The 144,179-nt window shown below is 39.2% G+C and overlaps 1 protein-coding gene and 1 pseudogene across 2 annotated transcripts; both read right to left on the bottom strand.

Annotated features, from left to right (window-relative positions):
* Window positions 1–34,296: 34,296 nt before the first annotated feature.
* Window positions 34,297–38,162, bottom strand: LOC131757401 (tropomyosin alpha-3 chain pseudogene; annotated as a pseudogene).
* Window positions 38,163–41,901: 3,739 nt separating this feature from the next.
* RYK (receptor like tyrosine kinase) lies at window positions 41,902–133,835 on the bottom strand. 2 transcript variants are annotated; one of them, XM_059064160.2, is made up of 15 exons: window positions 133,607–133,835; window positions 105,379–105,500; window positions 94,445–94,544; window positions 92,562–92,696; window positions 89,801–89,854; window positions 86,007–86,151; window positions 80,466–80,566; window positions 76,912–77,046; window positions 75,568–75,654; window positions 70,036–70,105; window positions 64,321–64,453; window positions 63,254–63,363; window positions 62,934–63,093; window positions 43,486–43,622; window positions 41,902–42,335 (listed from the first exon to the last, which is right to left on the bottom strand). In XM_059064160.2, the coding sequence occupies exons 1-15, from the start codon at window positions 133,833–133,835 to the stop codon at window positions 42,224–42,226; spliced, it is 1,830 nt and encodes a 609-aa protein (XP_058920143.1). In that variant the 3' UTR covers window positions 41,902–42,223. The 2 variants fall into 2 exon arrangements, with proteins under 2 accessions (XP_058920143.1, XP_058920144.1); XM_059064161.2 differs by having other exon boundaries at window positions 76,912–77,037.
* Between the last annotated feature and the right edge of the window lie 10,344 nt (window positions 133,836–144,179).

Here is a 144,179-nt window from a genome sequence, read left to right as displayed (position 1 = left end):
TTATTACCACTAGACCTGCTCTAGAAGAAATGCTAAAGAGGGTTCTTCAAGTGGAAACGAAAGAATGTTAGCAACATGAAGCCATTCTAAAATATAATAACCTTGCCTTTGCATAACAAAGGAAACCATCAGCAAAATGAAAAGACAACCTAAAGAACAGGAGAAAATATTTGCTAATGATATGACCAATAAGTGGTTAATATCTAAAATATATAAACAGCTCATACAACTCAATGTCAAAAAATCCAAACAACCAGATTAAAAAATGGGCCGAAGACCAAAGAACAAGAGATGGTCAACAGGTACATGAAAAGATGCTCAAAATCGTTAATCATCAGAGAAATGCAAATCAAAACTACAATGTGAAATCACCTCACACCTGTCTACTTGATAGCTACCAGCAAAAAGACCACAGACAACAAATGTTGGCAAGGTTGTGGAGAAAATGAAACCAATGTTCATAGCAGCATTATTCACGATTGCCAAGATATGGAAACAACCTTAAGTGTCCATCAACAGATGAAGGGATAAAGAAGATGTGGGATGCATATATACAATAGAATACTACTCAGCCATTAAAAGAATGAAAATTTGCCATTTGCAACAACATGGATGGACTTGGAGGGCATTATGGTAAGTGAAATAAGTCAGACAGAGAAAGACAAATACTGTATAATATCACTTATATGTGGAACCTAAAAAATACAACAAACTAGTGAATATAACAAAAAAGAATCAGACTCACATATAGAGAGAGCAAACTAGTGCTTATCAGTAGGGAGAGGGAAAGGGGGGGCAAGATAGAGGAAGGGGACTAAGAGGTACAAACTATTATGCATAAAATAAATAAGCTACAAGGATACATTATATAACACAGGGGATATAGTCAATATTTTATAATAACTATAAATGGAGTATAAACTTTAAAAATTATGAATCACTATGCTGTACATCTGTAACATATATAATACTGTACATCAAATATATCTCAATTTTTTAAGTAAAAAAAAGAAAAATGTAAAAAAAAATGATCTCCAGTAATAGTAAATACATGAATAAATATAGTAATCTTGATGCATGGAACTTATATACACATATGACAAGAAGCATTTTTTTAAACCAAAAAACCTATGTTATGGGAATACAATGTAATTTGAGACATCAATAATATAAAATAGAGGAAGTGGGGAGCTGTAATGGAGTAGAGATTTTTGTATACAACTGAAATAAAATTGTTATCAGTTTAAAATAGAATGTTATATTTTTAGAAGGTTTTATGCAATTGCAATGGCATCCACAAAGAAAACATCCATAGAACATACACAAAGGGAAATGAGAAAGGAACCAAAGTATATTACTACAAGAGAAAAATAAAGAAATACAAAGGAAGAAAGTAAGAAAGGAAAGGAGGGACAAAAAAGCTACAAGACATACAGAAACAGTTAACAAAATGGTAACAGTAAGTCCTTCTCTCTCATTAGTTACTTTAAATATAAATAGATAAACTCAACCAAAAGACATAGATTGGCTGAATGGATTTTAAAAACAAAATCAACAAAAGGCTGTCTCTAAGTGACTTACTTTAGATCTCAGGACACATTATAGGCTGAAGGTGAAAGGATAGAAAGATATTCCACAAATGGTAATCAAAAGAGAGGAGTACTAATATCAAAAATAAAAATATACTTTAAATCAAAAACTGTTACAAGAGATAATTCACCAAGAAGATATAACAATTATAAATATTTGTGCACCACACCTCAGAGCTCCTAAATATATGAAACAAACTGCAGAGTTGAAGGGAGAAATAGACAGCAACACAATAATAGCTGGAGACTTCAACACCCTTATTTTCAATAATGAATAGAACAAACAGACAGAAGATCAATAAGAAAATAGAGAACCTGCATTTGAACAATATAGCAATTGGACCTAATAGAGCACTCTACCTAATAACAACAGAATATACATTCTTCTCAAGTGCATTTGGAACATCCTTCATGACAGACCATGTGTCAGGCCATAAAACAAGTCTTAACAAATTCAAGATTGAAATTATACAAAGTATCTTTTCTGATTACAAATGGAATGAAATTGGAAATCAAAAGCACATGGGAAACAGAAAAATTCATGAATATGTGAAAATTAAACAGCACACCCTTAAACTACCAATGCACCAAAGAATAAATCACAAGAGAAATTAGAGATAAATGAAAATTAAAATACAATATACCAGCACTTATTGGATACAATGAAAGCAGTGCTAAGAGGGAATTTTATAGCTGTAAATGTGTACATTAAAAAAGAAGATCTCAATTTAACATCTTAAATTTACACCTACAGAAAGTAGGGGTAAAAACTAAACCTAAAGCTAGCAGAAGCAAGGAAATTCAAAGATGAGAGAAGAGATAAATGAAATAGAGAATAGAAAAGCAATAGATAAATCAATAAAATTGAGATAAATTTTTGAAAGATTGATAAAATTGACAAAATCTTAGCTAGATTAACTAAGAATAAAAGAGAATACTCAAATAACTAAAATCAGAAATGAAAGAGGAGATATTACAAATGATGCCACAGAAATAAAAACAATTCATTTTTATATAAAAAAGAATACTATGAACAATTGTATACATAAATTGGAAGAAATGGATTAATTTCTTGAAACGCACAACATACCAAGTCTGAATCATGAAGAAGCAGAAAATTTAAGCAGACTAATAATGAGTAAGGAGATTGAATAAGTAATCAAAAAGCTGCCATTGCTGAGAAGAGGGAGAGGGTGTACCTATATGTAATAAAACCAGCTCAGACCTGACCCTCAGGGCTCCTCCTCCAGCATCTTGGGATCTGACACTTCCTGCAATAGGGCAGTGACAGACACTGAGAATAGGAGAACTAGACACTGATTCATACCAGGCTCTGGCTTTAGCCCCTCCATCTCCAGCCCCAACTCCCGCCATCACACTCTCTGACTTCAGACACAAAGCTATAACACAATGGAACAGAATAGAGAGCTCATAAATAAACCCAAGCATTTATGGTCAATTAATCTATGACAAAGGAGGAAAGAATATACAATAGAGAAAAGACAGTCTCTTCAATAAGTAGAAAACTGGACAACTAAATATAAAAGAATGAAATTAGAAAATTTTCTCATACCACATATAAAAATAAACTCAAAATGGATTAAAGATTTAAATGTAAGACCAGAAACCATAAAAATCCTAGAAGAAAACGTAGGCAGAACACTCTTTGACATAGATTGTAGCAATATATTTTTGGATCTGTCTCCTCAGGCAAAGGAAACAAAAGAAAAAATGAACAAATGGGACCTAATTAAACTTAAAAACTTTTGTACAGCAAAGGAAACCATCAACAAAATGAAAAAAAAAAATCTACTGAAGAGTAGAAAATATTTGAAAATGATACATCTGATAGGAATTAATCCAAAATATATGAACAGCTCGTATAACTCAATATCAAAAAAAACCAAACAGCCCAATTAAAAATTGGGCAGAAGACCTGAATAGACATTTTTCCAAAGAAGACAGACAGATGGTCAACAGGCATGTGAAAAGATGCTCAACATGGCTAATCACCATAGAAATGAAAATCAAAACCACAATGTGATATCACCTCACACCTATCTATTTGATGGCTGTCATCAAAAAGACCACAGATAACAAATGTTGGCAAGGATGTGGAGGAAAAGGAACCCTAGTACACTGTTGGTGGGAAGGTTAATTGGTGTAGCTGCTATGGAAAACAGGATGCAGATTCCTCAAAAAATGAAAAATGGAACTACCATATGACCAAGCAATTCCACTCAGGGATATATATCTGAATAAAATGAAAACACTAATTCAAAGAGACATATGCACCCCAATGTTTATAGCAGCTTATTTACCACAGCCAAGATAAGGAAGAAACCTAGGTGTCCATCAACAGATGAATAGATACAGAAGAAGATATATATATTCCAATATATACATATATATGTATTCCATATGTATATATGTATATATCAGAATACTACTCAGCCATAATAAAGAAAGTTTTGCTTTTTGCAACATGGAGGCTATTGTGTTTAGTGAAATAAGTCAGGTGGAGAAGGACAAATACCATACAATTTAACTTATATATGTAATAAAAAAATAAACAAATAAATAAATATACTGAAACAGAAATAGATTCACAGATATAGTGAACAAATTAATGGTTACCAGTGGGAGAGGAAAGTGGGGAGAGACAAGATAGGGGAAGGGAAATATGAGGTATAAACTACTATGTATAAAATAAATAAGCTACAAAGATATATTGTACAACACAGGGAATATAGCCAATATTTTATCAAACCATTAAATGGAGTTTAATCTATAAAATACTGAATCACTATGCTATACACCTGAAAATAATATAGTACTGTAAATCAGCTATACTTCAATAGAAAAAGAAAATTAAGAAAACAAATCCATTTACAATGGCATCAAAAAGAATCATACCTAGTAATAAACCTTACCAGAGAGATGAAAGATTTGTACACTGTAAACTACAAAACATTGTGGAAAAATTAAAGAAGATACAAATAAATGGAAAGGCATCCCATGTTCATGGATTGGAAATTGTTAAAATGTTTGTACTACTTAAAGTGATCTACAGATTCAACGTGATCACTATCAAAATCTCAGTGACATTCTTTGTAGACTTAGAAAAATACATCCTAAAATTCATATGGTACCCCAAGAGACCCTGAATAGCCAAACAATTTTGAAAAAGAGAAACAAGTTTGGAGGTCTCATACTTCCTGATTTCAAAACATATTACAAAGGTACAGTAAGCAAAACAGTGTGATACTGGCAAAAAGACCAATACATAAATCAATGAATAGAATAGAAATTCCAGAAATAAATACTCACATATATGGTCAAGTGATCTTCAACAAGAATGTCCAGACCAGTGAGTAAGGAAAGTATAGTCTTTTCAACAGATAGTAGTAGGAAAACTGAATATCCCCATGCAAAAGAATGAAGTTGAACCCTTACTTTACACCATATACAAAAATTTACTCAAAGTGGATGAAAGACCTAAGTGTAAGACTTAAAACTATAAAAGTCTCAAAAGAAAACATTAGGGAAAATCTTTATGATATTGGGCTGCATGTTTTCTTAGATATGACACCAAAAGCATAGGCAACAAAAGCAAAAATAGACATATGGGATTACCTCAAGGTTTAAAACTTTGGTGCATCAAAGTACATAATCAACAGAGTAAAAAGATAACATAAAGAATGGAAGAAAACATTTGCAAGTCATATATGTGATGAGGGTCTAGTGTTCAGAATATAAGAAGAAGTCCTACAACTCAACAAGAAAAAAATATAATGACCCAATTAAAAATGGGCAAAGAATTTGAATAGACATTTCTCCATAGATGATATACCATGGCCAAAAAGCATATGAAAAGATGCTTAACATCATTAATCATCATAAAAATGCAAAGCAAAACCACAGTGAAATACCACCTCAGAGTCATTAGGATGACAATTACTAAAAAAAAAGAAAGAAGTAGAAAATAACAAGTATTAGCAAGGATGTGTAGAAATTGGCACTCTTGTGCACTGTTAGTGGATTTGTAAAGTGGTATAACTGCTATGGAAAACAGTATGAAGTTTCTTCAAAAAATTAAAAATAGAACTGCCATACGATCTAGCAATCCCACTTCTGGGTATATATCCAAAATAATTGAAACCACGGTGTTGAAGAGATTTTTTCACACCCATGCTTATAGAAGCACTATTCACAATAGTCAAGAAGTGGAAGCAATCCACATGTCCATTGATGGATGAATGGGAAAACAAAGTGTGGTGCATACATAAAATGTTATTCAGCCTTAAAAAGGAAGAAAGTCCTGCCAACATGTTCAACATGGATGAATCTTGAGGACATTATGCTAAGTGAAATAAGTCATCACAAAAAGACAAATACTGTATGATTCCACTTATATGAGTTATCTAAATTAGTCAAGTTCATAGAAAAAAAAGTAGATGGTGCTTACTAGAGGCTGAAGAGAGAAGGAAAGAGGAGTTGTTTAATGGGTATAGAGTTTCAGATTTGCAAGATGATAAAATTCTGGAGATCTATTTCACAATATGTTAATATACTTAACAGTACTGAAATGTACACTTAAAAATGGTTAAGAGGGCAAATTTTATGTTAAGTGGGTCTTTTAAAACCACTATTTAAAAAAATATGTGTAGGAGGGGCTTCCCTGGTGGCACAGTGGTTGAGAATCTGCCTGCCAATGCAGGGGACATGGGTTTGAGCCCTGGTCTGGGAAGATCTCGCATGCCGTGGAGCAACTGGGCCCGTGAACCACAATTACTGAGCCTGCACGTCTGGAGCCTGTGCTCTGCAACAAGAGAGGCCGCGATAGTGAGAGGCCTGCGTGCCGCGATGAAGAGTGGCCCCCACTTGCCACAACTAGAGAAAGCCCTCGCACAGAAACGAAGACCCAGCACAGCCATAAATAAATAAATAAAATAAAATAAAAAATATATATGTATGTAGGAATAAATAAAAATGAGACCACTAAATTCCAAACCCTGTGATTTGTAGGCAAACACACTCAGAGAAAAACTTTTAGCCTTAAATGCATTTATTAGAAAGAAAGGTTAAAAATTAATGAAATAAGTTTTAAACTCACTAAATTCAACAAACAAACATATTAAAAACTATAGACCAGGGCTTCCCTGGTGGCACAGTGGTTGAGAGTCCACCTGCCAATGCAGGGGACACGGGTTCATGCCCCGGTCCAGGAGGATCCCACATGCCACTGAGAGGCTGGGCCCGTGAGCCATGTCCACTGAGCCTGCGCATCCGGAGCCTGTGCTCCGCAACGGGAGAGGCCACAACAGTGAGAGGCCCATGTACCGCAAAAAAACAAAAACAAAACTATAGACCAAAGATAATAGAATAAACATGTCAAAGTCAATAAAAACAGAAAATAAAAATTAAAAATTTTAAAACAGAAGTGATCAATACAACTAAAAACTGGTTATTTGAAAAAAATCAATAAAAAAGACAAATCTATGGCAAGTGTGATCAAGAGAAAAAAATGACCAAAAAAAGTTTTAAAAAAACCCAATATCGAAAACATGAAATAAGACATAATTTTTGGAGAAGAATATTTTCAATTATGAAAGAATTTCCATATAACAGATTCTTTTCTCACAGGTTATTACAAAATATTGGGTATAGTTCCCTGTGCTATACAGTAGGTCGTTGTTTGTTATCCATTTTATATATAATAGTGTGTATATGTTAATCCCAAACTCCTAATTTACCCCTCCCTCCTCTCTCCCCTTTGGTAATCATAAATTTGTTTTCTATGTCTGTGGGTCTGTTTCTGTTTTGTATGTAAGTTCATTTGTATAATTTTTTTTTTAGATTCTGCATATAAGCAATATCATATGATATTTGTCTTTCTCTGTCTGGCTTAATTCACTTAGTATGATAACCTCTAGGTCTATCCATGTTGCTGCAAATGGCATTATTTCATTCTTTTTTATAGCTGAGTAATATTCCATTGTATACCGTATCTTCTTTATCCACTCCTCTGTCAATAGACATTTAGGTTGCTTCCATGTCTTGGCTATTATAAATAGTGCTGCTATGAACATTGGGTGCATGTATCTTTTAGAATTATGGTTTTCTCCAGATTGCAGGATCATATGGTAGCTCTCTTTTAGTTTTTTAAGGAACCTCCATAATGTTCTCCATAGTGGCTGTACCGATTTACATTCCACCAACAGTATAGGAGGGTTCCTTTTTCTCTACATCCTCTCCAGTATTTATTATTTGTAGACCTTTTGATGATGGCCATTCTGACCAGTGTGGCCACTGTAGTTTTGATTTTCATTTCTCTAATAATTAGCTATGTTGAGCATATTTTCATGTGTCTCTTGGCCATCTATATGTCTTCTTTGGAGAAATGTCTATTTAGATCTTCTGCCCATTTTTAATTAGATTTTTTTTTGAATATTGAGCTGTATGAGTTGTTTGTACACTTTGGAGTTTAATTCCTCATCAGTCTCATCATTTGCAAATATTTTCTCCCATTCTATATGTTATCTTTCATTTTGTTTACGGTTTCCTTTGCTGTGCAAAAGCTTTTAAGTTTAATTAGGCCCCATTTGTTTAATTTTGTTTTTCTTTTCATTACTCTAGAAGATGGATGCAAAAGATACTGTTGCGATTTATGTCAAAGAGTGTTCTGCCTATGTTTTCTTCTAGGAGTTATACAGTATCTGGTCTTCCATTTAGGTCTTTAATCCATTTTGAGTTTATTTTTGTGTATGGTGTTAGAGAATGTTCTAATTTCATTCTTTTACGTGTAGCTGTCCAGTTTTCCCAGCACCACTTATTGAAGAGACTGTCTTTTCTCTATTGTATACTCTTGCCTCCTTTGTCATAGATTAATTGACCATAGATAGGTGCATGGATTTATTTCTGGGGGAAACCTGAATTTATGGATGAGTTTCTTGGAAAATATTTGAGTGAGGATTACACAATACATATAATTGTCAAAATTCATTAAAATAAACACTTAAGACTTGTGCATTTTGTTGCATATAAATTATAACATAATTTTAAAATGTAAATAATAAAAATTGTTTATCCTTCAATGATTTCCCTCTATATAAAGCACTAGGGTCATATACTGTGCATAGGAAATCTATCAGACTTTCAAAGAACAGATGACAATAGCTATGAGCCTAAAAACTTGTAGACAATTTCTCAGTATAACTCTGAAACCAAAAAGTGGCAAGTGTAGTACAATGAAATGAGAGTATAGAGTAGCTGCACTTATAAACTTACATTTAACTTTTATAATTATTAGAAAATTAAATCTGGATTATATCAAAAGAACAATATGTTATAACCAAATAGAGCTACCTCAGAAATGTATAGGTGGTTCAACATTAGATAATTTAAAATAAACTTACTATAGTAACAGATTAAGAAGGAAGGGAAAATGACCTTCTTAATTGATGCTATAAAAGCATTCTTTTAAAGTATTACTCAGAAAGCTACAGAAGACACCAGAGTAAGTGATGAAACACTGAAAGTATTTTCATTAATGTAAAATAACAAGGCAACTGCAAATATTGAAGATTGCCCTAAAGGCTTTTTCCAAGGGAGAAAAAAACAAGTAACATATAAACCCAGAAAAAATATAAACAGACAAAACTGTCTAACTGTTGGTAATATAATCAAATACATAGAAAATTTTATAACATACCAATTGATAAATTGTCAGAACAAGTAAGAGAGTATAGCAAGTAACTTGTTTTTACCAGCAAAAAACATTTTAAAACTATAATAGAAAAATTCCCATTCTTTTTTCCAAAAATCTATAAAACTTCTATTTCTACTTTTCTAATGTGTAATAATAATAATAATTTTGAATTGTGAAAGACATATATGAAGCAAATTACAAAATTTTGGAAGACATACAAATAGTAGATTATAGTTGGAAAAGATACTGTGATAGTGGATGGGATGACTCTGTTAACATGTCAGTTCACTAAGATGTAATTATTAACTGCAATTACAATAGAAACATTTAAAGGAATTTTATGAGAGATTCCAAAATTCATCTGAAAGAGAGAATTTCAAGAATATATTAGATGATTTGAAAAGACAAGAAAAAAGTGATAAGTGAGGAATGTGGCCTTTAATATAACAAAGCATTCTGAAAAGCTAAAATAATTATAACTGCATGGTGTTGATTCAGGTATAAACAAGTAGATAATTAAATAGAATAGAGAATACAGAACGAAACCTATGGATGCATAGGAATTAAATATATTGAAATTTGCATTGCAAAAGAGTTTTTGAAAGTATAGAATATTCAATCAACGATTTGGGAACAAATAATTATATAATGTGGAAGTGGAAGCAAAGCTGCCTTATCCCGTCACAAATATGAACTCATCTATAAAACTACTAGGAGAAAATTTAGGCTAATATGTTTATTATAATTAGCAGATAAGAAGGAGTTGTTAAGACAATTTTTTAAATTGCAAATGGAAAAAAACTAATGAATTTGATTATATAACAACAAAGGAGAAAAAATTAGTGATAGACTGGGAGAAAATGTTTGCATAAAACATATCAGCTAATAAATAATATCCAGAATATATAATGAACTACAGTGAAAAGAAGAGACGAAAGAGACAAGCCACCTGCCTAGTAAAACGGCAAAGGCTGTAAACTGACAATTTCTAGGAAAGGATATACATATGGGCCTAAAACTTTAAGAGAGGGACCCTTACTCATTTATCAGAGTTATCTGTAGACGAAAGAGCACCCCAAGAGGGTGAGGCAAACCCGCATTGCTGGTTTTTCCCTCTATCCTTCTGCCACTTGGCCCAAGACATGGGTGCAATTGTGGGAAGTGGGTTAACTAGAGCTCCAGCTTTAGTTTCCTAGCCAGAGGACCACAATGGGGAGCCACAGGGAAATAAAAAGTATGCGGAAGGTTGCAGAGAAGAGGGAGCTTGGGAGAACAAACCCATGAACTTATGAAATCCTGGGCTCACCTCTGAATTGTGCATGCACAGATCTAATTCTATACAGCATACCAAAGGTTTTGAGAACTAAACTAAGAGATAGACTGCTTTCCGGGACCCAGACTGACCACTAGGTGGCATACATGCAGGACAGATATGAATAGCACTGCAAAGGCTTGAAAATGGAACTTATTTAAAACCACAAATGACAGAAGGCTGATTGGAGTTTGCAGCCAGAAGTAAAGTGAGTCGATTGCCTCTACAAACAAAATTTCAACATTTTATATAAAATTTAAACAAGACCCAGTATCCAATAACATAATAATCACAATGGCCAGGATGCAATCCAAAATTACCTGGCATACAAAAAACTAGGAAAACCTCAACTCTCACGGGAAAAGACAATCAACAGATGCGAACATCAACATGACATAAATATTGGGATTATCTGATAAAGACTTTAGAGCAGCTATTATAAAATAAGGATGAAAGTGTTAAAATGAATGGAAAGATAGAAAGTCTCAACAAAGAAATAGAAGCTATAAAGAAGAACCATATGGAAATTTTAGAACTAATACAATAACTGAAACAAAAACCTCATTGGATGGACTTTTAGTAATAGAATGGAGATGACAGAGGAAAAGTTGTGAATCTGAAGATAGATCAGAGAAATTATCCAATCTAAACAACAAAGAGAAAAAGATTCGGGGTAAAAAGTGGTCAGAGCCTAAGAAGCCTGTGGGACAATATGAAACTGTCAAACTTTTTTGTCAACACAGTTGCAGAAGGAGAAGAGAAAAAGTGTAGTGTAAAAAAAAAATACATGAAGAAAAAAGGCTAAAAAACTTCCCAAATTTGGTGAAAAATATAAGCTTATAGAGTCAAGAAGTTAAATTAACCCCAAAGATAATAAACCCAGAGAAATTCATGCTAGACACTTCATAATTAAACTGCTGAAAAATAAAGAGAAGGGAAAAAATCTTGAAAGCAGGAAGAATAAAAAAACAATGATGCATCATTTCTTCTAGAAGAACAAAGAGTCAAATGACTATGGATTTCTTATCAGAAACCGAAGAGGCCAGAAGGAAGTGGAACAACAGTTTGAAAGTGCTGGAAAAAAAAAAAAAAGTGTTCTGATTATGGTAGTGGTTATAAAAATCTATACCTGTTTCAAAATTCATAGAACTATACACTAAAAACAGTTAAATTTTCATATGTTAAACAACAAAAACAAGTTGCAAAAAAAAAAAAATACAGTTCAGGAGTAGACTTCTTCAATGAAAGCTTACTTCTACACAGAAGTACTTTTTTTGCAGCTTCTTCATTTGCACTCTCAGCTACCCAGATGGTTAAAGTTACCAAGTGTGTTAGATGTTCTTAAGGCCACTAAAACAGCCTCTGCTTGCACTACAGTTAGGCACTTCTGCAGAATTTTTGGCTTTTTTTTAAAGGTCTTCACATCACACTAAGGCTTTGTCTTTAATTATAAGAAAGATTTCCTCTCATGGCTTCAAAACACTAACATGCTGGAGAAAATCACAAGCAAACTAGCAGAGTTTCTGAGTTATGCTGACATCATTGTTTATCAATCATGTGTGAGCTAATCATTAAAGAAACATTGTAATGGAACAGACTGTATTTGATAACAATGGGAAAATATTACACGAAGTTAAAGTGTTCTAAGGTCATTTTTGCCCAAGAGGTAAGTAAAGGTATTAACTAATACTGATCTTTGGTAAATCAAAGATGAATGTTATAATTTTCTGAGTAAATACTAAAAGAATGAAAATAGAGTGTATACTTAGTGTACTTAGAAGCTAAGTGAGGGGAAATGAAATTATTAAAATATATACCTACTCAAAAATAAGAAAAGAAAGGAGAGAAAAGTATGAGACCTATGAGACAAACAGTAAGCACAGGGATTTGAATTAAATTGAAATATACTAGTAATTAATTATCTAACTACATAAAATCAAAACAGTGATGTTATTTACAAGCTATATGTTATAAAGAAGCAGCAAGGTTTAAAGTAAAAAGGAGGAAGGAAATATATCATGTAAATATTAACTAAAAGAAATCTGGCTTAGCCAATTTAACATATCTCTATCTGTGACTGATAGAAAAAGTATACTAAAATAAGCAATATTTTTGAGCTTATTTGAGCAATGCTATTAAGAAACTTGACCTACGCATACATTGTTGTACCAGACAACTTATAGATACATGTTCATTGCAAGGACGTGTGGAACATTTAGAAAAATTTACCATAAAGCTATAAAACAAATTTGAAAAGAATGAAAACACATAGAGCATGTTCTGTGACCACTATGCCATTACTCTAGAAATTGACAACAACAAAAAAGATAACTAGAAAATTTTTTTATATTTTGATATTAGTGAATACACTCCTAAATAACCAGTGGGTTAAGGAATCATAATAGAAGTCAGAAGGTATTTTGAACTGAATAATAATGAAAATGGTAAATAACAAAACTAATGTGATCCAGGGACTTCCCTGGTGGTGCAGTGGTTGGGAATCTGCCTGCCAATGCAGGGGACATGAGTTCGATCCTAGGTCCAGGAAGATCCCACATGCCGCAGATCAACTAAGCTGATGTACCACAACTACTGAGCCTGCGCTCTAGAGCCCACAAGCCACAACTACTGAAGCCCACACGTCTACATCCCGTGCTCCACAACAAGAGAAGCCACTGCAATGAGAAGCCCACACACCACAATGAAGAGTAGCTCCCACTCGCTGCAACTAGAGAAAGCCTGCGCACAGCAATGAAGACCCAATGCAGCCAAAAATATATTTTAAAAAAACCCTCATGTGATCCAGCTGAAGCAGTATTTAGAAGAAAAGGTAGTGGCTGCAATGCATATATTAGAAAAGAAAAAAACACTTAAATATTTGAATGTAGAGAAAGTGCAAAACAAATCCAAATAAATGAAGAGGAATAAAGGAATTTATGAAATAGAGATGCAATAGAGAGGATCAGCAAAGTTAGAAGTTTATTATTTGAAAAGATTTTGAAAATTGAAATCTGATAAGACCTGTCATTAAAAGAAGAAGGCACAGTATCGAATATCATGAATTAAAAAAGTGAAATAACTACCAACACTATGGACATTAAAAATATAACAAAATAATTTTGTAACTATTATGTATACATTTGAAATTTCTAGGGAAGTTGCTAGGGAAAATATAACTCAAGGATGATAGAAAACTAAATATTCATAGGCTTCCAGAGAAATTGAATCAGTAGTCAAAGATCTTGTCACACAGAGAACTCCAGATCCAAGTCACTTCAACAGTGTCCACAATTAATCAAGAAATAAATAATTGCAACCATACATGAACTCTCCCAGGGAATAGAAAAGAAGGAATATCCCCAATCTGTCTTTCCTTTTGGGGGTTGGCATCAAAACCCTGATGCCATAATCTGACAAAGAAAGTATAAGAACAGAAAATTAGAAACTATTATCACTCGTGAACATAGATTTTAATAATCATTTTTTTAAATGCTATTATATCAGATACTGTACAGCAAGATATAAAAAGAATGCTACATCATCATCAAGTTGCATCATTCAAGTAATACAAGATTGGTATATTATTAGAAAATCAATCAATCAGTTTGCCACATAACAGATTAAAGACTGTGAGGTCCATCAATACATTTTGTATTGTGTTGTTGTGATGGTTTCACAACAATATAAGGTATTAGAATTAATAAGAGAGGTTTTTTTGTGTGTGTGTGTGTGTGTGGTACGCAGGCCTCTCACTGTTGTAGCCCCTCCCGTTGCAGAGCACAGGCTCCGGACGTGCAGGCTCAGTGGCCATGGCTCACGGGCCCAGAGCCCAGCCGCTCCGCGGCATGTGGGATCCTCCCGGACCGGGGCACGAACCCGCGTCCCCTGCATCGGCAGGTGGAATCCCAACCACTGCGCCACCAGGGAAGCCCAATAAGAGAGTTTAGTGCATTTGCTGGGTACAAATTCAATATAAGGAAATCAATTATATTCCTTCAGCAAGGTTACTGGATACAGTATCAACATACAAGAATCAACTGTATTTCTATACACTTGCAATAAACAATCTGGAAATGAAATTAAGAAAACAATTCAATATACAATACCATCAGAAAGAATAAATACTTAGGAATAAAGATACTTAAGAATAAATTTGACAAAATAAGTGCAAGACTTGTACACAGAAAACTACAAAACGTTGTTGAAATAAATTAAGGAAGCTTTGGAAAGTCATCCCATGTTCATGGATTGGAAGACTTATTGTTCAGATGGCAATACTCCCTAAATTGACCTACAGATTCAATGCAATCCTAATCAAAATCCTAGCCGGGGTTTTTTCTTTCTTTTATTTTCAGAAATGACAAGCTGGTCCTAAAATTCACGTGGAAATATAAGGGACCCCAAATATCCAAAACAATCTCAAAAAAGAAGAACAAAGTTGGAGGACTTAAACTTTCTGATTCCAAAACTTACTACAAAGCTACAGTAACCAAGACAGTGTGGTGCTGGCATAAGGATAGGCATATGGATCAATAGAATAGACTTGAGAGTCCGAAATAAACCCTAACATTTATAGTCTCTACATATTTACCTATTCTGGACATTTCATATAAATGAAATCATATAACATGTGGTCTTCTGTGACTGGCTTCTGTCACTTAGCACACTGTTTTCATGGTTCATACTTGCTGTAGCATATATCAGTACTGCATTCCTTTTTATAGCTGAATAATATTTTGTTGTATGGATATACCACATTTTGTTTATCCAGTCATCATATGATGGACATTTGGGTTATTTGCACTTTGGGATATTATGTAGAGAGTTTAGAAGTCATCACCCTCATTCTTGCACAAGAAAAAGCTAAACAAACTGGAAATCAACAACTCTTTTTAGATCCACAGAGAATTGACATCATAGGGCAAACTGTTTCCCTGAAAACTAGAGAAACAGATGGATACAGAGAACCATATCTTACCAGGAGAATCCCAGGACCAGAAGCTTGCAGCTGGAGCCAGTACTGATAGGAACACAAACTATAACTGACAAATTGCTGGAAGCTCAGCATAGACAAGCTTGAGAGCAAAAACCTCTGGAGGGGACAGTCGTGGGGATTCCCAACACTTTTATTACTTCCAGGAGCTCCTCAGCGTCTCATGTGAAGATTGGAGAAGGTTCCCCTTTTGCTTCTGGCAGAGGAGGGAGAGAGTAACCAATTTAGAATATGCCCAGAGCTCTCTGTTCTCCTTAACATTGCCTGTCCTCAAGAGAAACTATTTTACCATAGCCTGACTGACTTGAGTTTTTCCCAAGACTAACCAACCTGAGAAAAGGAAAATATTCAACTCCAGTCCCCTATAGCATTCCTGTCTCACTTAAGGGGTGAGGGAGCTGAGAAGCACTTATGATGCTCAGGGACACAGGCCTACTAAAAGATTGAGATCCAATAATAGTACTATAGAGTGCATCCCCTTCCCCACACCTCACCTCCACGTCTACAGAACTCCTGTACAACAACAGGGGATTACTTATAGCTAAAAGTTTGCAAACCTCAGGTCCTATTTAAAAAGGAGTCTCTCAGGAAACTTAACGACAACAGGGCAGACAAAAACAAGAACACTAAAAGAAATTTTAGCCTCTGACACCACAGCTACAGCAAGTAGTAAACACATCCTAATTCCTAGACAGATAAATATAAAATCTCACACTAATGCCCTATTGGTTCATTTTACACAATATATCATGTACAACTTTCAACAAAAAATTCCAAGGCATGCTAAAAGGCAAAAAACAACAACAAACAAACAACAAAACACCCAATCTGAAGAGACAGAGTATCAGAACCAGACTCAAATATGGCAGAGATTTTGGAATTATCAGACTAGGAATTAAAAATAACTATGATTAATACACTGGGGGCTTTAATGGGGGAAAAAATGGACAGTGTGTAGAAACTCTGAGGTAGAATCAAAAGGAAATGCTAGAAATGAAAAATGCCTTTGATGGTCTTGTCAGTAGATTGGACATGACAGAGGAAAGAATTAATGAGCTTGAAAATATGTGATTAAAACTTCCTAATAAAGCTACTATACACCAATAAAAATTAATTAAAAAAAGAAACTTCCTAAATTGAAAAGCAAAGAGAAAAAGAAGGAAGGAAGGAGGGAAGGAAGGAAGGAAGGAAGGAAGGAAGGAAGGAAGGAAGGAAGGAAGGAAGGGAGGGAAGAAGGAATGAAGGAAGGAAGGAAGGGAGGAAGGAAGGGAGGGAGGAAGGGAGGAAGGAAAGAAGGAAGGAAGGAAGGAAGGAAGGAAGGAAGGAAGGAAAGAAGGAAGGAAGGAAGGAAGGAAGGGAGGGAGGGAGGGAGGGAGGGAGGAAGGAAGGAAGGGAGGGAGGAAGGAAAGGAGGGAGGGAGGTAAGGAGAGAAAGAGAGAAAGAAAGACAGACAGAAAGACAAACAGAAAGAAAGAAAGAAAGAAATGAAGAAAGAAAGAAAGAAAGAAAGGAAGGAAGGAAGAAAGAAAGAGAAAAGTAAGGGGTAAATTCATTAATCATTGTAATGAATTTACCCCTTACTTTGAACAAGTGGGACTACAGAGAGTATAAGCAGAAAACGCCTTTATTCCTGCCCCTAGTAAATTTCCAGCAGGTTCCATGGCTTTCTGATCACTCTTGAATAATAAAAATCTTCCAGTCTCAAGAATCCTATAATTAATATGACTAGTCCAGTGCAACAATCAAATACTTCTCTCTTCACTGTTAGCTTCTCCTGCACTGCCTGGCAAACATTGCCGTGGAATGGAAGTGCTTTGTGGAATGGATTCTCTGAGCCTCAGTTTCCTGATCTGTAAAACAGAGGTATTTTACACTGCACTGCTTACCTCTCAGGGTTGAGGTGTACAATAAGGGGAATAAAGTGGCAGAGCATGTCGCTTCCTGAATGTGTGACCCTCTGGTATGTCTCTAGAACTCTGCATACGATGCTCTTTCTGGCCAGGAAGACTCCTCCCAAATCCGCTTCTCTTGGCCAGCTCTACTCTTCCTCAAAACTTGGCTCCTGGGAAGCCTTCCTGACACCCCCAGCTGAATTTGGGGCCCCTCCCTCACACTGCCCTCTCTTGGAGATTGATTGCACTGTTTGTGCTTGTGTGTTCTTATTGTCCTCTAAGATCCACCACCGCAGTCTGCCGTGGTGTTTGTTGAATAAACAGAAAGAGAGCAGAAGGGAGGAGTGTAATAGTCCTTGATAAGCGGCGATGAGAACTTAGCAATGTGAGGTTGGTATTATTGGCAATAAATGAGAGAGGGGAGAGGCAGGTGAGGAATGAAAGCAGGAAGAGGGAAGAGACAGGGTAGGAGAGAAAGGAGAGTGAAGACCAGAGACAGAGCAGCTACCCAGACTCACAGGCTTCTTGTGAGAGTGTAGGGGCAAAGGGAGTGGGGCCGGCTCTTCCCAATCTCAGACAGAGCAGCTGGGGGAAAGGGGACGGAGCAGGGTTAGGAGGCTGATCAGCTTCTCTCTCCCTGCTCTCCACTCTCCCTCTTGTTCACTGTGGCCCAGCCCTTCTGTGGGTGGCCTATAGGCAGGTGGGGGGGGGGGGGATTTAGAATAAGACTGTCTCCAAAGAAGTTCTCCCAATTTCTTCTTCCTTGCTCTTCCCTTGTATTCTTTTTTTTTTTTTTTTTTTTTTTTTTGCGGTACTCGGGCCTCTCACTGTTGTGGCCTCTTCCATTGCGGAGCACAGGCTCCGGACGCGCAGGCTCAGCGGCCATGGCTCACGGGCCCAGCTGCTCCGCGGCATGTGGGATCTTCCCGGACCGGGGCACGAACCCGTGTCCCCTGCATCGGCAGGCGGACTCTCAACCACTGCGCCACCAGAGAAGCCCTTCCCTTGTATTCTTGAAATGGAACATTCCTTGGACATGTTCTTTGTAAGTTCTGCATGTGGTGGTCTGTCTCAGACTTGGTGGAATCTGATTGTCCATCACATCGGTGACTCAGACAAACTGAAGAGTCCCATTTTAACATTGCTTACACTAGTTTAAAAAATGGCAAAAGGAAATAAAAAGTACAGCACTAAGAACGGGAGAGGGGGACGCCAGAAGAATTTGAAGAAAATCAGACGGGATCATCCTGATGGGCAGAGCAGAGGAAGCAGCCACAGAGGTAGATGTCTAGAAAGTAAGAACCACTGCTCACGGGGGCCTGGGAAGACTGTTGTCAGAAAGTACAGGCACAGAGGGCAGGAGACAGTGGGGAGGAGAAATCATGGCGAGTCTTAGGCCCACCTGGAAAGAATTGTGTCCAAGACAACATCCACCCTATGCTTGCCTCTGTCTTGAGTAGGCACAACAGTAGGCCAACTTGGCACCTACCCAGGCCGAACCAGAGGGCGCCCTATAAAAGAAACTAGACAGGATTTGGGGGGAAGCCTGGGGTTCCTCGTGCCAGGTGCTGCCATCCCAAGAAAAGACTTCCCCATTTTATTGGGGGCTGGGAGACAAGTAATCCTGGTCATGACCTCTAAATGGAATCTTGCCAGTCAACATGCTCAAGGCTCCAACTTGGAGGAGAGGGCTGTTGAAAAAATAGATCCTATGTTGGTAGAGAAGACCAATAAGAGCCACCTATATTAAAATACAAATCCTTCATTCATAGATATAAATGGATAGCAAGGATCCCCAGATCTTTGAGTAAAAGCAACAACCCATAAACAAACAGAGCTATGAACCCAGGAGAAACGGGTATAGTGTGGGGAATAGGAAATAACATTTTAAAAAAATCTACTTAGTATCCTTAGTGAGGTTTTAGGAGGTTTTTATTCCATAGACAAAGGAAAAAAGTCATCCAAAAAGAGAAAATTGAAAACAATAAAAATGTCCATGAAAATTAAAAATGTAATTGTCAAACTGAAAAAATGCAAAGTGAAAGACATACCTGAGAACAGTAGTTCTCAAAATGTGATAACCAGCCACCAGCATCAGTATCACCAGGGAACTTTTTAACATGAAAGTTTCTGGGTTCCAGTCCAGACTTACTAAATCAGAAACTGGGGGTGGGGCCAGCAATCTGTGTTTTCAGGAGCCTTCCAGGAGATTGGGGTGCACCTCAAGTTTGATAACCACTGAGACCTAAAACATAGAACAAAAAGACAAAGAGGTGAGAAACATGAGAGAAAAATTAAAATATCTAGAGAATCAATGCAGGAAGAGTTATAGAAAGGGAAAACAGACTTCTGGGGAGTACACAATCAAATACATAATTTCAGAAGATTTCCTTGAACTACAGAAAGATACAAACCTTTAGATTTAAGAGTCTCCAGGATTTTATCTCCTCAGAATTGCTGGGAAGTTTAGAGCTAGTACATGTAAAGAATCTGTAAAGAATCATGTAAAGAATCTCATAGCACAAAGCAAACACTCAGTAACTGTTACTCCCTTCTCACTCCTTGAGTGCTTGGCATGTACCCTTCCAGACCTCTCTCTACACCTTTATAGAGTCCTGCTTGTAGTTTATTTTTTTCATAAAGTTCATCTTATTGTACATAGTGTTTTGCAACTTCGTTTTTTGCATTTAACAAACAGGATGCTCTCCCAGGTCAGTTCCTCCAGATTTACTTTAATTACTAGGCAGTACCCATACTTCACCTGCCTCTTGTTGATAAGTTTGTGTCTATCTTTGCTACAGTTATATTTATAACTACTACAGTTATATTTATAACTATGCTCTACTAAGTTTCAGGTCTACCAACAGTATGTGAAGGTACCAAATTCCTTCACCATCAACACTTGACATTAAAAGTGAGTTTAATTCTTGATACATGTTATTAAAAAGAAAAGATCCCCTTGCTGCATTTCACTGCGTCTCCCTGACTTCAGAGGAGGTGACCTCTTTCTTGTGTTTGTTGAACGTATTTATGTTCGCCTCTGTAAATTTTACATTCATATCCTTTGTCTAGTTTTTTTCATATCATGTTGTTTATCTTTTACTTATTGTTTTATATGGTCTGAAAATTAATTTTTTTCTATTGTATATTTAACACATTTAAATTTGTAGCATAAGGTTGTTTAATATTAATTTTTGAGAAGGTTGTAAGATGACTTTCTAACTTAATTTTTCTCCAAATAGATAATTTTTCAAAACCAGCATTTGAATAGTTTTTTTATCTTAAGAAAATATGGTTTAAATCATTCCCCCAGGGACTTCCCTAGTGGTGCAGTGGTTAAGACTCCACCTGCCAGTGCAGCGGACTTGGGTTCAAGCCCTGGCCCTGGAAGATCCCACATGCCACGGAGCAACTAAGCCCATGCGCCACAACTACTGAGCCCATGTGCCACAACTACTGAAGCCCGCGCACCTAGAGCCCACGGTCCTCAACAAGAGAAGCCTTCACACCACAACGAAGAGTAGCCCCCACTAGCCACAACTAGAGAAAGCCCACTTACAACAACGAAGAACCAACACAGTCAAAATTTTTTTTTTAATTTATAAAAATAAAAATCATCCCCCCATTTTCACATGTACATGTGCCCAATTCTGGCCTCTCCATTCTGTTCCAGTGATACATTTTTCAAATCCTTAGTAATCTACCCCCCAACAACCATCATCACTACTACCAATCACCATAATTGTCTATGTTTTTCAAAATATTCTTATCTATTCTTGAACATTTTTTCTTCCAGATAAATTTTAGAATAAGCCTGCTAAGTTCATTTTATTTTACATTCACTTACTACTTTTTCAACATTCTTCCTTTGTGCAGATCCAAGTTCCCAACTTATATTATTTTCCTTCCCTCTAGAGAACTTCCTTTAACATTTCCTGTTAAAAAAAGAAAAGTCTACTGGCAACAAATTCCCTCAACTTTTGCTTGTCAGAGAAAGTCTTTATTTTGCTTTCACTTATGAAGGAAATTTTGCAGGGTAAAGAATTCTAGGTTGGTGAGGTTTGTTTCTCCCTACATCTTAATTTCACTCCACAGTCTTCTTGTTTGCATGTTTTCTGCAGTGAAGTCAGATGTTAATTCTTACCTTTGTTCCTCTGTAGGTAAGGTGTTTTTTTTCCCTCTGGCTTCTTTCAGAATTCTTTTCTTTATTTTTGATTTGCTGTAGATTGAAAATGATATGCTTAGTCTTTCTTCCCTCCTTCCTTCCTCTCTTCCTTCCCTTCCTCCTCCCTTCCTCCCTCCCTTCCTTCCTTTATTTCCTTCTTTCTTTTTTGGCATTTATCCTGCTTGATGTTCTCTGAGCTCCTTCCTAGATCTGTGGCTTGTTTGACACTGACTTAGAAAAATTTTCAATAATTACTGTCTCAAGCATTTCTATGTTCCTTTCTTTCTTCTCCTTCTGGTACTCCCATTACATGTATGCTACACATTTTGTGTTGTCTCACAGACCTTGAATATTCTGCTCTTTTTTGACTGTTTGTTTTGTCTTTTAGTCTTTGTTCTATTTGCTTTTCAGTTTTGGAGGTTTGTATTGAGATATCTTCTAGCTCCGATTCTTTCCTCAGCCATTCCAGTCTACTAATAAACTCATCAAAGGAATTCTTCATTTCTGTCATGCTTCTGATCTCTAGCATTTCTTCCTCTGCTTACACTGCTCATCTGTTTTTGCATGCTGACTACTCTATCCATTAGTGCCCTTAGCAGATTAATCACAGTTGTTTTAAATTTGTGGTCTGATAATTCCAATATCCCTCCCACGTCCAGTTCTGATGTTTGCTCTGTCTTTTCAAATTGTTTTTTGCCTTTTAGTATACCTTGTAATTTTTCTCTTGAAATACCCAACTCTAGTCAGCTCTAGCCTTCCACCTGGCAGAAGGGAAATTCCCAACTCTAGCCCCCTTTGGCCATTCTGTCCCACTGGAATTCCTCCCACGTTCATTTAAAAAGTGCTCATTTATAACTGTATTGAACCTATTAGCTAATTTGGGAAGAACTGACATGTTTATAATTTCACATCTCTGTATCCAGGAATATGTTTGACATCTCCATTAATTCAGGATTCCTTTTTAAAAAGTTCAATAACTTCAGTAATGTTTGATAGGTTTTTATATGTCTTGCCCATTTTTTGACCTGTTTATCCCTAAGCATATTATAAAGTTGTTTTTAAAGTTATTTTTTATAAAATCCTTTAAAAAAAATTAGGTACCCTTATTGGGTATTGTTGGCTTCTTGGAATGCTAATGGTTTTAGTAAGTTATTCTTTACTAGGCCTCATTCCTTTGTTTTTGTTTTTTTATTAGTTCCAATAGTTTGTCTGATAGCTTTATTAGTTTTAATTGTCAGTTGAGTCTCCTGCATTTTCTAGGTACATAATGAAATAATCTGGAAATAATTACAATTTTTTTTTTTTTTTTTTTTTTTTTTTTTTTTGTGGTATGTGGGCCTCTCACTGTTGTGGCCTCTCCCGTTGCGGAGCACAGGCTCCGGACGCGCAGGCTCAGCGGCCATGGCTCACGGGCCCAGCCGCTCCAAGGCATGTGGGATCTTCCCGGACCGGGGCACGAACCCGTATCGCCTGCATCGGCAGGCGGATTCTCAACCACTGCGCCACCAGGGAAGCCCAATAATTACAATTTTTGTCATCCTTCCTGCACCACCACCTGCCCCCCTCCATGTATTATTTCTTATTCATGTCTTACTGTCCCATGAGATTTTGACAAATAAGGCCAGGCAGAAGATGAGGTCACAATCCAAATTTATGGACCACATGCGAAACGAATCCACTGCGAACGAAAGTCAGCAAAAGCATGAAGGGCTTCAAATTTCTAAGAACTTCAAGAATGGAATTAATAGATCCAGATTATTAAAAAGGAATGTGTACAATAATTAAAGAAACAAAAGGTAAAATGAAAAACATAAGCAACTACTTAGGTAAAAAGAGATATATTTTTACAAGAAAAAAAAAGAGAGCTTTTAGAAATGAAAAATACAGACACTGAACTTTAAAACTCAAATTCCATTAAAGAGCAGAAGAACCACAATTGAAAATGAAAAAAAAAAGAATTGGTGAATCAGAAGCTAGGTTACAAAAAGCTAGCCAGAATGCGGTACAGAAAGTTAAAATGAGGAAAAATATTAAAGAGAGGTTAAGAGACATGGAAGGTAGGAAGAGGCAACATTAGACTTCAAAATATTTTTTTTCTCCCTCTTATTGTTAAAGATTAATTAACCCAACACTATACTCTACTCCTATATCCACACTTGGCATTTCCTCCCAGACAACAGGAAGTTAATCAAATGCTCACTGTAGCAAGTACACTTGCACAAAAATATATTTTCCTTAGATCTTCAAAAATAATTTCAAGGCCACTTCCTGGTATTCTGTGCCTAGATGAGAAAGTATATTTGTAACAAAGGTACTGTGCACTTCCTAATTTTGCTGCATAAAATTTTTTGAAAATAAATCATGGAACCTAATTCTTGGGCCAAGAAGGAGTGAGGGAAGGCATTTGTCATGAAGTCACCATGGCAGTTGCTGATGCCTCCCTTCCATGGTAGGTCAGCCAACAGTGTCAGCTCTTCAGAATGACATTCTAAGTGATGTTCGTGCTGGTGAGTTAGAGCAGGGAGTCGATGATATCTAGGTCATGGGTCATTTCCTTAGTGGCTCATGGCCACGGGCAGCAGCCCAACCCCAGTAGGCGCCTTATGGTCTCAGGTCTGGGTCCAGAGGTCAGGACTGTTGGGCTGAAGTTGTTATCACTACTAGAAAAGCAACTCCAGGAAGTCTAGCTGGATCATGTACATGCTTAAATACAGGTTGAGTGAAGGCATACACATATGAGCCAGCACTATGCTATGCTGTGGGAAAGGCACCCCATCAGTTGGTCTCATGTAAAAACTTCCTACACATGGACATCTCACCCTGTAGATCAGCATTAAGGATTAAGTCCATCCTTCTCTCTCTTTTTTTGCAAGAGTGTGTGTCTTAGAAACCAACCTTGTCTCTGGCATACCTTTCTCCAGGGCTTTTGAATACATTTAGATATTTTTTCTGCCAGTAGGAACTCTTGGAATAATGAATTCCATATGTGTATATTTCTCAGTGGGAAGTAGGACGATTACCTTTATTTGGTCAGTAAAATTACTCGTTGCTCCAAGAAATCATTATATTTCATAAGCCCTAAGTGCTAGAAGAAGTTGCAGAGGAGAGGGTGGACTGGTCCTTCATTGCTTAGGGAGCTTACAATGTTAACAGACTCCAAAATACACGTCTTTGATGTTCACATGAAACTATTCATCCATACTTGTTGAAGGAAAACACTTCTCATACCAATTTTTCAGAATGCTTAAAATAAATGACTGAGTGATTTTCAAAAAAGGAAAAAGAAGGTAACTCTGCTAACCAGGGTAGCACTGGGAAGAAAATGGGAACAGGAGACCCAAACAAGATGTTATTGCCAAACACTGGGCGGGGGGGCAGAGGGCATAGGAGAGGTTGGCCTACAGGCAAGACTCTCTCAGGAGAATGGGGGCTGGAGAGAGCTTGTCAGAGAGACCCAAAATTCTGCCCCTGGATGACTCAGTAAGAACCACAACAGAAGGAGTGAAGGTAGCTCCCTGGGGAGGCCCTGATGGAGGACTGAAAATGAAGAGGACGAGTTTTGTGTTGTCTGTGTTGGGTTTGAGGTAGCTGTGTGACATCCAGGTGGGGATGTCCAGGAAGAGATATTCAAAAAGGCCTGGACCAGAGCCCCAGGTGTGGAGGTGCTGGGCACAGAGCAGGAATCTGAGCATAGATGCAACACCTTAGGGACGCGATGGAGAATGAAGACTGGGGTAGGAGCCTCAGGAAGCCCTCACACTTGGGGGGGTGGGAGAGAAAGAAGTCTGTGTAGAAGGTAAGAGAAAGAAAAGACCCAGGAGAGAAGCACTGAGGGAAGAAAGGGTCTCAAGCAGGGTGATGTGGTTGGTAGGTTTAGGAGGAGGAGGACTGAGGACACTGAATCTGGTAGCCTTGCGAGTCTTGGGACCTGCAGAGGAAGGCATCCCAGAGAGTAAAGACACTAGTCCCAGGTCAGGGTGCCGACACCCGAGGAAGCCAAGAGATGCCCCAGGGATGCTTGAGCCCTCCTCTTCCAGGCAGTGCGATGGTGCCAGGCAGGGGAGACTGAATGGAGAGTGGCGGGAAGTCCTGGATCGAGGAGGGACCACCAGAGATGGGAACATCACAGGGAATGAAGACCACCCTGGGAGGGGACCCAGGGTGGGAGGGGACAGTAGTGTTGGCAAGAGGGAGAGATGAGAAAGGTCTTTTGAGAGAGGGGAGGGGTGTCCCAGGAACACGGGATGGACTTTTTCGAGAAAGAAAGGAGAGCCGCTGACTGGGGCTGAGTCAGGGAGGGGGTAGGGGAGGGAGGGGCCGGCAGGGGGGAGAGGGCTGAGGATGAGGGGGACAGGAAGGGCCAGAGTGAGGGAGAGGACAGTGAGGACAGTCTGTGGGATACCAGTTGGACAGACCACAGCACAAAGTGACTCGGGACAAAGAACAGCTAGGCTTCTGACAGGGCCCCTGGCCTGGCCTGCAGCTTAGAAAAGGAGCCCGAGGTCATGCTGGGGCCAGCTTTCCTTTTTCCTGAGCCCCAGGGACCTCGAGCCCTCCAGGTGACCACCCAGACAGTGGTGGCTTCTTTTCTGGGAACACTCCCCAGCCCAAGAAGTCCTCTGTCTAGTGTAACCACCCTGGCCTTGCTCTGTTTCCTGTGGTTTCCTCCCTTCACCCACAGCTTCCGGGGGAGGGAGGTGATACTTCCTGTGCAATTCCTTCTGGAATTCCTGCCCAGGCTTCTGGGGTCTGCAGCTGTTCTGGAGAATCAAGCTGTGCCACACTCATCCACTGTGATGATCCAGACGGGCCTTCGGTCGGGAGGGTCCCCCGTCACAGGATGTGAGGAGAGTGGCCTGGAGTCGGGGAGGCTGGAGGGTAGCTTGGTTAGGAAGGGCTTGAGGTGTCTGGGCAGGAGTGATGGGGGCCTGAGCCAGAGGGCTGGTGACGCGGTGAAGAGAAGTGGAGGTGCAGGGACACGTTTTAGAAGTAGGGGATTGAGCAAGGGGCTGAGAGAAAGAGGGGAACCAAGGCTGGTCTCTCAGACCAAGGGACACTGAACATTGTCACTTGAACAGCAGACTTCCCAGTAAGCCGTGCACTCAGTGAGCGTGTGACGGCCCAGAGGGTTTTCTCCAAGCCTGGGAAACCTCCGCAAAGACGGCAGGTGTCTGTTTTCCTGAGACGGGGCAGAGGGTGGGCAGGGCCTCCGGACGGGAGCATGAGAGGGGCCGCTTCTCCTGCCCAGCCTCTGCAGCGACTTCCCCGAAAGGTTCAGGGTCAAACCTGAAGCTCCTGGGGGAGGTCCAGCCTCGTGGGACCACCTCAGGCCTGAGCCCCCAACTTCTCCCCAGCTCCGGCCCTGGGGGCAACCATGGTAGTGTGGGCCGGGAGGCCAGGCCAGACTGCTTTCACCATCATGAGAAGTCCCCTTTGACCTAATGTGATGCAGCTTTCCACAAGATGGACATTTTTGGTTTTTATCTCTGGGAAATGGAGTATTTGTTTTCCAACGAACAAATTCTTGGATAGAAAGAACTGGGTTTGCAAATAAAAGTTTTAATAAAAATGGGGGAAGCAGGGGAGGAGGGCAGCCAGACGGTTTCCAGCTGATGCCACAAATGATTTCCTTACTGTCAGGATGAGGCTCAGCCTCAGGGTGTGTGCAAAGCTGCAGTCATACCCTGGGACCAAAGTGGTCTGAGACACACTGGGTTTGGGGGACTGGGGGGGTGGAGAGCGGACGTTCACAGACATAGGCTCTCCTCACACCAATTAGAAAACCAAACTCCAGGACAGAAGTGATGGCCACTCAGATGATGAAGGACCACGTGCGTGCATGTAATCCACGCACAAACCCTAGCAGCGTTCCGATCCCACAGACACTGGCTCCAGCCGCTCCCCCTTGGAACGGGGGCCACTGCCCCTCCAGGGACCACCCCATGTCTCTGGAGATGCTGGAGATGCCCCCCCCCCCAAGTGTTTAGGCTTTGCAGGTTTTTACCAGGCCCTTGAGGAAGGCTCTCTGGGGCTGGAACCCTGGGGCTGGAACCCTGGGGGCGCGCATAGTTTCAAACCCTTTCCTCCCATACTCATTGTACCATAACTGGCTGGTTATACACCCTCAGCCCCCTCTTCTGTCCTCCCCTGCTCCCCCCACTAGACTGTGAGAACAGGGTGGCTTCCTACCCTTCTCCATTCCCAGGGCCTGGCAGAGCTTCTCAGTGTTCTAGTTGAATAAACAGACCAATGACCAAAGACTCAACCAGCTGATCGAATCCCTTTGGTACAATATAAATTTATTCCTGAGTGGTGAGGACAAACAGCCAAATTGTGTCTCCCTAAAAACCCCTCCTATACCCAACGCCTGGCAGGAAGCTAAAGCCATGACGGAGTGCCTGGCGCCCACACGTCACAGCCACAGCCCTGAGCACAGCATGGGAAGCAGCTGGGCAAGCTGATCCGCTCATTCTGTTCTCCTGCACGTGACCGATCGGCCGATAGCAGGTAATGCACAGGTTAGCTATGCTCTGGTACGAAAGGATGAGATGAGCTGGACCAGTGAGATGGCCTGTCTCAGAAATTTGTTAAGAATATAAGCAAAGAAACGCCGGTTAGTTGCAGATACGTAGTGTGTACATAGAGGATTAGGAAGGCCAAACTGGCCGTATGTAAGCTTCAGTTACAAACTATAAATAAGCAGAGGAAGAAGCTAGCTGGTACCCAGAGAGAAGCCAAGAGGAGGCTTTATAAGGCTAGGGATCAAGGACAGCCTCTTGGACAAGGGAAACAAAAGCAAAAATAAACAAATGGGACTACATCGAACTAAAGAGCTTTTGCACGGCAAAGGAAACTATTAACAAAACAAAAAGGCAGCCTATGAATGGGAGAGGATATTTGTAAACCATATATATGATAAGGGGTTAATATCAAAAATATATAAATAACTCGTACAAGTCAACATCCAAAAAAACGACCCAATTACAAAATGGGCGGAGGACCTCAATAGAGCTGACATTTTCCAAAGGCATACACGTACACACGAAAAGATGCTCAACATCACTAATCATCAGGGAAATGCAAATCAAAACCATAATGAGATAGCACCTCACACCTGTCAGAATGGCTATTATCATAAAGACCACAAATAAGTTTTGGCAAGGATGTGGAGAAAAGGGAACCTGTCATGCACTGTTGGTGGGAATGTAAATTGGTGTAGTAGTCACTATGTAAAAGAGTATGAAGTTTCCTCAAAAAAATTAAAAATAGAACTACCATCCAAACCAGCAATTCCACTTCTGGTATTTTTCCAAAGAAAAGGAAAACACTAATCTGAAAACATATATGCATCCCTATTCACTGCAGCATTATTCACAATAGCCACGGTATGGAAGCAATTGAAATGTCCATCCATAGATGGACAGATAAAGAAGATGTGGTGTATACACACACACACACACACACACACACACACACACACACATTACTCAGCCATAAAAAAGAATGAAATTTTGCCATTTGCAACAATATAGATTATATTAAGTGAAATAATTCAGACAAATACTGTATAATTTCACTTATATGTGGAATCTAAAAAACAAAAGAACCAACAAAACAGAAAGAGACTACAGAGAACAAACAGGTGGTTGCCAGAAAGGAGGGGGAGGGGGGATAGTGGGGAAAAAAAAAGTAACTATGTGAGGTGATGAATGCTAATTAGCTTAACTGTAGTGATCATTTCAAAATGTATATTTATATGAAACCATCACATTGTACACCTTAAATATATACAACTTTTGTCAATTACACCTCAATAAAGCTGAAAAAAGTTTAAAAATTCAATTTTAAAAGGACAGTCTCTTGGGAGAGACGACGTGCGTGGTGGTTTCTGCAGGTGAGGGGTTACCTAGATGGATGGGACGTGGGGGTATGGTGCAGCATTTACAGGAAGGGAGATTACGTGTAAAGGCACAAAAGGGATGTGTGCCTAAGAACCACTGGCTTCGTGAGAGAGTAGAGAGCAAGGGAAGGGAAGAAGGTGCGTGTGAAGGGGACAGCAGGGCCAGATGGTGGAGGGAACTGTGTGCTTCGGTGGCAAGTCTGGCCCCTGCAGGGAACGTTGAATACGCTCCGGGAAGCCTTCACCTCTGGACAACTCCATCTCACCATGTCACTCTCCCAAACCCATGGCTCCACCATCTCCCAGGACTAAGCCACCTCTAGACCCAACGCCAGATCCCACTCTACCCACAAACCACTGATTCCTTTCATCTCACATCTACGCTGCAACCGCTTAGACACAAGACTCCAGGCCTTCAATATCCTGGTCTAACTACCTTGCCCAGCTGGAGCTCACAGCTGACCATCTGAACTACATCTCTCCAACACCCTAAACTCTCTTGCACTGCTGTCCTCACACCTGTCCAGAAAACCCACAATCCTTCATCAACCTCCCAGTCAGCCTTCTCTCCTGTGGCGGGCTCCTAGCCGGGCCCCAGATCCATTCTCCTCTTCTTCCACAACACTAGAGTTTTATTTGGTGACACGGCTGCCCAGCTAGACCCATTTCCCAGACTTCTTTGCAGCCAGGTGCCTAAGTTCCCACGAATGGAATGTGAGCAGAAGTGATGTGTACAACTTCCCTCTCTCTTACCTAAGAGGAAATTATTTGCTTTCCACTCCTGTTCCTCCCCGCTTTCAGGAGGTGGAACTCTGATGTGTAGAGACCCGGCTCTGGCCATGCAGCCACATCAGCATAGTCTATGGAATGGTGGAACAAGCTGGAAGGGACCGAGGACCCTGAACGGTCCTGAAAAGTAAGGCACTCCACCCTCCTCCCTTTGCACTGTAACATGAGAGAGGAATAAACGTTCATCATATTTAACCCACTCGCTGTTACAGCAGATTCTACTACTGTCAAGTGTGTGGAGGACAATGCCATGACCCATCAGGGCAGTCCCGTCTCCGGGCCTCAGCCGAGGTCCCCCTAGCACTTGATCCTCATCAGCTCCCTTGCAAATTTCCCCTAGTCAAAGCTTCCAACTCTCATGTTCATCAGGCCCCCACCCAACCTCTCGCTCTCAACAATCCTGTCTTATGGCACAACGAATGTGGAGACCACCAAGCAGGGTCTCCCACCATGTTCTCCACACCCCTGCTGTCCTCTCCTCTTATCTCAATGGTTGGTGTCCTTTTCTCTGTGCTCTGATTAGACTCCCTGGATTAAATTCACAGCTCCACTACATACTACCTGTGCAACCCACCTCAGCTTTCCTTTCCTCCACCGCAAAGTGGAGGTGACAATACTACTTAACAGAACTGTGAGGGTTAAATGAGATGATGACACATGACAAGCAACTAGCACAATGCCTGACATACAGTCAGCAGTGGGCGCCTGCCTGCCAGTAACATCACGGAAACAAATGTGACTGCATCACTACCTGATGGAGGCCCTCCACTGAATCTCCGTCACCTACAGAACACAGTCTAAACCTCTCAGTATGTTAGGCCCTTCGTGACACATCTGCCGTTTACCCCTGGAATCTTCTCTCTTGCCACTCTCTGCCTTGAGCACTATGTTCTAATACCAAACTGCCCACACATCTTGAAAAAACAAACAAAAAAACCCCATTCACTGATTAGACAAATATATATTAAAGTGCTCACTTTTGGAGCATTAGTGACTACTCCAATAAATTAATTCCCCTTCCTGGAAAAAACCACCCACCTCCCTAAAAATCACCATGAGAAAAAGCCTATTTTTCATCCTGTGTCTGGGAAGTGATACTGAATTGTTTCCTAAAATAAAAGTTAGGTTACCCTTCTTTCAGCTTTAAAATGCGATGCTACGCTAAGATGGTTATGGGGAAAAAAGCAGTCTTTATATCTACTTTTAAATCTTATTGTTTAATGCACGTGAAATGTTGTATCCCATGGAAAGGGAAGGAGGTTCCTTGCAGAGGGACATTTGACACGAGCCAGATGGTGAGGCTGGCAACAAAGGATGTTGAAGAGTAGGAAGAGGGCCAAGGTGGCCAGCAATGACAGTGGAGATAGGGGCAGGCCCTCGGGGCAGAGCCAGTCCCAGATTTTCACAAAACGCACAGCACCTGGCTGCAGCGTCCTGTCTCTTCCTCTTCCTGCCTTCCCAGAACAGGCAAGAAGGACCCTAGGGAGTACTTTCCACGAGACAAGAGTCTGCTTCGCTGACCAAGAATGCCTGTCAGGTCAAATAAAGCTGCCCTCCTTTCAGTCAGGTCACCTGTGGGTCTTTCTAAGGGGAAAAAAAGAGCAAAGCCCAGAGGGACGCTGCCTAGAGATCCCAATACAAAACGTAAACACAGGTTTATCAGGACATTGCACTTCCTGACGAAGAGATGTCGGTCAAGTCAAACCCATCCTGGCCTGAGCAAGTCAGAGTTAGAGGAACTTTATTCAGAATATGAACTCTAGTACTTTTCTGGGGCCAGGGCCTATGTCCAATTCCTCCTCAAGTCTACCAGAGTGTCCTGTTCTCTGAGTTATGTAGACAACATCTGAGGTGCTCTTTATATAGTAATGCTATCACCAAATAGTTCCAATTCAAACTTAACAAACCTTATATGAATGCAAATAGTCTTTTAAAAGGCATATAAAATATAGTCCAATAGATTCATGTGATATTTCATTAAATGAATAAACAAATGTTTAAGATCTTTTAATAAGAATTTTTATGGAGACAGATAGCTAATCTCTAGCTTCCAAAGGCCCTAGGTAGTGAGACCATGAAGCTAGAGGAAAGGCACCTGGTGGGAGATACTGCAGGCCAAACACTGAGAACAAAAATGTCCCTGCAAGGCCAAATCTATAAAGCGGTGGCAGAATTATGGACTCGTGGAAAATAGTAGGGCCGAGGCCAAAGTAATAGCGATCACGATGGAATAGTAGGGTTTTCTGGACATAGAGGCTAAAATGTTACCTAGTAATCCCTACCAGGCTTTCTTCTCAAATAATGGTAGTACTTACCAACCTGAAAACAAGCTGACTGGACACTCCACATTGGCAAAGACTTCATAACCACTGCACTTCCTCTCATACTGACAATACTCTGGAGCAGTGATATACTGCTAAAGGAGGCCAGATACCAGTCCCTTACCCCATTTCTGCACAGGGGCAGACATTGCTAGTTGCCCACCAACAGCCATCCCTACCTTCCTACCAACGGAAGCCAAATTTTGTTCAAGGTAAGAATGTGCTCAACTAAAAAGTTTCCTCAAATGTGCATAAACTGATGAATGAATAGCTTATATATATATATATATATATATATATATATACCCATTACAATGGAAAATTTGGCAATAAAAAGGAATGAAACCCTGATACATGCTACAATATGAATGAACCTCAAAAATGTTATGCTAAGTGAAAGCAGCTAGACATTAAAAGTCACATATTGTATGATACCATTTACATGAAAGGTCTAGGATAGGCAAATCTAGAGAGACAGAAAATGGATTTGTGGTTGCCGAGGGCAGGGGTGGGGATGGAATTAGGAGTGATTGCTAATGGGCATGGGGTTGCTTTCTTTGTGTGTTGGTAAAAATGAATTCAATTATGGCAATGATTGCACAACTCTATGAATATACTGAAAATCAGAGTTGTACACTTTATTTATTTATTTTCGGTATGCCACTCCACGGCATGTGGGATCTTCCCGGACCAGGGCACGAACCCGTGTCCCCTGCATTGGCAGGCGGACTCCCAACCACTGCGCCACCAGAGAAGCCCCAGAGTTGTACACTTTAAATGGGTGACACGTGAATTAAATCTCAATAAAGCTGTTGAAAAAAATCCAACAAAACCGACTTCCCGGGCTTCCCTGGTGGCGCGGTGGTTGGGAGTCCGCCTGCCAATGCAGGGGACACGGGTTCGTGCCCCGGTCCGGGAAGATCCCACGTGCCGCGGAGCGGCTGGGCCCGTGAGCCATGGCCTCTGGGCCTGCGCGTGCAGAGCCTGTGCTCCACAACGGGAGAGGCCGCAGCAGTGAGAGGCCCACGTACCACACAATAAAATAAAATAAAATAAAATTTAAAAAAAAAGATTTCCCCAGATGCTGGACTGCTAGGGGTGCCCATATGCTACAGTTCTGTCCAGTAAGGTGTTGGAGGAAGTATACTATGGGAAAGTTGTCTCCTCAAAAAAGACTCAAGTAACTCATGCCTTTTATCTTTTTCTCATCTTCTTGCCTACTAAAAGTCTAGGCCCTGGGGGTTCCCTCAGAACAAAAACATGTTAAAGATGACAGGGCAGCAAAAATGGAGGTAGCGGGTAACGGATGATATCTTGGGATCACTGCACAAGCCCTGGTTTGTCTCTCTCTGGAATTGTTATGGGAGAGAAATAAACCTGTATTTCATTAAGTGATTATAGTTGTATTTCTATCACTTGCAGCCAAAGGCTATCCCTAATGATGCACGCCTATCTAACATCAGCCTGGGCTGATTCTTGGAGCCAAGAAGGAAAAGGAAATAAAAAGTAGACTCAGAAAGACACAAAAAAGTTGATTCCAAATGTAACATTCAGACACCGTGGAGTCAGCGTTTTCTTTTTAAAGGGTAAATAGTTATTTTATTTTCAAACTATACATGTTTTTCCCAATTTTTGTATACCCCCAAGGGAGTGCTTACCCCTCTCTAAAAACAAATCACTAAAAAATGCTTTAGTTTTAAAATACTGATGAACCAAATACGAGCAAATAGCATTATTATTTTTTTTTTTTTGGAGGGCCTGGTTCTTTATTTCAAAAAGACATTTATCAATGTTCAGTATCAAAACAGTTACACTATTGGTTTTTCTTTCTCCCAGTCGGCCCCCAAAGAGACAACACCAAAGGAGAGTACATTTTAAGCCAATTTTGCTGTAGGATGCACACCTAACTGACCTCACCGAAACCTCACCAAAAAGTGGGGATCGGGTAGGGAAAGAAACTTTAAAAGATCAGCACACTGCCAGCCCAGCCTGTAGAGAGCTCTCATAGCCAGATGGCGTGACCAGTGTGCCCCAACTCCAAAGAAGCAAAGTTTCAAAATAATATAAAATTTAAAAACACTTTTGTACATAAGCTGTTCAAGATTTCTCCAGCACTGATACAATGTACAATGAGATGGCACTTTTAGAGACAGCAGCTTCAGACCCAGAAAAGGGTGATGAGTTTCATATGGCTAAATCAGTGGTAAAACATAATTTTCTTTCCTTCTTTCAAGGAGGCAGGAGAGCAAATAAGTGGTCACCTCAAAATAAGGGGCACATGATCCATTCTGTGGGCGGTTGGGAAAGGGGTAGAGCTGGGACAAGGATTTGGTCTCAGAGGTCTCACCATCTTAATTTCGTTTGGTCACTTCTGATGGAAAAAAAAAAAAAAGTTGCCCCAAAATACTGTAAAGCTGAAAACCTGAACAGTGTTTTGTTTTTGTTTTTTTTTTTTGGCTAACTCCTTCTGGAATCACCTTTCTGGTTTGGCAGGGACGTTTTGCAGAGCAATGAGGTTTCCCAAAATGGAGTCCTTCTCTGGGCTGTTTGGCTCTCAGGAAGGCAGGCCCATCCCTTTTCCCCTCCTCTATGGAGAGGGCAATATGCATTAAGCTGAAAAGTTACCTTCCAAAAGTGAGAAAGGCATTAGACTGCTGCTTCAGAACTATGGAAGTATCTGGAATGTTTTACAAATGGCTGCTACATCAACAACAAAAAAGGTAATTACAAAATGTGCACCTCACAGCATGCTTTTGAAGACACTTAGCATCGTGCTCACATTCCCTTAAACGTTGTTCCCAAAGGTGCTCAGCCTCTAGCCCAAATGGAATCTCTGGGGAGAGGCAGAGACAGTTTGGCGAAAAGGGCCCAGGGGTGGGGGTGGGAGACATGGCGAAAGGAGAAAGCAGCATTCCAGTTAAAGGTCAGCCCTCAGCTTAAAGGTCAGCTTCGGGCAGGGAGGCCTCAGCGGAGTCGGGGTCAGAGGGGGGAGCAGTGCAGGGCGGGACTGGGGTGCTCTGCATCTCATCCAGGCCAAGCAGAGTCTGGTCCAGCATCCTTTGTGTACAGAGGTGCTCCTCTTCGGTGCCTATCAGTTCATCTTCCAAATCACCAGCTGTCTTTTCCAGCTTGGCTACCGACCTCAGCAAACTCAGCACAGGTCTCTGCCTCCTTGAGTTTATCAGTGAGAATCTTTCTTCCTCGTATGTCTTCTTTTTGAGAGTACTTTTCTTCAGCAGCACTCAAGACACACTTCAGCTTCTGGTCCATCAGTCTGACCTGCTCATCCGTCTCTCGGCAACGGGACTCTGCCAGCTCAGCTCGCTCCCCCGTGCCTTCCAAGTCTCCCTCAATAATCACCAACCTAAGAGCCACCTCTTCATACTTCCTACCTGCTCTTCTGCAATGTGCTTAGCTTCTTTGAGTTGGATTTCCTGGAGCTCCATTTTTTCTTCCTCTTTTAAGGCTCAGTTTTCAGCAACCTTCATGTCTCTCTTGCTGTCATCAGCAGCTTTCTCGGCTTCCTCCAGCATTTTCGGGCAGCGGCCAGGCGTTCTTCAGCGCGGTCCATCTGTTCAACCAGCTGGATCCTATGGTTCAAGGAGGCCGCCTCAGCCTGTTCCCCAGCCACCTTTCTCCTCCACTTCCGCAGGAGGTGCTCGGCCCTCTCCCCCGCGTCCCTGGCCTGCTGCTGCAGAACCGGGGTCTTGCGCTTCACCGCCTCGGTGGTGGTGACCCCGGCCATGGTGCCACCCGGCCCCTGCTCGCCTTCGGGTTCCTGCCTCCTCTGCCTGGAGCTGCGGTCGCTTCTCCGCAAATGGCATATTATTTGCTCAAGGAGGAATCATTTCAATTATAATCGATTCCCAATTTTTTAAAAAATACGTTTCTAACATCTGTTCTTTGAAGGGTTAGAAGACATTTCCCATTAAACCCTTTAGGCCTGGTCAGCCTTAATCCTTAAAGAACAGCACTCTGAGAGAGAAAACAAAGGCCCAGAGTTTCAGTTTACTTATATATAAAATGTATGTTCTCAGTACACTTATGCATGATGTTCATGTGTCCCAGAGGATTAAGTTCAATGTTATTCTGAACTATTAAGGGCAAAAATGAACGTAGAAACAAAAATTATTAACAAGCAACTGTTTACGTTTTTCTTTTCTAGCCCCATAAATTATATCACCTCCTTTTTATCGTATGGGTGGGGGTGAAGGGTACAGGAGAGTAACACCTGTAAAAGGATCTTCCACTCAAGTCAATGAATTACTTCATTTGAAATGATTATTTCATGTACACCTCCAAATAAAGTTGACCTTATAGAAGTATGAAACAGAATTTGCAATCAGGCTGTTTCTGTGACCAAAGAAAAAGGGAAAATGAAGTATCAATGAAAAGGTGGCTGGGGGTGGGGCTGGGGGGTGCTTAAGCCACCACTGGGATGGGATATGGTCTTCCCTACCAATCTGTCTCTTTTTATTTCATGCTTTATTGGTTTATATTGCATAAAACTTAAACCCTTTAAATTTGAATATAAATATCACATTATAATAGAACACAGTATTTTAAATGAGATGTTTTACAGAGTTACCATTTTTTTTAAAGCCTAACTGCTCTCATGTGTGAATTTAGATGTTGTTACTTACCAGTTCACTAAATATTCAACCCTACCATGTGTCAAGCACTAAGTAAGCAGTGGAGATTCAGACCTGAGTGAAACACAAGTTCCTATCCTCAAGAAATATAAACAGCCAAGTGGTAAAAATAAGCCCCCATCTTAGCTTTGTCAGAATGTAAACCCAGGGAACAAGGCTGAAAAGCAACTATGGAGGAGCGGGGAGAGGTGTCAGGGGAGTCTCTTGGGCACCGGGCAGTCTGGAGTAGAGTGTGGCACAGGCAAAGGAAAGGACACATGAAACAGCACCACGCTCAGGCAGGAAAGTGGTAAGCTGGTGAAGCAGGAGGGGACACAGCAGAGATGCGTGGAGGCTGTGTACACCTAGGTGCTCTGAACTCCACTCTGAAGGCTCTGGGAAGGGGCTGAACGGTTCTGAGCAGGGACAGCTCAGTTTTAGGAAGCATTCCTCTGGCGGAGGCTGGTTGGGTGGGATACAGACCAAGGCCAGTCCAGCAGTTTCAGGGCAAGAGGCCAAAAGATGATGATGGTAAGCAAGACCATGGCAGGTCTCAGGTCCTAAGGAAGCAACCTCAACAAAGGCAGGTTTTCATATAATGGAAACGTTTGAAGTTCTGTGCACCACTTCCCTTCACCCTCGCATTTTCCCCCAATAAAAACATAACCTTTACCACAACGAGAGGCTGGTGGCTAGAGTGGAGAGGCTTTCATGCTTGCAGATGAAATGACAAGAACGAAGAGTATTCCACACCCAAAGGGATTTCTCTCCCTCTGCTCGCTCATTGCCATCACCAGTGAAACATCTCCTGGAAAACAAACATGCCCCGTGCCTGCCCCCACAACCCCCCACCTCAATACTTCTTTGATCTCCTCTAGTTCTGTTCCATTTCCCTTCACAGCAAAACTTTCAAGTAGGGTCTCCACTGTCCCACCTAGTATTTACACTTCCACTTGCTCCAATCCCTACTGCTTCTGTCAATAACTGCATAATGCCAAATCCCACACAGGCTTCTTCTTCCACTTTGAAATACTTTCTTTCCTTTTTTCCTGTTTTTCTGTTGTTGCTTTTTCCAACTGTTGTGGTTTCTTCTCTTTTTCTGTTATTTATTCTTCCTTCACTAGATCATTAAAAGTTGGAGTTACCAGGACCCTGTCCCAAGACCTCCTCTCCATCTACACTGACTCCCGAAGCAAGTTCATCCAATATCATGGCTTCAAATATAGTATGTTACACTCCTACATTTATATGTTCAGTGTGACCTCCTCCCTGAGCTGCAGGTTCTCATCTATCTACTCAAAATCTCCACTTAGATGACCAATTGACATCTCGAACATGGCGTGCAACAAATTACTGATTCCCCCTGCCAAGGCAAAATCCTGTTCCTCCTAGAGTTTTTTTTTTTTTTTTCCATCTCAGTATATAGTCTGGCCATACAGCCAGACAATATGTTCAAGCTCCAAACCAACTAGTTATTCCCGATCACTCTCTTTCCTTCTCCACCCCACCCTCCAACATCCAATGGATCCAGGTCCAATCTGCCCCTCCCAATCTCCTGCACTACTCAAATTAGTCCAAAACCACTATCTTTTCTCTCCTAATCTATGCCACAGTTTCTTTCTTAGTCTCATTGCCTCCACCCTTGCCTCCCGACAGTCTAATCTTCACAAAAAATGTTGGCATAATCTTCTGTAAACTGCAAATCAGATCACTGTCACTCCCTTATTTAAAAACTCCTTGACAGCCGCATAGCACAGGGAGATCAGCTTGGTGCTTTGTGTCCACCTAGAGGGGTGGGATAGGGAGGGTGGGAGGGAGACACAAGAGGGAGGGGATATGGGGATATATGTATATGTATAGCTGATTCACTTTGTTATACAGCAGAAACTAACACACCATTGTAAAGCAATTATACTCCAATAAAGATGTCAAAAAATAAAATTAAAAATTTTTAAAATTCCTTGAATGAAATCCCACCGTACTTAGAATATAAATGTGTCCCATGGCTTACAACCACCCCCAACCCTGCTCCAATGTCTGTTCCTACATCTCCCAGACCTCTTCCCCAACTATATTCTAGCCACACTGGCCTCTGTTCTCTTCTTCCAGTGGCAGCAGCTGGAGGATGAACAGGAAGGGCTGACACTGGAGGCCAGCTCATTCCTGCTTTAATGCTTCTGCAATTATGTCCCTTCTGCCTGAATCTTCTCATAGGTGGCTTTTTGTTACTCAGATCTCAGCTCAAATGCCACCTACTCAGAGAAGCCTGACTAAAGACATGTAAAGTTATTCTCTATGATACCACTCTGTATTTTTTTTTAATAGCACTTACCAAAATCTTACTTATGTTTATTATCTGCTTCTTCTAACCAGAATGTGAGACCTAGAAAGGGAGGAACATCATGTCTTGTTCCCTGCATACCTTGAAGGCCAGATACACAGTGGGTGCTCAATAAATACATAATGAATGAATAACCCAATCCTCCTTACTTCTATAAATAAAATTTTCTTACAATGGGGGTGTTACAAGAAAGGAGAGAATGTAATAGAGCTCTTAGTCACTAGAGCCAGCTTATACCACATCAGTGCTTTGCTAATTTGCTTCTTTCCTATAAAAAGTACATTTTCTACAAAATCTATTCAGTAATATTCACAAACCACTGGAACAAGACCAGCCATGGAACTCTCGTAACTGCTCTTTTCACTGAAGTCAGTGACTCCAAGTAGTTCCGTAAGAAAAATCTATTTAAAGTCTTAAACCACCTCTAAAACAAATATACATACATAAAATAAAACAGCTTACAAACAGAGATATGGTTAAAGGCACCACACATCCAAGCAAACTGAGAGCACCTCTTACTAAATGCTAATTTGGGACTGAAGTCAATGACAGCACTTTTTTCTTTGAACCGATCTTGTGCATGGAACTGTGATATATAAACAATGCACTAACCTGAACACATAAAAAAATGCACTGAATGTTGGAAGGGATGCTACAGCAGAACCACTCACTTCATGTGCATAATAATACATAATAAATGCTATAAATAAATATTTGTTGACTGAATGCCTTCTAAGATTGCAGGTTGTCAACCAAAACTTCTGTAACTTACAAAGTTCAAAGAGCTTTGAAAAAGCTGGCCCCTTAGAGGGCTGAGTATTTCATAAAACCGAAGAGCCAGTGTTAATAGATGGCATACAGAAAGATCATGCTTGGGCTTCCCTGGTGGTGCAGTGGTTGAGAGTCCGCCTGCCGATGCAGGGGATATGGGTTCGTGCCCCGGTCCGGGAAGATCCCACATGCCGCGGAGCGGCTGGGCCTGTGAGCCATGGCCGCTGGGCCTGCGCGTCCAGAGCCTGTGCTCCGCAACGGGAGAGGCCACAGCAGTGAGAGGCCCGCGTACTGCAAAAAAAAAAAAAAAAAAAAAAAGCTCATGCTTCTTGGCCTACTTGTGACAGAGCAGCACATACCATGTGAGCTATTTTCCCAGATGTGCTGCTGATTCATAAAGCTCCTTTAAGAACAGCAAAAGCCTCCAACTGCTATGCGTTCTCTCCTACGTACCCGTGAGAACGGGAGCAGAGGCAGGCACATGCACGCCTAGCTATTTAAGAGGTCTGTTCAACTCTGCCTTAGGCCAACTCTAGCCAAGTATAAATACATACATACCCTGAATTTAACAGCTCTGGAGAAAGGTTTCAGTGCTGTAATACTTCCTTGTAATAATAATCTCAACTTTTTATTAGAACCTGGAGGCTGAGCAGAGTCAGCTGCACTTGTGTTAGGGCTTGGGAGTCTGAGTGAGACACCCAAGAAATGAAACAGGGCTACCTAGCTGTTGTGTGTTCAAAGACTTACCAGACATAACCAATCATTCATTATGAACAATATTTTCAATACTGTCATAATATAAAACAAATCCTTTAATTTCTCAGGTGTTTTTAAAAAACCATTTTATACTTAAGCCAGCCTTGAAGATAGGTACAAAATCTACCTGTTTACATTTTTTTACTCAAAACAACTCAAGCACCCATTCTGTGCATGGCACTATTCTAGGTGCAATAAAAGGAATTCTTAACCTTAGAAACAAGATTTCACTTTCTGGAATTGTGTTATCTCCTTTTCCAGAGAGTAAAAATAAATAAGATCGCCACTGTTTACAATTGACCTGCCCCAAACCCACTTCTGGCTCACAGAAATGCTAGGTTCTGCCAAAATTAAGGTGTTTCAATGAACTCAGCTCCTACTTCCCCCAAAATAAGAAAGGAGAACTCCTTTTCATTAAAAAAATAAAAAACAATTCTCCATGGAAGAGCAGTTTCTGTTTCTAATAAGTATTTTTCTCTTTTTTTCCCCTCTAGCTTTTCTTTAAGTTTTCTTCCTCCAATATTGCCTTTTCCTGTACAAGGCAAACCGACATCTTTTTCTGTTTTTCTTTTCCTAAGAAAAAGTACTGCATCTTGAAGACAAACCATTCCCAAGACTAGTGATAAATATTAAAACAAACAAACAAAACTTTAAAGGTGAATCACCTACATTACCTTGATGAAGTAAAAAAATAAAAAGCAGTTGCACTAAGGTAGCTATTCCAAATATCTGTGTTTAAACAATTTTAAAAACTGTTTATTTATTTTGTAAGAATGTACCCCTAGTCCAAAGTTAACTATGTTTAAAAAAATTTTTGGCCAGAAAATTTACAAAAACATTTTCAGTTCAACCTAATGAAAGTGATATCTAGAAAATATTTGACATTATTAAGTCTGCCTTAGATAGTTCCGATTCTAAAGCATTCCTAAGGCACGGTGTTCTGGAAGACAAATGTGCTTCTGCGGCACTGCATGGCATATGCGGCATCCATGACCGGCTGCGTGAGCCCTGGCAGGCTCCTTCCTTCTGACGCTGGGGGACCGTGAGAGGAGTCAGACGTAGGCCCCCAGGGCTGCATGGAACTCTGTGAGACACTGGACCAGCTGCTGGAACTTGGGCCTCTCCTCCGGATCTAAGGCCCAGCAACAAGCCATCACAGCAAATCTGCAGAGTGACAAGACCAGAATATTTGGCTGGTGATGATATAGTACTCCTAACCTTTTGGTCAATATGATACCAGTTATGTTGTCTATCTAAATGTGGGCGTGGAGAGGACGATATATTTTTAAAAATCAATCGATATTACCATCTGTTGGCAGAGCTAAAATGAGTCATCTGGATGATATCTGTGGATTTCAATTCTGAAACATGTCAAAATATATCAGCAAATAGAGATTGTATGTAACTACCTAAAACACAGTCAAAATAATAACCTGTGTTATCCTGTACAGTTGACTCTTACACAACACAGGGGTGAGGGGCGCTGACTCTCTGAATAAAAATCTGTGCATAACTTATAGTTAGCCCTCCGTATTCCCAGTTCCCCCTCATCTGCATATTCAACCAGCCATGGACCATGTAGTACTGTAGTATTTATCACTGAAAGAAATCCACACGTAAGTGGACCCACATAGTTCAAACCCGCATTGCTCAAGGGTCAACTGTATTTGAGTTCTGAAAGAAAGAACTTGGAAGAAGAGGAACCTTTAACTGAACTGTAAGAATCCTGTATCTACAGTAAAATCTGTGCAAAAGCTGCCACCTTGCCACAGTATAAAAACCTTCAGGGGATTCTGGAACTGAGACTCAATCACCCCTGAACAGCCTCCTGCCCACTCCGATCCCATTATATGGGAAGACTAGCTATGTGATAAAAGCAGGAAACAGGAACTATCCCACTCACCAGACCAGAACATCTTCTTTATACGTATATCAGTTCACACCAGCTGGCAAGGCACAACAGCAAAGAGAAAGGCTCTTTATAACTAAGGATGTCCTTAAGGCTGTGTAGGTCCTCACTCTACACAGGAAAACCGACAGTGTTCAGTGTTTTCTCACTATGTACATAAGTCTCTTGAATTAGATTAATCACTACAAATATGAGATACAAAAAGTCCTAATGTCAAATGCATTAAAAAGAATGAATGAGTCTGGCTGACTTTGTAGTTTCTCTACAGGAGTATAATTCAGGTCCAAAGAGGCATTATTCTCAAAAGGGAAGTCTCTGTACGAGTATGGACACCTGTTCTTTTTCTTTTATCCAAACGTCATAAATGGAATGAAATCCATGTCTTCAAGTTCAGCAAAAACTTACAGTTCATCAGGACAGTTGATCGGCTGGGCTATTCGGTAACCGTCTTTCAGGTATGCGGCCATCTCAAACGGGTCGATGTCCACGTAGGGCGTTTGGCCCAGGGTCATGAGCTCCCACAGCGTCACTCCAAAGGCCCACTGAGAAGAAGAACGGCAACACCGTGAGGAGATATTTAAAACAGCCCTCAGAGTGCTACAGGTAGGGACCAAAAATAGCAGACTGATCAACTCTTTTTTTTTTTTTTTTTTTTTGGTGGCATGTGGGATCTTAGGTGTGGCATGTGGGATCTTAGTTTGCCGACCAGGGACTGAACCCGCACTCCCTGCACTGGAAGTGCAGAGTCCTAACCACTGGACCACCAGGGAAGTCCCAGCAGATCAATCAACTCTTTTTTTTTTTTGCGGTATGCGGGCCTCTCACTGTCGTGGCCTCTCCCGTTGCGGAGCACAGGCTCCGGACGCGCAGGCTCAGCGGCCATGGCTCACGAGCCCAGCCGCTCCGCGGCATGTGGGATCCTCCCGGACCGGGGCACGAACCCGTGTCCCCTGCATCGGCAGGCGGACTCTCAACCACTGCGCCACCAGGGAAGCCCCAATCAACTCTTAATGAAAGCAAAATGTTATTTATAAAAAGAAGTCTACCATACCCAGCTAGATTCTCTTGTTGGACAGAAAGGAACATTTTAATGAATGCATCCTTTAATGTGAATATTATTGTATATTCTAAGGTAATTAGAGCCATTGGAAAGAATTATTTTTATTGTTGATTACAAGCCTCACCACCCAAAACTGTAAATTATGTCTAAAATTTTCCTAATATGTAAATGTGTTACTTTAAATACCATAGCTAGTCTGCATAGTTGAGAAGTGGAAAATGCAAATCATGTAAAATATAATGTCATGGATTTTTACTATATTCAGATAATTTAAATTAACAGATGAAAGTATACTGAAAGAATATCTTCAAACCTTGCTTGGGTAAAATATCAGATTTATTTAAAATAAACATGTAAACTATTGGTAGGAGCAGATATCATAAGCAGTGGCAACAGTGCTCAGTCATGGTCCAGCCAGAGCTCCTCAGTTTGCCTGTGGCGTCTGGGCAGTGTGTGGGCGGCAAGAATATGTCTCCACAAAGCTGCTTCCATGAGGCAGAGCAGGACTCAGACTGGGGGCTCCCACTGATCTGCTGCCACACGTGGGCCCTGAGGTCAAGAGAGCTGAAGGTGGATGAGGAGGAAGATACCTGTGTACCATGCTATCATGTTTATGAATACCTTCAAGTTCTAGACATTTTTTTTTCTTTTTTTTTTCCCATTTAACTTTCACAATGAACCTGTGAGCATCACCAGTAGCCCAATTTTACAGATGAGGAAACACGTTCAGAGAAATAACTTGCCCCCCCATACACTATTTATAAGTGAAGGGGGAAAAAAGGAAAGGGCAAAAGAGGAAAAATACACAAGAACAGGTCTCTTTATAAAATCTAAGCACACTGCATCAAATTTTAAGTTATTTTGTTCAATAATAATGAAATACTATCTAAAGTATACAGAATTTTTAAAGCCTTATATTTGTGAACAATAGTTTTATTTTATTATAATCTAGACAAATAAGGAAACAATGGAATGATATCTTAGAATATTTTTTTAAACTGTCAATGAAGAATTCTATACTAAGCCAAAATGTACTTGAAAAATGAAGACAAAATACAGTTTTTCAAACAAAAGCTGAGAGAATATGTCACTGGCGGACCTACACTTCAAGACACGTTAGAGCAGTTCTTCATGTGGAAAGAAAAAACACCAATGGGAATTTGGATCTACACAAAAAATGAACAGTGCTAAAAATATATGAACAACTAGGTATTTTTTCCTCATTTAAAAATTTCCTTAATAGACTGTTTAAAGCAAAACCCCATGCACTGTGGGGTTTATAATATAAATGGAAGTAAAATGTATGCCCATAATAGCATACAGGATGGAAGGGGATGAGTGGAAATACTGTATTGTAAGCTGCTTATATTAAACATGAAGTGGCATAATATTCGAAAGTAGAAGGTGTACACTGTAAGCCCTAGAACAGGTTTCCCAACTTCAGCACTAGTGACACTGTGGACTGGATGAGTGTTGTGAGAGGCTGTCCTGTGCATGGCAGGATGTTTAGTTCAGCAGCATCCCTGGCCTACACCCACTGGATGCTCCAAGTTATAATAACTGAAAATGTCTCCAGATTATTGCCAAATGCCCCACACCCCCAGGAAGGAGGGTGCAAAACTGCCCCCAGCTGAGAAACCCGAATCCAGACTGATGAAAGAAAATAAAAAGATACAAATAACCAATATGAGGAAGAAAAGAGGAAACATCATTACAGATTCTATAGACATCAAAAAATATTATAAGCAACTCAACTTTATTATGCCAATAAATTCAATAACTTAGATGAAATGAACAAATTCCTTAATATATACAAGTTACCAAAATAGATACAAGAACAAACAGAAAATCTATATAGCCCAATATTTCTTAGAGAAATTGAATTCGTAATTTAAAATCTTTCTACAAAGAAAACTCTGCATCCAATTTCACTGGATGAATTCTATCAAACTTGAAAGAAAAAAAATACAGTATTAGTTTCCTAATACAATGTTAGTTTCCTAGGGCTGGCGTAACAAAGTACCACAAACTGGGTGACTTAAACAATGGAATTTGCCTCACAGCTGTGGAGGCTAGAAGTCCAAAATCAGGGTGTTGGCAGGGCTACACCCACAGGGGAGAATCCTTCCTTGCCTAATCCTACCTTCTGGTGCTTTGCCAGCAATCCTTGGTGTTCCTTGGTTTGCAGCTGTAGTACTTCAATCTCTGCCTCTGTTTTCACACAGCATTCTACCCTTGCATGCCAGTGTCTCTTCTTTTTTTTTTTTTTTTTTTTTGTGGTACGCGGGCCTCTCACTGTTGTGGCCTCTCCCGTTGCGGAGCACAGGCTCCGGACGCGCAGGCTCAGCGGCCATGGCTCACGGGCCCAGCCACTCCGTGGCATGTGGGATCTTCCCGGACCGGGGCACGAACCCGTGTCTCCTGCATCGGCAGGCGGATTCTCAACCACCAGGGAAGCCCCTAGTGTCTCTTCTTATAATGATATTAGTCATACTGGATTAAGGTCTACCTTAATTATGACTTCATCTTAACATTATATCGCTAATGACCCTGTTTCCAAAGAAGGTCACATTCTGAGGTATAGGGGTTAGAACTTAAAACTATCTTTTGGGGGAACACAATTCAAACCACAGTACAATCCTACACAAACTCTTTCAGAAAACGGGAGGATGGAACACTTCTCGACTCATTTTTAGGCCAGCATTATCCTAAATACCAAAACCAAAGAGTTTAGCTTTTTGGAACTTGGTATCTTTTTTATTAATTGTTACCATTAAGGTAGAACAATGGCCATCCTGAGGTCTGTGCTTTGGGAGAAGGGAAGAGACAGGGATCAGATGCAGATGGACGTATATTTGTAAAATTTTCATAGAGACAGAGGCTACTGGAATTTCCCTAAACCTATTGGTTTAAGGGGAATCTTCTATTCTGCTTAAAAATGGAAAAACAATTTCAAATAAAAGTTAAAGGAAGGTGCCTGCTGACATACAGGTGTTTGTCTTTAAACTTTACATGAACTTTTAATAATGACAGTAATTAGTCATTGTAATGCTTAATTTTTAAAATAGTGTCCAGGGCTTCCCTGGTGGCGCAGTGGTTAAGGGGACATGGGTTCGAGACCTGGTCTGGGAAGATCCCACATGACGCGGAGCAACTAAGCCCGTGTGCCACAACTACTGAGCCTGCGCTCTGGAGCCCACGAGCCACAACTACTGAAGCTTGCCTGCCTAGAGCCCGTGCTCCGCAACAAGAGAAGCCACTGCAATGAGAAGCCCGCGCACCTCAATAAAGAGTAGCCCCCGCTGGCTGCAACTAGAGAAAGCCTGCATGCAGCAATGAAGAATAAATAAAATCTTTATTTATTTATAAAGCACCCAAAAAATAAATAAAATAAATTTTAAAATTTTAAAAATAAATAAATAAATAAAATAGTGTCCAATTGCCACAGGGAAGGTAGTTTACTGCACAGATGGAACAGAGCCCAAAGAAGTGAAGCTAGTTGGAAGGGTATTCCTACCCCTTATATGAACAAGATGAGATGTGTCTGTTCTTATTCACTGATTGTGGTAGCAGCTTTGGGGAAGGAATAATCAATCCAAACTAGATTTTGGAGGAAGAAACAATGAGAATTGGTAAGAAGTGGATACTGCCACTTGATGAGTAACCCCATCCACTGACAAGGGATGTTCTAACAACTTCCGACTGTAAGACTTTCATAGTAATGCTGGTGGTATCTGAGACCTGGAGTGTACACAGGTACCATAACAGTACAAAATATATAAGATGACCTTAAAAAAATACTTCTTTCACATTGTTGTATCCACATTATCACTAAGCACCCATCTAAGTTTCTTATGTTACATATTGCAGCACTAAGAAACACCAAAAGAAGAACAATGAAGCCAAAGGGAAAGTTGCAGTTTCATTTCCTAACAAGCCAACAAGGAAAAAAAGTGATTAATTACATGTTGACTCACCAACCCTCTAAAAAAAAAAATCAAGACCAAATAGCACAAGGATAATTTGTGGAAAACTTGCTCTCTAAAGTCTTCTGATAACTGAACCATTTAAAATTTAGACAGACTTATTCTATAATTTCCTCTTGTTTGACGTCTTTGGAAAGGGGGCAATGAGAAGGTCAGCCTGTTTTTTTCCAGAGTTTTATAAAACTTATATAAAAGGCTCTTGCTACATCCATTTAAAGAACATGTAGAGAATAACAGTGTTGTTCTATTCATCTTATTTCTCTTCTCCCAATTTGTGTTATTTTACAGCTTCTTAATATATAGGATACAAAATTTTTTTTTCACTAACAACATATACAGATGTGACTTGTCAAAAAGTATATAATACTCGGGACTTCCCTGGTGGTGCAGTGGTTAAGAATCCGCCTGCCAATGCAGGGGACACGGGTTCGATCCCTGGTCCAGGAAGATCCCACATGCTGTGGAGCAGCTTAGCCTGTGTACCACAACTACTGGGCCTGTGCTCTAGAACCCGCATGCCACAACTACTGAGCCTGCGCACCTAGAGCCCCCCTGCTCTGCAGCAAGAGAAGCCACCATAATGAGAAGCCCGCGCACCGCAACAAAGAGTAGCCCCCTGCTCGCCGCAACGAGAGAAAGCCCGTGCGCAGCAACGAAAGACTCAACGCAGCCAAAAATAAATGAATGAAAAATTTAAAATAAATTTATAAAAATATATATATAATAATTCTTTTTTACTCTTTGATGTAATGTTCACCAATGTTGGGACTATTTAGAGATTTCCATTCTGTTACTTCAGGCTGACCTCAATATATTACACATGATGAGAAAAAAATTTTGTCCAATTCTAAATGATCTCATCTGACCATAGCAAAAGCATAATCAAGTGTTTTATGGCTAGGCCTTTCTGTTAACACTAGAAACCTAACAACCCTTTCTCATATATGGAAATGGGTTCAGATGACCAAAGTGGAATTAACTTAATGTGGGACAAGTGCTTTCCAAGCTTGAGTAATAAGAAAAATCACCTGGAGTGTCTGTTAAAATTACAGATTCCCTAGCCCCATCCTAGTAATTCTGAGGCCTGGAACTCAATATTTTTAAGAGTCCTAGCTGGGTCTTAAGATCCTGCAAACTTAGGAAGTAGTCTTAGATGTGTTAGCAGTGGTGGTCAGACAGCAAAGACAGAAGACAGTTTTTACGTATTTTTATTGTAGTATGGCCAACATACAATAACCTGTTCGATTTGATATAGTCTCACATATGTATACACCTCTGAAACAACTGCCACAATCAAGATAATGAACATATCCATCACGTCCAGAAGATTCTTACAGCTCTAATCCTTTCCTCCCAGTCCTCCCACCACCACCCCACTATCTCCAAATAACCATTAATCTGCTCTCTGCCACTAACATTAGTTTGCATTTTCTAGAATTTCACATAAATGGAATTAAAACTGTACATTTTGTCTAGCTTTTTTCACTCCGAATAACGATTCTGAGATTCATCCATAATATATCGACAGTTCATCCCTTTTCACTGCTGAACAGTAGTTCATTGTATGAATACAGCAGTTTACCCATTTACCTGTTGATGGACATTGAATTATTTCCAGGTTTAGCTACTAAAAATAAGGCTGCTATGAACATCTACGCCCGAGTATTGGTAAGGACATATGCTTTCATTTACCTAGGAGCAAAATGACTGGATATGGTATGTACATGTTTAACGTTTTAAGAAACTGCCACACTGGGAATGGTCCCTGGTGGCCCAGTGGTTAGGAATCTGCTTTCCAATGCAGGGGATGCAGGTTCGATCCCTGGTCAGGGAACTAAGGTCCCACATGCCATGGGGCAACTAAGCCCACGTGCCCCAACTGCTGAGCCCACAGGCCTCAACTAGAAAGCCCACACGCCACAACTTCAGAGCCCATGTGCCGCAACGAAGAGCCCTCGTGCCACAACTAGAGAGAAGCCCATGGGCCACAATGAAGATCCTGCGTGCCACAACTAAGACCCAATGCAGCCAAAAATAAATAAATTTTAAAATATTTATTAAGGATAAAATATCTCATACTTTAAAAAAAGAAAAAAACTGCGAAAGTGTTTTCTGAAATGTATGTACCATATTACATTACCATCAGCAGTATAAGAGAGCTACCGTTCTTCCATATCCTTGCAAAGACTTCGGTCTTCAATTTTAGCCATAGTAATGGGTGGGGAATGGTATTTTGTTGTGGTTTTAGTTTGTGTTTTCCTAATGATTAATGATGTTAATCATATTTTCATGTGTTTATTTGCCATTTATATATCTTCACTAGTGAAGTGTCTGTTCAAATATTTTGCCCATTTTTATATTGGGTTGCTTTTTTATTACAGATTTCCCCTGCTATCTGAAAGTAGAGCATTCCTATGAAACCTCTTGTAAACAGAAATGACATGAAATGAGGCAGCAATTACTTTAGAACACATATTACTAACACATGCACAATATAAATCGAGATAAATCACAGATGCTCACAAGCACAGTTCAAAGCCATGGTGGCTTGATGCTGAGATGCTGAGTGTAGTGTCTGGGGAAGGAGCTTGGTGGGGCCACTCTCACTGCCTGGGGTGCAAGATGCCTCTATAATGGCTGCTACAAAACAAATACTTGAATGCTATTTTTGCTTTTCACCTTTTTTTTTGTAAAACCAAAAATCTTCTTTGGATTTCTCTTGGTTTGTGAAAACAGGTACTAACATAGGTCTTTTGTAAAAGTGAAGTGGCATAAAGCAAACTTTTGAAAAGTGGGGAATACCTGTACTGAATTTTTAGAGTTCTTTATGTATTCTGTAAATATGTCCTTTACCAGATATATGATTTGCAAATATATCCTCTGAGTGTGACCTGTCTTCTCATTCTCAACACTATTTCAAAAAGTACAAGCTTCAAATTTTGATAAAGTCTAATTTGTTCTTTACAGATCTGGAGTTGGTGTCTTGTCTAAGAAATCCTTGCTTAAGGCAAAGCTCCAAAGATTTTCTTCTATTATTCTCTTCTAGAAATTTTATAGTTTTAGGTCGTGCACTTAGGTCTGTGATTTATTTTGAGTTAATTTTTGTACATGGAACAAAGTATAAATTGAAGTTCATTTATTTTGTAGCTGGATATCCAGTTGCTCCAGGACCATTTGTTTAAAAGAGAATCCTTTCTCCATTGACTTGCCTTTGCACTTTTGTTGCAAATTAGTTGTCCATACATATGTGTGTCAAATTTTACATACTCTATTCTGTTCCACTGATCTACCTATCTACCTTAATGCCAATACCACAACTGTCTTGATTACTGTAATTTGAAATCAGACCCGTAACTTTCTTTTTTCAAAGCTGTTTTGGCTATGGTTCTTTTCCTTTCCATATCAATTTTATCAATCTGTCAACTTCTACAAAAAAAAAAAAATTAAAAGCCTGCAAAGATTTTCTGCAGAAATGTGTTGAATCTATAGGTCAACTTGGAGAGAACTAACATCTCAATATTGAGTTTTCTGGCCAACAAACAAGGTACACCACTCCACTTATGTAGGGCTTTAATTTCTCTCAACGTTGTTTCATAGCATTCATCATATAGGTCTTTCACAATTTTTGTCATATTTATTCCTAAGAATTTCATATTTTATGATGCTTTTATGTTTTTAAAAAACTTTAATTTCTAATTTTTATTAGTATGTAGAAATACAACTGACTTTTGTACATTGATCTTATTTATATCCTGTAATCTTTCTAAACTCATTTATTAGTTCTAGTAGCTATTTTGCATATCACATTGGATTTTCTTCATAGACAATCAAGTTGCCCACAAATAAAGAGTTACTTTTTCCTATGCAGTATTTTCTTGCCTTTCATTTCCTTTTCTTGCCTTAGTGCACTGGCTAGAACCTTGAGAACAATCCTGATGAGAGTGGGTGCCCTTGTGTTGTTACCGTTATTAGGTAAAAAGAATTCAGCCTTTTAGCATTAAGTATGATAATAGTTATAGGGTTTTGTTTTTGTTTTTTGTAGATGCCCTTTATCAGACTGCTAGGAATTTTTACTAGAAATGAATTTCGGATTTTTTTCTAATACTTTTTCTGCATCTACTGAGATGATCATATGGTTTTTCTTTTTTAATATGTAATACAGTAAACTGCACTGCCTGATATTTCAAATGACTGACAAAGCTTGTATTCTTGGGATAAAGCCTACGTGGTCATAATATTATTTTAAAATATATTCATGTGTTCCAAACTTGTTTAATTTTTGCATCTGTGATCATGAATGATAATGATCAGTAGATCAGTTTCAAGGTAATGGTGACTTCACAGAATGAGTTAGAAAGTATTCTCTCTTCAACTTTCTGAAATTGTATAGAATTTTTATTATTTCTTCCTTAAATGTTTGAAGGCATTCAGCAGTGCCCTAGAGTTTAATCTAGACCTAAAATTTTCTTTTGGGGCAGGTTTTTAACTAAATATTAAATTTTGGGGGAATTACCTGGCAGTCCAGTGGTTAGGACTCCACATTTTCACTGCTGAGGGCCTGGCTTCAATCCCTGGTTGGGGAACTAAGATCCCACAAGCCACGCAGCAAGGCCAAAAAAAAAAAAAATCAATTTTATATGGCTATTCAGATTATCTACTTCTTGAGTGAGCTTTGAAAATTCTTATCTTCCAAAGAATTTGTCCATTTCACCTAAGTGTCTAAATTTATTGGGAAAAAGCTGTTCATAATATTCTTTTACTATTAACACCTATGAGAATCTTTAATGATTTCATCTCTCTCATTCATTATATCGTTAATTTGCAACTTCTTTTTTTCCTGATTAGTCTGGCAAAAGATTCATGATTAATGATATTCTCAGAGTTAAGCAATGGTTTCACTTGATTTCTCTCTACTGTTTTTGTTTCATATTTCACTGACTTCCATCTAATCTTTATTATTTCCTTTCACCTACTTACTTGGGATTTAATCTGCTAGTTCTAGTTTCTTAAGGTGAAAACTAAGGTCACCAATTTGAGACTTTTCTTCTTTTCTAATATTGATGTTTAATAGTATACATGTCGCCCTTGAGCAGCATCCCCCAAATTTTGAAATGTGTTTTTACTTTCATTCAATTCTAAGTACTTTATAATTTCCCTTTTGATTACTTCCTTGACACATGGGTTATTTGAATGTGTATTATTTAGTTTCTTAATATTTGAGGATTTTCTAGATTCCTTTTTGTTGTTGTTGTTGTAATTTATTTTTATTTTTGAGTGCATTGGGTCTTTGTTGCCGGCTTTCTCTAGTTGTGGTGAGTGGGGGCTACTCTTCATTGCAGTGTGCAGGCTTCTCACTGGTGGCTTCTCTTGTTGCAGAGCACAGACTTCAGTAGTTGTGGCTCATGGGCTCTAGAGCACAGGCTCAGTAGTTGTGGCACACGGGCTTAGTTGTGGCACACGGGCATGTGGGATCTTCCCAGACCAGGGATTGAACCCGTGTCCCCTGCACTGGCAGGCAGATTCTTAACCACTCTGCCAGCAGGGAAGTCCTAGATTCCTATTTTTGATTTCTAATTTAATTCCATTGTGTTCACAAAACCCTACTTTGTGTGAATTAAATCCTTTTAAATTAATTGACTTGATCATGATCCAGAATGTGGTTTACCTTAGTAAATATTCCATGTGAACCTGCAGATATGCATTCTGCTGCTGTTGAATGGTGTGTTCTATAACTGTTAACTAGATCAAGTTGGTTGGTACCGTCATTCAAATCTATATCCTTACTGATTTTCTGTCTATTTTACCAATTACTACACAAGGGGCATAAAAATATGTTCAATTATCTTTTTAAAGGATTTAAGTAATGAGAAAAAAAAAAACTGTATACATTTACCCATGCAGTTACCATTTCTGGTACTCTCTGTTCCTTTGTCAGACCCATATTTCCATCTGGTATGAACTGGTTCCTAAAGGACTTCCTTTAGCATTTCTTATAGTGCGCATCTGCTAGTTATGAATTCTTGCAGCTTTTCTATTTCTGGAAATGTCTTTATTTCCCCTTCAGTTTTTGAAAGGTACTTTATCTGGGTATAAAATTCTACATAAGTTTTTTCTTACAGTAGATGTTAAAGATGTTGCTTCACTGTCTTCTCCCTTGCATGGCTTCCAGTGAGAAACTTTCCTGGTTCCTCTGTATATTAACATTCTTTTTTTAATGGCTGCTTTTTTTTTTTTCTTTTTTTGCAGTACTCGGGCCTCTCACCGTTGTGGCCTCTCCTGTTGCGGAGCACAGGCTCCGGACGCGCAGGCTCAGCAGACATGGCCCACAGGCCCAGCTGCTCCGCGGCATGTGGTGTTCTCCTGGACTGGGGCACGAACCCGTGTCCCCTGCATCGGCAAGTGGACTCTCAACCACTGCGCCACCAGGGAAACCCTATGGCTGCTTTTAAGATTTTCTCTTTATCGCTAGTTTTGCGCAATTTGATTATAATGTGTAATGCATTAGTTTCTTCGTGCTTATTGTGTTTGGGGTTTGTTGAGCTCTTAGATCTGTGGATTTATAGTTTTATTCAAATTTGGAAACATTTCAGTTATTTCTTCATTATTTCTTTAGTCCCCCACTGCCCCACATCTCCAATGCATGCTTTTGTGGACCCTGATTACAACTATATTCAGCAACCTGAAGTTGTCCCACAGGTCAATGAGAGATCCTTCTTCAAGAATTTTCTGTACTTTCTTTCTCCTATCTCTTGCTTTATTCCCATCTCAGACAAGAGGTATACCTCCTCCTATGCCAAACTATACCTTTATGTGGGCTTCTGAGCCCATTCACCTATCATCTCTTGGACCTCCCCTCCAATAATCACAAGTCCATCTCTTTCTCCCCATTGCTTCCCTGCCTAAATTTAAGCCACACCAAACAAACCCAATAAAATAAAACACAACATTAACACAATAAAAGCTCTCTTGATCCTGCCATCCCATCAAGCTACAATCCTTCCACGCTTTTTCAAAGCTAAACTTCTTCAAAGTGTAATCTATTTATTGTCTCTACTTTCTCACCTCCCACAGAGCCCTTAACAATCATATCCCCATCTTTAATGATTTACTAAACCTGCCTGTTCAAAAGCCCTCAAAGATTTCCTCATCCTTTCTGACTACTGCAGATATGTTTAGAGACTAGACTCTCCTTGAAACTATTTCCTTCCTTGGTTTCTAAGACACAGCATTCTCTGGATTCTCTTCTTACCTTTCTGTTTTATTCATTGTTCACCTTTCCTTTCTCACTAACTAAAGTAAATATTCCCTACATTTTCTCTTGGCTTTCTTCTCTCTATATATCGCTACCTTTGAGATCAACAAACTCTCTCATTTATTCAATCACACACTTTTATGAAGCGGATGCACAATTTCTAATATCCTGCTTCTATGTCTGTCCAGAATTCCAGACGTACATTCCACCCACCAGTATCCTGAACTCAACATGCCCTATAACAAATCAATCATGTTTTCCCCTCAAACTAGACAGTTGACCTGTTGTCCTCAATTGTGTTGCATCTTTACAGTGTAAAGATTGCACTTATGTTTCAAGAAACATGGGCCCTGGGCACAAAAGCAGAGTAGGTATCTATGCAATATATCTAATACTTAAGAGGGAGACCTTAGGCCACAAAGGTCAATTAAAAAATCATTTACTCATAAATAACAACTGTAGTCAAAAGAACACATGGGATCTCTGAATTGAAGTCTGTAGGAGTGAGACAAGGAGAAAAATGAGGATTCAGCATGGAAACAGAGGGGAGAAGAGGACAGTGTGAGGCCCTCCAGGATTCTTTTACACAGTCAAGTACACAGTTCTCTAAGGATAAGATTAACACTGCTACGCGCGCGCAAGTGTGCACACACACACGCGTGCACACACACGCGCGCGCACACACACACACAACTTTAATTCTGTAAATATGGAAAACCTTCTAAAGGAAAATAATTAAGTCAGAGTTCCCCACTGCCTGTTCTGGGAAAAATGACTTGTGCCAGAAAATATAAGGCAGCGTGTGACGGGTGCCATTATTAAGTAGATAAAGAATTCTTTATGGGTGTCATTAAGTAGATACAATTCTCTGGGATCCAAAGATGATCAAATTAAATGGCATAGAAGCACCTGGTGAGTTTGGACTCAGCAGGAATTCCGGATTGGCTGAAATGCAGAATATAAGGAAATGTACAGTAGAAAATATAAAACTGAAAAAAGAAGATAAGGAACAGAAGTTCTGAAAACCAAGGTGAAGGAGTTTGGATTTCTCTTTACCAATTCCTTTAATTAAGAGTTCACTCTGAAGATCAAAATATCATGGAGTAACATTCCAAGCAGTGGAAGCTTGAGTTCAATCGACTTTCATTAACATTAACTAAACAATTTTCACAAGTTTCCAAACTTAACACTATGCCGTACTCGAGGTACAGGCTTCATTAGTATATACCCCTTTCTGAATATCCAATTTTTTGAAGCTATACTATTCTAAGAATTTTAATTTTTCAGACATGTATTTTCCAGGCCTTTCCAATAACCACAGTGGAAATATGTATCTATAGAATTATGTTACTTTAAAAAAGCTTTACTGGATGCACAGTGGTGGGCCAGGCCCCTGGAACACTGAGTGGAGGCAAGGGCCAGGGGCCAGGATCCAATTAATAAATCTACACAAGTGACCTTTAAAGGGTTCTTTTTAACAATTCTTCAGTGTAAACTATCACCTAAAAATCTTAATAATCCTTTATACTTATCACTGTGGCTAATACTTTTCTATTCCAGGTAAACAAATGTACCCAAGCGTACAATGACTATATAGAAAGTGCATTCTGACTGCATCAGGTATCGAATTTAGTATATGTTGCTAACTCAACTTCAGAAATCTGCAATCTTTAGGCACAGAGTATCCTACATGACTGAAAAGAGACCAAATCTGTCCTAGGATCTAATATTGGATGCCTACCAAGCCATCACACATCTCTGCTATATATGGTACTTTCCTCCACTGTATCAGATACTTAGACATTGCTCTATCAGAACACTGGAGTTATTTGAAGAGGATATTAAACAGAATGATAAGGACAAGGCAGGAAAGTAAAGGAAGGATATGTTCACAAGATCTCTTAAGGAAAATATCTATTCTCAAGGAGAGCTAAATACAGAAAATAAATTGAGTGCAACTACTTGATCACAAGACAGAAACTGGTCACACTGAAAATATATTAACTGTTCCTAAAGTAAATCCATTTATTCCTCATTCCCAGGAAATATTAGGACTATTTCATAAACTAAACAATATTTTCTTAATGTTAATAATATTAAACTTTAAATCTTTATTTCCTAATGTCTGAATGATTTTTTCACCTCTCCAGTTTTTTTCTAATGTCTTTTAATCAATTCATCTTAACATGAATATTTAAATAGTAAGTCTAAGATTGTTGATGTGTAAAATGTGCAACCATAATGGAAACAAATTAAATAACGGGACTCTAAGTATTATTCTAAAATTAATAATGAAGAAATAGAGTAAAATAGAAAGTTTTCTATTCTTTTAAAAATAATAAGCGTTCTCTGAAACTATAGCTCTCTCCGATACCACAGTAGTTCAGAAGACCACTCTTCGTGGGCATATTATGAATGTGAGTTTCTCCTGCACAAGTCTGTTCAGGGTTGTGGCAGTGACTTTCCATGGCACTGCACAAAGAGGAGCAATAAGAAGCACTCTGCAGCAAACAGAGTATCTGCATAACTACAGATTTCTCTCTTTCTTCTGGAGATATTCTCTAATGTTCACAAAAGAAATATGTCAAGGAACACACTTTCATATGCCCTGCACCCTAAAAACTGTTCGTATACCTTAAAGGATCTCATTGCCATAAACCACGCTGATAAAACTAACATGGAAATCATTTCCTTGACTTGATTTTTTTCCCAAGAAAATGCTTTGTAAACACAATGTAATACCATAAAGGCAAGAAAATCACCAAGAAAAAACTTTTAATTGTGTATTCCTGATTGCATTCAGTCTCTTAACAGAAGGTAGCCTCTTACAGAATTATGTTAGCTACTATAACTAGCTAAATAATTCAAAGAAGACATAAATCAAGAAATCTATTTTCAAATAAAGGAAAAGAAAGTCACCAAAAAAGATCTATGGCAGTACCACATCTGATGAAAACAGAATAAAAACAATATCCAGAAATTCTTAATAATGGCTATGATGATGTCATATCTTAGAATAATATTAGAGATTTATAACTAGTCAAATCTGGTTGTGCATATTTCCTAAGTTCAACAGTTAAAAGCTGATATTAACATTATAATAATCTTGACACAGTAAAATATTGAATCCTTCCAGTAAAAACTTAAAACACAACCCAGAAATGCAATGTATTATTTTTAAGACAGAAAACATTAATGTATTTCCAAATAAATCAGGGAGAATTTTTAACTATAAAGGAATGCAAAAATGTTAAGGGTCTTTTAAAGGGCAGAGAAAATATTCCCTCCAAGGCAGTAATATCATTTGTTAGATGCTACATTAATAGCTAAAATATGTATTTTACATGTGTAGATATTCTGGGGGGAATGGGGTTACATTACTTATTTTGCATTTGACTCTGAATGAAGTTTTACAGCCTGAAAGTAGAATATTAAATGTAGCTTTTTAAAACCCCAACTTAATCCATAAAGGAAAAGTGGAAACACAGCATAACGATTATGTATACACATTTCAATACAAATGTTAAAAAGCAATTTAACGTGTGCTTCAACATAAGAATTCAAAAAATACTCAATCCCAAAAAACAGAAAGGCAGGATTTTTACACCAAATAGCCCCATCACAGTCATAGGAAACAGAACAGTATTCCCATTCCTTTCAATCTCAATTATCCAAGGCAAAAGATATTTAGGGGAAAAATACATTTTAAAGAAAATGAATTTATAAGAATCTAAAGAAGAAAAATCTGCACATTTTAGGAGTTGACCATGTTAAACGTAAATCAATGTGGGTATTCTCACCATCACATTCTAAGTACAGCTCAGAAGAACTTGGGTCACACAGACATTTCAAGTAAGTTTATGCCAAGACATGCTAAAAGTGGTGATGATTTTAAAGTAATTCTCCTGTTAAGGCAAGTTCTTACACAAAATATGTGAACTGTTGCAAAATTTGTAAAATATAATGGTAAGAATAACCAATTCTAAGTATGATTTTGAAATATTTGCTTAACCAAGCCATATATCCTCTACATGGACTTTACCAGCTAATACAGCACAGTGTACCCAGCTGAAGAGATGTAGATCACATTGCTTAGAAATGTATTATTAACTATAGTCTCATTAGTTGAAGTGTATCATCTAATTTTCACTCTGGAGTTCCTGTGAAATATACGATCATTAAGTGTTATAAAAAATAATTCCTAAAAAAATTTCCTATTACTGCTTAAATATACAATGGAATACTTACATAGAAATAGGCAAATACATTAAATTAAGCATGCATATTTTGGGGGCTTCCACTGTGCAAGCTAACAGTACTACTGGCCATCTTGCATACCCCTCTGAAATATTACTTATCAATATTCCTTTTCTAAGAGAATAATCAAACAATTCCCAATCTCCTTGAAGTTACATGGCATCTTTGTATTATAGACTGCCATCTAAGAAACATCTTCTATTTCCTGCCCGTTAGACTAGTTTTGGGTTCACCACAACTGCCACCTCATTTCTGTTAAGGCAACTATGCTATATTTCAGTGAGTAATAAAATCATAAAATTTTAAAATCAATCATTAAAAAGAATATTAACATCCCAAAGAGATGAGTGAATTAATCTTTTAAATCAAATATGGAATGATATTTTCAAAGAAGACGTGAGGAAAGTTTCTTTTACTTTTCTGCATTCAAAAATGTTCAGATGCAGGCTTTTCTACTAAAGGGGTGGATTTGAAAACCATGTAGCTCTAATTCAACTGATATTATGTTTTAGAACTATGTTCTAAAACCAGTTAAACTCAATTTTTTTCCCCATGAAAACAGTTTTGCTTAATGTAGAAACTGGTAAAGAATCCCACCTACAATTCAGAACTTCTGAATAAAGATTTGGCAACCTGAAAAACAAGCACCTGAGTATAACTGGTCCTTACTGTCATTCAATACAGCAGCTGTCTGCTAGCCTAAATCAAGCTCTGCTTTCCTTTTTTTTTAAACATCATTTGAGAAAAATAAACATCAAAAACAAAAAAAGCGGGCTTCCCTGGTGGCGCAGTGGTTGGGAGTCCGCCTGCCGATGCAGGGGACACGGGTTCGTGCCCCGATCCGTGAGGATCCCGCATGCCGCGGAGCGGCTGGGCCCGTGAGCCATGGCCGCTGGGCCTGCGCGTCCGGAGCCTGTGCTCCGCAGCAGGAGAGGCCACGGCAGTGAGAGGCCCGCATACCGGGGGGGACAAAAAAAAAAAAAAAAAAAAGCAACCCCTCCTTCCCCCAAAGGAAGTCCAGGTTCTCTTTAGGTAACTATGAGAGCTATGTAAGTTGCCTGGCGTATTTGTATTGCTTTACTTGGAATTTTAACTTCTTGACATTAATGTTAGAGAAGTTTTATTTTATTATCACAGCTCTGGAAGAACAGACTAGGCCTAGTTTCCCACTGCTATACAAGCTGAACCCTCAGGGCTCTGTGTCTAAGAATCAGGATTTATTCCTCCCACCTCCACCCATTCTCCAAAAGGCCCCATGCCTCTGGCTGGGAAAGACCGTGGCAACAAGTTTCCATCCACTATTAACCTTTGCAGCTGCTCCACAAAGCAGAAAACATCCTTCGCATCATCACTCATATCTGTTCTGCCCATCTCACAAGTGCCAGATAAGCTTTTTTTTTCTTTTCAGAGAGTAGTTGATTTTAAATTAAGTTAAAACAAGGTATTTTGAAGATATGCATAATGAAAGACCTTCACTTACAGGAACAAAGTTTAAAGACTATATATGTAACTTGTTCATTCACATCAAGTGAGCACATTTCATGAAAACACTTGGTATGCAGAAAGGTACAATATATCAAATAGCTAACCTAACTCCTGAAAAAGAAAAAAAAAATTTAAATTAAAAGACTATAATAACAAGAGAGGGTTCCTCCCTTAACAAATTATTTCAAGGATTTTAAATTGGAAGATTAGTTTTTCAATAAGGAAATCTTAGGTAATTTCAATTACTGAGTGTAGTGGATTGAATGGTGGACCCAAAGATATGTCCACATTCTATTCCCCGAAACCTATAGATATTACCTTATATGACAAAAGATGTGATTAAGTTAAGGACCTTGAGAGTAGAAACATATCCTGGATTATGAGATAAATCCTAAATGCAATCATATGTTTCACTGTAAGAGAGAGGTAGAGGGAGTTTCGAGAGACAGACACATGGAGAAGGTGATACGAACATGGAGCAGAGAGATGCAGCCACAAGCCAAGGAGTGCCAAGAGCCACCAGAAGCTGGGAGAGGCAAGGACGGTTTCTCTCTTAAGGTCTCTGGAGGGAGCACAGCCCTGCCTACACCCTGATTTCAAACATGTGGCTTCCAGAGTTCAACTGTGAGAGAATAAGCCTCTGCTGTTTTACCACCACGGTTGTTGCAATCTGTTACGGCAGCCACAGGACACTAATACACTGAGGGAAATTGTGTATTAAAAGAGTAGTCCTTGGGCTTCCCTGGTGGCGCAGTGGTTGAGAATCCGCCTGCCGATGCAGGGGACACGGGTTTGTGCCCCGGTCTGGAAAGATCCCACATGCCGCAGAGCGGCTGGGCCCGTGAGCCATGGCCGCTAAGCCTGCACGTCTGGAGCCTGTGCTCCGCAACGGAAGAGGCCACAACAGTGAGAGGCCCGAGTACTGCCAAAAAAAAAAAAAAAAAAAAATAGTCGTCCTTAACCCACACAAACTTAGTAAAAGGGAAACCCTATATTATAAATAAGATGTATCACTGAGACACAAGATATAATGATATGGTAAGCCCAATTTTTATAGCTGAAACCTTGAAGCAAATTACTCTATAAAATTTTACATGTAACACTAACAGATACTGAGTGATACAGGGGGACTTTATAAGCAGAAGTTTTATCTAATCTCTAAATATTCAGCTATAATAATAAAGTGCATTACGCAAGAGAAATAAGGAAATAAGGGAAATAAATTAGTTTTCCAAATCAAACTAAAAAGTGGCAGAAATTAAAAACAATTAAAATGCCTACAAAATACACGCGAGTAACTGTGGCTTCTGAAACTATACAACACTAAGTTTAAAGGATCCCACTACATTATCTGCTTGAATAGACAGAACCACCCAGAAACTGACAAAAAGGAAGACAGTGACATCTGGGGAACTGTAAATTACACAGGCCATAAAACTTGGAAGAGGTCATTTGAAAAAAAGAAAACAATAAATCTTTACTATCTGACAGTCACCTGGTCATTCTGAGACTTAAAAAACCTAACTTCAATATCATCACCTTTAAAACTGGGATAGTATCTACCTATCTCATAGTGTTAATAGCCCCCTCACAGGTTATCATGAGGATGAAATGAGATTACACACAGTGATGGGCCATGGTTTGGGTCACAGCTTATCTCCACAAACTAGCTGACAGTTAGAAAGCTAACTAAACTTGCTTTCTGAATAAAAAATGTCAGGGAACACTTATCAGATTTAAAAAGTTGAAAAACATTTTAAAAGCATTTGGAGCCTCCTCCATTCTGCTGATATCTGGTGATCCCAGCACTTACCACATCACTAGCACTGGAGAACTCGTTATTAACCAGACTTTCAAGAGCCATCCACCGAACCGGCCTGTTTTCGTTGTCCCCCAGACAATGATAGTCCATAGGGAACAAGTCTCTGGAGAGGGCATTGTCTGTGATCTTAACTTGAAGTGTGTCATCAATGCTGAAAAGTAGACATGAACATCAAATACAATTGAATACTGAAAAAATATGGACCACAATCACTCATAAATACAACACAGTTCCCACTGTGACTCCTGGAGAGAACCCAAATTCAGGGAACACTAAATATCAAATGACAGTGACAAGCTCATGGCACCTACACACAGTTCCTAGCAGCCAGGTCTTTGTGGATGACTTCCCTTCTGGCCAGATAGCTCATTCCACAGGCAATCTGAATAGCCATGTGGACCAGGTCTTGTTGAGAAATTGCCTGTGGTAACAGAAAATGACAATGTTTGCAGTTAGCACAAAAACTTTGATGGTAGTTATTTTATTCCACAATCTTACTCCATCCCCAAATACACCTAAACACTAAGTTTTAAAAAGCTACTTCTTGACCAAGAACATGTTCCCATAGCTTCCTATACTTATACCTACTACAGTCCTTATGATTCTGTACTGTAATTTACCATTTACTTCACTCTCATCTGTTAGGTGTATCTCCCCAACATCCAGTATATACAGTAGCAGCTCAATAAACATCTGTTCAATGAATGCTGAATTCTAAGGGTAATATTTCAAATGTTTATTATTCAATAACTTGTTCTTTTCTTTTACAATATTAAGCTTTTATTAGGAGGTTATCCCCCGGGGACCATTTTCAAACTAATGCTAGTTTACAGCTCTCTCTGATGTGCTCCTCTAGAGCTAGTGTGCCAGGACTGTAGGTTGAGGAATGAAATTCTTCCCCAGGTGATGCTGGTGGGCTATGGCTGCCAACCACTTGCTGGAAACCCTGGCTACCAAATTATCACCCACAATCTACACCTCCAGCTACCACCAGGTTTTTTATTTTTTTTGTACAACATGGACCAAATGGCTCTGTAAGATCTATTTCCATTCCTAGAAGGGAGATCTAGTACAAGTACCTTCAAAGAGTTATGAGGAAAATGACTGAGATGGTGTCACAGAGGGTTTGAGGTGATTATGAATAATACACAATGGTTATACACGGAAAACCTTCAGCAACAGCAAAGTGTAAGCCTCAAGACAGGAATCACAAACCATCTCCCTCTAAATCAACAGGTTAGCAATATCTTCTGGTTCAACTTGAGTTTCTTTTTACAGACTTCTAAACAGTTTATATATAGGAATGCTAACATCTACCCTCAAAGATATTATTAGAAGCTACTGGTAAATAATTGGTATTTGGGCAAATATTTCTCACCTGTGGATTATTGGCCTCTACTAATTTGCACTGTCGTAAAAACAATTTAAGATTCCCCCAATTCATGTAAGGCAATATCACCATGGGCTTTTCTCCTTCTTCTATACAGACATGGGTAATAGGAAGAAGATTTCTATAAAATAATAAGAAATCAGGAGAAACACAAGTGAAATCTGAAACTTCAGGGGGTTATTTTTAATAAAAAGTAATAAAATAAAGATGACCTAAAACAAAACAAGAAAATCTGAAATTTACTTAAAAACATATAACCATTAAAAATGTAAAATTATAAATGCTCTTTTAGACTAGACTTTAATGTTTTCCACATATCCACTTTCTTGATAGGGAAAAATTATAAACTCAGAAGTTGTTTCCTGTGGACCAGATTCTCTTAAGACACTCTAGCCACACTAAATCTCTACTCTAAAGGATAATCAAAGGGACCTAAAAAATGACTTGATCATGAGCATATGATAACAGCCCATTTGGTTCATTATCACGCTTAAAAAAAAAAAAAAAAAGGGCCCCAATGCAAGTCTGCAGAAAAGAATACGATAATCAAGAGCTTCAAACTGTCACAAAAAGCCAAGAAGTTCTTAGCAGGTCACATGGGATTTCTAAATCCTAAATTTACCATTTACTGTCTGTGTGACCATCTCTCTTGGCCTTAGTTTCCATACCTCTTAACATGGGGATCCCACCAGCCATACAATGTTGCTGTGATATACAAATAAGGCCAAGCATGCGGTAAAAGAAAATCTTGTTCTTTTTAAAATCTCCATGGCACCCATAAATACTTTCATCCTATTGCCTAATGACACCTATTCCACTGGTACCTGGAAATAACTGTTAATTTTTCCCAAGGCTATGTAACTTTTTACATAATTACCTCATTTCCCCCACTAAGCTGAAAATTCCTAGATGGCAAAAACTAAAGTGAACTCCTTTTTTACACCCAATGCTTTGTATTCTGTGCCACAGAAATAAGCATTTAATAAATATTTGATAAGTAACACCAAACAACAACCTGAAAAACATTCCTCCTCCTTGGAAAATTCTGCCTCTAAGGATATTAATAAGGAAATTATTAAACATATGAAATCTATATGAACAAGGACAGTTAATGCAGTATTACTAGTAAAAGCTGCAAACAAGATTGTCCGAAAGGAAGGAAGTACAGCCAAATAATAGGATAGTATATAACAAATAGTCACAAAGGGATGTTACAAGAATATGAGTAAAAGCTTACTTATAGGAAAGCAAGATACAAAATTCACATATGTTTGCAGGATAATTACAAATATGGTGGCAAATACAACTCTGCACAGAAGTATGCCAAGAGTTGTTGTTTTTGAGTTGTGAGACTTTAGATCATTTCTACCTTGCGTTTCTGTATTTCCTAAATTGTCTCAATTGAGTATGTATCTCTTTTAAAACCACAGTCACACAATTCTGGCCTAACAGTGCAGAAGTGAAAGCTGTGGGCCCCCCTCCTGCTGTGCAGTAGTTACTAACAGGGAAAGCACTGACCCTGAGGAGCCGGGAAAATGAGGACTCAGAGGTCAGTAAACCTGTATGTGGCAAGTTCTCCGTAAGGCTTCTGCTTGCATTACAGCCCAAGAGTGGCAGTGATGATTGGTCCCACTTTACAGGAGAGGGAATCCATGAAGAGGGTAAGGGGTAAGGTAACCTACCAAGGACAAACAGCAAGCACATAGAGGAAAAAATTCAAATCTTCATCTGATTCTAAAAACCTTGTGTTTTCCACTGGATCACTGGACATTCCCTCCCAGGGGAGCAAGACAGAGCCTCTTTTCACACCAAGTCCCACACACACTAAAATGACTACAGCAGGAGGATGGAGGGAGGGGGAAGGGGAGGAAGGCAGTCAAAGGTACAAACTTCCAGTTATAAGTAAGTACTAGGGATGTACCGTACAACCTGACGACTACAGTTAACACTGCTGTGTGATATACAGGACAGTGGGTAAGAGAGTAAATCCTAAGAGCTCTCATCACAAGGGGAAAATTTTCTTTCTTCTTTCTTTCCCTTTTATTGTATCTATATGAGAAGATGGATGTTAGCTGAACCTACGATGGTAATCATTTCACAATATATGTAAATCAAGCCATCATGCTGTATGTTTTAAACTTATACGTGAGGTATGTCAATTATTTCTCAATAAAAGTGGGAAAAAAATGACTACAGCAGGTGTGCACTCAGGTCTAACTGAACCTACCTGCCCAATCTCTTTAACCCTCCCAAAATTACTTCTCTGCACCTTTCCTCATGACTGAAATTCACTGAGCAAAGTTAAAGGAATCTGACTCAAACACAGGAAGTTTGCTGGATGAGATCAAATCATTTATTCTATCACCAGAGGATTAAAAGCCCTCTGGGAGAAGTAACAAGCTGCATGAAAATGTTTCCAAGAACAAATGGCTGCTCTTCATTCTGCCCAGTTTATAAAGGAAAGGAAGATAAAGAGGAAGATCTGGGATCTATAAGAAGAGTGGATGAGGCAGAAGCAGGTGCCATAGAGCAAAGGCAGGTTCTGCAGGGACTTGAGGCAAGAACTGGTCCAGTTCTCAGTCTTGCCAAGCCGTGCCTGCAGAGTGAGAGCCATGAGTCATTCAGCAAAGTGCCCGTCATCAGGCACACTCGGGCCAATGGGGAGTCAGAGTACAAGCAGAAGTAGCTTGAGTACTTTTTATAAAGCATGTCTGATGGAATTTAAATAGATCGACAGCTATCTTTTATTTATACAGCTATTTTAAATTATAATAAAAATTATTCTCAAAAATTCCAGTGGAAAAAGGAATGAAAAGAAAGAATTTCAAGATGCTTTAAAATATTTCAACACTTTAAAACTCTTAATCATGGAATGTTAAAACATGAAGTAAACATGATGAATTACATACCAAAACTATTTTTTAAAAAAGGTAAAATCAGAAACCAGGTGTCATTTCTTGCTGAGTGTATTGAGTTTGCTTGATAAATTATATAATATGATCACTGAAAATCATTATTTCATTTTTAACCCTCATGCCTAGCAGTGTTCCAAGTGCAAAATGGGCACTTAATGAATGAGAACGTATGCATACACAGAGCCATGAACAGTCTAGACATCAGGGGTCAAAAGAAATGTGTTATAGGCCCTAGCCCCCTTAAAAATGAAATTAATTGCTACAGTGAGTAGAAAGAACCATATACTTTCTACATATTGACAATGTGCTTTGCTTGGAGTCCTGGTATCACTTTAGGATGAGGAAGAACAACTAACCAGGATCAAACCATAACCTGCCTTTAGAAGACATTCCCTAATCACTGAATGTACAGTAACAAATAACCCTAATTCAGTAAGTCATCCCATTCCACCACCTAAGGGTATCCTGGGGCTACTAATTCATCCTAGTTGGATGCTGGAAAATCCTATAGCTTAAAGCTGCCTGAGAAAATGCTGCAAATGCTTGGCTTGCTCTGAACATTTTTCAGCCAAAGCACCTCTGGGCTACTGTGGATATAAAACTGCTTCTTGTGAAAACTCCTGGCTTTGTCTGTATTTATCCCTGCCACCCACTTCTGTGCTGATGTGGTACAGACCTTTCGTCAAGGTAAGAATACTGGCTAAGTACCTAAGTACTAGGTTAACATTACATACTAGTATTAAACACTCTGGTTCTTCCCGCTAGGGTCAGCATAATAAATCAAGTACTCCCAACATTGTCAAAAAGGACATTCCCAATTGATCATTACCCAGTTCTTGCTTTGTTACTCAGAAGAAACAAAATGTGTTTTTTTTTTTTTTTTTTAGAAAATATAGTCTAAAGGGTAAGTTATCTATCCATTCCTCTGCAAATGAGTTCTATCCTTGGATTGAATCAGTAAATCAGGTCAATGGAAGGTAACATTCTTAAATCACATGACTTTAACCCTTCAGGACATCTTTAGTCCCTCATTACTGTGTGGTCAATTTTTTTCAAAGGTCTCTGGCTTTTTTATTTTCAATGAAACTAAAAAGTATATCTGTGCATTATCTTAATCAATGTCCCAAGTATATAATAAAGCTAATGACATCTGTCTCAGAATGTGAAACCAGAAAGTTTTCTCTACAAGAAACATGTACATTTCCTTCCCTTCTAATATTGAGATGTATCAAACTTTAATGTTTCCTTCAGCCTTCCTTGCCCAGAAGCTAAGAGTTGTTTTATGTTCAATCCCTTAATGTTGGCTTATTTGTTTTCTTTTCCACCATCACAATGCCAAAAAACTCAATTTCATTTTCATTACCATTTTATTGATCTTACTATAGCTGCCTTCTTTTTAGGTTCTCAAATTCTTTTGACTATGAACCAAAGTATAAATAAAATTCAAAAATAAAACTCTGCATAGTCATCTTATTTTCTGGCAGAACTCAAGTAACTGCTCAAAGTACACAGAAATTACAATGCATAATGCCTTTTGCACACATCACTTTCTATCTTTTTTTTCCTGGAAGTCCATAAATATCTTCCAACAATGATGGTCACCATTCCATTTTTTAAACATACGTGATCAAATTTTCAGTAGGCACACAAATTAAGCTGACTCTGTATAGTGCTTTAAAACAACAACAAAAATCTTGCCCAAACATTGATACTGCACATTGTGATACTATAATTACGCCCTTTATGGCTCAGAAGATAGAATCTCTTGTTATAGCTCTGTGAAAGCTTTTAAAAAAAGTTCTTCATATACAGAACTGTAAGTATTTTTTAAGAATCATACTGCAGGGCTTCCCTGGTGGCACAGTGGTTAAGAGTCCGCCTGCCGACGCAGGGGATATGGGTTCGTGCCCCGGTCTGGGAAGATCCCACATGCCGCGGAGCGGCTGGGTCCGTGAGCCGTGGCCACTGAGCCTGCGCTCCGCGATGGGAGAGGCCACAACAGTGAGAGGCCCACGTACCGCAAAAAAAAAAAAAAAAAAAAAAAAAGAATCATACTGCAAACTAATGATAAGAGACTGGTTAAATAAAATGTGGTGCATCCATTCAATGAACTACTGTGTAGTCTTTTTAAATGTGGATGTGAATTTATAGTTACTTACATGAAAAGTTAGATATATTGTTTTGCCATATCAAGAAGTATGTTAACCTTGTTAAAGATAATGGTGTTGTGATTATATAGAAAAATGTCCTCAACTTTTTGGAAAATGCATGCTGGAAATGCATTGGAAGTGCTGAGATATCCAATTTAGTTTAAAATATTTCCACACTTGCAAATATCTATACCTACCTAAATAGATGACAGATACATAAACATGCACAGCAAAAATGGCAAATGTTAACCACCAATGAATTCAGGAGGTGGGCTTACTAGTGTTTATTATTCTTTTCTTTGGTACTCTACATGTTCAACATTTCATAACAAATATTTTTTTAGCATATGTGTATCATTATCCTACTTTTTTAAAGGAAAGATGCACATAAATATAAACTCTTTCCTGAAAGCTCAGCTATAATTATCCAGATGTGGGCTTACACACTCTTCTTTATATTTTACTGTGTTTTCAAATTTTGTGCAATGAGCATGCATTTCACTTTTATATTCAGGAAAAAATAAATTAAGCTATTCCAGAAACGCTTTCTATTAAGAGCACATTACAACACTCTTAAAAATGTAGCATACAATGCTACCATGCTTAACACTTAAATGCTGGGTGGTTTCTCCTCTCACCTGTGATGAAGACCTCGTAGCTTACAACTTTCAGTGAGCATCATTGTCACCTGAATTTCAGAAGCTTGATCTACATAAAGAAAAAGACACTGTCATATATATAGTATGATAATATTATACATATGACATCAATATTTTCTGGTATTAGTAAGTAACTATCTCAGACTCTATGGTAAATTTCATTAAAAGTTACAGGCAAATCTAAATAGGTCTAGCCTAAAATTCTATTGTAGTAGGTAGAGTCTCACTGACAAGGTCAACATTTACAGATGCCATTAAGGATAAGTTTGACTACATAAAAATCAGAAATTAAGTAAGGTTCCAGAAACAAAGCAGACAGAGTAATAACAGACTGGAAAAATATCTGTAACACATAAGGCATATAAAGGGCTGATTTCATCCTTTCCCTGCTTCTTTAAAGAACTCATACGATAAGAAAAAAAAATTGAAAAAGAGGCAAAGGATATAAACATACAGTTTACTAAAAAAACAACACAAATGACCAGCAAAATTTAAAAAATGACTTTCTGCCTCATTCCTCAGTAAAGAAATGCAAATTAAACTAGGAGATGCCATTTTCCTCATCAGACTGGAAGAGACAAAAAAGTCAGCTACCTGTCAGTCTGGGCAAGAGTGTGAGGAAACAGGCTCATCAACAGTATCTTGGGTAGGTGGCGGAAACAACATCTAACAAAATTTTTAATACCTTTTACCATCATCAATCCCACTGCTAAGAGTCTACTCACAAAAGCTCATCTATATATAACATAACAAGAATACTGTTCAATTATAACAACAAAAAAACTCAAAACAACCAATGACTAAAGTGCCCATCACAGAGAACTAGTTAAATTAGCACATAAGAATAATATGCAGCTACCTTAAGAAAAAAAAGTCAGATTTACATGTACTGACAGAGGAAAATCTGCAAGACATGTTAAATTTTAAAAGCAAGGTGAAAAACTGTGTTTGTGCAATCAGTTATATTTAAAAATCAAATTTATTTGGAAAATTAGATATATTTGGCTGTGTTTTTCTTCTTACTCACAGAGGGAATCATAAGAAATTGTTTACAGTGGTTACTTTTAGAGATGTGAGAATTTACATTTTGCACCTTTCTGTCCTGTTTAAACTTTCTAACCTTACAAACATAAAATTAGAAAAAATGACCACAGGAGTTCTGACTGGAGATTGTGGTGCATTTTATTGTTTTCTTCTTCTTACCTCTATGTGATTAAACAAACAAAAAGAACTACTATTATATTGGTAGTAGAGAAAGATTTAATTTTCATATAATAGCCCAAATTAACATGATTATTCCATTTTATTTTTAGCTTCTGAACTCATGGTTTTTGGTCCCGGTAACAAACAGAGCTAAAATTGGCTTTTAGTTCAATGTTTTTGAAATAAAACATGATAATGCAATTTACCAATATCTTTAGTCTGAACCTTCAAAAGAATTTGAAGCCATTAAATATTTGCACAAATCTACAAGGATGTCTCCTCTTATAGGGACCACTATTTTAATAAGTATAGAGGATTTTCTCCCCTGTCTGAAAAGAACATTTCCATTAAGTGAATAGTATATTTTCATAATAAAATTGAAAATGAGTTTTAATTTTTTTAAAAATGGTTTTTAAATATCAAAAACAAAATTAACAGTATGCCCTTAAAAATACTTTCAAAGAAGCCAATAATAGATTTGTATGTCAACAATTTAAAAAAATAGTAATAATAATTTATAGATCTTCTGATCAATGCAGTAAGAGGGAAAAGAAGATAGAAAGATGGGCAAAGCCAAGATCCACCTCCCAGCCCTACCTAGTAAAATGCTAGACCAACAGTAAAATCCAGACCACTAAACTCAGGCACCATGATTATACACTCATTCATTTAAAGTGGAGCTGTCAAAGCTGAGAAATAGTAAATTTCATTTACTTCCAAGACTAACCCGTGGAATCACTCCCTCTCTCACTACATGATATTACTGTTCCCTTTCCAGACAGCTTCACTTAGTTAAAACTTTTGTAGGAATACAAAATGTGTAGACATAAAGCCAAGGACTTGGAATACTTGCTACTTCTTTGAAAAAGCACTTTACCTCAATGTCTGCTGAAATAAACTCTAGTTGTTTAAAAACTGCTTAAAATTTAGGAACATTTAGTAAATGGCAGAATATGCCTTTTGACTCCTTCTGTAATCTAAATAACTGTTAATAAAATTATGGCCAGAACTATTCGGGGGCTGGAAGGATCTTTTTAGAACTGAAAACTAGTAATAGTTGGAGGTCTGTACCCATTTGGTAAGAGTTTACCTTCTTGTCAACTGGTACAGAGATCCAAGTAAAATGAAAGGTAATTTTAGGATGTGTCATTTTTTGCATAATTTTTTAAGTTTTTAACTTTGATAAGCATGTTCTATTAAGCAAGGGACACTTGAGCTGGATAATGAGCTAAGGAAACTTTGGAGAAAAAATAATTTTATACATTTAGTAAGAAAAAATCATTTTCCTGGACTCCTTACCCAGTCTGGTTCTAGTCTTATAATTTTAAATACTGAAAGGTCTATCTTTAAGATGTATATATTTGAAAAGAATACTATACAATAATTTACATTCTAAAAGTTACAAGAACAAAATGATTTTTTAAAACCCTGCTTATTTCTAATTTGTAAAAAATTAGAAGCTATAAAAGAAAACAAGAACTTAATACCAATAACCTCAAATTAATTTATTTATTTCATGGAATTCAATTTCACAATATTCACTCTGTGAAATTCAGATTCCTAATTTCAATCTCTGGAAATTTGTACTGGAATATCCATTAAGTCTCTGTGAAAAATGATAACTTTTAAGAAGCCAAACTCCAATTTCCTGCTTATGCCTAAAGGCAAAGGTAGGGACTTCCCTGGTGGTGCAGTGGTTAAGGCTCCACGCTCCCAATGCAGGGGGCCCGGGTTTGATCTCCGTCAGGGAACTAGATCCCACATGCATGCCACAACTAAGAGTTCACATGCCGTAACTTAGAGTTTGCATGCTGCAACTGAGGAGTTGGTGAGCTGCAACTAAGGAGGTGAGCCACAACTAAGGAGCCCGCCTGCTGCAACTAAGACCTGGTGCAGGGCTTCCCTGGTGGCGCAGTGGTTGAGAATCCGCCTGCTGATGCAGGGGACACGGGTTCGTGCCCCGGTCCGGGAAGATCCCACATGCCGCCGAGTGGCTGGGCCCATGAGTCATGGCCGCTGAGCCTGCACATCCAGAGCCTGTGCTCCGCAATGGGAGAAGCCACAACAGTGAGAGGCCCACGTATCACAAAAAAAAAAAAAAAAAAAAGAAAAAAAAGACCTGGTGCAACCAAATAAATAAAATAAATATTTAAATAAATAAATAAAGGTAAAGTGATTTTTAAAAACTTTTTTTAGCTGTACTTCTAATTGTATAGCATGTAACAAAGCATACATATTTGTGAAAGAACTTTGTCAACTCTACGTAGCTTCAATTAAAAAATAAAAATAACATTCCAAAAGAATAAATCTCAGAGACACTCAATCATGTGGAGTTATCTAACAATTTTAAAGCAAATACCGTGGTCAGTACACTTCCTCTGTGTTTCCCACGCAAATCATGACCATATCTTGGCTAAGGACTCACTATGCTTTCTCTTGTTTCCGTCTAGCTCAGAGAGAACATTATAATTACAGTGGTAAGACACAGAAACAAGCAAGTGACTACAATTCAAAGGTACACGGAAAGAGAATTCTTATCTTGTGAAACAGGTCCCAGTATCTGCATTGTGTTTTCTTATCACTATTATTTCCTTTTCCCCCACTTCCAATCCTAAATCAACCCAATTCTATACAGAAACCTCTTTTGTTAATTCAACATTTGCTCAGAACAAATTAATAATAGCCCAGTTCTAAATTATGCATAGAATATTTACAAACCCCAGAAGAAATATTAGAATTAAGGGGGAATGTTTCCTTTTAAAAATGGAGAAACTGTAACAAAAGGCAGACATTATTAAACTTAGGGCTCAAATTTTACATTTACAAAGAGCAATATGTATAGTATCCTTCAAAACTAGTCAGAAAACCTAGTGGGATTAAACCTAAAAATCAATCTTTAGAAGTGTTTTGGGGTCAGGAGAAGTGAATGAATAAAATTCATTTTATTAACTGTTAACTTATCACTTAACAGTAAGTTAAACCATCTGTTTAGAAAGAAGAAAGTGCGTGTTTGTAGCATCCTTAAACAAGCAATTTTGCTAAATTAAAAGAAATCAAATTCCAAAGTTTTTTGTTAGATTAGTACAACCCAACTTTTTAGAAACAATAAACATAAACCTTTCATACTTCCTAAGAATTCCTTTAACTAAATTTAGAAACATAAGTTCTTATAAATTAACTTTGTGAACTTCACAAAATTGTCACCTCCTACTCATAAAACTGAATTTAATTTTGCCCTCAATTTCTGCATTTGGAATGCTAAATTTGTTTTTCCAAAATTAATAACTAGTTATTTCAACTTACATCAGACACTGTCAGACATTAAGCACTCTTTAAGTTACACTTTCTCTCTTAAAATGAGCAAATAGACTTACCTAAGAATTATTTAAACTTTTATAAAGCGTAAATATACAAATCAATTATAAATCATTAAAATTCTAATATTATAAAAGGTCTTGCTAATTTACCAGTATTAGGCAATAAGCCATATAAAAACATATTCTAGTATATGTTGACAGGGAATCTCTAACTGAAAATTTTATATAAATCAGTAAGTGAAATCAGTAAGTGAAAAATTAAGCATCACATTTTTCCAAAAGGAGAACATGTGAAAATAGGTATTCTGTTTATGAAAATATAAACTATCACTACCTTTTAGAAAACAATCTGGCAACAACTATTAATATTTTAAATGTAAACACCTTGTGGGGCAGCAATTCCAACTACAGCTATACCTGCAAAACTCTACCAAGAAATAACACACACACACACACACACACACACACACACACACACACACACACACACACAGATTTTCTGCAAATTATATATAACAGCAAAAAAAAGGGAAGAGAGGGAGTGAGAGAAAGGCAACAGCAGCTATTCACATAAGGTACAGTGGGTCTGGGGGTCATTTTTTTTCTTTATAAGTCCTCAGTATTGGGGGTGGGGGGGTGCTGAGATGGAGGTAAAACTACTATCAAATGCTTTTTAAGAAGGAAAAACCAAAGAATTTTAACCTAGGAAAAACATAGTATTAGATATAGCAAAAATGAAGTCAAGTGGATGCAGTTTAATTAGAAGCCTGAGTAATATCTAATAAATATATAATGTCTTAATTTATTAGCTTCTATTTTCTATACCTTAATGAAAACAACACAAATCTCCTAAAAGGCTAGACTATATGAGCTAAATTAACATGGAATGATTAAGGTCTGGCACACACTGAAAATCTGAAACAATTTCGCTGGCATAAGCCACCTCAGACAGAAAAGCAGCATGGAAACAGAATGGGAAATAAAATCCTACCTTTAACTGTTTTTACAAATGCTTGTTTTTCCTTATTTGGATCTTTTTCATCTACTAAAATCCCATGGAAAATACGCCCAAAAGTACCTAAAAGGAAAAATAATAATTATTGAGATCATATGATAACGTTCATAAAATTATAAGTACAAAACTTTCTGGCACAATTTAAACATAACAAGGGAAAACGTGATCAACATTACTCCAGCCCTAGCATAAAAAGACTCAAATCTTTGTTTTTTAATGACTGTTAAAGGCTCTTTTTAATTACAAAATATCTTAACTTGCCTTTTGAAATACCAAATTTAAACTATATATGAGAATTCATTCTCAAATATCCTAAATAAACTAATGATATAGACAGGAGCACTGGAGCTCAGTAATGGGGTATCCATAGAGACACTTATGAGTTTCTAGGCTTAGCCTCAGAGCAACGGCAAAGGAGAAAAATAGACTCTCCTCATACATTCAAAAACACACAAAAAAATCTGCTTCCATTAACTACTATTTGCCACTGAAGACAGTTCAAGCCCCTCCCTTGGCTGTGACTGACCTACGAGCATCTCAACCAAACAGATGAATTCAGAATGATTCACATGCATCCAAAACATTCCAAACTGAGTTATGGAAGGGGGGAAAAAAGTAATTCTCTATTTAACAACTAGAAGAGCTCAATAAAGTACTTTATTATTAATTTCTGTCTTCTTCTTTCAGCATTCTCCCCAGTCAATACCCTGAAACTCAAAAAAAAAAGCTAGGACCAGCAAGAGGGGAAGGGCAGGGTACTATCTCTCAAATACCTATCACGTGTTAGTTCATTTAATGAACATCAGTTAATCTAATCTTCGTAACTGTCTAAGAGTAGACAACGGAATCCAAATTTAGAGAAGAGGAAACTGGACATGGAAAACAGGAAATGATTTCTCCAAGGTCCCATAGGTAATAAACTGTGGGACTCCAATCCCCATGCACACGCCTTCTGCTAGAACCCATACACTTTCCATCACAGAGAGAATTACTTAGAATGTTTCAAAGAGGCCTGCTAGGTAGTGATCATCTTCAGACAAGAACTAAACAGAAAATATACTTTAAAGGTGACAAACACTAATAATCATGCCTTAATATACTTGAAAATCAACAACTGCACCAAAGCTGTCCATATTAAGGCAAATTGAAAATCTAAAGAAAGGGAAAATAAAAATCAATGTTATAGAGGAAACAAATTGTGCACTGCTTTCTATCCTTAAACTCAAAATGAGATGAAATTCTTAAATTCTGAAACAAAAAAAAATTTATACTACTAACATAAAATCTTCCTTGAAAACCTGATTTTGAGATAACAGATACCTTCTTGGAGTACATCTTTTAGAGTTATCCTCTCCCTGGATATTGCGATATCCTTCACCTTAGCTTTGGCCTCCAAAAGAGTGACACTTCTCAGGTCATTCTTCTCTATCCGCAAGGTAGGATAACCTGAGGAGCCAACAAAGCCAAACCAAGAAATATAAATACCCTTATTATGGCATCAGGGTCAACTAGTTCAGTTAGAACCTCAGGACTCAAGTCACAGGAATGAATGAGTGTAAGAATCATAAATGGAAAGAGGCATACACACAAACAGGGAGAATTACTTATGAAGGCCATACTAAATTTTAAAGAAACACTTTCCCACCTATCCCAAAATCTTAAAATGCAGAATTAAAACAAGAAACACTAAAAATAATACTATATTACCACCACTTCAATTGCTTTTCAGCCAAATGAAACAAGCTTTGATTCATGGAATTTAATTTAATCCCTCATATGGACTGCTTTTCTCTCCAAAGATTTTCTAATATAGTCTCCAAACAAAAAAAACCTTTTCGAAGGAAGAGATGTTTGTAAAAACATCTTTTCTAAAAAAATATATAATTGATTTAATCATTCTGGCATCCATGCAGCCTAGTCACACCACTGTGAGATTCATATTTGCTTTTCGGTTCCCTTAATTCCCATTCATTCTTAATGTGATGACAGCAAAACAAAATTTCTGGCCATAAATTAAAATTCTCATTGCAAGAAAAAAAGTCAGAATAAAAGTTAGTGTTAGCAAGCAGAAATGGAATGGTATCCCCATTGGAATAGTATTTTGGGGAAGAAAAATCCCTAAAGAATGGGTGGACTTGGACAATGGTCATCAGTGGCTGCTAGAAGAACTACATGAAAGGCTTTGGAAAACTTTATAATGGATGGATTAGGCTGACAAAACCTGATTCCACTGATCAGCACTCCGACCATGATATGTCTAGGTGTGTGTGCATATGTGAGCATTTATGAGTGCATTTATGAGTATTTAATCCTTCCTGGAGTGCTCTGAGTTTCCTGCATCTGTGGACTGTTGTGTTTTGTTATTTTGGAAAACTCTTGGCTATTTTGTCTTCAAGTATTTTTTCCGCTCCTTTCTTTTTTTATTTATAGACAAATATATTTCCATTGGGTTTTCTTAAAAGCACTATTTGTTTTTATCATACATAAGAAATGAAGTATCTATCTCCTTAAGGTAATGTCTACAAAACAAACTACTTATTGGTGGTAAATGAAAAAATCTGTCAACAAATAAATGTATTTCCACTGACTTTTTAAAATACATTTTGCTTTTAGCATATATAATAAATTACTTATCTACCTCTTTAAGGTTATATCCACAATCAAGAATTGACTCTAATGAGCAAATCTTGACAGCTAGACATTAAAAGCAATGATGGGGCTTCCCTGGTGGCGCAGTGGTTGAGAATCCGCCTGCCGATGCAGGAGACACGGGTTCGTGCCCTGGTCCGGGAAGATCCCACATGCCGCGGAGCAACTAAGCCCGTGAGCCATGGCCGCTGAGCCTGCGCGTCCGGAGCCTGTGCTCCGCAACGGGAGAGGCCACAACAGTGAGAGGCCCGCATACCGCAAAAAAAATAAAAAATAAAAAAAAAAATAAAAGCAATGATGTGTTTCTTACAAATAGTTTGGACTACTCTCACATCTATCATTATATTTCCTGAGGAACATATGTCTTACTTTCCTTGGTGGAGATGTTAACTGCTATTATGATTTCTCTTAGATTTCTTTTAAGCTAGAGTGCCCCCTCCTTCCCTTTCGTTTTTCTTGCCACATCTTATTAAAGAAACTGCGTCAATTATCCTGGAGAATGTCCAGCATCTGCCTCTTCTAGTGTCATCTAACTTGTTTCTCCATCCCTGTATTTCTTGTAAACTGCAAGTCAGTTTTACAGCCTTGATTAGATCCAGGTTAACTCTTGGAGGGGGAGGGGAGACAAGAATATTCCATCTGGGAAGCACAAAATACTTAGCTGTCCTAGCTAAGTTTCAGTAGTGGATTCAGGCGGTGACACTCATCTCTCAAATGGTAAAGTCCCCTACTTCCCTTTGTTCATATAGTTTAAAACACGATCTTTTCCTGAATCAAATATTTTATTAGGGGATGCAAGTATGATTTTCTAATTCTACCATTCCTTCCACATTTATTAGCTGGGATTCTTCTGTAAAAAAAACATTTTCCTTGATAAACCAGCACTATCTGGTTATTGTGAGATAGTTCAGGTAGCCAGTTGCCAGAGTAAGGCATTATTGGTGCCTTAGTTAACTCCCATGATGACCGATTTTTCTAAAACGTATCATTACGAACTTGTGGATTTTTACCCATTTTTACATTTCACATTTACATCACTTCACCAATCCACTGCAGTCACTATTCTTTCTGATGCTTAATGGCCCCATTTTGGGGAGCTCTTGTCATTAGTAGCTTCCGGGATTTTTGGCTCAGCAAATGTCCCAGGTTTATCTTTACACATTCCCAACCCAGTCCTGGAATCATCCATTTCTCCAAAGAATCCTGGTACTTCTTTTTTTTTTTTTTTTTTTTTTTTTTTTTTTTGCGGTATGCGGGCCTCTCACTGTTGTGGCCTCTCCCGTTGCGGAGCACAGGCTCCGGACGCACAGGCTCAGCGGCCATGGCTCACGGGCCTAGTCGCTCCGCGGCATGTGGGATCTTCCCGGACCAGGGCACGAACCCATGTCTCCCGCATCGGCAGGCGGATTCTCAACCACTGCGCCACCAGGGAAGCCCCCTGGTACTTCTTAATGAGAAACAGTACTTGAAAGACCACAAGAGGGCACTGGGTGAAGAACAGATACTCTTTAATTTTAGTTTACTAGAGATAAATGTCAGCCCAGGGGAGATAATAGTTAATTGCCTACAAGAACCTCACTAATCAATGGCACCACTGAGGTGAGTCCTGACTTGTGGTCCGCTGTCTATCCTGATCCTTGTGTAGTATCTTATTTGTATGGTGACTGAGTCCTCATTATGTCTAAATTATACTCTAAGAATGATTATTTTCCCCCAAACATCTACATGTTACAGTATAAAAACTTTCATCAAAATCCTGTTCAAAAAAAGGAAATCAGACCCTATTCTCAACTCTAATGGCAGCTAGTTTCCCATCATGATCAGAAAACAATGTAAAGTCCTAACCACAGCCCATGAGGCCACCAAATAATTCATTAAAATCCAAGTCTCTGCCTTCATAGAGATCAGTGGCTTATTCTATCTAACGACCTGAAAATCCTCCTTCTGAATTTGTATAGAGATGATTCAGCAGCCCTCTTAATATAATCTATAGAAACCTCCCCAAAACTAATTCTAGCATTTAAACCTAAAATTTTAATACTCCAATTTTGGAATGTTTCATTCAATGCTCTAGAAAGCAAAAGTTAAAGCCTAATTCTGTACATGTTAGATACTATGTACACAGCATGGCACACGCCCCACAAGTAACTAACCACACAGGACCAAGGAAAGACAGACCGTAGACAATTTTAGTAAACCACCTTTAGAATTAAATTAACTCTTACTGGTGATAGGAGTTGCATTGTTGGGTGTGTCGGCTCTCAGATACTGAGTCGTCTGGGTAGATGGCTGAGACAGCCCTTGGGAACTACTGCTGGCACTGATGCTGCAAACAATTTTTAAGAGAGAAATACTTGGCAAGTCAGCTTCAATGAGAAATTTCCTTTTTCCATACATACAAAATGCATGTAGCCATTATAACCAGCTTAAAACCCTAACGGAGATCACAATAATGCATGGATTTCTATCACAAATGTTCCATACTGAAATTTTAATCTGCCTCATAACGTAGAGCTCTATTATTTTCCTTCCTTTCTATCTCCACAACCACCAGGCAGGTTCATCATATCATAGTCATTCACAAATGTGGTATTCCTTAGACACCACAGACAGCAGTCCTGAACCTCACAAAATGTTATGCTAGGGAACCATCTCTTAGGAAAAGAGCTCATGCCTCTCAATTAGACTGCTTTTAAGAAAAGGAGTATAAAGACAAGCCTCTTTTAATGATGGTCCAAAATCAAATGGCCTATAGACGATGAAGTATGAAAGCAAATCAAACGTGCCAACGTGCTCAAAGCTTGGAAAGGGAATTCCTACTGGTTTAAATCTGTTTAATCATATACGTTTTGCTTCTTCTACTTCCCCAGTCCCACCTTTTTAGAATTTATGGAACTTATTAGAAATCTCTAGCATGTGAAGCATTCTATTATGCCATATTCTTTAAGTAATGAGGAGACCCAGAAAATGGTAGGCTCAAATAAATGTGAACCCCATACTCAAGATTACTACAGATTAATGTCCTTTTGTCTTGTCAGTGGATGACGACCTTATCCCAAGGTCACCCTTACACACATTCCAATTTCACTGCCTCAACCCTTGTACTTTTGCAGCAGTGGAGAAGTGAAGCACAGAAATTCAGCATGAAGAGTGAAATCACAGGCAGGATGTCATCCCCTCAGGACGAAGGTCTACTTTCCATGCCTCTCTTAGCTATAGGATCAGCAGAGTCTCATAAGAGGCTCCCAAATTTCCTAAATATGAAAATCGTTTAAATGACCACACCCCACAAAATAGTTCTGTATTTTCATAACGTGATGATTAAAAAAACACAATGATAAAAAGCTGCTCCTCAAAAATTGACCTATATAGGTCTACACATATAGTGGGTATGGGAGAGTACAGTGAAGAGATGTAGAGCATAACCTTGAAATCAAAACTGCCAGCACCACCATTTATTAACTAGCTGTGTGGCCTTAGGCAAAATGCTTTTGGAGCCTCAAATTCCTCGTGGATAAAATAACCATAATACTACCTCCTGAAAAGGTTGCTGAACGGGTTACATGAAAAATATAATCCTTTTAGGGCAGTGCCCTGCCCTCAAACATACACTTACAAATTATTATTACTAATTATGCATATTATTACCAATATTATGCATCCTTAATTCCTGGAACCACCAGGCACCTGTTTTTGGAGTTCTGAGTACATACTACTCAAAGACCACGTCGGAAATCAAATCTGTTAAAAGTCCAGGATTCAATAATGGGGAGAGAAGAGAAGCATTATCATCCCCAAAGAGGGGGGAAATAATAGAATACAATTTACTTACCCATAAAATGGGACTAAGAAAATCTACCTCCCAGGATTTTTGTAAGGCTCATGTTGTATAATATACGTGAAAGTACAATTTAAATATTACCTGCAACCAACGTACAGGTTGAATAAATATGCACAGACCCCAAATTATTTACTAGTTATTGTGTTTCTCTCCAGCAGCTCAACAGTAGGTGGCACTCTTGTACCACCTCAGAATTCCTGAAAAGCCCGGGCATACAAAGATGTTATGTGCTCACCCATATTTAGTGGTCCCTACAATGAGCAGAGCACTCATATTAAGCGATCAGAACAAACCTTTGAAAGGCCAGACTTACTGTTATGAGAGAAGCACGGAGCAGTTGGGGATCGACCCCTGATACCTATTAAATTCAATATCTACATAGCTACATCACATGAGGTAGAAAATGTATACTTGCTAGCACTTAACAGTTTAACACCACTCTAAATAAATTATCTCATTTGACTTTCCTAAGCTAGTAAGATTAGTTATGAAGACATTAACCCTGCTTTAGCTTTGAAGTTAGAACTTAGGGCAAAGACCATCATTTTCCTTCAGGGGCCTGGCACAAGAGGCCTCAAGTGGGCCCAACTCTTAGTGAGAGCTCAATTAATCAATAAACAGAGAAAAACACCCTTCCTTGGAATAGAAAGCTATAAACCACACAGAAGAGCTGCTGCTGACATGAGCTACTGATAGATACTGAAAGAGGGAAAGAATTATTGCTCTAACAGAATGGATTCCTGTCTCTCTACTCATTCCTCATTCAACAAATTCTTCATGCAACATTCATTCAGTGACACCTGTTAGACACTGAATAAGGGGAATACAGAAATGAATAAGGGGAAACAAAAGGGACCCTGTCACCAGTAATGGCAACGGTGATGGGGCAATGCAGGTAATGGAAAATGAAGATATTGCCAAATAACAAGTTCAAGTATCTCACAAAGGAGTGAACTCTCCCATAGTTGCAAGCTAACAGGCAAAGACTACAGTACAGACAGGGTACAGACCAATCGCTCTGTGGAAGGACTTTACAAAAGCTCTGCATCTCCAGAATACACTCATCCGGCACAACACAGAGACTGAAAAGATGAGCTTACAGTGTCAGGAGAGGGAAAGTCACACACTTGGGCTCCAACTGCCCCTGGCATGAGCACACCTCAGGCAGTTTTATTCTCTGCCTCTAAATAAGCTCTGTGTATAAGAGGACTCTGGCTCCTGAGTGTCAGGAATGGAAGAACTCTCTACCATCCCTGTGCAAGCAATTCCATGGAGCCATGGGTTCCATCAAACCTCACAGGGCTGCTGTGAGGATTAAGAGGATTAATGGATGTAAAAGCACATGGAACAGTGCCTGGCATATAACAAGTGCTTTATACAATTACAATACTGAGTTATTACAATACAGCTATTACAACAATAATGAGTCCTTCCTGTTTTTCGGCCCTGGTCCTAGCAGGGCAACCCTGAAAAAGTTATTTAATCTCTTCAAGCCTGTTTCTTTATCTTTAAAACAAGGACAGTACCATACCCATAAGTGGCTGTGAGTGTCAAATGAGATAATACATGTAAAGTGCTTGGTACAGTACTGGTAAATAGCACTCAATGAAATGGTAGCCATTGTCATCTCAGTGGCCCCAGCACAGAGGGAAGAAGCAGTGTCTCTTAAATGTTATTAGGTTACTGGATGGGAACTTTCTAGTCACCACTATTAGCTTGCCTGGCATGTAATAAATAACAGCTAGTAGAATAGGAAAGAGTTGAAGAAGAAATTAGTCCATCACTACCAACACACTGCAACTTTCTGAAAAGAAAAATCATAATAATGGCACTTACTATATGCCGGGCTTGTTCTAAGAGCTTACACTTTTATTTCACTAAAACTTTGCAACCTGCCTACAAAGTATGTGCCATGATCATCTCTGCTTTAGAGACGAGGAAAACTGAGACATAAAGCAGCTACAAAACTTCCTCTATCTGGGCCACAAAGCTAGTTAAGTAGCACAGCCAGAATTCAGAGATGTGCTGGCTCCAGTCCATGCTCTTAACCACTAGGCTGTACTCTGAAAACAAGTGATGATGAAAGCTGCTTCTATTCAGGCAACGTCTGGAAACATCTGCCTGAAAACTAGAGAACACCAATTCATGGGTGGTTACAAATTATTTCAGCAGCAAAGGTATAAGCCCCATGGATTCTGAAGTTCTTGCACAACTCTGATCTCTGTGTGTTCACAGCCCCCCCACACAAGCAGGCATTCAAGGAGAATGTGTTTATCAAGACAGACTACTAAATGCCATGCCTTCCAGTGACCTCTAACTCTGCCATATCCTCTCTCAGAGTCCCATCAAAATGTTCCTGTTACTGCACTTCCCCCTCAGTTCTCTCTCTACAAAACCCGATTCTAACTAACACAACGATACATACAAAACATACTCTGAAACACCCCACCCGTGAATTTCACTTCTCACTCTGACCTCCTCTCTCTTCTTTCTCTACTCAGATAAAGAAAGTGTAACAGAGGGGACAGAGAGTACTTAGGGGCAGGAATTAATCCAACCAGGATCCCCTTGTGCTTTTGTTTCTGCCACACATATGCTTACCTGCTGTATGTACGGCACCATGTAGGACTGGGGAGTCAGCAGTAAGATGCACTGCTCCCTAACTGGGAAAAGCTTACATTCTAGCAGGAGAGACAAGTACACAAAAACTGATTTTAGAAGGAAAAGGTAAAATAATTGCTACCAAGAAGAGAGAGAGAGAGAGAGAAACAGAGAGGGAAGGAGAGAGAGACAAAGAGAGGAGGGAGAAACTGATGGTTGGGAGGCTTAAAAAAGAGTTCATGAAAGAGATGGCAATGGAGTTGAAATGTGAAGAATGGTTTGAACCAGTGGAAAATGCAGGGAGCCCTGTGGGCAAAGGAAAGCATGAACAGAAGTCCTGGAGGGCAAAAGTGAGGAACAAATGATCATTTAAGTGGAGCGTGCAGTAAGGGTGAGAGACAAGGCAGGCTCATCTCCAGACTGTAAAGGAGGGTGCCTTGAAAGCCAAGTCACGAAGCTGAGAATGTCTAGTCAGCAACTGCGAATCACTGAGGAGGGAAACGAGAACTGTGCACTAGGAAAATAAACCTGTCTGTGACTCCATCTTTACCTCTCACCCTATCCTGGCTATAATGTCCTCCCGGTCACCTTGACTCATCCAGGCTGGGACGAGCACTTGTTTTATGCCCACACTACAATACACATACCACAATCATCAAATTTACAAACTTTTATAATTATGGGTTAATATCAAAGATTAAACACTTGAAGCCATGAAGTATATCATTATTTTTTTTATTCCTAGCACTTAGCATAACATCTAACCCAGTGTATCTCAAAGCCTACACATTAGACTCATCCAGAAAGCTCTAAGAAAAATACTGATGCTCAAACACCACCCTAGACCAATGACATCAGAATTTCTGGAAGGGGGTACCTAAGTGCTGATGTATTTTAAAAGCTTACCCATGAGTCTAATGTGCGACCATGTTGAGAACTAATGATTTAAATCATAGCAGGTTCTCAATAAATGTTAATAAATTGGATGGATGGATGGGTAGTGATGGAGGGACAAACTAGGAGGAAGAAACAGGGCTATTTCAAAAAGGTACTAGGAGTCTAGAAGAGAGTCATGTCAAAGGGGATGGGGAAAAAATGGATCTCTACTACTTCTCCACCAACTAATAAACTAATTTCTGACTTCACAAATTTTTAAAAATAAAATCAGAGAAACACAAAGACAGTATTTTTTCCCTTGGCTTGGGCTTAACCACCCTTCTTCCCCTGCACCACTGTGCACCAGTGGGCATGGGTGTGTGGGGGCTCCCATGTAAATGCAAACAACTGCTTTTATTTTTTTCCTTTCCCAAAGTATATACGATACCTGTCATCCAGTTCAATCCTTTTCATACTATGAAGGTGCAAAACAGCTAATATTATTGCTACAAGAAATATTACTGCACAGCAAACCCCTACGCTGATATAAAATACACGCGTAGAAGTGGTTGGAGCTGCGTGTACAGGATCATCTGAAATAAAAATGAACAGCACGTTAAGCTTTTTAAACAAATATCATCAATTGCTTTGTGACCCAATATACACAATGAGTACCCTGTTCTTTGTAAAAGATTTTCATTTCATGTGTCCATTCTTTGATAAGATCAGTCACCAGGAGAATGTTGATGTAAATTCACACAATTTAAAAAGTGTTTTTGTTGTAGTAAAAAAGGGATTTAAATAGAACTTTTGGTTAATGAGTAAAATTCACAAGTGGTATACATATAATAAACCATCTACAGCAGTGCTGTCCAATAGGGGAATGCTCTATAGGGTGCATTCCAATACAGCAGCCACTGGCCACCTGTGGCTATTAAGCACTTGAAATGTAGCTAGTACAATGGAGGAACTGAAGTTTTAATTTTATTTCATTTCAATTAATTTAATGTTAAATAGCCACACGTGGCTAGTAATTACCATACTGGACAGCAAGCTCTACAGACCCCTCCTCAACAGTGACGCCGGGTACGGAGAGATCAGACATCTCTGTTGCCGATGACCGCTAACTCACAGGGGGAGGGATATACGGCACAGCGACCCACAGGTAAAACAAACAAACAAACAAACCTTTCATCTTTTTCACTTTTCAGAGTCTAACAGAAATTATTTTGCTTATCTGTTTTTAAAGATAAAAGCAGGAAAACAAGACTATACTCATGAAATAAAATAACAGTCACCTTAATATTATTCAAAAAGAAAGAAAGCCTCAGCAATAGGGGAAATAATTCAAAGACACAGAGACACATGTATACAGATACACACATGAGCAACTGAGAAAGAGACACAGAAACAAAGATCCACATGATAAGAGCAAGCAGAATGGAAGACAGAGAAATAGAAACAGAACTGGTGTAACTGGAGATTCATGTAAGTTTTGATGAGTACTCACATCAGAATTCTAGTGAAGAATTTGGGTTTTATCCTAAATGATATGGGAAGTCACTGCCAAGCTTCAACCAAAGAAATGATACACACGATCATATTTGAAAATAAAAGAAACAAAGATGACTCTGCATGCTGTATAAAGAATACTGTGGGGAGGAGCAAAAGCAAAGCAAGAACAAGTCAGGTTACTACAGCAGTCCAAGAAAGACAGAGCAGTGGCTTGGACAGAGTGCTATGGTGAAGGTGAGAAGTTCATGGACTGGGAAGCAGAGTCAACAGAGTCTGCTAACGGATTGAACCGGGGTAGAAAGAAAAAGAGGAAGCAAAGCTTTGGCTTAAAGAATTAGGTGGATAAGGTACCTTTACAAGGAGAAAAAAGAAGCAGGTTGGGGAAACAGAGAATCAAGAGTTTTGTTTTGTCCAAGAGTACCTAGTACACATCTACGTGGAGATGTCAAATTGACAGAAATACAAATGTGGAGTTATGGGGATAGGCCAGGACAAAAGATAAAAGCCATAGCTTTCAAAAACTTAAAAATAAGATTGCTTTCTAAAAGTTAAACTTTGAATCAACAAATAATAAACCAGAACAGATCAATGCAGAGAGACCGAATGGCTTCTAGGGCAGCTAGACTTGACAGCAGCCTGAATGAAGGTATGACTTTCCTTAAGAATGCCACAGGCCGTTCAACCTTGAAAGGATGGGAAAGGAAGGTCCCAAAGGCTGATGTTGGCAGTATCCATCTCAGCACACTCCAAGGCAGAGGAGAGGGTACCGCTCTGCTGGGCAGATCCCCAAATGCGCCCCGACTGATTACCTCCAAATTCCAAGGCTTGTGTATGCACTGTTCCCATTCCCTCACTTTGACATTTCACCTGCCACCACCTAGTCACCCTTCAGGTCTCAGACGAGATGTCACCATCCTCAGGAAGCTCACCCTCATTCCCAGAGGATGTTACTTGCCCCTCTCCTCAGGATTTCCAAAGCCCCTTGTGCTGGCCTCGTCACAGCCTGCCACAAGATACTGTTGTCACTGGTACTGCAACTCCATTTCCTCTGCTACATTAGAAACCCCTGCGGGCTTACAGAGTCTGCTTTGTTCACAGTTTAACCCTCTGCCTCAATCATACCACCTGGCACATCACAGCCTCTCGGTAAACGTTAGATGGATGAATACACAGAAAGGGAGGGGAGGAGAGAGGGAGCAAGGAAGAGACAGACAGAGACCAAGGATACGCAATACTGTATTCTGCTTGTCAGAAATAATAACCCTACTAGCATAACAGAAACGGATAAAATCACCAGAATTTTACAAGGAAGGTTGGAGAGCAGCAATATTTTTAAAAATTGTTTTATTTTCTTCTCAAAGACAAATCCAAATGAAATATTTCTAAAAGGCAGACAAATCTCATATTATTTTACCTTCAAAAATGGTCTGCTTTGAGACAACCAGATGCTTTTTGCCTCTTGAGGCGATGAAAAAAATAAAATAGGAAGCACAAACTACTATCTATGAACTATTCTAGCCAAAAGAGTTGGTTCTCAACCTAACGAAGTACAAAATCTAACTACCAGTTCAGAAGAGAGAAAAACATGTTAGATGACACCACAAGAATGCAGATGTGGAAAATTCTATGAGACAAATGACTCAATTTCTTCAACAAATAAATGACAGTGAAGGGAAGGGGGTGGTTTCTGATTAATATAAAATACATGTCAACCAAATACAGTGTGTGCAGGCTTCATTCGGATCCTGATTCAGGGAAGAAACTATACAAAGACAATTTGGAGACAATCAGGCTAATTTGAACATGTACTAGCTATCAGAAGATATGAGTTAATTTTGTTACATGTGATAAATCAAATACAAATAAATAGGTGTTGGGTGATTGTGGCTTGTTTTTTTAATGGCCTTTTAAAAAGTTACCTACCCTGAAACATTTATGGGGTGAAATGATATGATGCCTAGGATGTGCTTTAAAGTACTACTCTACCTTTCCCCACCCACGCACCCGACTGAAAAAGGAGGAAGGAATCAACAGTACAGGACTGGCAAATGTTGATCATTACTGAAGCAGGGTGATGGTCACATGGGGGTTCATCAAAACATTCTCTTGACTTCTGCATACTTGAAATTCCCTCCCCCGATTTTCAGTTTACTTCCATAAAAAGAATCTAGTAACATTTTAAGATACTGCTATTAAAATGATTTCAGGAAGAGTAAGAGTTAATGATGTATCCATGTCAGAAAAGGAAAAAGAAGTCTAAGTTATACTACCTTACACAACCATTATCAAAAAATAAAAATCTCCTTCAAGTTTCTGCTCTGTAGTTTTAAACAATGTGGATATTTAAGCCTGTATTTTTATATATATAATTCAGGCCACGAATTAGATTTCCTATCCTTCTGTTAAACAGATGAAGATCCTACACATATTTCACATTCATACTTTAATTATGACCATCTGAAATGATGATATAAATTCTTGCTTATAAAAGTTTTTTAGATCACATTAAGTATGTACGAATTTTGCTTTACAAAATTTTCAATATTCTAATAGTTTCATCTGAACATACCAATCTACAAAACATCAGTGAAATAAGCAGCATGGCGTCATTTAATCTTTTGACAAACTGGAAACCACAAAACATCCAAGCTACACAAAACCATGTTCATTTGCAATCCATCATTTTTCACCCCTAATGATGGAAAAAGATAATACAGTAACACTTACAAATAGTTCTGCTAGTGTTTTTGTCCAAGGATGAAGTTTTTACTTCTTCAAGTTCTGAATTAAAAAGGAGATAAAAGATGCTTTAGAAATTCTTTCTTTTCCATGAAAATCCTTAAATACCAAACTATATTTTCTTAATTTTTTCTCACATAGCTTTATGTTCTAACAGAAGTCCCTGAACTAAGTAACAAGGTATTTGTTGCAAGATAGTAAATATATAGATAGTTAGTGGGAAGAAGCTGCATAGCGCAGGGAGATCAGATCAGTGCTTCGTGACCACCTAGAGAGGTGGGATAGGGAGGGTGGGAGCGAGATGCAAGAGGGAGGGGATATGGTGATATATGTATACATATAGCTGATTCAGTTTGTTATACAGGAGAAACTAACAGATGATTAGGGTGGCCAGAAGTATGACCACCAAATAAAAAGGGTGGTACTATATTAAACTTAAGTCTAAAACAGAATAGAAAATTACATCAACTGTTAATTTTCATGTACGTATTAAAGAAAATAGAGAAGATATGGGATTATTCTGAATATCGGCTGATCATTAGCCCACTAAGGGCTCCACAGACCCCATCACACTTGTCCAACATTCTGTCTTTAAGCACTAACAGATGAAGCGCCATGGTATAGGCAGCGCCACCTCCCTAGGGGCCAGGAACCACCTGTTCTGCATTCCTCACTGACTGCCTATGCAAGCTTAGGTGACCACTCCAAGTCCCAGTCTCCTCACATTATATAATGACTAGGTTGAACTAGAGTCTCTAAAGTCTTCTTTGGCTTTAAAATTACATGAAGGTATAACTGGATATGCAAGAACTGACAAATGTATCAAAACACCAAAGCTAACAAGGGACTAACTTTTCATTTAAAAAATGTCCATTCTGACGAGATCACGCATTCAGGGTGGTGTGGCCCTAGACTAAAAATGTCCATTCTGGATAAAGAAGTGCTGAAAATACATGGGCATGCACACACACACACGCACACACATACCACACACATAATGGAATACCATTTAGCCATAAAAAAATAAGGAAATCCTGCCATTTGCAACAACATGGATAGACTTTGAGGGTCTTATGCTAAGTGAAATAAGTCAGACAGAGAAAGACTGCAAGATATTCTATGATCTCACTTATATGTATATAGAATCTAAAGAATTTTTTTTTTAATCATAAGAAAAGAGATCAGATTTGTTATTATCAGAGGCAGGAGGGAGGAGGAACTGGAGGAGGTAGTCAAAAGGTACAAACTTCCAGTTATAAGATAAACACTAGGAATATAACATACAGCACAGTGTACTTTATATGTTATTTAACACAATATGTTAACTGTATGATATATGTGAGAGTTGTTAAGAAAGTAAATTCTAAGAGGTCTCATCACAAAGAAAAAATTTTTTTATTTTTTTGCTCTCTCTTTCTATCGTATCCATATGAAATGATGGATGCTAAGTAAATTTATTGTGATAATCATTTCACAGTGTATGTAAATCAAACCATTATGCTGTACACCTTAAACTTATACAGTGATGTATGTCAATTATATCTCAGTAAAACTGGAAAAAATATACATGAAGAGTAACTGTTTAGAGCTTAAAACATGCCCATTCCAATGCAGTACAGCTTTTTTACTGGCATATTATCTGGACATTAGCCATTATAACTCATGTGCTGGCCTCAGGCATTCTCATAACACTCAGCACTAACTTTGACTAGGAAATGTGTTAAGAGACAGTTTGCCAAAGAAGCAAGAGCATGGGTGTGCAACCCAGCTCCACCACTTAGCTGTCCGGCCTTGGCAAGTTGGTTGGATTCTCTGAGCCTCAGCTTTCTCCTCAGAAAATGGAGATAATGAGAGAACCTACTGCCTAGGGCTGCTATAAGCATTAAATGGGTTTAATGTGTGTAAAGCACTTGGAACACAGTAGGCACTCAGCAAGTTTAGAGGGGTTTTTTTTTAGCTTTTTTTTTTCCTACCTTAGATACTAACCAGATCTACCAATGTGACTTTGTAAATTCAGGTCACTTTAATCTCTCTGGAACTTAAAGTGAGTGGGTTGGACTAGATAACCTTTAAGGAGAATTCTAAAATTCTTTGATCTATGACCTAGTATGAAGTTCTTTCATATCCACTGTAATTTCTTGAGTAACAGATTATTCAAAACCAAAAACTACCAACACGTATTAAGTACACACATATGGTATTCTAAGTTTCAGGTTATTAGCTTCAATTAATCTAAAGTCAACCAACCAACCAACCTCTTGAAACAGGTTATTATGCCATTTTACAGTTGAAAAAAAATGAGACTTAGGTTAAGAAACCTGTTCCAATATCCTGTAAAGAGCAGAGCTGTAATTCTAACGCAGGTCCTTCTGGCCCCAGGGCAATTCTTCTACATAATGGTAATTCATAAAGGAAACATAGTTAACACCCCATTACTCAGGGGTCCCTATCAAAATTACCTGATTTCTTTACCTCTTCAGCCACTAGTGCTATTTCACATTCCTAAAGGAAAACATCCCTAGCAATTCTGATAGATTTTGAGAAAGCAGGAAATGAGTGGGGCCTGAATAAGATTCCTGGCTACAAGTTATCTTGTTGATTATTTCGGAATTTCATCAGTTAGTGCTCTCTTTTCTCACTTGCAACTATAATCAAGATTTGATCACAAATTTGTAAAAAGATGACAAAATCTATTTTTGACCTTCTCGCATCTATATAAAACACATACTTTGGTAAATAAATTCCTTACTTTTGTAGCACATTTTCCTTCGTTTAAAATTTAAGACTGTGAAGTTTTTTGAAGAATTTACTGTCAAGTTGAGCTGCATTAGTATCATAACCTCAGAATCTACTTTGCCAGTACAGGAAAGCTCGACCCGAAACACTGTTTAAAAAAAGAAAAAATATTTTAATTTTCTAAAAAATCAACATTAATGCCCACTGAATAATTTAGAATTTAGTTTTGTTGCAATAAAACTAAAAATAATACATTTACATAACATACTAAGCAGAAACTTTCAGAGAACTTATCTTTAGACTACACAGCTTTGGACATAAAGTACTTCATTCATTATAGATATAAAAGTTACTTAGCATTAAAGAACAAACCAAGACATAAAGGAAGAGAATTATTTTCAAATTTGCTCATGATTTTTAATATATCAATTTGTCTCGTAAGTTCTCTTATTATAACATAGTAAAGCTACAGAATCATAAGGCAAACCCTACCACCTCATCAGTCACAATCAACAGTAGCAACAAAAATTACTTGATAAAAAAGGAAAGACAATTCACCACCAAAATGCAATTATGTATTATTCTTAATGAAGAGATTAAAAATAAACCTGTAAATGAAACTGATAAATTCTCAACTATGAATTAAAAAGAAAAAAAAAAAAACCTTTCTAAACAGAAACTGGCTTTAATCAATTAATATAGCAAGGGGATAAGACTTTGGTGCACATCTTTTTTTTTTTTTTTTTTTTCAATCTTTCAGTTTAAGACTCTTTTTCTACAAATGTAGAATATATCATTCTACCATCTACATCAGCGTATGAACAATATGGGCATTTTTGAATTTCTTTACTGGCCCATAAAAATTAACCAGCCTTCCCATGTTTTCTTAAAGCTTAGATTAATGAATGTCACTTAAAACAGTGAGTAAGACTGTCAAAAAAGTTCCATAACACTGGGGCTTATACTGTCAAGTTTAAAAATTTTTCATTTTCTTTAAATCTCACATCTTCAGGAGCCTCTCTCAAAAGGCTGGCTCAAAAGTAGTTAAATTGGTGTAAACATGACACTTCAATGATTTATTCAGACCTGTCCTGAGTGCCTATCCTATTCCAGATGTTATGTTAGGCACCAAGTGTAGATAGCTGAAAAAGACAGCTCCTGCCCTCAGGGTGGCACAGGCTAGAGAGAGAGACAAAGACAAAGAATTACAAGATAATGTGATCAGTTCACAACAGTTAAATATAGAAGAGTTAACAAATGGAGGGAGAGGAGGCGGGAAAAGCAGAGTACAGATTTTGAGTCTTGCAGAATATTTAGTAGGAAGAGAAATTCACAAGCAGGAAAGATGAAAACATGGTTCCAAATACAGAGTCCGGCTTGTGCAAAGGCATGGCTCTGAGAACGACATGTAGCACGGCACTGCTGGAACGCTGGGGCAAATGCAGCAATGAGGTTTAGACAGGCAGGCAGGGGCAGATGGTAAACACAGCACACTGGCTGGGGAGTCTGCAATGTACTCAGCTGACTGGGGTGGGGGCACTGAGGGACTTGATATCACATGGTCAGAAGTGAGTGTTCAGTGGTTATCAGGGCTGCAGTGTGGGAACTAACTGAAGAGAAACAAGACCAGACAAAGGGACCCAGCTGGGGGCCAACAATGCATATAAGGAGACAGAGAAGAGCTGAGTGCAGACAGTTCTGGAAGGGATGGAAAAGAGGAAATGGTTTAAACAGTCCAAATAATCCCTATTTTAAAAAATTACTTTTCAAAGTACTTACGCATCTGATACCTACGTGTGTGCGTAGAACACTACATTATCAGTAGTTTAACTGTGCTTTGAGAGTACATGGGACACAGTTAAAAACAGTATGTTAAACTCTGTCACTGAGACTCACCTGATAAAGTGCGTGGAACTTCCCCCTGAGCAGAAATGTTGACCTGCGGCATGTCCATAGCCACGAAATTGTCTACTTGGAATCCCAGCTTATACTCAACCTGTAAAATGGAGAAATACACAAACTGGATCCGTCATAACAGAAAGGGTACCAACAGCTTGACCTCACTGATTTAGGTCATTAACTAATGAATACATGAGCCTTTCATAAGAACAAATAATCTAGCTATTTTTTTAAAAGTCCAAATTGTCAGAAACAGTGCTAGGAATGTTCCTTTTTTTTTAAACAGTTGAAGAAACCAAGCCAGGGAAGTTGAATATATGCAAAGTAGCTAGAGTGGGAATCCAGCTCAGCTGCGTCTGATTCTAAGACTTTTCCCCACCAGACTGCATTGCCTCTTACATGACCCATTAGATTACTGTCTTGGGGGTGTGTTTATTTTTTTTCTTCCAGTTTTACTGAGATGTAATTGACATATATCACTATATAAGTTTAAAAGGGTTACAGCATAATGATTTGACTTACATACATGATGAAATGCTTATCACCATAAATTTAGGGAACATCTATCATCTCATATAGATACAAAATTAAAGAAGTAGAAAAAAATTTTTCCTTGTGATAAGAACTCTTAGAATTTCCTCTCTTAACAATGTTCATATATAACACAAAGCAGTGTTAGTTCTATTTATAAGGTTATACACTGTACCCCTAGCACTTACTTACCTTATAACTGGAAGTCCGTAGTACCTTTTCATTGCCTTCATCCAACTCCCCCTGCCCACCTCCTCTGGTAACCACAAACCTGATCTCTTTTTCTATGTGTTTGTTTGTATGTTTGTTTGTTTTTGAAGTATAAGTGACCTACAGTACTATATTGGTTCCATTTATGCAACACATTGATTTTTTTCTATACATTTCAAAATGATCACCAAAATAAGTCTAGTTACGATATGTCACCACAAAGATATTGTTTAGTTATTGACTATACTACCCACACTGTAAATTTCATATCCTTGACTCTTTTATTTTGCAACTGGAAGTCTGCACCTCTTAATCTCCCTCACCTATCTCTTTCCTCCCCCTCTACCCTCTCTCCTCTGGTACCCATCTGCTTGCTCTCTGTATTTATGACTTGGTTTCTGTCTTGTTATGTTTGTTCATTTGTTCCTAGGAATTTTCAATTGGATAAAAATTCAATCCAGTAAGCCACCCTCTATTTCATGCTCAGAACAGTACCACCACTCTCCTGTACAATCTGCCATCTAGGATTCAGAAATTCTGCTGAGGACCACAGCCACTGACAGAGAAGCCCTGGAGAGGCAGATAGATATGAAGAGCCAAGGAGCTGAGATGTATAATTTACAGACCATGACTAGGCACCAATGTCTTCTCTATATGATAAAAGCCAAGCTCTGAGGGCCTGCATGTGACTGGTGGATGACGGTCTGTTCTACAGACCCACTCACCTCACAAGCAGATTCCAAGGTACAAATTTCTCATAGAATATCTAAGTCACATTCTCTAGTCCAGCTTTCACCACTGAGAAAGTTTATGTTTGGATGCCCATCTAACCTCTGGATCTATTTCTGAAGTGATTCAGAATCAGGAAAGGAAGAGGGGTGACTAGGAAGATGTCCTGGGAACACCAATATTCTCTATCAATACCTGGCCTACATAGGTGGCTTAACAGAACCAAACAGCATCAATCAGTAAATATAGTCCTGTTGCTAGAGAGATGTTCATGAAAGAAAGAGTTCAAACTGCAAAGCAACAGGTGAAATTCAGAATGGCTGCCACCTTCAAGACCTTCAATGAGGCCTTATATTTCACGTTACTCTGTCCTGCCCTTGGGGACTCAATAAGAATGGTACCCCTCTCCCATTCAGTGGTCACAAGGGCTTTTTGGTGGAGGCTGGGACTGGCAGAAGCCAAAGGGCAGTGGGTTAGGAAAACAGTAGGAAAGAGGTTCAAGAAACCATTCTTCAAGGAACTTAACTAGGAAGAATGTAATCAGGTAATGGTGGGGAGCAGGGCTGGGGGTGGGTGGTGGGGTAGATTCCAAAACCTTTCTTTCTTCTTTTTTCAATGGGAGATACTCAAACGTGTTTATATACTAACGGAAAAAAAAAAAAAAACAACAAAAAAGGACTTAACAAAGAGGAAAGGAAACAGGGAAAGAGTAACCTTCCAGATTATAAAAGAAAGGATGGACACCTGAGTATTAACTGGGTCAGGAGGTGTTTAAACCATGAATAAGAAGGGCTCAATCCAATGACTGTAACTCCCCCTCTGGGTTTCTCTTTTCACACTCTACTTGAAAGTCCCAGAACGCTGTAGGGGGTATGCAAATATTAAAGTACTGCTTTACAGTTAAGATAGGTATACAAACAATTGTTAAAGGCTGTATTTGGTAAGTGCCATGTTCACAACAAAGGGAATGTTCTTGCTGCTGCACATCAGTGACTTAGTGGCACCTTGGCTAGAAGTGTTCCCTCTCCTCTTAGCATGCCGAAATACCGTCACTGCCACCAGGGGGTGCGAGAGAGCTGCAGCCCAGCAAGTCGGAGCCAAGAATGTGCAGGCTTTCCCAGCAATACTCATTGACTAACATTAAGAGAATGCATTGACTATATCCCTATATCCATGCTACCTCTAAACAGGGCAATACATGAAGGGCAAGTGCATGAAAAATAAATTAAGCACAGTCAGCAAGAACTGGATTAGAACCATGAGACTGTGTGACCATTAGGTACATTACTAACTTTTCCGAGTTTCAGTTTTTATAAAATGAGGCTAGTATAACCATGTTATGAGGATCAAATAAAATAAGATGACATACCTGTCAGTCTGGCACAGGTCCCCTCTAATAAACGCAGACCCCAGTGGCATCAGCAGTCATTCCAGAGTAGCTACCCTAGGCCCTGCTGCACTTCCCTGTAAGCACCAGCCTACTCCTGACCCCAGAGATTCTGACACAAGCTTTCCTATGCCCTGCCAAGAACAATAGTGCAACCCTTCCGTTTTGTCCCCCATCTTGGGAATGCCACTATTCTAAACAGCCTCCCATACCCTCAGTCTCTTCACAAGTGTCTTCCCCACCTTCTCCCACAGCCTGGCTGTCTAGGCCCTCAACCCTCAGGGCCTAGACAGTAGGGTCAGCATTCTTTCAGGATCATTAGGTCCTACATACCCCTTTCTCATGCAAAACCCCCTATACTCTGAAGCTCCCAACTTCTACTCATAACGGCTATTTCTCATGCCAACATCATCAGTGACACACAGGGACTCTGCAGAGGCCTGGGTGCTTGGCTCACTCTGTCTCCTGCCATCTGCCTGATGGCTTCAATATTAACATTCAGTATTCCTATGTACTGAAGAATTGCCCCATAACCAAAACAAATGCAAAAATCCCACTCTATCAAAGATCCCATCATAACATCTGATTCCTATAAAACCGGTTCTTTGTCTCCAACACTCTGATTCAACCAACATTTATGAAGCACATTTGTAAGCCAAGGGCTATGCTCAGAGTTGGGATGCAATAGCCAATAAAGCTATTTCCATCCTCTCCAGCCTAGCTAGTGACCTGGTTTCACTTTCCCATAGACTGTGCCCGGAAGAAGACTAGTTACCAACACAGTCGTATTGCCATCAGGACTCTGACGACCTCTCACTCTGCTTCTGCTGCCCAGCACTGCTGGGGGAAATCACACCTGGAGAAAGTTGCTCCTACACAAAGATGATCCCCAGGTTCAGGGCAGGCCGTTAATCCTGATCAGCAATCCCTTCCCCACTCACCCCTCTCTCCCTAGTCTTCTCACTCCAAATCTCACAGGATCCACAGCTTTACCACCTGCTGCCCTCCCCACTTCCCTTCTCTCAGACAATGCTCTTGTCCCCTTCGGCTGGCATACAGGAACCCCCTTTCTGCCTTTCTTTTCAGCTCCAGGCAGATCTGTTAGGACACTCAACCTTTGCACACCAGTCCCAAGGAGAGATCTGTTCTCCTCTCCAAATGATAAACCCTTCTCTCCTACTATACTAGTGCTAGCTCACTTCACCGCTGATGAGATTTTTGTATCATCAACTCATCTCGCTCACTCTCCTATATCTTCATTTTCTCCCATATGCCCAATTACTTACTAGACATATCTACCTAACAATCTTACAGCTCTCAAATGTAGCAGATTCAAAACCAAACTTACTGTGCTTCCCCACACGTGTCTCCTTTATTCTAGGTCTCAGTTATTGCAAGCAGAGGCACAGCTAGCCAAGGACCAGAACCCCTGGGGCAGCAGACAAAGCCAGCAGCAAACAGGGTCAAAGGCCTTAACTGCAGTGCTGAGGGCGGGAACAAGACTAGCTCTGCAGAGTCTCAGTGCGGGGTTGGGGGCGGAGAAGGGCAGGAGGGAGAGAAGTAAGCTTGTGAGTGGAGCTGGGTAGAGTCAGGGGCACGGAGAGAGGTGGTGAAGGGGCTGAGTAAGATTTCTGAAAAGCCCAAACCTTTGGCCAACAGCAGCCTGGAACACTAAGAAGTGTGAAAGCACCATGCTTGCCCTTTGCTTCCTCCCTTTTTGATGCACTGCCTAAACATGAAAGGCATTCCAAAGCAGTTCTCTTCTCCCTCTGGAACCTTCAGAATATAAAATTTTAAATTGCAGTTTCTGGGGTTAGAAACTGCCAACTATTAAAGGCCAGTTTTTTCCTATTTTGGCATGTATCACTGTATATCGAATCTCACTCGCCAATGATCCTTTGAAGAAACAGATCTGCTCTAAAGCTAACATTTATAATCTACTGGAACAAAGGAAATCTGAACAGCAGTTGTTTATCAGAAAAAAGAATGAGCCAAAATACTTCAGAAAAGAAAACTAGAGAAAATATAAATATTTGAATAAGCTAAGAAATAAACATTTTTGGTAATCTTCCCTTACTTGGAAGCAAATGGCAATTGCAAAGAGGCAGCTGCTGAGTAAAGCCACTTCCTTTTGGAACACAGTACAGATTTAAAGTGAATACACTTGCCTACAGCCAAATAGGCTTTTAATTTCTCTGAAATTACCAGAAGTGCTGCATTTCTCATAGAAAATCCACTCTGCAGGCGATACAGCAGGCTGAGCCCCAGGGCTGCTGTAGGAACTCTGGACAAGTTCCCTGCAGACCCTCCTGACAATGATGAATTCCTGAAACCAGATATCAGCTATGGGATGGGAGTGAGTGGGGATTGTATTCTGCTACATTTTGGTATATTTTTGCCTTTCAGCTATCTAAAATATCTACTGACACTTAACAGATGCAGTTGCATGCTTTTTTTCTGGATACTGGAGAATGTTCTGGAAAACAGAAGAAACTAATTATTTGTTAAAGCCACCAATAGTCTTTTTTTTTTTTTGAGTGTGTGGCCTTGTGAAAGACAAGCAACACCAGAGTTCTCATCCCATCTGGAAATGCAATTAACCCATCATATTTACCAGCCACTCACTAAGGCAGTATGACACAATGTCCAGCCTCTGAGAAGACCACAACCTGTTTGGCAAGATAAAACAGAATCACGTATACACTGGAGAACACTATTATCAAAAGCTTTGATGTGTTAAAACTAATGTTAAAATATCTACAATGTGAAGTGAAATACCAAGAAGCCTGGAGATCTCTGGAAGCAAATACCTCATCTTCTGGCAATTCTTAAAAAGCAAGAACTACAAAGTGTTCGAGCCTGGGAGCCATGGCCCTCCTTCTGAAAGTTCCTGATTGCATCCCAGAGCCAACATGATCAGGTGAAGAACTCTCCAACATGTCTCTCCCAGCCCCTTGCATGATTTTCCCATTTCAAAAAAGTACAGACACACACACACACACACACACACACACAGATGCTTATCTATGCACAGACTATCTTTAGAAGGGGAGACTAGAATCAGGTAACAGTGGTTGCCAATGGAAGGGGAACTAGGTGCTTAGATTGCTTGGGGATGGTACTAGGAAGGTGTAGGGAATTTATTTTTCACCGTATACCCCTATGCCTTTTGCATTTTGTACCATATGCATAAATGAAATACTCAAAAGATTAACTTTTAAAATAGACAAACTTCAATTAAACAACTGTGCTAAATCACCAAAGAGATTATGACCTAAAACTGGAATTAGGAGCTGCAATGGAGGCCGAACCTGAAATTAGATTTAACGTACACACGTTCCTTAGTTTTTTACTATAAAACATTTTAAGATATAACATGATTAGCACTTTCCTCTAAATTCTTACACCTGCTACAGATGAACTGTGAAATAAGTTTAGTTATATATTCAAACTATGAATTCCATTCATTTTTCCAAATTTACAACTTTCTTCAGAGTAAAATATCTGGAAAATCCCCAGGTGTGCAACTAGTTTGTCAACTAGCTTGTCAAGTTTACCCAACCTATGTTTTCACACTTCTAGATACAGGAATCCACCACTCCTAAAGCAGCACATTCTAACTTTGAAAAGCTGTTCAGAAGTTCCCCATTTGTTGAGCTGTGCCCTGTGGCTTCTACCTGTGCATCTCTTCCATAGTCGGTTAAGGAATACCTGTAACTAACTACCAGGTACTACACCAGACACAAGGGACACAGAGGACAAAAAGAGGTTCCTACCCTTAACATGCTCAGCACCTTGGAGGGAGACAGACAAGAAAATCAACTACTAAAATATTCTTAGAGTATGATAAGGGCTATGAGGGAGGATAGAGAAGGTCACTGTGGGTACAGAACATAGATGAAATAGAGGTGACACCAAGTGTAAGTTTTGAGATAAAGAGAGTTAATGAGGTAGAGAATGAGGAAAGGGCATTTCCAGCAGAGCAAACAGCAGCAATGTAACAGGGCACAGGGCATTCCATAAATTGCCAGACACCCCCCTCCAAAAAAAAATGGCAGTAAACAATCAGCAGGAGGGCAGGCAGAAAAAGAAAAGGCAGGGATGAGATCATGAAGGCTCCCTAAGAATCAGAACTTTATTTTGGTGGCAACCGAGAGCCCTAGGACAGCTTTGGGGGGGCGGGGTACAGCAAGAGTTCAGTCCAGAGGCAAGACCAGTTAGAAGACTATTTCTGTATCTAGTTAAGAAACTAAGCCCAAACTAAGGATGAGGCATTAGTCTCGAGAGAGACAGGAAACGAATTTAAGGTGTAATTATGAGAGAGGATAATCTGGACTGGGAAGGTGAAGGAGGAGTCTAGGATCCCTTCTAGGCTTCTGGCCTCTACGTGTAAATAAATGTGATGGCCTCCAACAAGTCAGGGAGCTTCTGCCTTACGAGGACTATCATAGCAGCAAGAGAAGTCCAAATGTGCACTAATGATGTTATTTAATACCCGCCACAGAAGTAGTTTAGAAATTATGCTCTACAAGATAATGTGAAGAACATGAAAGTACAACGGAGCTATATCAAGGCTCCTCCTAATTCAACATGTACCCACACCAACACTGCTTCCCATTCAAACATATATATTCTTCTGAGCCCCTTCTTCTATCTACTCTCCTCCACTCCAATTTCCTCCTTGTGACACGCTCCTAAAACTCCTCAGGCACCCATTATCAGCAGTCAGACCCCTGAAACTCACTGCAAATTTAAAAAAAAAAATTAGTGTATATTTTTTAAAACGAATGAGAATGTTTAATTCTAACTGCCACATCCTACACTGCCTTTTTATTCGTAAGTCACTACTCATACACTTGCCCAGAAAATATTCTCATGGTATATCAGCATTTTTTTCCCAAGTGGGCCCAGAAACAATCACATCCTGTTCAAAGTCAGCAGCTTACCCAGAATAGAATCTCTACTATTTCATTAGATGTTTTCACTATTTTAAAATATATGTATTATTTGTTTTCATATTCATCAAACATTAAAGATAGGAAAAGTAACAAAGGACTAACCATCAATTTTTTGGAGAATATAAAAAGCTTCTTTGCCTGAAAGATTCACAGAAAAGATGGATCTCAGAGTTTCAAGGGAACTTAAAATTCAAGACTGCCACTCCACAAATGTTTAAATTCCTTCTACAGCACTACCACCAAATGGCTACCCAGTGCAGATCACCTCCTCCAGTGAGAGGAAACAATTACACTGGCTAAAAGTGAAACCTAGTTCTAAACACAGGTGCAAAAATTAGTGGTTGAAAGGGTGTTGCATTATGGGATTTTAATATATCATTTCAAATTATTTCCCCACGATTAACTGTTCCTTATAAAAGAGAAAACTTCACAGTGGAGAAACCTGGTGAACTGTGTGATCACAGCTAACATCAACAGTAAGGGGACAAACTGACATCGTGTGCACTGCGGAGGACGGCAATGCTGTAGTGTTACCACCAAGGAGACATTCTGGAATCTAACCGTAAGGAAACCTCAGGCAACTCAAACTGAGGGACAGTCCACTGGCCTGTATGTTCCTAAATGTCAAAGTCAAGAAACACAAAGAAAGGCCACAGGAGAAAAAAGGGCTATAAAGAACATGATTGGGATAGCTGATTAAATATGAGTTCTGTAGATTAGACAATAGTATTGTGTTAATATTAAGTTCCTAACCCTGTTCTTAGGAAATATACACTGATCTATTTAGGGGTAAAGGGACACAATGTACACAATTCACTTGCACACAGTTCAACGGAAAAAAGTGTGTGTGCACTAGGGTGGGGAGAATGAGCGAATGAATGATAAAGTAAGTAAATGGAGCAAACCAGTAACAATTAATGAACCCGGGTAAAGGATATTCTTTGAGAATTCTTTGTACTGTTCTTATAATTTTCTCTATGTTTGAAATTATATCAAAATTAAAAGTTACCCGCCCCAAATAATAATGTCACACAATGTTATATAAGAATACTGAAAAATGTGTTAGCTGTTTCCTTGAAGAGTCCAGGTGCCTACCCATTCAAACAAACAGACCTCAGATTAAAATGTCTCAGGTGAACCTTTTCTGAAATACCTATATCATTTATGCTGGCACTTCAGTACATCCAAGTTACCATCTACTATATGTTCTTAGTTCAAATGAAATTTCTCCCTCTGTTTTTGCAGATTTCACCCTAAAGAGATCTATCCACTCCTAAAAGAACACCCCCCCATTTGGATACCCCAAGGCAATAATGATGGACAGTTGAGGTGCTCTAGACAGCAAGGCGCGTATGCTTTACCCAGGATCCAAGCTAATTCAACTTTAATCACAGCATTCCTGCAGCTATGTTTTAATACATGTATGTGTGTACATTTCTCTAATGTACATGTGAGCATATATAATAATGTGGATATATGCATATTTATATAATCATTTTTACTTATCTGACTGGCAAACAAATATACTTAAAATATTTAGCATTAAATGGTGAATGGAAATAAGCACTCTTATTCACTTTGTAAGGAATGTTGGCTTATTGGTACCATCTTGGGAGAGGGAAGGGAGAAAGAATTTGGCAATATCAATCAAAATTTTAATCATGCACAGTCTCTGACCCAGTCATTTCACTTCCCGGTCACAATGTACTACTCAGAAATAATGAGAAAAGTACACAAAAATTTCTGAACAAATTAAGATGTTCTTAATGTATGTATACATACATACTCATAAACATTCACAGACATATATTTTTTGTTTCTATATTCATCAATAATAAAGTTAGAAACAGCAACAAAAGATGAACTACCAATTGCTTTTACCATCCTTTTACCATGGATTTTGCCTGCCAAATGAAGTGAAGAAACTATTTGTAATAATGAAAGGAAACATTGTTTGAAATAGTAAAAAAATGCTATTAAAAATCCATGCATCAATAAGGCACTTAACAAATAACAATATGTCGTACATCCATATGACATCATATTATAAAGCCACTAAAGAGACTGAGTTAAATCTGAAAGTAGAGAAATGTTAAGATGCCAAGACATAGTATCAAGTAGGGGGAAAAACACTGTACAACACATGTGTTAGAAAATCCCCTTTTTGTTTAAAAAGGAAAAAGAAATGAGCTTTGAAGTATACCAAATTATAAACAATGATTACTTCTTGGTACAGAGGTACAAAGTCTTAACAGTTCTTAAAACAATTCTATAATATTTGAATTTTCCCAATAACCATTACTGTTTTCTAAGTAGACAAAAAAAGATCTATATTAAAGTGATCAAACTTAAATGACCTGCAACAAATATAAGGACAAATATCACTTTATAATAATTTTAAAATAAACTGTACAGTAGGTATTCTTATTTGTTTTTAGTAGCAAAAACTATTTTTATTTCCCAAATAAAACCTTACTCAGGAGCTTATATATAATGCTGGCAAAAGAAAGTGAAGTTGATCGGGGGAGGTGGGCTCTACATTCAGCCTCTCACTCTCCGACCTAAGAGAAAATTTATCATGTTAGAGGAGCCCAGACAATCAGAAGAAATGTGAAGAATTCAGCAACAAGCAAACCAGGCAAGAGGTTCGTCATAGTTACACACAGGTGCTTACGTCTGCTGTGCCTGACTTTTACCACTTCTCCATGAATGGGAGAACTATATCCAATACCTCAAACATGTCTGAAACACCTAACTTACAAATTCCCCCACCCCTCACTCATATCACTTCATCATAACAGCATAGTCATTAACAGGTCCAACTGTCCCCTCTTCAAGCTAGAGCTACCTATTTGAAAAGCTTGAAAAGATATAAGTGTTCTGCCATAAGCTAGTCACATAAATGATGACTACCTTCATTTTCAAGGATTTGAGAAAGTCTAGAGGACTAGGCTCAAGATTTAAAATAGAAATCTGAAAAGATCCAGTACTGCTACAGCCCACCACCCACTGACCCCCTTGTGCGGGTGGCAGCCCACTCCTCAGATACAGTCCTTGCCTCAGCCTCTGGGCCTGGGTGGTCCTGTCTTGGCATCTTTGGTTGACCGCTCTCTTACCTTGGACTTTGCATGCCAAGTGAAGTGCAGGAAATTTGTCTCGCTGGGTACTAACAGGTTAAAGGATAGGGCGTAGTGACTAATAAGATCATTTCTCACATAATAAAGTTCTGCATCGAGACCTAGAAAAAAATAGGGAAAAAAATTAAATGCCCATAATACCCTCAAAAGCATCAACCACCAGTATTTCAAATACTGATTATTATAAAAATAACATTGATGTACAAATGCACGTCACAAACATATCCCACATGTGCTGCCTTACAAAGTAGGAAGAACACGGGATTTCATCATCGCCAACAAGGATTAAGAAACTGAGACTCAGGACAATTAAGTGGTTCTCCAGCTAAGCAAGGGGGTGCTGGAGCCACAACTCTGGGAGCCATGCTGTCTTCCGAGAACCACCAATGTGATACACTTCCTTTTGAAAATAGACCATCTCAGAGAAATGCCTACAAACAAAAGCCCCCTAACCCCACAAAACTGATGAGGATTTAGGAAGAGAGATAGGCAACTGGGTGAAAATATTAGTGTGAACCAAGGCCTCAAGACCCCAGCCAGAGATGACCTCGGCTTCTGTCAGTATGACGTGCTGACTGCTTGGACGGCATGTTACCAAGGTACACTCACACCACTGCCACACAGACACACATCCTCTTCCCAATCTGAACTACAAGGTGGAGAACACCATACTTCTCGTATTCTTGGGACAGTCCTCTGCACAAAGCAGATGCTCAGTAAACACTTGTTAGACAAGTTAGCACTGCAGATAAAAAGAGAAATAATCGAGATACCTGAGAAATGTTGGAGATTTCAAATCTCACTCATTGCCATACCACTTTCTTGCCCAAGGTCACATCCAATCTCCAACACACATCACATTTCTCAATTTTGTGATACCCCTTCTTAAAATAAAAATTTTAAAGGCAAAATTTAATCACCATCTTGAGTAGAAAACCAGTAATTATTGTGAAAAATACAAGGTAACAAAAAAAAAATCAATTAAAAGGAAAACAAAACATTACTAAATGCTAGCTAAATACTGTGGCCTACACCAAGGAAGTGAGCCTGAGCCCAACTCATTGTTTACAAAAAGGGAGGAAGGGGATAATAGCAAGTGTTTGAGAGAGGTAAAGAATCAGAGGTTTTCTCTATGATAACCCAAAAGAACTGAAAGAATGAAAGCAGGGAGTAAGTTCTCTCAATTGATGTACTGTTACTTAAAGTTGTGACTATGTCCCTCTAGTAATGCATGACACATATTCCACACATGGGAGGGAAAAAGGTACAGGGGAGGCCAACTGAAATGTAAATTTCATACTTACTGAGCCTTATACCATGAGTCTAAAACACCTTGTGGTATGCAAAGAGGTCAAGGTGAGGCTCTCACACCTCCTAAGATACAGATATAGAAATGAATAACTCTTGCTATAGGCATTTCTCCTGTAAAATTAGTTTCCTCATTTCTGAACTGAATCTAATACAATCATTAATTCAGAAATGAGATTTGAGGCTTACATAGGGGAAAGTTGCTGCACTGGTTGAGCAGCACTGCTTTACTGATCCTATAGAGGAAACCAAAGGCAATGAGAGAAAGTTAGAGGTCTTCTGCAAAAGGCTCTCCCTGCCAGCAGAACAGGAAGTGCTAGCAAACAACTGGGGAAGGAGGACTGGTGGGGCTAGAGAAAGGAGGGTAGGGGAAAGAAAGTAAGGTGGGAGAGAGGTAGGAGGGAAATGCGACAAGAAAGCTGGGTACAAAGAAGGCCATCAGCAAACACAATAATTGTAAATAGCCTAAATTTTCCTTGTTTTTAAAAATGTTTTTTTACTCTAGTCTAGATTGATGCTGTACATCAATATCCTAATATATATGAGATATACAATACCTAGAACAAAATTTTAAAATATACGCCAGGTTAAAAGGGGGAGAAAAACAAAGAAGTAAATATGGCAGTACTGACATGAGACAATTTAGAACTCAAGGTAGAAAGACTTTATATTTATAAATTAATTAATATGAATTTATTAGTAAGAAAAAGTTCATATTCATAAAAACATAAGATACAGTAGTACAACTAACAAGCAAGCTTCAAATATAGAAAGCCAAAAAAAAAATCATAAAGAAAGAAATCCACAATCATAGTTGGAAACTAACATCCTTCAGAAAACAAAAGATCAAAACAGATAAAAATTTAGTGTGGACATATAATTTGAACAATGTAATTATGGGACATGAAACAAGGGAGGTTAATCATGAATTAGACCCATACACATTTTAAAAAATGGATTCTAACTTGAAATAATGCAGGCTACCTTCTCTGATCAAATACCACAATAAAGAAATTAACCATAAGGATAAAGTCAAAAGATGATTACTTGAAAAGATTAGTAGGGACTTCCCTGGTGGTCCAGTGGTCAAGAGTACGACACGGACTTCCAATGCAGGAGACTCGGGTTTGATCCCTGGCTGGAGAACTAAGATCCCACACACTGCAGGGCAACTAAGCCCGCACGCCACAACTACAGAGCCCGCATTCCCCAACTGCAGAGCCCACGTGCTCTGGAGCCCATGCGCCACAACTAGAGAGAAGCCCGTGCACTGCAACGAAGAGCCTGCGCACTGCAACAAAGGATCCCACGTACTGCAACAAAGGATCCCGCATGCCACGACTGAGACCTGACAGCCATAAATAAATAAATAAATAAATAAATAAATAAATAAATAAATAAATAAATAAGAAAAAAAGGGGGACACAGATTAACAATATTTAGGAAGAGGCAACATTACTACAAATCCTATAGATGTTAAAAAAAAGAATATTATGAACAACCTAATGATAATTCAGTAATTTAGATAAGATTAAAAAAAATCCTTGAATTTACCAAAACTGACAAGAAGGAATTAAAAATCCAAATAATTAAAAACCTTCCCTCAAAGCTCCAGGTCCAGATGAATTCTACCAAAACATTTAAGGAAGATATAATACCAATCTTGCACAAACTCTTTCAGCAAATAGTCAAAGAAGGAACTTCCTAACTCATTTTATGTTACACTGATATTAAAACCTGACTAAAACACTGCAAGAAAATTAGACCAACTTCCGTCGTGAACATAGACATTCTCTATCAAACATTAGCAAACTGAGTCCAGCAATATAGAAAAAGGTTAATACATCATGACCAAGTGTTTATAAAAGGTAAACCTTTAAAAATCAATATAATTAAACACATTAATGAATAAAAGGCAAAAACCCAGATCATCTCAATAGATGCAGAAAATGCGTTTGGTAAAATTCAAAGCCTAATAATGATTTTTAAAAACTGGGCAAACTAGGAAGAGAAATAAACCTTCTCAGTCTGGTAAAGAGTATCTACGAAAACACTATAGCTAACATCATACTCAATGGTGAATTTAAATTCTTATTTCTAAGATCAGAAACAAGGCAAGGATGTCCACTTCCAACACTCCTATTCAACCTTGCGCTGGAGGTCATAGCCAATTTATAAGACAAAAAGTATAAAAGTTAGAGAGGATGAACTATAGCTCATTATTCACAGATGATAGGATTACATGTGCAAAGAAAGCACTATGAAATCTATTATTAATAAAATACTACTAAAACCAATTCATGAATTTAGCAAAGCCTCAGAATACAAGGCCAATATTCAAAAAATTACTTGTATCTCTATATACTAGCAACAATTGGAAAATAAAATTTTAAAATCAATATCATAGCAAAAGAAAACAGTATCTAGAAATAACTCTAACTAAAGATAAGACCTCTTTACTTGGAAACTACAGAACATAACTAAGAAAAATTAGAGATGACCTAAGTAAGTGGAGAGATACCACTCTCTCAGATAAGCCTCAACACTGTTAAGATGTCAAGTTTCTTAAATTGATCTATAGCTTTAAAGTAATCCTAATCAAAATCCTAACAGATTTTCTGAAGAAACAAACTCTAAAATGAAATTTAAATGCCGAAATAATCTTGAAGAAAAGAAAAGAAAAAGACAATGTTGGAAGATTCACACTACCTCATAGGTAATGTAAGGATTCCAGTTATCATCCTATTTCACAACAGGATGAAGAACTAGAGTAATCAAGACAGTGTGGTATTGGTATAAGGATAGATATATCAATGGAACAAAACAGAATCCAAAAATAAACCCACAAGGGTCAATGGAATTTCAACAAAAGGCACAATGGCAATTCAATTAAAGTGATGCTAAACCAAATGGATAAAGGTATGGGGGAAAAAAATCTTGAGCCCTATCTTACATATCACACAAAGCCTGATCTGAAATTGATTACAGACCTAAATGTAAAGGGTAAAACTATAAAGCTTCTAGAAGAAAATGATTATCTTCACAACCTGGGTTAAGCAAAGATTTCTTGGACTGGCCACATAAACCACGAACCCAAAGAGAAAAAATTGATGAATTGGTCATCATTAAAATTAAAAACTTCTGCTCCTTAAAAGGTATTAGAAAATGAAATTCAAGTCACAAACTGGGAGAAAATATTCACAACTCATATACCTAAAGGGACTTGTTTCTAGAATAAAGATCTCTTATGAACCAAAAATAAAAAGACAACCCAATTAAATAAAATAGGCAAAAGATGTGAACATACATTTTGTAAGAAAAGATATGTAAATAGACAATGAGCATATGAAAAGGTGCTAAACATTATTAGTTATCAGCGAAATACAAATTAAAACCACAATGAGATACCATTTCCACTCACAAGAATGACTAAATGTTGGAAAGGGTGTGGAGCAACTGCAACTCTCATACATTGCTGGGAAGGTAAAAATGTTCAACTACTTTGGAAAACAGGCAGTTTCTTATAAAGTTAAGCATATGCCTACTCAGACCCAGTAATTCCACTCCTAGGTAATTATCCAAAAGAAATGAAAACATATGATTCCACAAAAAAACTCGTATGTGAACATTGACAGAACTTTTATTCAGAATAGCCAAAACTGGAAACAACACAAATGTCCATCAGCATATGAATGAATAACCAATTGTGCATATTCATACAATAGAATACTACTCAGCAATGAAAATAAACTGTTGAGACTGTAACAAAAGGGATGAATCTCACAGACAATATGAGTTAAAGAAGCTGTACTCAGAGTACATCCTATATAATTCCATTTATATAACGTTCTAGAGCAGGCAAAACTAATCTCTGGTGACAGAAATCAGATCAGTGTGGTTGCTTGGGAGGGGGTTGGGAGGGAGATTGGTGAACTGATTACAAAGGGAACCTCCTGGGGTGATGGAAATGTTCTGCATCTAACGGGGCGGCGGGGGTGGGGGGGTGGTTTACACAGGTGTATGCATTTTTCAAAACTCGACCAACTGTATCTGCACGTTTCATTGTATGCAAAGTTTACCTAAATTTTTTTAAAGAGGGGGGAAAAAAAGAGTCAACAAGTTTTTACCTCTCTTTTCCAATCTCAAAAAGCTTGCATACCATAGAATGTTACTATCACCAACATAAAAAGTTTCAGAAAAAAAAGAATTAATCTTAAGTGATCAACAACTTCCAAATTTAAATTTCAAACATCATTCACAGGGAAATGAAGAATTCTGTGCCTAATAAATAACAGTTATAATGTTATTACTGGTAATAACAATGATGTGTAAATATTTAAATTTTCCAGACACAGTTCAAAGTGTCAAGAACATCTAGGAGTTCTGTAAATTCAACTCCACATAAAGCTCCTTCCCAGTATCTTAGCTACCTCATTCATTGAGGATTCTGGAACCAGTTTATGAAATTTCTGTATACCCTTATCCTGTGACTTATTATGGCAGACTCCCAATATACTTGAGACCAACCCACTCTCAACCCAACCTTCAATGATCCTTTAAATTCCTCAACTCCAACAACCTTCATCCATACCAAAGCAACCCATTTCTATGGCCAGTGACAATATATAAATTGCTCTACCTCCACAATCTTAAACTGTAATTTTCTCAATAGTTAGTAGCTCCTCAGCTCCTTCCCTTTATTGTTACAACAGCTGTTCTGTGGGCTCATAATATCGCCAGTGTCCATAATCCTCTTGTTTCTCCCATTTGATTATAGCAATTATTTCCTTATTTTCTTCTTACTGGCCTGAACGCCAATTACTGCAATTACTTTCTTACCAGTACCCTCAACTTTCTCCCACAGCCTATATCAAGACATGCATACCCTACCCTGAAAACAGCCAATGTTGAACTTGACTTGACACCCCTACTCCTTGTCTTCTCTGGTGCTATAACTGAATGCTGCATAATCCTGAATGAAGTCATTCCCACAAATGAGTCACTACAAAACCATGACTTCTATGCTCAACAAATATACATAAGCTGTTGACAGTTTGGAGCCCTGTGATCCATATCTTAATGGCCACCAAAATAAACTGAAAATTTAAAATTCACTACCCTAGATTGAGGTATTGAAACTGTAATACAACCATTAAACAGAGTTGCTGTTTCCTGACTAGATTTTGAAAGCATTTGTTTTGAAATAGCCATTCTTTTTTAAGTCAGGTAGTTATTCCTAGTTTGTAAGGGTCTGAATTTCTTCAAAGAAGCCATTAAAATTAGGTTCAAATTTTAACCTATCAAATTAGCAAATACAGTCTGTTCTGTCATGAGACAGGTTCCTGAACACCAATTAGTTTATAAGTGGTTAGTAAATAAAATAACAATACCAGTACAACACAGAAATTGTGTCAGTTTACATTTGAATTTTCCCAGGCAAGGGGAACTGGAATAGCAGGTAAAGAATTGTAACTTTCAGTGGAAAAGGAAAAGACCCTCACTCAACTCAGCTACCGCCAGGCAGGAGCCCTCTCAGCCCTATTTTAAGAAAACTAAAAATAAGCACCTGCACGCAGGGCTCTCTCCTCCGAGGAGCACCACCAGTCTCTGCATGGTTCCTGGACCTAGGAAGCTGCACTTTCTCTTGTGTCCAACTCTATGGCAGCCCCAATGGCTTAGAAAGCTGCTCTCAACTGCACTATCTCAAGAACATGCAAGCCAGTGATTTCCACCCTATTATGTTTTAACATTTTTAACTCTCCTCTGAAGCAGCCTCAGCCACCCTAAGTGGTTTGACCAGGCTGTCCAAGTTATCTCATAAGGTACCAATTATGCTTTTGTTAGTAATTGGTTTGAAAACTGCAGGTCTTGAATGCTTTGCCCTTAACCTTATTCCTTATTCTTCCCATAAATCCTGTTATTTTCAGTGACTTGGAAACCTTAAAGGTTTTTTTTTTAATGTATTTGTTGTAACAGAAATGCTTATGTTCTTTAAATACAATACTGAATGTTAGGCAGGGTGAGGCAAGCAAGCAATCTGTGAACATATATCAATGTTTTATAAATATTTATACTCTGACCCACTAAGTCCAATTCGAAAAATTCATCCTAAGGAAACCAAATATAGATCCAAATGTTTATGTATAAAAATATTAATCAAAATAAAATTTAGAATTGAAGAAAAGTAGCAATATAAACTACCAGCAATAGAGCAGTGATCAATAAACTATAATATATCCATAACAGAGAACAATAGTTTTCAACAATTTCTCTTTCTCTGGAGGAGAGAGGTGGTACTCTAAGCCATTATACCACTTCAGTCAAATCTCTCCTGTTCATCCATGTGACATATTGAGCTTCTCCTTTGACGACAGGTTTTAATGACTAAATTCTTTTTAATGACTAAATTCTTTTAATGACTAATTCTTTTTCTTAAATTTCCTATGAAAGTTAAGTTAAACTGGGAAAAATAAAAATTAGTTTTCAAAAACATGTTTAAAGAAATATGCATACAACTACAGCAATTCACTAAACAAAAACCCAATTACTGCCTAGAATAATCTGTGAAGGCTAATAAAAGCTAGAAAGACTGAGAAAGACTATGAAGCCATGAACAGGACTCTTACAAATAAATTTTAATGAACTGAGTTTTGCTTAGAATGTAACATTAAATAAGAACAGACAAGATACAAACTATATACAGCAAAATTTTAATAATGTCTGGCATCTAGAATAGTTTCCTTGCATAAAATAGGTGTTCAGTAAATGTCTGGTGAATTAAAGTTAAATGTACATGTATATGCACCTTCAGTGTTCACAGCAGCACTATTAACAACAGCCAAGACATGGAAGCAACCTAAATGTTCATCAACAGATGAATGGATAAAGAAGATGTGGTATATATATACAATGGAATATTACCCAGCCATAAAAAAGAATGAACTAATGCCATTTGCAGCAACATGGATGGACCCAGAGATTATCATATTAAGTGAAGTAAGCCAAAGACAAATATCATATGATATCACTTATATGTGATACAAATGAACTTATTTACAAAACAGAAATAGACTCACAGACATAGAAAACAAACTTATGGTTACCAAAGGGGATGGGGGATGGAGATAAATTAAGAATTGGGGATTAACGTATACACACTACTATATATAAGATAAATAAACAACAAGGACCTATTGTATAGCACAGCAAACTACATTCACTATCTTGTAATAACCTATAATAGAAAAAGAATCTTAAAAAGAATATATATACATTCAGAATATATATTCAGTTATATATATAACTGAATCACTTTGCTATACACCTGAAACTAACACAACATTGTAAATTAACTATACTTCAATTTATTAAAAAGGTAAAAAAAAGAGGACCTGCATTTACAAAAAACCTATACATGTATACGCACAATGTGTGTGTGTTCCATTTCTCAAAAAAGAAAGGAAATACCAAAAAATATGAACAGTGATTGATTATAAATGGTGGATTATGGGTTATGCTTTTATTCTTTTTCTTAAATTTCCTATGAAAGTTAAGTTAAACTTGGAAAAATAAAAATTAGTTTTCAAAAACATGTTTAAAGAAATATGCATACAACTACAGCAATTCACTAAACAAAAACCCAATTACTGCCTAGAATAATCTGTGAAGGCCAATAAAAGCTAGAGAGAAAGCCCTCAAAAAACAAAACTCAATTTAAAAAAATCACATTGGTAAAGATAATCTTTGATATATCAAGATTAACACTAGTAATAATTTACTAATGACTAAAACACCGTCCTTCAACTTTCCCTTAAAATACCCAACCAAAAGGTAAAATTTGGCAAAGCACTATGAACTGAAACACTCATAGTGAAAAGTTCAAAGCTCAGAAAGAACTTCACCATGCAACAGTGACAATGGGGCTGAAATGAGAAGTAAATCCCTGGACTACCCATGCTCACTGTCTGAATAAGGATAACATGGGAAATCCTGAAGATGACAGGGAAGGCCATAAAGCTATAGGTTTCAGGGAAATCAGAAGCGGGCCAAGAATTACCTTCCCAGACAAATTCTCATCTACGTGAAGAAAACAGATTCTCAAAAAATACACCGATTATGTATCCTTCCCCAAAAAAGTTACTCCAAAACATACTGAGAGGTTAATACCACTTATATTTCTAATGTGAGGTAATCATTTTATACTGAGGTTTACATAATACCTAATAATTCAAGTATAATCATCATGAATATAACCCTAAATCAAAATGTAAGGAGTCCAAAAAATTCCCCAAATATTAGAAATGCAAAGAGAACCCAATGTAAGTACAATCTTCCCAAAATAATAGAAATATGAAGAGAACCCAATGTAAGTATAATCATGGTACAAAACTATCAGTCTATGGCTGATCTTGGCATGTTGATATGTGTATCTCCATCCATAATTAATATGGCTGAGTGGACACGCAGACACACCAAGACCGTACTCTAAAGGAAATTCAATTCTTTCAAAGCATCAATAAGAGATTTAGAAAAAGTGATCAGCTATAAAGAAAAGCAGTCAGTTTCGTAAAGCAGAAAATGTATAGGCCACAATCTGACCACAGGTAAGAAGACAGAGAGTGAGGGAAAACATAACATTATAGATTATGAAGTACCATCTATCTCAAAGAGTTACCTATGTTCTAAGATTTCAACTACATAAAGAAAAATGAGAACATGGAAAAAATACTGGAAAGATATTTACTAAAGACTGCCAATACATGGTTAAATAACATATACTTTTCTTCTTCTTTATGGTCCTGTACACTTTCCAAATGGCGTATCAGTATGTTTTTACTCTGATAATCAGGAAATAAAATTAATAAAATAAAAAGAATTTTAAACAAATGGATTTTTAGAAAAAGATGAAATCTGTAGAGACTATCATACATTTATTTCTGAATGTAATCTTTTTTCTTTCCTTCCCCATCACGCTCAAAACAATTTTTAAGTAAAAGTGAAAGACAATGAAGACAGAATCTAGATAATCTACTTCTTTCTAATTGCTTCTAATTATTAGTGTTTCAAATAACAATTAAATGCAATCTCAAAGCAGGGGTAGTAGACAGCAAGGCTCATCGTTGTCTGGGAGTGGTGTGGTAGGCTCTGCAGAGGAGAAGTGGGCAGTGAGGAATGGTTAGAGAGGCAATGAGGGTAACAGTTTATTCAGTGATGATTTATTAAGCCAGTTGGGCACAAGACAGGAAAAGGCTAACTCTTTAAGAGAACAGGAAACAGAGCCTGGTTCTAGTAGAGGGGAGTGACTGAGAAAGTAGGTTGGGGTGTCCTGATCAGAACAAGGAAGTTCCAACGGCTGAGAAAAGGACCAAGTCCAAAGTGGCCATTTCAATGAGTGCCTTATTTAGAAAAGAGACCTGAGAACCGGGACACCAACATGGTCAAAGGAGTAACAGCTGAGGAAAAAAAAAAAAAAATCACAGTAGATTTTCATATCCTTTGGGATAAAGGGAGGGAAATAATGAAAGCAAGTCAGGGTACAGTCACTGAGGATCATCTTGCAACTGAGTGGCTGCAACAACCCTAATGGGTCAAAGGTCATACAAGTATCAATAAATCTCAATGATATCAAAAGAGACGAGGATGCTGAGTCACTGACCTGGGGCAAAACAATCAAAAATCAAAGTTAGAAAGAAAGGATATAATGCATGATAAAAGCTGGTCCCTTAATAAACAATCCAAAAAGGAAATTAAGAAAACAACTCCATTTATAATAGCACCCAAAAGAATAAAATACCTAACAATAAATTTTAAAAAGGAGATAAAAGGTTTATCCACTGAAAACTACAAAACATTGCTGAAATTAAGGAGGACCTAAATAAACGGAAAGACATCCCATCTTCATGGATTGGAAGACTCACTATTACTACTGTTAAGGTCGAAATACTACCCAAAGGGATATATCAGTGCAATCCCTATCAAAATTCTAACCGCTTTTTTTGCAGAAATGGAAAGGCAGATTCTCAAATTAATATGGAATTGCAAGTGGCCTCCAATAGCCCAAACAGTCTTGAAAAAGAACATAGTTGAGTCACACTTTCCAATTTCAAAACTTACCACAAAGCCACAGAAAACAAAACAGTGTGGTACTGGCATAATGACAGACAGCTAAATTGATGAAATAGAACTGAAAGTGCAGAAATAAGCCTATATATTCCTAGCCAATTGATTTTTTAAAAAAAATATTTATTTATTTATTTATTTGGCTGTGCTGGGTTTTAGTTGTGGCACACAGGATCTTCGTTACCACGTGCAGGATCTGTAGTTGCGGCATCTTTTGTTGAGCTGTGTGGGATCTTTTATTTTTATTTTTTTAGTTGTGGCATCCGGACTCTAAGTTGCAGCATGCAGGATCTAGTTCCCTGACCAGGAATTGAACCCCTGCATTGGGAGTGTGGAGTCTTAACCACTGGACCACCAGGCAAGTCCCTAGCCAACTGATTTCTGACAAGAGCACCAAGACCACTTACTGGGGAAAGAACAGCCTCTTCAACAAATGGTGCTGGGACAACTGGATATCCACATGCAAAAAGAATGAAAATTAGACCCCTACCTCACACCATATACAAAAACTAATTCAAAATATATCAACAACCTAAATATAAGACCTAAAACTATAAAACTCTTAGAAGAAAACATAGGGATAAATTTTCATGACCTTGGATTTAGCAATGTATCCTTAGATATGTCACTAAAAGCAAGAGCAACAGAAGAAAACTAGATAAACTGGACTTCATAAAATTAGAACACTCCCTAACACCATACACAAAAATAAACTCAAAATGGATTAAAGACCTAAATGTAAGGCCAGACACTATAAAACTCCTAAAGGAAAGCATAGGAAGAACACTGACATAAATCACAGCAAGCTCCTTTTTGACCCACCTCCTAGAGAAATGGAAACAAAACCAAAAATAAACAAATGACCTAATGAAACTTAAGAGCTTTTATACAGCAAAGGAAAACATAAACAAGACGAAAAGACAACCTTCAGAATGGGAGAAAATATTTGCAAACAAAGCAACTGACAAGGGATTAATCTCCAAAATTTACAAGCAGCTCATGCAGCTCAATATCAAAAAAACAAACAACCCAATCCAAAAATGGGCAGAAGACCTAAATAGACATTTCTCCAAAGAAGATATACAGATTGCCAATAAGCACATGAAAGGATGCTCAACATCACTAATCATTAGAGAAATGCAAATCAAACCTACAATGAGGTATCACCTCACACCAGTCAGAATGGCCATCAGCAAAAAAATCTACAAACAATAAATGCTGAAGAGGGTGTGAAGAAAAGGGTACCCTCTTGCACTGTTGATGGGAATGTAAATTGATACAGCCACTATGGAGAACATATAGAGGTTCCTTAAAAAACTAAAAATAGGGCTTCCCTGGTGGCGCAGTGGTTGAGAATCCGCCTGCCGATGCGGGGGACGTGGGTTCGTGCCCCGGTTCCGGGAAGATCCCACATGCCGCGGAGCGGCTGGGCCCGTGAGCCGTGGCCGCTGAGCCTGCGCGTCTGGAGCCTGCGCGTCTGGAGCCTGTGCTCCGCGACGGGAGAGGCCACAACAGTGAGAGGCCCGCGTACCGCAAAAAAAAAAAAAAAAAAACAAAAACTAAAAATAGAACTACCATATGGCCCATTGGCTGGTTCTTAGGTTCTTAGAACCTAAGATGAAAAACACTTCAGTTCTTCACCTATAATAATCAGACTTAAATTTCTCACTGCCAATTCCAGCAAAGTAGGAATGTTACTCTATTGTTAGAAAATATGACATTTGTTCATAAGTTATTTTTAAACAACCCAAATTGCAAGCTGAAAATCCAAAGTTATTTCTGCAAAACTCTCAACATCCATCAAGGAATATTCATTTTCCCCTAAACAATATTTAAAAATGCTCAAGCTTAATTCAAGCCCTGTGTTCTACATGTCCTGGCCTGGGTAGCTCAAGTTCAAATAACACAATAATTTAAAAATTATTTTAAACGATTTAAAAAGTTAACTATTGGTTTCCTAAGGCCACAACAATGGTCGATTAGTGTCAATGACCAAACCACCTCCCTTTAAAAAAGAGCCACCTTACAGCACATAACAAAATACATTCCAGGAGCTGTTCACATGTCTGTCTTCCCCACTACCTTGCACACCTCACAAGCAAGGCTGGGGTCTTAGGTTATTTGTAGGTACTCAAATGTTAGATGCATGAATGGCTGGCTGTAGATAAAAACTATATCAAAGATAGATTTTAAGGGAAATGATGTTTTAAAGAAAACATCAGGAATCAGTTAAGGTAGAAAAACAAAAGTGATGTTGTAGAAACAGAACTAAAGGAGAGTTTTTGCTAATGAGCAGCTGAGTGACCTTTGGCAATCAATTATTTAACCACCTTCTCCAGTCATCAATTTTCTCAACTATAAAACAAGGGAGTTAAACCAGATAAAGTCAAAGTCCCTCCTCAGCCCCAAAATTCTATTATTCTATGATATCATCCATGGTTTCCAAATGTCAGCCAAAACTCTATTATTCTATGATATCATCAATGGTTTCCAAATGCTAGTCAAAGCTTAAGTTAAAAATTTATTTAGTCAAAATAATCTTCTAGGTTCTGAGGACAGCGTGGTATACAAGCCAGAGGAAAAAAGCCAAAATCACTTACTATGTATGAAACCACTAAATACTCTGTATTTTAATCAATGCTGAAATTAAATAAATACAAAACTCTTACTTCAAATTTTCCTGGTTTATAGAAACTAACAAACTGAAATAAATATAATAAAGTAACAATTTGTCCATCAAAATCTCATAAACCTAGCTATAGTCAAATTATACCTAGAAAACTAGCTGAGACCTAATATTTAACTACATCATAAGAAGGGAATTTACAAATGTTAGACTATAGGAAAGGGGCATCCTATCTTCATAATTAAAAATGAAAAAGCACATAAATCTTCAATCTCCATAGCTGTTTAAACGATATTCTTGTAGATTAAATGAGATGTTTCATGTGATCTCCACCCATTCAGATTTTCCTCCTACATTTCTCCTGCAACCATAAGTGTCTGTATAGAAGTGGGTTGAGAGTACACATGTACACACAGAGAGTATAAAAAGAATTAAAGTGAGCTTTTAAGAGAAATGGAAAGACATCAACAGTGGAAGACAAAGTAAACATTCCCCTTCCCTCCACCCCCTTCCTACAGGCTGCCTCCTCATCCCATGCCTAAAACTGGCCTCTTCAAAGGAAAGGCAAGAGGTCCATCCTTTGGTCCCTAAGAAGTGGCTAGGGGGTCAGCGTCAAGGAAAGGAACCTCCTGATCCTCTCAAGGAAAAGCCAGCATCTGCAATCACTGAGCACCTTTCCTCACTTTGCCACTTTAGGAAGAGTACATGATGTGTGATCAAAATCAACAGCTCACTTAAAACAATCCACTGGAATGGCTATTAGCTGCCACTGCTTTAACAGATCAGGCTACAGGATACAACTATTCCAGTACCAAGCATCTCCCCTCCCGTATCTTCCATTTCAGTACATAACTTTGACTGTAATTCAGTGATCCCTGAAAATGGAAACCCAAAGCTCTCCATCACAAATGCTGTGCTCAGGTATGCCTCTCTAGTACCTGTGATGATATGACCTTTGAGAGAAGTTGTGTGGAATCAAAGGGAGAGTGTGGTCACTTTTTTTTCTCTTCACGAGTAGTGTCACTTTTGATTTCAAACGGATGACTCAAATAATACCGTCACCTTCCCCATCTGAAAATACTACAGCAGATGGATAAGAAATTTTAAAGAGGACTGACACTAAAACACAGGATCAGGGAACAAGAGTTCACATCCAATTAATATAGCTGTCATCTTTTAAAAAGTCCATAAAAGAATTTCCCCAAAGATGTGATTTGTACCACAACTGCAGAGATGTTAAAGGTGCTCCCCAATTCCTATGTAAGAATAGTAAGTAACAGGGCTTCCCTCGTGGCGCAGTGGTTAAGAATCCTCCTGCCAATGCAGGGGACATGGGTTCGAGCCCTGGTCTGAGAAGATCCCACATGCCGCGGAGCAACTAAGCCCGTGCACCACAACTACTGAGCCTGCGCTCTAGAGCCCATGAACCACAACTACTGAGCCCATGTGCCACAACTACTGAAGCCCGCGTGCCTAGAGCCCGTGCTCCGCAACAAGAGAAGCCACAATGAGAAGCCCGCACACTGCAACGGAGAGTAGCCCCTGGCCGCCGCAACTAGAGAAAGCCCACACGCAGCAACAAAGACCCAGCGCAGCCAAAAATAAATAAATAAAATAAATAAATTTATTTTTTTAAAAAAAAGAATAGTAAGTAACAAAAACATAACCCATAATCTCCAGCACTATAACACAAAATATGAAGCATACCCTGCCATAGCTTGAGAATGTTCTAGTATCTGGTAAAATGATACTCTGGAAAATAATTTATCATTGGTTCCTGCACTATTTAAAGAAGAAAATGATCTCACCAAGCTCATGCACGCATTGCAAGTACAGCTCTAGAGTAGAGATGGAGTAATTTACTCACAGTTTGACATAATCACCATTCAATTTCTTTCATAGCCAACTCCTAATAGGAGAACACACTCTCAGTCAGCCGTGGAGGCCGTTAGTAACTTAGAGTTGGCTATTATGGCCAGGGGCTCAAAGCACAATGGAGAACTCACAAACATCGTTCCTCCCGGCCAGCAACTCCAAGTGCTAACTTGGAGTCCAGTTCCAAAGCTACCTGAATTCTTTTCTAAGGCAAGTCACTTAGCTCTCTGCTAGAAGTTAGTGCCATGAGGCCAGGGATCTATATCTGCTTTATTCACCAAAACATGTCAAGCCCCTAAAATAAGGCCTAGTGTACATTCAATAAGTAATTGCTCAGCGAGTGATAAATGCTGCTACCCAAGGCAATCAACCAGGTGATGTCTAAGTGATCTCTCTTTCTAACATTCTATGATTTGAGTTTTTATCCAAAAACATACAAATTCCCCACCAATAACTAAAATAAATAATTTTGAGGATTATGTAGCATTTTCATATACATTACGGCAATATGATAACAAACATCCTGCTATACATCTCATATATGAGGAAACCAACACTCAGAAACATTAATTACTTGCCTACCCACATATAACAGAAGGAGGAGATGGACTTGAAACTCAAATACACAGATTCCAAATCCAATATTTTCCCACACCATGTTATCTACTATAAACCCACATTTGTGTACATGTGCATGCATGCGTCGGTATACAACCTTAGAGCTTTTTCTTGAAATTAGACTAAATTCTCTCCTTTAACAAATAATCTAAGGAGTTAAACAACTTTAGAAAAGATGCAAACAATCAAAAAGATAATCCTTGGCCATTTCCACTTCTGGACAAGATAGAATAACAGGACCAGATTAACCCTCTCGTCTGAAATAATCAACAAACAGACAAAATATATGCAAGTTCAGAAAGACACAGACAGCTAGAGTACGTAGGACAAGGTACCAGAGAAAAGAGAGATACACAGAGAGAGAATTTCCAAGATCTGCAGAGGGTTGCCCCTCCAGCCTTCAGCTGAGTACTGATCATGCATAAGGAAGCTACACAAGGGCAGAGAAAAAATAAAAGGTTAACAGTGCATAGCACTTCATACATTTTGGAATATCACCTATTCCCACCAACCAGTCTAGAAAACCTCATGAGTCACAGGTCAATGGGGAAAGTACAGGGAAGGGTCTTGACTCAGTAGTGGGGAATAACTGGACCTACACGGAGCACTGCTCCTGTCTTATCTAATGAGTCTTAAAAGCAAGACCTGAAAAGATCAAACTGCTTCCAAGTAACTTAACTGAGTCCCAGAACAAAATGTAAGAATAATTATAGGAATACAAAAATATCCAGCACCCAACAGGGTAAAATTCATAATGTCTGCCATCTAGTCAAAAACTACCAGGCATGTAAAAAAGCAAAATAAGTAGACAGATTGATGACAGATCAACTGAAACCAACCCAGAGCTGGCAGATGTTAGAATCAGCAGACATTAAAACAACTATTGTAAATGTACCCCACAGAAAGTTAAGTAGAGACATGGAAGATATAAAAAGACCCAAATCCAATTTCTAGAGATGAAAACTACCATGTACGAGATGAAAAAACACACTAGCTAGGATTAACGGCAGGTTAGCATTTCAGAAGAAAAGATTAGAAATTCTGTTTTCCAGCTTTTAATCATTTTGCCAGAATCTCTCTTGAATACTTTACATCCTTCAACTGCAGTGTGGACCAGCAGTCTGCTGAGAGAACAGCTGTGTGCCAAGCCATGAGGTAGCCTTAATGCAATAGGGAAACTATAGAACATGATGGGTTCAGTGATACAAATGTGTCTGTACATGGTATAGAGCTATGGAAGCCAAGATGGAGGGCACCTTATCCAGAGTAGGGGTTCAGGGGACAGAGACTTGGGAAAATTAGGCAACTTCAAAGAAAATAAGCTATTAAAACTAATTTATTTAAACTTACATTCATAAGTTCAGTCCAATCCCCTTTTGGATAATAACTTAGCGGGCAATGGGAAATGATCAAGAGAATGATGACCCCAGTAAGGCACAAGATAGTGAATCCAAAAAAACAAACAAAAAAAGAAAATATGATTCATTCATTTATTCATTCACTGAACTTTTACTGAATATCTTACTATATGCCAGGTACTGATTTAGGTGTTGGGCATACAGAGTGGAACAATATAAAAGGTCTCTACTCAAACAGAATTAGCCTTCCTACAGAGGGAGATGGAAACAACAAAAGTATCAGGTACTTAAAAGAAAAGAGGGTGGGGGCTTCCCTGGTGGCACAGTGGTTAAGAATCCGCCTGCCAATGCAGGGGACATGGGTTCAAGGCCTGGTCCGGGAAGATCTCACATGCCACAGAGCAACTAAGCCCGTGCGCCACAACTACTGAGCCTGCACTCTAGAGCCCACAAGCCACAACTACTGAGCCAGTGTGCCACAACTACTGAAGTCCGTGTGCCTAGAGCCCGTGCTCTGCAACAAGAGAAGCCACCTCAATGAGAAGCCTGCACACTGCAACAAAGAGTAGCCCCTGCTCGCCACAACTAGAGAACGGCCCCACGCAATAAAGAAGACCAATGTAGCCACAAATTAATTAATTAATTATTTAAAAAAAGAAAACAGGGTGACAGAACAGAGTGGCACTGAGGGTCAACCTTAGGAAGGCACGGCTCTCTGAGGAAGTAACATTAAGCTAAGATCTAGAAGGCTCCAGCCATGTAAAGATCTAGGAAAAGTACATAAGGCAGAGCAACCATCGAATGTAGACCCTAGGGTGAGAAAAGCTTGGCACCAAAGGAACTAAACGGTGAAATGGTGGGGAGCAGGGACAAGGGAAGAAACAGGTGGCAGGCAAGAGTCGCTACATAAACATTCATTTAGAAATCAGGAAGAGCCAAGCCTAGATATTTGGTATTTATGAATTACTGTTAATTTCTTAGGTGTGATAATAGTTATCACACCATTTTAAAGAATTCCTATCTTTTAGAGATACATACCAAAAAATTTTTTACAAAATTTTATGTCTGAGTTTGCTTCAAAATAATCCAAGCAGAAGATGAGGGGGAGTAGGACAAGGGAGCAGACTGGGGAGTGGAGAGGTACAGACCAAACAAAACTGGCCATGAGCTGATAACTGTTGAAGCAGGATGATGGCTACATAGAGGTTCATTATACTATTCTGTCTACTTCTGAATGTTTGAAATTTTACATAATACATTTTTAAAAGCAAACTTATGTAAAATATAAGGAAAGGTATTAATAAATATCAATGCTCCCCTTCACAGGGGACTTATTAGGGATGCAAAATTATTCTATATGATATTATAGTGGATGCATTTGTCAAAACCCATATAACTACAACAGAGTAAACCTTAATGTATGCAATTTTTTTTTAATTCAGGGGGCAGGGGGAGTTGGATGAAGGTAATCAAAAAGTACAAGCTTCCAGTTATAAGATAAATAAGTACTAGGGATATAATGTACATGATATAGATAATTAACACTGTTGTATGTTATATATGAACACTGTTAAGAGAGGAAATCTAAGAGTTCTCATCACAAGGAATGAAATTTTTTTCTCTTTCTTTAATATTTTATCTATATGAGATGATGGTGTTCACTAAACCTACTGTGGTTAATTATTTCATGATGTATGTAAGTCAAATCATTATGCTGGACACCTTAAACTTACACAGTGCTTTATGTCAATTAAATCTCAATAAAACTAGAAGGAAAGAAAATCACGTAGGAGGTCAAAGAATCCTAGGATGAAATACAGAATGTTAATAGATGTCCCCTTCCAGAACCAGCTTTTGAGGGATTCAGATGTACCCATAAGCTTTCATCAGGGGGCCCTGTAAGGTCCTCCAAGTCTAAGAACCCCCATCACAGTGTGCAAAACTTAGTATGTGTGGGATCCACACCCTTGTCTAGGAAAAGGCCCTAAGGCTTTCACAAAATAAGGTTGAGAACCACTGATATTTCTCTTGCCAGCAACTTCCTAGCTGAAAAGTGAGTTGCCATTGTTCTTAAACCTAACGGTAATATCTCACTGCCATCATTTGCCTTCCCTGCAAGGACCTTACTACACAGCCATTACCACAAGTAAATAATTTACCACCAGTGAATTTTACAACTCTGAAAGAAAGCAGTGACAGGTACCCCCAAAAAAAGGAAAAGTGGCAAATTATGTCTGTCTCCTTCACAGTATCACCTTGTTGGGACTTCCCTGGGGGCGCAGTGGTTAAGAATCCGCCTGCCAATACAGGGGACACGGGTTTGAGCCCTGGGCCAGGAAGATCCCACATGCCACGGAGCAATTAAGCCCACGCGCCACAACTACTGAGCCTGCTCTCTAGAGCACGCGAGCCACAACTACTGAAGACTGCGCACCTAGAGCCCATGCTCTGCAACAAGAGAAGCCACCGCAATGAGAAGCCTGAGCACCATATCGAAGAGTAGCCCCCGCTCACCACAACTAGAGAAAGCCTGCGTGCAGCAACGAAGACCCAACGTGGCCACAAATAAATAAATAAATTTATTTTTTTTTTAAAAATCACCTTGTTACAATACTGTATTTCATTTAATCTAAAATGCACCATTATTTTTTGTGCCACTAAGAAAGAAAAAAAGCTGTCAATTAACTGATGATTCACCATTGACTGTAAAATGGTTCCAATTTCAGAGATGTTCAAATGTGAAAAAGCCGTGCATCTTACAATTCATGCAACATGCCATTCAAAAACCTCACTGGCTGGGCTCCATGTCAGATCTCCTAAACAAATTGCTCAGAGTAGGCACAGGAATCTGTACTTTGTTTAAGCCCCTCAGATGATCTGGTATGATAAAGACTGAACTGTTAACTTTCCGAGGTAACAGGGTAGAGAAGACATGCACTTTAGAGTCATATAGCCCTAGACATCTCTGTGACCTCCAGCAAATTCTGTAATTTCCCAGAGCCTCAGCTTTATCTATAGAAAAATGCCAATGCCATCTACTTCCAGTGGTTGATAAAATAAAAGAAAATATGTGAAATAGTTGACACAGAGCATGACATATTTATATAGGAACATATTCATTATTTATGAACAAGATACAACATATCTGTCTTATGAACAAGAATGGGACCTATTAAATTACTTTTCAGAAATATTCTACCATTCAGCACTGTCACTTGCTAGGCACACATAAGAAGAATCAATTAATAAGTGTTTATTACTTAATTCAGCAATACACACATTTGTTTTGGCACACCACATTTTTAGAGGTCCTACATAAATGAAAGCTGTTTAATAACATCTTGATTAGAAAACATTGTACTTGATGTACATCAACAATAACACAAAAAAGCACACTTTTAAGCATAATATAATTTCAGAGTAGCTAATGGCTCTACTTCATGTCAAGTTTTTGTTTTGTTTTGTTTTGTTTTAGTATGTATAGTTGGCAAGTTTTTTCAGAACACTGGCATAACTGTGTTAAAACCCCAAAAGTAATGCTGTGGAACTTCTCAATTTGTGATGCTCAAAAAAATACCCCCATGTTTCATTTGTTTCTAAAATGATCCTTAAAATCCAAACAGTGTTTCAGGCAGCACCTCCAGAACTGACTAGTCAACTCAGGATATGACGCATAGGGGACAGGTTAGCCATAACTGGACAGAGTTCTCCCACATGTGTAGCATGAAGAAGGAAAAAAAACCCTCAAAACCCACAATTGCACAATGTCTCAGTCTTGCTCTCCCAGTGAAGAACACATGGATTCAAATTAATGCTGCATCAATGCCACCAACCCTAACCCAAAGGCTCAGGATTAAGAGTGTGCTGCAAGGTGCTAACCCACCTCCACCAGCACCCACCTCCTCAAAGTCTGGGCAGTGGCAGGATATGCCAGACACCAGCAGAGAGGACATCCTCACTGCCCTCCCCCAAACACTTGGCCTGAGGTTGAAGAGGAAGAGAGGCGCTGGGAGGAGAGGAACATGTGGCTCATCTCATCTTTCTTTTTCCTCAACCGTTTCCCAAAAAGAGTCCTTCAGTTCAGCTGCCCAAATCTGAAACTCAGATTCCTCTGTGACTCTTCCCTCTTCTTTAGCCCTCAGGTGTCCTCCACTAAGTCTTCTCCAAACTCCCAGAAAATTCCTCACAAATCCATCCCACCCACCCCCCTCAACTGCCCTAGTTGATTCCTCTTACCAGCACAAGGCTGACTCTGTCCCATTTCCCAGATCCAGCTTTTCAGTCTTCAAGCCACCCTTTTCACTGGGGCCGAAGCTGTCTTTTCTGTAACCCAGTCCTATTTGTATACTCTCCTAAGTTCAACAGTTCCTCATTACCTATAAACTTCAAATTCCTAACCCAATTTCAACCTACCTCCCAGCTTTATATTCTGCCACTCCCTGGTTTTGCCAAATTTTCTCACCTAAGCCTACTCGAATTCACACACATCTGCTTCCATACAGCTATGGCTTTCTTCACGCTATTTTCTCCGCCTGACATGAAATGCTCCTCTTTTCTGTCTTTCAAGTTCGTCCTTCAATATGAGGCTCAAATGTCTCCTTTCCTGGAACACAGTCCTGAAAGACCCTAAGCCTCTCCACTCCCCCTCCTTCTACAGTCAAAAGTAATCATTCCCACAACAACTTATATACCAGTCAGCAGTATAACTCTTATCTCAGTGTTATAGTTGTAGATACAACTGTTAGTCTCCCCTACGAAATTTTGAGTTCTTCAAGAAAAGGAATTCAGTAATTTTGAATTGCCATTTTCTACCACAATATATGGTACTTGGTTGGGCTTCAAAAATTTTTACTGGACTGATTTGGGGAGCAATGATCTCAACTAGTATTGAACTGATTTTAAAAAAGATGTGAACAACGCTTAACTCTTTCAGAGGGTATTTATTTTAACGGAGAGACAAGTTATCCAAAGTGAATTTCTAATAGGTGTGAGGCGGAGTCTATTCTCAGAAGTCCCCCTGACTCCTGCAGATTCCCTATCACCACCAACACTGCTGCCATGACCAATTTATATCATACCCACCCCCATCAGCATTTTATTCCCACACCCTTAGTACTGCCCCAGCCACAGACTGATTTCACCAGATCTGGCCTTCCAGGGAACTCAGCTATTAGAATTATCAAGTAGATAGAGAACAGGAGAGAATGCAGATAATAATCAAGACCACAAATGAGCACATGTGGTAGCAGGCTTGCTGACTCTACTCCTTAAGCATTTTGGTTAATCACAGCTCCTCCAGAGCTGACAAAGAGGCAATATGGATTCCAGAATGAGTCAAGACCTGGCCCTCTACTCACTGCCCAAAGGGTCCCAGATCAGTCTTCATCAGTAAAATGGAGAAATGGATGCCTACACTGCAGCCTAAGCAGGGCCTGGAGGCACAGGGATGCCACATAAAGCTTCTGAGGCTTTGGGAGTCTCTATACCGATGGACTTCCATCAAGACTGCATGCCCTACTACCAAGGAATGAGCTAGTTACATACTTCCTGCAAATCTGTTTCCTCATCTATATTATGGAAGTAACAATACACACCCAAAACAGGGATTACCTTTGTACCTGACAAAGGTACAAAAAAGATTGTCACAGATCAGCAGCACTCTAAATTCAAGTGTCAACCATTTCTGTGACCACCACCACTACTCTTCCTAATATTGTTAGTACCAAAAAACTACACATCACCAGCTCTTCAATAGTCAAAGCCCAACCATTTACACATTGTGGAATGACCACTTACTTGCCTTTACCCCCATCCTCCTAGGACTCCTCTAAAATGACAGTAATGAAATCACAAAGACAGTAAACCACAAACACAGAAAGGGAAAGAAGACAACGCAACAGATATTTCAACAAACTTTTGCAAGATGGGAAGCAGTTGAAGGAGTGGTCACTGCCTCTCAGGACCTCTGGAGGGACTCAGCCCTGGATGCAACAAGGGCCACCAAAGGCTGGCCTGAGGCTCTGGCCTGTCAAAGGGGGAGCAATGAGGGGCATTCAAAGCAGTTGGGCCCCCAGGTCCAGCAAGAGACCCAAAGTTTTTCTGAAGAAACTGAACCACAGAGGCTGGTGTACCACCAAGCACACCAGAGGCAGCAGACTCTAGGTGTCTTCTCTGCAGACACTGACCAGTCCCAAAGAAGATGTGAAGGTGCTGATATGTGTGTGTGTGGGGGGGGGGGGCTCCCAATGAAAAGTCCACCCACATTCCAAGGGAGGCCAGTAGACCACCCACCTACCCACCCACAAGCCTGCCCTCCCCTAATCAACTTTTCAGCATCTCACTCTTAATTATAGACAGCCAAGGATCAACAGATACTATCTAAATGAACAGAAAAAGAACTCTGAAATGAACAGGCACATTGGAGGAAGCAGAAGAAATATTTTAAAAATGTTAAACATACAGAAAAAATTAAAAACAACAAACACATGCCTCAAAGATAAGTGAAGATAATACATCCATAAAATTAGAATAAAATGAAATAGAAATGGAAACAGAGAACAGAAAGAGTTCTAAAATTTAAAATCATCATCATTAAAATTTTAAAAATAAAAGAGCTTAGAAGACAAAATTTCCCCCCTTCCACCTCCAAACATAGAGATATAAATAAAAGGCAACATACGTTGAGTATCTGAAGATCATTTCCAGAAGATTAAATAACCAAACCAATAGATATCTCAGAAACAAACAAAAAAAGCGATGGGTAGGAAATTATCAGAAGTAACAGACATTTTTGAAGACTGAAGGATATGAGTCTCTAGATTGAAAGGGCTCACTAAGACTAGAGGGACCTCAAACAGAAGGAAGGACCCACACAGAAGCTGATAAAATTACAGAATTTTTATAAAGACGAAGACCCTAAGCTCAAAAAACAGAAAACAAACAAACAACAACAACAACCAAAAAAAAAAAGAAAGAAAGGAAAAAAAACACAAGGAAAAATCGAATCAGAATGACTGGATTTTTCATCAGAAACCCTTAAAGCCAGAAAACTGTAAAAATGCCACCCCAAATCGTGATAATATATATTTTTTTCTGTCTAATATTCTAAATTCAGCCAAATCACCTATAAAGCATGAGATAGGATAGACACCTTCAGACATGTAAGGCCTCAAATTATTTACCTCCCATGCAACCCTTCTCAGTAAGCTACTGAGGATATACTTTAGCAAAATGAAGCAAACAAAGAAAAAGGAAGACAGACGATCCAGGGAACAAAGGCTCCAAGACAGGAGAGAAGGGTACAGAATCTGCAGGAAAAATAATCCTACTGTCCAGATTGGAAGAAGAGGATGGAAGGCTCCAAAGCAGGGAGTCTCTAAGAGGAAACCAAGTAAAAGTGATAGATGATTTGATGTATTACCTGGAAAAAAAATATCAAAAGGCATTTAACATATTTCTTGAAGTGTATGAGAGAATGTAGCCGTAGATACAGAAGAGACTCAAAAAGTTTATAAGTCACTTATTTGCTCCAGGAAAAACAATAACATACAGGAAAAGAAAACATAACCATGGGTCACTATTTAACTCACAAGTTAGTTTATATATGTGTGTGTGTGTATACGTATACGTACATGTATACATATAATGTACAATATAAATATATACACAATAATCTAAATACAGACTGCTGGTTTTTACCAAAAATGATGTAACTATATTAGGGGGTTTGGGCAAGAGAAGAGGGCAACTGCTCAGTTATGATACTAGGAAGTGAAATGCTTATTCTACATTGATTTCAAAATATGAAAAGTAAAAAAAAAAAAACAGGAAAAAAAAAAAAAAAAGAGCTAGCTTGGGATAGTACCTTCCACTGGAAAGTAGGGCCTGGAGGATAAAAAGGCCAAAGGCAGAAGACTGCTGTTTTTTCATTTGAGGTCTTTTAGCACTATTTGCTTTCTTTTTTAAACTGTGTGCATATATGAATTCGATTAAAACAACTTATTCTCATGTCAAAACAATCAGTTCAATTTATAAAGGTGTCACTACCAACTTCATTTATAAGTTTCATACTTGGAATTGCAAATTCATTGTCTTAGAAATATTATAAACTGATGGTTAGTTTCCCAAGTCAGCTTTCAGAAGGAATTTAACCCATAATGATACAAAAACATGGTACAAAGTATTTCAAGTAGTCTTAAACACCATAAGCATAAGAGCTCCCGTGGGAAACTGCATTCTGAGAAATCAATATGCCTGGTATATACCTCAGCCCCACCGAGTTGTTCTTCCCCAGCCAGGGACAGCCAAAAAATAAAGTCAGAATAGATGAGGAGATGGAAGGAAGGAGAGGACCTGGATCTGGCAGGATAGAGTCAAGAGACCCACTGTAACACGTCAAGTCTGTTTGCATTAGAGAAAACACTACTGAAGGTTCCCCTTGTCCCAGAGGTGGACCAAGGTCGATCAGTGAGGAAATCCTCCCTCCCCTCTTCCCAACAGCTCATTCCTGGGCACAAACTGGATGCTCATCAATCAGGTAACAAATACATCATTTCAAGCATTAATTAGCAATGATTTCTTTTCTACCATGCCATAATCAAACTTCTATATAAATACCTTTATTTCATTCAATGAAACTTGCAACTTGAAACTTGTGGCCTATGTCAACACTATGTTTGATTATTTTTTTAAAAAGATTATTAAATGTGTGACCTTGAGCAAGTTAAAGTCTCACTTTCCTCATCTCTAAAAGAGGAATAATGATATCCACCTCACTGGGTCACAAGAAAATTAGAGGAAATAATGTGTATAAAACATGTAGGGGGAAGTATATGGCAGGCACTCAATCAATGTCGGCCTCTGGTTGGGCCATGTCCCCTACCTCAATTGGTTTCTTACATGTAAACAAAGTCACAAATTATATACATGCTTTTAACCAAAAAACCTTTACAAAACCATGCATAATATATTAATATTTTTAAAATTAATGTTATGAGTCAATTTATAAGCATTATTTTTCCTAAACCTTAGTGTTGTTTCAAGTACTAATCCAATTTTCTGTTTTAATTTAGCTAAATTAAATTCAGCTAATTCCGCTAGACTAAAAAGAAGATTATAGAACGGCAGGACATTACAAAAACACAGCATTCTTTGGTTAAAGGGGACAAACCCATATTATAACAATGTCTAAACAGCCTGCTTAAAAGCAGTTCCATTTTAACACTGAGTAGACTTCAGTAGACCTCAAGAAAGTCTTATAACAAAAAAATTGAATGAAATGACAGCTAATGGATGGTTAAAAGAGTAATTTCTCCCCTCAAACACTTAGACGCACCACAAATCTGAGATGAAATAAAGATGAAAAAAAATGTGGTTTTCTGGCCCATAATACACAAAAGAAAGTGAATGTCTAGCTATCTGCAACTACCCAAGACTTCCCATTTGGGACCATTTCTATCAGACCTTCCTCTAAGGGGTCATTTCCAGAATCCACAAAGTCACATTTTTCAAATTAATTCCCCAATGACAAAGCTAATTAAGTAGCACAGAACCACCAAATGACCCAAAGCCAAGTTCTCCTTTTCTTACAAGGTATTCTAAGTAGAAGAGTGGTCCAGAAATTCAGGATCAGTCCAAATTCCAACACATCCAAGACAAGAACCAGAAAGGTACTGAAGAAGCTAAAAGGTCGGCTACCTGGAGATTCATTCACTATTGTAAAATACGCTTATCGGTCCTAAGATTTGGAGACTGCCACGAACATGCAGTGCCCTTATAACCAATCTCTGTCTCTCATTTAAAAACAAAACAAAACAAAAAACTACGATAACCAGAAAGTGTGAGTACCGTAGTGGGGCCTCTACTGGGGCATCAAAACCATAGCAGATTTAACCTAAATAAAACGTGGATTTCGAGTATCCAAAAACCAGGGCCCTAGAGTGACACGTTGAGGAAAGGTCAAAGAAACTTAGAGCAGCAGGGAAGAAGAGTCTGCCTCTAGGGAATAAGGCGAAAGGCTAAAGAGGCTGTAAGCAGGCTGGAATGGGGTAGATCGCCGGGGGCCGAGGGGTCCCCGGGTCTTTCCGCGGCGTGCGGGGGAGGCCGGAAGGCTGGCCCAGGGCGGGGGCCGGGCAGGGACCACACCTCCCGGCCAGCAAGGCAGGCAAAGGCCGGAGCCCAGAGGCGACCCGGGGCGCTGGGGCCGGCCTGCCCGCGGTCCAGGTCGCGCGGACTGGGCCGCCGGCGGCCGGAAGCACCGGGGCCCGACCCTACCTGCCCGCCCCAGCGCAGTCGGCCCACTCACCGATGAGCCGGCGCACCTCGTCCTCGCTCAGGTAGAGGCTCACGCTGGGCCCCGCGGACGCGGGAGGCAGCGCCGGCGGCCTCGGGGCAGGGGCGGCGGCGGCGCCTGGTGCGAGCAGCAGCGGCAGCAGCGCGAGCAGGAGCAGCAGCGGCGGCGGCGGGGCCCTCAGGCCGCGGGTCCACGGGAGGCGGCCCCGGCCCGGCGGCCCCGGCCGCGCCGTCCTGCGCATGGCCACCGCCGCCGCCGCCGAGGAGAAGCGTGGGCCGCCCGCCGCGCCGCCGCCGCCCACCCCCGGCCCCGAGCCCCTCACAGCCCCGAGCCGGGGGCGGCCGCCCAGCTCATCGCGCCGCCGGCCCGTGGCAGCCTGCCGCCGCTTCAGACCGCCGGAGCGCGCCGCCGCCGCCGCCGCCTCCTCGGCCGCATCTTCCGCTGCGGGAGGCGGGCCGCCGCCACCTCGAGAGCGCGCACGCATGCAGCACCTCCTCCGTGCGGGCCCGAGCCCGGCGCGTAAAGCTTTGGGTTTCCAGGTCCTCTGAAGGCGAAGGGCTCCCCGGTCACCCTGTAGAGGAGCCCGTCCTCACCCCACGTTGTCACCAGCCTGATGTTTACTTGTCTATTGTCTGTAACACACACACCCCCGTCCGGGATGGAGGATCCAGGCAGGCAGGCCCGGGCCGCGCCTGCAGCCGAGTAGGCGTCCAGATTCAGGGAAATGCCTGGACGCGGCCGCTCTGATGGCGAAAGAGAAACAATGCTTTTTATTTGGAGAGAAGAAGAGAAAAGACCTTTTATCCTACCAACGGAGGTCAACATTAACATTTCTGTGTCTGTTTTGATGGATATATACTGTATACGTTTATTTTCCAAGAAGATCTTGTTGAGCAAACGTTAACCTTATTCATACACGTTACAGATTTTTATTTTTTATAATCGTTTTGCGTCTCTACAATCAACCTGAATTTGGGGCTGTCAACCCGTGGTCCATGCTGGACTTTGACAGCTCCCCCCCCATAAGAAGTTTTGTGCAAAAGTGTGTGTCTCTCAGTGTGTGCTGTGTGTAGGCTTGAGCACACAGAGAGAAGTGATATATACATCTCCTCATTTGTTCTAGGGAGTCCTTGTCCCTGAAAGACGTTAAGAATCACCGATACACCTCGTCTCTTTTAAAGGCCCACCAGCGAGCTTGTGCACCTCGTGATGTATTTATTGATGTGTCGCGGTCAAACCTGCTCCAGGTGCCGCCTCTCTTCGTGAGGCTTCCAAGCATCCCTGCCAGGCCCGGGTCACCTAGCCCCTGTGGGCAGATCCCTGCCCTGACCCTATGCCTCCCACCAGGCCTGTGCCTCTGAGAACAGCTGCTCCCAGCCAGGCCCAGCTTCAGTGCACAGTTGCTGCAAGAGCAGTGAGGCCCTGGGAGGCTGCTATTTTTATCCTCTGGGGTGGGTGGGGGAAGAGCCGGGCTGATGAGGCGGGAAGTCCTGGAACTTGATTTTCTCCTCTACTGAGAGGGACGGATTGCATTTAGAAAGATAAACCGGCCTTGATTTGTCAAGCCTCAACTCCCCAGCACAGAATACTGTGCCCATCACTCTACAAGAGGAGGCTGAGAAGAGGGTGAGGGCTGAGGAAAAGTGCTCCACCCGAGAACGATAAAGCCACAAAGGTCAGCAAAAATACTTCTCTTGGGGCAGCCACGGCTACTTATTAGGGGACCAGGGCTCTGTCAAGAAGGGCTTGGGGCTGGTAATGTGCTATGTGAACAGGCTCTCAATTCAGACAGTAGGAGTTTTTTTTAAAGGATGGCATCTTCCCGGCATTTTTTAAAATGACTCACAATCCCCATGTAAGGAAGCCCCTGTCTTCAAGTCAATCTCCTCTTATCAGTGACTTCTTGAGGTAGAGTGTGGTGTCAGCAGAGCACGGAACTGTCTGGCAATCAGGCCTGGCTGGGTTCTGGTCCTTGTTAGTGGTGTGACCTTGGGAAAATTACTTAAACTCTCTGAGCCTCTGGTTTCTTCATTTATAAAATAAGGGGGATAATGCCAGATTCACAGGGCTTTTACAGGATTTAATTGGAGAAGGTGTCAGTAAAACACGTAGGCAGACACCGGAGTGGATGGGTGTCACATCCATTGTTGTTGTTATTATAATTAACCTCTTCCCTCTAATGACCACTTCTTGGAAATTTCATCACCAGTTACCTCCAACCATTCCGACCAGGGATCCTGAAGACCTTCATTCCAGGTAGTATCATGCCTGGCCCAGAGCCAAGCTCAAGACATTAATGCCAGGCATCATGGTCGGCCCTGGGACGCAGGGGTGACTAAGGAGCTTCCTTGCACATTTTCATCAGTGCTAGGAAGAAAAAGCTAGTGGTTGTCAATGTTCCCAGACCAGTAGTAGTATCACCAGTATACTACCAGTAGTAGTATCACGTGCAAAAGTGCTAATTCCTAGGCCCCACCCCAGACTAACAGCAGTAACAACTTCAAGGGGTAGCAACACACAGAGAAGTGGTATGCACATTGCATCACTTGTTCTAAGGAGTCCCTGTCCCCCAAAGAGTATCACAGGCCCTCCGAGTGATGCCAGCCACTCTGTCAAGAAAATCTCAGCTCTACCATCTCTCTTTTGGACTACTTCAGTTGCCACTTCACTGACCCCCTGCTTTCCCCTTATTCCTTTAGTCTGTTCTCAACACAGCAGCCAGAGCCATCCTGTTAAACCTTCTAGAATAAAAGGCAAAGTCCTTACAAGGACTTTACAAGGCAGTTCTCATTCTTCACCTTCCTCCCTTCCTGTCCGATCTAGTCTTCTTCTACTCTCCCCCTACTCACTTAGCTCCAGCTACAGTGGCTTCCTTGCTGTACTTCCAACACTTCAGACATGATCCTACCTCAGGGCCTTTGCACTGCTGTTCCCTGTACCAGGAATGCTCTTCCTTCTGACATCCACATGGCTTCATCCCTCACCTGTTCAAATCTACACTCAAATGTTAACTTCTGAAGAAGATTAAAATTTTGACTTCCCAACAATTTAACTCCCCAGAGGGGAAACCAGTTCCCAGTCTCTTCTATCTCTGCAGGGTACTTGGTCTCACACAACAAATCTCTGAAGAAGGAGTCCCCTCTCCCTCCTGGGTCAGGGTGTGGGTGGCAACTTTTGAAATTTCCCAGTACGCCTCAGTGTGAAAATGCTGGGAAGCCCTAACCTCAGCCTTCTGAGGTTTCTTTGCCTGGAGGAAATGAAGGCCACAGTCGTCATCCTGCTCCACCCACTGCCCCCCGCTCTTGGTTTTGCTTGTCACTGTGGTTGACTTTACTCTCCTCCAGGAGACAAATTTCAGGCCCAGACTACCATCATCAGGACTTGCTTCACTGCTCCTAAAAAAGGCCAGCCTTGGGTTTGAGATGCAGCAGGGTGGGTGGGTGGAAGCACTGGGCCGTCGGGGTCCAGCGGGGAAGGGGTGAGACATCCTGGTTAAGGGAAATGACTGGGGTGTTCACGCGTGGAGCCCACTCAGAGCCTGGCTCACTCGTGTCCACAAGGATAGACACCCGGTTCACAGAGCCCTGAGAACAACTCCCAACCCAGACTGCGCTCACTCAGCTAGGGGAGGGATCTAGAAAGGGGTGGCTCTAAGTTCTGAAAACACCCCCTTCCTTTGCAAGTGGCAGTTGGGAACACTGCTCTGTGCACTATGGAACAGTTTACTTTTTAAACCTTCTCCCTCCACCTGCAGTGTGAATGAGTCAAGAAGCACCGAAGTCCTGGAAGAAAATATGAACATCCTCTTTGACACAAGTCATCATCTGTCTCCACCACCTCCCAGATTGGCGTATGTTCCTTTAGCCCTTTCTCTAGACATTTACCTACACGTATCACATACATGCAACTGTATATGTGTGGTTTCTTTCAGTTTTACAGAAATGGGTAATTGTTGACACGATTTGTTTTTTCCCTCATCAAAATGAATTGAGGTCTTGAGGATGCTTGCATGACAGGACACACAGAGGTATTTTGGTTGGGATGGATAGTGCTAGATTTCCCAGTTCTGGTGATGGACCACACATCATTTTACGTGCATGTACGTAGATATTCAGAAGGGCAGATTCTCAGAAGTGAAGTGCTGAGTTAAAGGGAGTTAACTTTTTTTTTTTTTTGCGGTACGCGGGCCTCTCACTGTTGTGGCGTCTCCCGTTGCGGAGCACAGGCTCCGGACACGCAGGCTCAGCGGCCATGGCTCACGGGCCCAGCCGCTCCGCAGCACGTGGGATCTTCCCGGACCAGGGCACGAACCCGTGTCCCTTGCATCGGCAGGCGGACTCTCAACCACTGCGCCACCAGGGAAGCCTAGGAGTTAACTTTTAATGTTGATGGATTCCACTGAATCGCCCTCCGAAAGACTTTACCAATGTACCCTTCCACCAGTGGCATAAATGAAAGAGACAAGGTAATATATCAGGGTTTAATCTGGGTTTCGCTCATTACCAGTGAGGTTGAGCATCTTCTTGTAGGTATTTATTGCCCATTCAATGTACAGCTTTTGCCTGTTTTTCTAGTGAGTGGTTCGCCTTTTTTCTTGATTTGTAGATATTTTCTTTTACTGTATCCCTTGTCATTTAACTTTGCTTATGATGTCCTTTACTTAATTTAAAGTTTGGATTTTCATTTTAGATAAATCTCACAATCTATTCCTTTATGGCTTCTTCATTTTGTGTCTTGCTTAAGAAAAATTCCACAATTAATAATTTTTGTGTTTTTATACCTTTAAAAAAATTAGCCCCTTAATCCATCTGGAATTTATGTTTATATATGTCATATGACACAATTTTATTTTTCCATATGGGGAGCCATTTGTCCCAAATGCTATTTTTTGTATTTATTGAATATTCCACTCTTAGTTGTTGTAACTAACTGTATTAGGGTTCTCCAGAAGAACAGAACCAATGGAATATAAATATAAATAAATAAGTAAATATATGTGGGGGTATATATATATATATATATATATATATATATATATAGAGAGAGAGAGAGAGAGAGAGAGAGAGAGAGAGGAGAGATAAGAGGCGATTTATTATGGGAATTGGCTGTCGTGATTACGGAGGCTGAGAAGTCCCAGGATCTGCTGTCTACAAGCTGGAGACCCAGGAAAGCCTGCAGTGTAATTCAGTCTGAATCCAAAGGCCTGAGAAGGGGGTGGGGACAATGGTGTAATTTAAATCCCAGTCTGAGGCCTGAGAACCGGGGTAAGTCAGAGGGCAGCAGAGAGGGAATTAGCCCATCCTCCACCTTTGTGCTCTTTACCAGCCCTCATTGGACTGGATGATGGCACCCTCATTGGTGAGAGTGATCTTGCTTACTCGGTCTACAGATTCGAATGCTAATCTGCTCCAGAGACACCCTCACAGACTTATCTGAAATAATATGTTGCCAGCTATCTGATCATCCCTTATCCCAGTCAAGTTGACATATAAAATTGACCATCACAAGTCTACCCCTTGTGAACTTGGCACCCATATACATCTCCTTAAACTATATTTAATCTCTAAATAAAAACAATAATGAGATCATAACTCTGCCGACATGATACAACTCCCCTATGTACAACTGAAAACATGCCAATTTCTTCCCCAGAAGTGGAGGCAAAAATCCTTGAGTGATATTTATTCTTCTCCTGATATCCTACAACTCAAATACTATGATGTGAAATTAATACTACTGATATAAAGTCAATACATCATATGTTACATGATAAAAGGAAATAAGAGTGGAAAGAAGACAAGGATATTTGTGTAATGTATGTGTGTATACACAAATGTATTCATAACAAAATTAATTTTTTTCATAATAAAATAAGCTTTGGGGACAAATGGTTCCCATATGGAAAAAATGAACGTAACAAAATTCATGATAATTACAGGCATCATTTCTGTAGCAGGTCCCATGACTGTAGCTGGTATTTATAACTACCTTCTTCTACTACTCATTCTATAGTATTCCTTTTGCCTTCGGCAAGCACCTCAGCTGGTCATGGTTCTTTATGTGGTAGGGTGACCCAAGCCTCCATTCCTAAAGGGTCTGGCCATTACTAAGCTTGCCTGGATTGGGTTGTCATAGTTTTGACACATTATTTGTCTTTTCTTTACAGCTGTTTAAGAGATCTGTTTTAGCGGTGTTCCAGTAGGATATATGTAAATGTAGGTATCTTTCCATTTACCTTGCTTGAAATTTATTGAGATTTCTGGATCTGGTGTCTTTAAAAAAAATTCCAGGAAATTCTCAGCTCCATTTCCTTTGTCACTCCTAGATGGATAGATTGAAATGCTGTTTTTTTTCTGAGCCGTTTGAGAATGGGTGGGAGACATCATGAGTACTTCATTGTACATTTCCCAACAAACACATTCTCTTTCATAACCATAGTACAGTTTTCAAAATATAGACACTTAACATTGATACAATACTATTTTCTAATCCACAGTCCATATTCAAATTTTGTCAACTGTCTCAACAAAATCTTTATAACTGTTTTTTCCTGATCCAGGATCCAACCAGAATCACACATTGAGTTCACTTGTCATGTCTTTTTAGTCTCCTTAATCTGAAAGGTTCCTCAACCTTTCTTTTGCCTGAATTTCTTGTATTTTGTAGAACATTCTTCAATTGGTGTTGCCTGACGTTTCCTCATGACTAGATTCAGGTTACATGTTTTTGGCAGGAATATCACTGAAATGATGTATTCTTCTCAGCGCATGGTATCAGAAGACACAGGATGTTGGTTTATTGAATATTCCATTCTTTTAAAAAATACTTATTTATTTATTTGGTTGTGCTGGGTCTTAGTTGTGGCAGGCGGTCTCCTTAGTTGTGGCTCGCCAGCTCCTTAGTTGGGGCACATGGGCTTCTTACTTGTGGCATGTGAACTCCTAGTTGCGGCATGCATGTGGGATCTAGTTCCCTGACCAGGGATCAAACCCCGGGCCCCTGCATTGGGAGCGTGGAGTATTAACCACTGCGCCACCAGGGAAGACCCCTAAATATTCCATGCTTAAGTGTTGTAATCAATTATATTAGTCAGGGTTCTCCAGAGAAGCAGAACAAATAGGAAATAAATATAAATAAATAAGTTAATATATATGTTAACTTTGATCACTTGGTTAATGTGTTGTCTGATACATTTCCTTTTAGTAAAGTTACTTTTTCCCTTTGTAATTAATAAAAAATTAGGGGTGGTGGGGGAGATACTTTGAGATTCTTTAAATCTCTGGTTCTTCATCAAACTTTTATGCACTAATTTGATCATCCATTGATGATTTTTTTACTTTATTATTCCTTCCATATTTAGTTGGCATTCAACCATAAGGGAGACCTTTTCCTTTTCTCCTATTTATATTTAAAATTTACTTATATCAGTGTGGATTTGTGAATTCTTGTTTTATTCAGTGGATTATAATCTATTACTATCATTATATATTTTTCAGTCTCAAGACAGATTTGATGATATTTGAGATTTGGCCACCTCAGTTGGTTCCTATGTCCTTTGGTATGTCTCTGGCATTGGTTGAACATTTTCTTACTTTATGGAGCAATGAAATATTCTTGTCTCCTCTTGTACTTTTCTGTCCCAACCCTGGAATCAACCGATTTTTCTTAGGAGCCCCAGTTCCTTTTAGTGGTGAATAGCATTCAGAAACCAGGATTGGGGAGCTAGGTATGCTTACTGCTACTGGGGTATAATTGGTTCTAGGCCCTCTGAGGAGACAGAGCAAGGAAATAAATGCATTTATGTATGTATATGCGTGTATGTGTATATGCATGCATACACACACGGATCTGTAAAATCCATGCGTTTGCATCAATACCTCTGATTCCATTCCCACACCATTCCTTCCTCATCCCCTATTTGTAACTCCCTTCTATGACAGTAAGAAACCTGGCTCCATTATCTTTGCTGTATCTGCTTATTTGTTCAGTCCTTCCATAGTTAAGCAAACTCTTGGCCTTGCTTTCTAAAAGCTTAGCCCCAGAAACACCAATCTCCACCCCCACTCCCCCCTACAAGTGTGCCAGCCAAAGCTCTGCCGCCATGAAGGGGAAGGAAGGGAGGCCAGTTAAAGACTGGGCCCTTAACATGCCATCCCTTACCTCTTGGGTACACTGGCCAGAATGTCAGTCACTGATTCCCTTTTTTTTTTTAGATCTTTGTTGTTTATTTTTTTACTGATTCCCTTTTTAATCTGTGTCCATTGTATTTTTCAGTTCATCTTTTTCATTTAAAAAATCGCCAAAAATTTGATTTTAATTTACAAATTCTCAAACGGTTGCTTTTCTACCGCAGCCAGTTCTTGTTATTTTTTTCTAAATAATAATAATAAAAGAATATCTAATATTTATTGAGAACTTATTATTACCTGCTTAACTGAGTGTTTTTACTTGGATTGTCTCATTTAATTTTCACAATAATCCTATGATATTGGTATTATTTAAATCCCTGTTTTACAGATTAGGAAATCGAGGCACAAATTAATTACCTTGCCCAATGCCGTCCACACATCTAGAAAGTGGTCGATCTAGGAATTGATTTCAGTTAGTTTGATTCCTGAGCCCATGTGCTTAGCCATTCTGGAGCAACTACTCATAATGCATTTAAACTCTTCTCTTTGTGCTCACTCTTTCCCCAGACATCAGTCCTTCTTGTTGTTGAGTTTGCTACTTGCTTTTAGGGTACTGGTTTTCCTCAGGTACCTCCTGACTCTTGACTTCCTTCTCCTCCTGGGCTTGTGAACCATGTTGGTCTTTGAGGTGCAGGTTCTGGGGATGAGAGTGTGCCCCTGCCTCTCCCCCCACCCAGAGTATGAGGGGGCCTCTGCATGCGTATCTTTTGCTATGAGGTCTTCATGTCTGTCCTGGGTGTCACTTGCTGCCTAGACATCAATCTGCCCCTGCGGCCCCAGTGCCCAGGCACTGCTTTATTCTGGGGACAATGCCACTGGTAATCCCTGCTCAGCACAAGAGGAGCTGAGAGAGGATTCCACCAGCCCTGTTGCTTCAAATTAAATATCCTCATGGTTGACCCAAGGACCGCCCCCATTCCTCAGGTCCACTGACTCTGAGCTTTGATCCGTTGAAGAACCATTCCCACCTCCAAAGCAGGACTTTTCTGGTTTTTCACTGTGGTTTTCTCTGATCTTGTTTCTCCTAATTTGATACCATCCACTTTCTGTTTTCCAGGGGATTTCTCAATTTTTCTGATCCGTGCAAAAGAAATCAGTATTTCTGCATGACAAAACTACCATAAGCAAAATTAAAAAGCAAAAGATGAGTTGAGGAAAAATCTTTACAATTTTTATCCCAGTCAAAAAGCGTGCTGTATGAAGAACTTTTGCCAGCTGATGTAAACACACATACACGTATCCACAATTCAACAACAACAAAAGCAGGTAAAGAAATGGACAATTCGCAGAAAAATACAAATTGTTTGGAAATATATTAAAATGCTTAAGCTCAGTCATAAATAAGAAAAATGCGAGTTAAAACTACCCTGAGATACTGTATTTTAACCTGTTAGATTGACCAGTCTCTTAACAGTTTGATAACATGTCATAGCTGACGGGAATGAAAATTACAAGTCTCCAAGGAAGGCATTTTGACAATCGTCTATCAAGTCTACAAATGCAGATATTCTCTGACCAGCAGTTTCACTTCTAGTACTTTATCCTAAGGATATATTTGCATACTTAGGAAGTGATATGTGGACAAAATTATTCACTGCATTATTTCATAATAGCAAACAATGGGAAACATGCTCATTAATAGTGCAGTGGTTCAGTAAGCTATGGTGGGTCCCCATGGTTACGTGGGTATAAAGAAAAATGAGAAGGCTCTTTATGTGTGTGTATGAGTAAGACCAGGTGCAAAGCAGTATGTGGAGCATGCTACTATTTGTACAAAAAAGGGGCAATGGAATATAATTTACGTGCTTGTACGTGCCTAATATAGATATGGGAGGTACACACACACCACCATCACCATCACCACCACCACACTCTGATATTGATTGCCTGGAGCAGCGATGGGAGGAAGACTTATTGTACATCCTTTGATACTTTTTAGAATTTTGAACTAGGTGAACATGCTGTCCTTTCCCTCAACAATTTGCTTTATAATTCTTCTCAAAAAACAATGTGGTTCAATGATTAGACTTATTCTCTGTTGCTATTATGGATTCTCTTCCTCCTCCTCCCCCCCTCCTCCCCTCCTCCCCTCCTCTCCTCCTCCCCTCCTCCTCCCCTCCTCCTCCTCCTCCTTCTCCTCCTCTTCTTCTTGCTCCCTGACTTTATGAGATTTGGGAATATGGGGAGGGACAGCAGATATGTGCACCTAGTTTGCTACCTGTTTCCATTCTCATATCTCATTATTAATCTCTAATGTATAGTATCAAGTTCAAAATAGCATTAGCCAGTATGTTATGACTGAGAGAGAAAGAGAGAGAGAAAGAGAAAATAACCTGATTTTAAGGAATTTGTCCTGTGATTGTGGGAGCTGGCAAGTCCAAAATTTGTAGGGCAGA

Source organism: Kogia breviceps, chromosome 5 (assembly GCF_026419965.1).
Source record: "Kogia breviceps isolate mKogBre1 chromosome 5, mKogBre1 haplotype 1, whole genome shotgun sequence".
NCBI lineage: Eukaryota > Metazoa > Chordata > Mammalia > Artiodactyla > Physeteridae > Kogia > Kogia breviceps.
Note: the sequence above shows the minus strand (reverse complement) of the source record. Positions and strands in the feature narration are given on the sequence as shown.

Coding starts and splice junctions, on each gene's coding strand:
- RYK (XM_059064160.2), bottom strand. CDS start 133,835: ATGCGCAGGACGGCGCGGCCGGGGCCGCCGGGCCGGGGCCGCCTCCCG. Junction 86,152..89,800: donor AAACACTAGCAGAACTATTT/GTAAGTGTTACT, acceptor TTTTTATTTCAG/ATGATCCTGTACACGCAGCT. Junction 70,106..75,567: donor ATTTGTAAAAACAGTTAAAG/GTAGGATTTTAT, acceptor TTCTTTATGTAG/ATCAAGCTTCTGAAATTCAG.